The sequence below is a fragment of the Amblyomma maculatum genome, chromosome 9, assembly GCF_055883805.1.
Source record: "Amblyomma maculatum isolate TAMU_Amacu chromosome 9, ASM5588380v1, whole genome shotgun sequence".
In the NCBI taxonomy this organism is placed as follows: Eukaryota; Metazoa; Arthropoda; class Arachnida; order Ixodida; family Ixodidae; genus Amblyomma; species Amblyomma maculatum.
In genome coordinates this window covers 36258084-36402262 of record NC_139352.1, presented here as the reverse complement: position 1 = coordinate 36402262, position 144179 = coordinate 36258084, and the positions used below count along the sequence as shown (strand labels likewise).

At 45.2% G+C, this 144179-nt stretch overlaps 1 protein-coding gene, 1 long non-coding RNA gene and 1 pseudogene across 2 annotated transcripts; 2 read left to right on the top strand and 1 right to left on the bottom strand.

Annotated features, from left to right (window-relative positions):
• The first annotated feature begins 81789 nt into the window (after positions 1-81789).
• On the top strand, positions 81790-141976 carry LOC146178847 (uncharacterized). Its single transcript, XR_014700886.1, has 3 exons — positions 81790-81957; positions 94113-94226; positions 137992-141976. It is a non-coding gene; the product is annotated as an uncharacterized LOC146178847 (long non-coding RNA).
• LOC146178849 (uncharacterized) lies at positions 103498-104915 on the bottom strand (annotated as a pseudogene).
• LOC146178848 (uncharacterized) lies at positions 105426-118726 on the top strand. Its single transcript, XM_084579586.1, has 7 exons — positions 105426-106862; positions 109002-109344; positions 109513-110222; positions 112110-114365; positions 117155-117376; positions 118217-118397; positions 118444-118726. Exons 1-7 carry the CDS (start codon positions 105644-105646, stop codon positions 118724-118726), a joined length of 5214 nt encoding a protein of 1737 aa, XP_084435712.1. The 5' UTR covers positions 105426-105643.
• Positions 141977-144179: the final 2203 nt, after the last annotated feature.

The following is a 144179-nucleotide window of genomic DNA, read 5'->3' as shown; positions in this document are numbered from 1 at the left end:
AAATAATGATATTGTGGTGACAGAGAGATTGAGAGACAGAAAGAGAAGTTTGCCAGCCCACTCCCTCCTTGCGCGCTCTTTCAGTCAGGTGATATCTCTCATACGTTTAGACAATGATCAGTGTGATGGGGAAGCTCCCTCTGGCGCTGGAGCGCGGCTCAAGAATTGTTTTTGCGTTTAGGCTTCAGACTACCAATCGATGTTGAGGGGTTCACGTGCTCTTGTCTATGCGTTTCAAAAAAGAAACTGGGAAAGAGGCTTACTTAAGCGCGAAGGCTTGTTTTCTACAACCTTTGTAATATCGGACCGAAATCTACAGTTGGCAACGTGGTTGTTTTGAAGCTGACCGGGCTGAATAGGGTGATAGAGTTAGCTTTCATTCAAATTTGTTATACTTAAACAGGAATGACACACATCCCACTTAACCGCAAGTGCATCCATTTAAAGCTGTGAACGTTTCACCCATTCAAGAAATTAATTGAAACATTTTCATTTCAAAAGGAAACAAGTCAACTTTCGTGACATGTTTTTCAGTATTTTCTGCATTTATTAAACGCCTTCCGTCAAAGGGGTTAAACACGTACAATTTTCTCCATCTGTTTCTGTGTGCTTACGGTTTCAGCCAACTCAACAATGATAACTTTGACATAGAGTTGATGAATTCTTCATTGCTGTCTTTATGTTGCTACCCTACTGCCTTGAATATGTGCTGAGAGCATAGTTAAATCATTAGTGCATATTGTGGTCAATGGTTATATTATTTATATTTGCGTGACAAGTCGAAACTTTTCAGGTGTGTGACGCCTAACTATGACAAGCAGTGTGCCTTTTGCTAGGTATTGTTATATTTGGTATTTGTTAGACTCGTGAAAGTTTCAGTGCTGGAACGAAGATGGCTGATGAAAATCACCAATTTTCTATTAGAACCTTATGTAATAGAAAAGATTTCAACGTGCTTACAAACAGTATACCATTCAATGTAGATTCAATATATTTTTTATAATAAACGATATTCCAAAACGTGACATTTTAATATTTTATGTGGTGGTAGCCTATTGCTGGACGATAGAATTTTCACACAATATGCATATAAAAGCTGCTTGTAGCCTGAAACAAAACATAATGTGAGAGCTTACATAAAGACATCAATAGAAAGTAGCATGAAGGACTGTTCTTACAGGGTGCGCCACTCGATTGCATTTGCTTCATCTCTGTATGTATTGCACAATAAAATAATAATTTATATGCAGCAATATGCTTGCTTTTTTGGCAGCAGGTTCGACTTGCATAATACACGGCACGCGAATTGTACCAAACAACTGATGCAAAAGGCAAGCGAACGTATATTTGCTAACATCCGTATTTCGCGCACTTTATTTTCAGAAGAGGTCAGCGTTCCCGCCTGTGGTCAGGAAATTTCCTCAGGACTAATCTCCGCACAAGCTGCTGAGACGTGGCATAGCCGTCACTGCCAGTATAGCCTCTAGCCCTACTAATGTTTAATGGCGAACAGTTCCTGCTCCGACAACAGACCTCCATGGGAAGGCGACCTGTTCAAGTGCCGATTATGCGCGTATACTTCACCGAACTTCGCCGGTATTGACTTACATATGGTGCTGGAACACTCGAACAAAGACCCAGCCTTAGATTCACAGGTTCCCATGGTGTTTACAAGGACCTCCAACTGGGAGAATCGTATGGTACATCACACAGTAGGACAAACATATGAAGCTGAGGCGTGCCTGTTTCCCGCTCCTGAGCCTAACATTCCAAATCTGGAAACGAGGACAGGTTATAGCTATATTCCTCAAACATGTGACACGTACCCTTGTTCATCTGATCAGTCGTCGCATTTAATCGACCACAAGCGCACGCAGACCAGCGTTCTCCCTAACGAATGTGTCCCGCGCTCTCATAAAGCTCCTTGTCCAAGCGAAATAAATCGACATGAGCGCACGTTCACCCGCGAACGACCATACAAATGTGACACTTGCCCTTATACAGCTGCTACCTCTGGGCAAATAACTGTGCACAAGTGCCGCAAACAAACTGGTGATAAACCTTTCAAATGCGACGCCTGCCCTTATGCAGGAGCTACTAGTGCAGTGTTAGCTCAGCACAAGCGCACTCATACTGGCGAGAAACCTTACAAATGCGACACCTGTCCTTATGCAGCTGCTAGCTCTTCTGACTTAACTGTACACAAGCGCATTCATACTGGCGAGAAACCTTACAAATGCGACACCTGTCCTTATGCAGCTGCTAGGTCTTCTCATTTAACTGTACACAAGCGCACTCATACTGGCGATAACCCTTACACATGCGACATGTGTCTTTATGCATGTGCTGCTTTGGGAAATTTAACTAGGCACAAGCGCATTCACACTGGGGAGAAACCTTACAAATGTGACATGTGTCATTTTGCAGCTGCTAGCTCTTCACATTTATCGCGGCATAAGCAGAAGCACACTGGCTAAAAACCATACAAATTCAACATATGTGCTTTTGCAGCTGTTCTCTCCTCACATTTCACTCTTGACAAGAGCATGCACACTGGCTAAAAACCATACATTGTACATGTATGCTTGACCAGCTGTTCGCTCTTCACGTTTAGCTTTGCATAAGCGCCCGAACACTGGCTGTAAACATTGCAAAGACGACATGTACCCTTGCGAAGTTCACCGCTCTTCAGATTTAGCTCTGCACAAACACGCGTGCACTGGCTAAGAACCTTATAAATGCGACATGTCGTTTTGCTCCTGCTGAGGCTTTGAAATCACCTGAATACAAGCGCACGCACACTCGTGCTGAACCTTAAAAATATGGCATACACTCTTACGTAGCTGCTCAGTCTTTACATTTAGCTCTGCATAAGTGCATCGCACTAGCCAGAAACCTTATAAAATGCGCCTTGCGTCCAATTGATTTAGCTAGGCTTCGTGTTGAGCTGTACTTAGGCGCAATCACACTAGAGAGCGATCTAAAATGTGTCCTGTTGCCTTTTGCAGCACCTCATTACTCATGTTTTACCCAATACCAGCGCACGGACACATGCCATGCGACTTTATAAATGTGATTTTAATCCTTTTTCATAACTCGGTCTTTGCATTTAGTTCGGCTCAAGGACAAGTATGAGAAAGAGAGATTTTACAAATCGGACAATGTCCACTTTACTGCTTCTCGGCCTCCGCAATAACTTAAAGCATGCACCCGAAAACTAGAGATTCACTTTAAAACTACGACGTACCGTTTTGTAGCTTAGCGATTTAGCAGTTCTGCTTAGTACAAACGCGCGCATGGCTTCCCAGGCTGCACATCACTCAGAACATGGGACACACACTGACAAGCAATGCTACCAATGGAGCAGTCTCCTTTTGGAGTTATTCAGTCCGCAAATGTATCTGCTAAAAGGGAAGCACTCTGCGACGCGACTTTTGACGGGCGACTTATGATCTCATGCGTTGTAATTGAGTACAGTTTAACGTGTCTTATGTGTATACCTGCACCAAAAGCTATCGCTGTAACATTAGCTCTTTCATGTGTTTTTAAACCATAGCCCAAAGTTGGCAATCATGTTTTTGTCACACGCACTGTGTTCTAAGGATAGGTTACCGCGCGTGATGAATGTAATGGTGTACAGAACGTCTTATCACATATGGATGATGTCTGTTTCCTCCGTTTTTACAGACATCGGCTGTCGTTCTCCTAGCTTCGCAAAAAAGTTTGATACAGCGCTAGTGCTTGCGTTGTTGTCTGAAAAACCTGTTGTATATGTACATGACAGTATGTCTTTAAGAATAAAGGCACGACTGACTTGACCGCTCAGCGCTGTCACATTCTCTTCGAGCTCATGTCATTCTGCATATGTGGTGACGATTTCCACTTCCGGATGCTGCAACGCCTGTGCGTTGCCTTAGGCCTATTATGTCTCGTTTTGTAATGTGACTGCGTGTCATTGGTTAGACATTGTAACCATTTTAAACACGAAAAGCCACATTATAGTAAAACAATGTCTTCAAAGCTCCGAAACGTAGCCTTTGATATTGTTACGTGCGCAATATATGATGCATGAAATCAGATACTTGCATAGCGCTAACACACGGATCCATAAGGCGGGATCCATTTTATCTTCATTTCACAGGATTGCTTACTGCACGAATATCTCAACGGTCAAAAGCTGCTCACCTTCAGTACTGTCAAATATCTCGTTTTACACGGTGTGTCTCCCTAGATTCATTCCACTCTTCGCAATAGAGAGATAATGTAGTGCAATGCAAGAGCAGAGTCGCAGCGGAGCGGATGTGTTTTTAAATAATATCAAGGCATATAACTCAGCACCAATGTTTTCCCTAATTCTCATCGCTTTTGAACTCTATACTCTTGGCGCATCCGTGCCGCCCACTAAAAAAGGTGAAGTTAGCCGTTTAATTTACAGAAAGTCTACTGCCAGAAGGTCAAACGCCTTCTATTATGCTCTCTTTACACACTTGACTTGCAGTGATATCTATATACACCAAGTTAGTCATGATGTAAGTTCAGCAGCAGATATTCAGCAGAGTTCAGCAGATTATTTCAGTAGAGAGAGCAGAGTTCAGCAGATATTCAGCAGCACATATTAGCTGTACAACATCAAGACGATTACTCCAGGGGCGCACAGGAGCACTGCAAATCAGTTTCTCTATAGAGAATTCAGCATCACAAATAAGAGTTGCGCATAAGCGACACAGAAGACCAACGTCCCGCTGCCCACGCTGAGTCAACACCTTCAGTTAGGCAAGCCTCCCGTTATACTAACATTGGTGAACGCCACCATGGTGGTGAAGTGGTAAGGACATACAACTGCCCAATGATGCGGGTTCGAATCCCTGCCACAGGGACCGCTTTCGATGGGGGCGATAAACAAGGCGCCCATGTACTGTGCGATATCAGTGAAAGGGTGGTCGAAATTCTCGGTTGTCTATATTCCGGAGCCTTCTATTACGGCGTCTTTCATGGCCTGAGTCGCTTTGAAACATGAATCCGTAGAACCGAAACTAAAATTAATGGTTTTCGTAGAAGGGCACAGAGACGAGGATCACCTCCACCTGCATGGAATTAGGTTTAGGAAGTGAGCTTGTTCGCACTCAGGCAAGCAGACATGTGCTTGCGTCCAGAAGGAGGTTGCGGGACACCAGGGTCTGCAGAAACGGGGTAATTTAGAGCGATGAGGGACTTGTAGCCACGCCAATTTGAGAAAGACGGAATTGATGTCAGCTAATTAGGGTTGTAGGTTCAGATAAGAGAGCTAAGCGCCACTGCTGCCCCATCGGTTTCATCTCTGGAATGATTTATGAATGCGCTAGAAGGTTTGGTTTATTTCAAGCCAACGCCAAGGCAATAAGGTAACGAGACAGTATCACACTTCGTCCACCTAGGCCAATTCAATATCCCCGCTATGCCTGTAGTTCAAAACCTTATCGGCTGAAATGGAGACGCACCGACGTGGAGATATTCATCCCGCAAAAACCAGTAGCAACCCCCAAATTTCGATTTACTCGAATAAACACGAACTAGTAAGCACCTTTTCCAATTTTGTCGTTGCCAAAACATTGAAGAACAGTGTAGACAAAACTACAAAGCTAAAAAGTAGTACAGAAGATCTCGTAGAAATGCATCAGAGAAAAAGTAACAAACTGCGTTCTTTGCAAAATATCGGTGATATGGGTTTGCAAGTAATGCTACATGCTGAAACAAGGGCGTCATTTCTTAATTGGAAGTACAAATTAACTATAAGAAAATATAAAATCTAGCCAAGCAGGGAATAATAGCAGCCCATCGAATAAACATTCGCAGAAAAAATGTAGAAATCAGTGCCAAACACCTAGTATTAACTTCATTAGCACAAATCTATTTGAATTCATTCACCCCGCATGCCTTAACTGCAAAGTCCGCCCATACATTCTTAATCCGAGACGGTGGGATCAAACGACAGTGTTTTGCCGGGGTAAACTCACTAGTGTCACATGCGGAGAAGAGAAACGCACCGAAATCTGTGATTGAACACCGAAGTCCATTAACTCCGTCTTTGAGGCAAACATTATTTCACAATGACACTGGTGAATGGATGTGCCGTCACTGCTGAAGTCCAGCGACTGCTGCTCATATAATATGGGACTATCAGGAGTATTCTGACATTCACGTCAGGGCTCTCGCTGAAATTCCAATTGCAACCCGCCCAGCCAGCTAACATAACATTGTTGTCAATAAACACATTTGAATCAATTAACTGCAACGTAGTCCCTGTCGTGTCCGATTTGAAAAACTTCGGTAGCACAAGACAGTGATCTATTATTGGCAATGCTCTCGCAAACGGTGGTCCTACAGAGGCCTATTTTGCCTTTACGCGCCCAACATCGGTTAAGCCAATTCACAACGCATCCGATGATGGACCAAGGTTGACTCGCTCCACCAATGTTGTTGATACCGTTCTAAAATGTTGGCGATATTGGATCTGTTTATCCCATGCTTCCCCGATATTGGTACAGCCGCAATGACTTGAACGAGAACATCTTCTTCGGAACTCCGCCTGGTTGGGTACTTGAAACAAAAGTTTGAGAAATACTTATCACCAACCAATTTATTCATTAGAACCCGACGTTTCGGGACCAACTCGGTCCCTTCCTCAGGGGCGACTAAAGTTCGAGGCCCGCAATAGCAGGCAGTTGCCTACGCTTCCCCTTTCTCAACACGTGGCGAAGTCCAAATGCGTACGCGGAGAGTAGTGTCTCCGGATTCCTGTTAACCGCTGCACTTGTCAGCCGGATGAACCACTACTCGGCGTGACGTCTTTTGAAAGGGTTGGTCTCCACATCAAGTACGCTCACCTCCTCAAAGGCGATTTTGTGGTCGGCGCGTTCGCAGTGCTCGGCGAGGGGGTTTCTTTCCGAGTTCAATTGCCGGACGTCATTTCTGTGCTGTAAAATCCGCCGACGGATATTTTTTGTTTCGTCGATATACGAGGCCGGGCACTCGGAGCACGGAATTTTATAAATGACGCCTGGTTATTTTTCTCTGGGGATACACTCATTTGGTAGCGGTAGAAAACAGCCGACCGTTGAGGCAGGTTTGTGCGACACACAGACGGGTTTGCGCAGAATGCGTGCAAGCGCCTCACTGGTGCCCGCCACGTATAGGAGCACAATGCGAGGGCGCTTCGTCGTTTCCATGCTAACCGACCCTCTTGTCCTGCTAGCTCGACAGCGGGAAGCACGTTGAATAAAGACGCGTGTGTAGCCATTCTTCTTTAGATCGGCGAAAACGGTGACCTCTTCCGCTTTTCTCTCCACCTCGGAGGAGCAAATGTACTCAGCTCTCCTCAGAAGAGAGGAAACGACGGAAGCCTTGTGCGTAGCGGGGTGGTTTGAATTGAAATTTAAGTAGCGGCCGGAATGAGTGGGCTTCCTGTACACACTGAAGTTTAGGTCTCCCCCTTGACTTGAAATTAGGACTTAAAGGAATGGTAACTGATTGACATTTTGCCGTTCCAAAGCGAACTGGATAAAGGGTTCAACCACGTTCAGGTGCTCAAGTAAGTTTTCAACTTCTGATTTTTTTATGATGCAAAAGCAGTCGTCGACATACCGAATGAAAACTTTTGGCGTTTCTTAGAAAGATTGGAGAGCTTTCTCTTCAATGGCCTCCGTTGTTAAGTTGGAAGCAGTGAAGGAGATCGCGGCACCCATTGCCGTTCCGCTTGTTTGTTTGTAAAATTCCCCTTTGCAGGAAAAGGCCGTGAAGTTCAAGCAAAATTCCAAGAGCCGGCAAAGTTATTCCGAGTTCAAGCTTGTCCTGGCACCGAGGTCAGTGTCCGCTTTGAGGGCTTGTGTTGCTGCGGAGACTGCACAGGGCACAGGAACGCTGGTAAAGAGCGAGACCACGTCGAAAGAAACCATGCACTCATCTTCTTCCAGTTGTACGTGGGAGAGAAGCTCGACGAGGTGGCGGGAGTTGAGTACGAGCGTCGACGTTTTGCCTGTCAGGTGGGATAGGACTCGATGGAGATAGTTCGAGAGGGCTCGGAGCGGAGAAGAGCTGAAGTCAACGATGGGGCGAAGCGGAATTCCAGGTTTAAGAATTTTGGGGAGTCCTTAGAATATGGGTGCCGAGCCGTTCCAGCATATCAGGCATGAGTACACGTGTTTAGATTGAGGGCAGCGTTTGAAAATGGAAGCCAGAAGCTTGTTCATTCTGGTCTGAAGTTGAGCAGGAGGATCCTTACTTAATTGTTTGTAAGGTTCGCTGTTGAGGAGTAACCTGACGGTTTGCTTGTAATCCTGTCGGTCGAGGAGTACCGTTGGATTTCCTATGTCTGCCGGCAGAATGACAATGTTCTTGTCTCCGCGGAGTCCTTTTAAAGCTGATATTTCCCCTTGGGAGACGTTCGCCGGTTGGCGGCCGGGTAGCTTGGATTGGACCCCGATCAACCTTTTGCCGGACTTCTTCACGGGTGGCAGGATCAACGTGCCTCATACCATCCTCCCCGGTAGCAACTAGTTTTGGGAGTGGCGGCGCCATTGACGTGGTGTGGAAACTGGCGGCCTTTCGTCAAAGCAGAAGTTTCGATAGGATAGTGGTCTCGAAGAAAGATTTGTGACAAAGTTCGAAACGTCACCAGGTAGCCTACTTGCCTTGTCTTTTTCCTGTAGCAACCTCTGATTCTTATAATTTCATCTTCAGATGATCGTCGGATTTGCAGGCACCCTCTCAAAATGGGCACTGTTCCCCGGCGTCTCATTACACAGAGTAGCCTCACGTCCATGGATGACCCGCACCACTTCCGAAGAGATCTTCCTCCATGCATTTTATGAATATCAAATGGTCTCTTATAAGTATTGGGTTACATTGAATCGCCAGCAGCTCAATAATGATACGAGATAGCTATATACTATTGAATAAATATACACTGAATATTGAAAGGCTGTTCACACACTAATCAAATAGCCACTAGGTAAACCTTCCTTTCCCGTGCTTCTTGTGCCAGAAGGCACTGAATTCATGTATCGAAGAGTCAAATAAAGAAATTTTTCTGAATCATTTTGTTCCTTTTTTGATTGCGTTGTTGCGTGCGAGAAAAAGGTTCATTGCACTGTTTGCGACATAAACATAGAAATGATAGGTTTGTTATTATGTTGATTTAACTGTATGCCCTCCTTGCGCTGGAAAATAGAAACGTTTAGTCTCGGAATCCTGTAGGGGAAACTACTGCAAGGCCTGTCAACGCCTACGAAATGCGCAGGTTTATAATTGGACAAGAATGGGAAAGCGGTTGATATAACAATATAAGGAAACCATTTTTTCCCACCCTTGGGAATGCCAATAGATTAGGAAGGCTACCATCATTGGGCTATGAATGGACACGCTAATAGAGAACGCCTATTGGTAGTGCCATAGTGGATCAACGCTGGACCTGTGATTGCATGAACGATGGTCGAATGTAAGAAAAAGTAATTTTTCCTAGAGCCAATGTAAGTCTGATAATGAAACAGTAGTTTTCCAACACTGGACCACCGGTGTCCAATAGTGGTGTGCTACTTGGGATCTGAATACCAGAGAAATCCAGTCCTACCTTACGGCAATACAATAAACGTCTTTTTCTAAAACAAAGGAAGATATTCTGAAGTGGTGACGCGCAGACCGCCACCGCCTTCAGTTTAATTCCGCACACGTGTTGATTCAGTGAACCTAGTGGCTAAATCCAAGTCCTCGCAACAGAAGCAGGTGGCACAGTTTAGAGGGCTTAAAATATTGCGCGAAGACCACGCGATCCTCGCCGGAGGCTCTCAGAGACCGCCTTCACCACCAGCTTCCCTGGAGACAGACACCCGAACAGCTCTGCTGAAATAGACCTGTCGCCCCCACACCAATAAGAAGGCAACTCTTGTTCCAAGAGACTGCCGCTGGAGCAGGGCCTGGTTCAGCGGCGCCAAAAAATGATGCACGTAAAAGCTACGACCCATCGCGACCGAGAAGCTTGCTCAATATTCACCATAGAGGATATGGCCCCTCCGGTGTGGTGTAGTGGTTGGGGCGCTCTACAACTGTGCCCAAGAATACAAGGATGATTCCTGGCCCCCTCGTCCGTTTTAGAATGGAGGCAAAAGAATGGCAAAAAGAAGAAGAGTGCAGCGGTGGCGTAGCGGTAAAACATCCGCCTCGCATGCAAGAGGACCGGGGTTTTCAAGAGGACCATCGTCCAAGAGGACCACCGGATAAAAAAAAATCCGCGTGTCGATGGAATTGCATAAACAGGTTTGGGGTGCGACCTGATGCCGGTGAACACCTCCGGCAACGCACTGCCTCACCAGAACAGGAGTTGGTCACCCTGGTGCAGTAATTGGCCGCAACCTCTCATGATAAGCTACTTAGGTTGAGGACAACCCAAAGGGCTATGGAACGAAAAATGGTAGGGGTAACATTAAGAGATAGGAAGCGTGCAGAGTGCGTCAGAGAAATAACTCAAGTTACCGACATTCTAGTGAAAATTAAGAAGAAATGGACATGGGCAGGACATGTAGTGTGAAGAAAGGATAACCGATGGTTGCTTAGGGCAACAAACTGGATTCCAAGGGAAGGAAAGCGTAGCAGGGGGCGGCAGAAAGTTAGGTGGGCGGATGAGATTAAGAAGTTCGCAGGGGTCAAGTGGATGCAGCTAGCACAGAATCGGGTTAAGTGGAGAAATATGGGAGAAGCGTTCGCCCTGCAGTGGGTATAGTCAGGCTGCTGCTGATGATGATGATGAAAAAGAATGGAGTCTGTGAGCTGTGCGGTGACAGTGAACGTTATAGAACCCCAGGTGCTCAAAATTCTGGACCCTTCCACTACGGCGTCTCATAGCCTTAGTCCCTTTGGGACGATAAGCCACATTAACCCAACCAACGACCATAGACGATAAGGATCTCGTCGAGAGCATGCCGATCTCGACGTTTTACACATTCGCACCGTCTCCGCGGAAATCCGGCTCCACAGGAGTGGCGATGGATTCATGTCCTGGTTCGCCACCGCTGCAGTGGCGGCGACATTCCCTAGAGAGAAAAGAACGATCACGAGTCTCTTCTCCTGAAAATAAATTTCCCCAATCTCCAGCTTTACACATAGGTGCATGTGGTGCAGTGCAACAGCAGAGGTTTACATCGAAACTAAAGAGATATAACTGACATTCAAAACTGTGGCACCTACAGCTGCGTGCCGACAGGAAACGAAAATTGGGCCACAGCGCACAAACATGTTGGAAAGTATATTATCTGGAAAGAGCACATGCAGGCTTGCCGCCTTCAGGAAGGCGTCGCTATAAACGCAAAACGACGACCCTGCTAGAGAGGCACCATCAAAAACAAACTTAGAAGCTGTTTCAGTAAACATCATCCCCAAAAGAACAATAACATTATGCTCTTTGTATATAACACCAGTCTACATAATTACCATGCTTGACTGCGCACGTCTTGACCAATTGCCTGAGCCATACTTGATAACTGGGGTTTTTGACTTAAATTCCTTATTCTGTGGAAGCAAACTCACTGATTTCAGGAGACAGCTCAGAGGATTTTATTCTTTCAAATAACATAGTTTTAATGAACACGGTAAAAGCCACATGTTGGCGCCGCAGCGCCGGAAAAATGGGCTACATAAATTTAGCTTTTGGGTTGCTACAGATTTTAATGATTTTATTTGGATGTTTCAGACGAACCTTAAAGAAGTGACCCATTATTCCAAAAAGAGAGTAAGTCTGGACTAGCGAAAGGCTCGCTCGTCGCCGTTGTTATGATGTCGTGGGGTAAGGAATTACTTCACATTCCAGTTGTCCGATGCGACGAATTATTTCTAAGGCCCAAAGTATCGACGTAAGAACGTTTCACGTAGTCTGCGATGGCGAATCGGCGTCATTACCCACAGTTGGACTCCTGGGTTGTACTCTGCGTCACGTCGTTGCAAATTGAACGTTGTTTGTTTTCATTTCATTGCCCAGTCGTGCGATTCGTCGAGCCTCCTCTGCGTGCTGAAGGTAGGCGACGACGCCCAGGTTCATCTCGTCTGTTACGTGCAGCATAATTGCATCGAGCGTGGTTGTGGAATCCCGGCCATACACAATTAAGCTGGAACGGGGTCGCCCTGTTCATCTCCTGGATGGTGGTGTTATACTGGAAATCATGTAAGGCTGACTGAAGTCCCATATGTAGTGTTCGGCATCGAAGTACATGACAATCATGTCGCAGTCGTTTTGTATAGACACTCTGTCCATTGGTCTGGCGATGGTACACTGTTGTACTTCGGTGGCTTGTTCGATTGTAGGTGAAGATGGCTTGCGTCAACTCCGCCGTAAATGCTGCTCTCCTTTTGGTGATCGGTACTCCTGGGACGCTGTGTCGCAAGAAAATTAGTTCAACAAAAACCTAAACGCTTGGCGAATTCTGCCGCGTTACCATTGGGCAGGGCTTTTGCTTCGACGTAAAGGGCGAGATAGTCAGTGGCAACGATGAAGTACTTGATACCCATAAATGAAATTCGATAGGGACATTGCAGATTCATCCCAATTTATTGGGACGGGTTTGTCGGGGGTGGTATGAGATTCAGTAGCCGAGGTTGTCTGATCGGGTGCGTCATGTGTCGCTGGCACTCACGGCATGATTTCACGTAATGGGTAACGTCGGCAGGTAACCTCTCTTGGATCCACTGCAGCGTGCAAGCCATGCGGAGGTGCTCTGGTCTCGGCTCATTGTCGAGCGCCTGTAAAATGTTTTTTTTTTTGCACTTTCTTAGGCACGGCAAGAAGTTGTGGTCATGCTGGGCGGGAAGGTCTGCGCTATGGCATCGCTGTGCAGCGCGAAGGACAACTGACGCTGAACACCGCAGGACGGGAAGCGATATTTCTTTCTGAATAGTTCGCCAGGGCGTTCAAGTTAGGGACAGCGCGGCCTGATGTGCGAAACTGCTGGTGCTTACATGTCCCAAGAAGCAGGCGTTGTTGCCTTGGGGGGGGGGGGGGCGTGTCCAGGCCCGGGAAAAGCAGTCTGTGTGAGAATTCTTGTGACCAGGCTTGCAGAATACTATGATGTGGAATTCTTGGAAACGTAAGCTCCATCAAGCAAAGCAGCCGGAGGGGTCCTTCAACTGGCGAGCGAGGAGAGTGCATGATGAACGCTTACTGCCTTGAATGATCGACTGCATAGGTACGGACAGAACTTTGAACTGGCCCACATGATGGCGCGGCCCTCTTTCTCAGTGGTCGAGTAATTGGCTTCAGCTTCCGAGAGACACCTGCTAGAATAGGTGATTACGTTCTCCTGTCCAGCACTCTTCTGAACCAGAATAGTGCTATGCCCACACCTATGGCGCCGGCGTGCTATCGCGTCAGTGTGTATGTCGGTCTCGGAGTTTTCATCAAGTGGTCTAGCACAGAAGGTTACTTTAGGTGGCGCCTAATTTTCTCCAAAGCTTCCGTTTGCGTTGCTTCCCTCTGAAAGGGTACGTATGCTATTGTAAGTTGTATTAAATGTTAAACGAGGCGCGAAAAGACCTTGAAAAATTGTCGGTAACGGGCGCACAGTCGAATAATTGGTGTACAATATTGTCGTTAGCGGGCTGTGGAAACTTTGTGATCGCAGGTGTTTTCTGTTGGTTAGAGCGAACGCCGTTCTTGCTGAGGATATGACCCAGAATCATCTATTTTTAGGCGAAGTGACAGTTCTCTGCATTCAACGTTAAACCTCCAAACTTGATCGAAGCCTTCTGTTCTGTTGTTCGAAGCCTTCTGAGATTGTCTTCAAAGTTCGAGTAAAGAAAACAACGTCGTCTATGTATACCAGACAAATATGCCGTTTCAAGTCTGCCAGTACTGTATCTATGAAGTGTTGGCACGTCGCCGGTGCAAAGCAGATACCGAACGACATTACCTTGAACTCGAAGAGGTCGTCTGGCGTGATCAGGGCAATTTTCTCGCGGTCTCTTTCATCTACCTCAATTTGTCAGTACGCGCTGTTTAGGTCCATAGACGCGAACTATTTAGCTTTACAGGGCCGCTCCAGCGTGTCGTTAATGCGGGGAAGTGGATATACATCCTTATTTATTGTGATATTAAAACGGCGGTAATCAACGCAGAAACTTAGTGTTTCGTCTTTCTTCACCAAGATGACGGGTGCGATGACGACGAAGTATGTCATCGACTTACTCTGGGGTGGCTTGGCGTTACCGGCGTGACACTCGACAAGGGGTTTGACGAGCTGGTAAGGTGTGTTCGTCAGTGATAATGCAATGCTCCGCCTAGATGAGTTTGCCACACCTTCGAAACTGATGAAAAGCACTCATTGTATCTTTCAAGAAAACTGCGAAGCCGGTCTTGCTTGTCTAGGGGTAGTGCTGTGTTGATGTTGTATGTGGGCGGCTTTCGTTAGTTGGGTTCATCGTGTCGTGTTGGCCGGGGAGGGCGAAGACATCTCTGCTGTTGGCTAGCTGGTCGAGAAAAGCGATCGTCGTGCCCTTGTTAAGATGCCGGTATTCTCCTGTGAAGTTCGTCACTAGCACCTGACCCTGCCCTCCTTGGATGCGGGCGAAACCTTTTGCGACGCGAGCCCTCTTCTAAAAAGCAGTTGGATACTCACTGCATCACGTCTTCGGCGGCTTTGATGTCTGTGTTGCCCACGCAGTCGACGACGCTTGATCGGGGCAGCATGGTAAAGTCTGTGGAGGATGTGTAGAGCGATGTGACTCCGTCGATGTCGGCGTGGAAGGTATGGCGTGGTCCGTTGAGAGCTTGATGAGATTTGAGCTAAGGTCGATTATCGCCATATGCTCACTGAGAAAATTCATGCCTAGAATAACGTCTCGGGAGCAGTTCTGTAGGACGGCGATCGTTAGGATCAGTACGCCCATTTGCTGTCACTGTTGCGGTGCATCGCTCTGAGGGCGTAATAAGGTTACCACCAGCGGTGCCAATTAGCGGACAATCCAAAGTGGTCATCACTCTCTTGTTCTGGGCAGCAAATTCTCCACTGATCACAGAATAGTCAGCTCCGGGTCCACTAAAGCGCTAACGGTGCGATCGTCGACAGTAACTTGGAGGACACTTTTTCGCGTCCTTGTATAGCATGTTGGCTTCGGTGTTTGATCTCCACTTCGTCTTGTGTTGAGGTCTCTGTCGTGGTACACCGTCGTCACTTCGCTGGGCGGCGATGTCAGCTTAGAGTCCGGTCGCTTCGTCGTTGATGTTGACGCCGTATGTAGCGGCGGTTTCACTTTGAAGTCTGGGCGCGTTGAAGGCGTCTTGATGATGAGCGTAGATGTAATAGCGGCATTGTCGTTACTCGTTGCGGGAAGCGGAGGATCTTCGTTAATTTGCTGTCAAGCACCCCACCTCCAAAGGTTGCTGTCTTTAGTTTCCCCTACGGGGACGTAGGGACCTTCTTTGCACACTGTCATTGTAGTTGCGGCCTGGCTACGCAAAGTGGGCCTTGTACGGCGATGGGGACCTGAGCCAATAGCTTGGTGGCGCACGCTGACTGCAACGCAGATAGCTCTCGATTTCTTGCGGTCGTTCACCCGGACGGGGTTGTCGCGCGTCGACTGCTAATCCGCGCAGACCGATTAGTAGGTGTGGACAGTGGCGTAGAATGTTCCCGGCCTCACTGCAGTAGAAGTATTATGGCTAGTTGTGTCCATTCCTCCAGGCGCCGTACTTCCTGTGACTTAGAGGTCGTTGGTAGCCTTGGTAGGCAGAGGCCAAGGGGGGGGGGGGGGCTTTTAAGAACACAACAGTAGCGGCGAGGGCTTGGAATGTCACATCGGGGCGCAGGACGTCGTAATGCAGCCGCGTAGCTTATCTCCGTTGCTTCTTTTGCTGGAGCCACCGGAGCCGTCGCTCCAAGAACACTGAGCATTTCTGGACTTCACGGACGACGTCCGCGAGCGTCGCCTCCTGGGGTTGCTGGAACAATGGCAGCAACGGCGAAGTTCCTCTAGGGTGATCTCTCGGATGATGTCCCCAAGGCTCTTTCTGTTCGTAGATGCGATGTTGCAGGGGCTAGCTTATACCGGAGGGATTGGTCGATCATAGTCGTGTATCTAGGCGTACATCGTTTTCTCGATTGGGGACGCTTCACTATCAAATCTGTCCACAGTTCCTGTCAGATTTCTGATGATTCCTGCAAAAAGCGACTCTTTAACCACTCGCATTAGTAGTTAAACTTTCTCCTCCATTGTCATGTTTGGGTTTGCTCGGCGGAACAGGCGCTTCACTTTCTCGTTGTAAGTGGTAAGAGATATATCGAATATTTAGGGGAATCCCCCGAGGTGAAGAATATTTGTAATAAGGGAGTAATGACTCATTGTGATCCACCGTAGCGCAGCCATATGGTTATAAATGAAAGCTCACGGGTTCAATCCGTGGATCAGGATGAATTTTTCTTTAACTATGATGTTTCTAAGAAAGCTTTATAGCTTTCCTTCGTAGCCTTATCGCTACGCTTTGGTGGATGACAATGCGTAATTATTACTTCATAACAAATCTTCTTCACCTTGGGGGATTCCCCTAAGTATTCGATCAACACCATTCCCACTTTTCTTTTTGAAATTATTAAACAATCCGCTCTCGCACTACCGTCTGCTTTGCTGTCTGTCCTTGTTAGCTCAATTGGAAGAGTGACTGCCCCGGAAACGCGGTTATCCCGGGTGCGCTCGGATCAGGGCAAATTTTTCTTTAACTACGAAGTTTCTTAAAAAGCTTTATAGCTTTCCTTTGTGGCCGTATGTCTACGCTTGGGTGGATGACAATGAGTAACCAATACATTAATACAAATTTTCTCCATCTTGGGGGATTCCCTTAAGTATTTGGTCAATACCATTCCCACTTCGAGTTATTAAGCAATTCGACCTCGACTACTATTGGCTCTGCTTACCGTCCTGGTTAGTACAGTTGGTAGAGCGACTAATCCGTAAACGCAGTGATCCCGAATTAGATCCGCGGATCGAGACGAATTTCTCTTTGACTACAAATTTCTCAGAAAGCTGTATAGCTTTGCTTTGTAGCCTTATGGCTGCGCTTGGGTGGGTGACACTGGTATTTTCTCCCTTATTACAAGTAAGGGCAGACTGCTTAGGGAGCTGGGCTTTGGACTGAAGAAACAGTTCTGCTCTTTTGTTCCTTATCACGCTCGTGAAATGTTTCAATAGTGCCTTCGTAAAGCTCTCTCACGTCGTTTGCGAGAACTCGTGGTTTTCATACCACATCCGCGCTGATCCATTCATTGCAAAAATACGTTCCGAAGCTTTAAGAGGTGCTCCTAGTGGTTAAATGCTGCAACTTGTGCGTACTGGCTCAGCCAATCCTCAGGATCTAGATCCGCGCTGCTGCTGAAAATGAGAGGCTGTGGGGGCTGCTGGATCATGACAGGTACCATAGACGGGGTCATTGGGGACGTCAGGGCCTTCCAAAGTCAGGTAGCAGACTGAATTTGTGTTGGAGCTGTATAAATCAACGGCTGGCACGGTGAACTGCACTCTGGTCCCTAAGGCGGCAAAACAGGACTGCAGTCACTTGAACGGGTAGACCGAAACACAAATTGCAGCACCCCCAGCAGGTGTCACCTGATGGTGATAAAACCGTAGGCGTCAAAGATGAAGACAGGTGTAATCGCACCGAAACGAACTCTTTACTCGGCTGATTTGCGCCCGAAAAAGAAGTAAAGAACTCGGTGGAGGCGACAGCAGCAAACGTGCTCTCTGGTCGTAGGGCTAAGAATGCCCGTTACACGTGCCAGCACTCAATTTAAAGGCGGCGAAGAAACATGTAGGTAAAGCCATCGACCGTGACTGCATAATCTAGAACATTGTAGAAACACAAGCTTGTGGCTAGAATCCTCACAGATACATGTAGAATCATCTGCCACTACAGAGGAAATGATAAAGCCGCGCCTTGCCACAACATGCATACACAAACAAAGAATACGCAGCCGATCCGTGTGCTAGAAACAGAGTGTTAAGGCCTCATGCCGGTGGCAGCCAAAAAAGAACAAATAAATATATGAATCATTCAGGGCAATGTCATAGAAGAGTCAAAAACAAAAGAAAAAAAGCTAGGCACATTTCATAGAATTATGCATGGTGCCCATGCGGACCTGCCTCAGTTTTCAGGAGTCAATTCAGTTACGGGCGCCTCCTCAGCTCAAAGGGAATGTCTAAAACACTCTGTTCAGCACAGGTGCGCGGCGTCCTCCTCCATGCAGATCGTTTTAGGAGGTCTGAGGGACCCAAAGATTAGACCCTCGCCCCCACCACCGTCAGGCTTAAGCACAGGAGCAGCCGATCATCCGCTGGTACTTGTAAAAGCAAAAATGAGTTAGCCGCATTGATTAACCAGCCACGACAAAATAGAATTTTACACGTAGAAGCGAGATCCGGTAGTCATGAGTGACCTCTGCACTGCAGTCATAGACGCCTCCATGCAAAAGGGGCTTCACAAAGCAGCCAAGCTCAGCTAATGAGCATGGTCCCTACTCTGTTCAGAGCGTTCTATAGGGTCTACAGGACACTTTGAGGAGTCCTCCACCACAGTCAGGCTCAAGTACAGGGTCAAAAGGACATCCGCTGGCGCTTGTAAAGCCAATGGGGGGGGGGGGGGGGGGGAGGGGGTGTTGGTAGCAAGCGCATGCCCACCATGAACGCCACGACAGGCAACAGGTTGGAAATGCATTCAGCTAATAAGGTAAAAAAATGGTACCTCGAAATATAATCACGGGCAAAATAGAGTAAAGGAAAAAGAAGTCACCCTAAATGTTTACGTACATAATCGCAGCGCATATTCAAAAAAAAAGTACAAGGTCGAATAAGAGAAAAAAAACAAAACATGAGTAGCATTTCAGACGAGATATGTAGAGAAATAAAACTGGATGAATGTAGTTTAAATGCATGCGAAAAAATTAAGAGCTCGTTCAAATCATAGAAGAAAGTCAGCGACAAAGTAAGGTATAGTGCATCTATGTGCATCATCATGCAATTTTACCAGCAGAATTTCTAAGAGGAGTCGGGAAAAGAGACGTTTTAATATCTGGCGAGGAAATGTTTTTAGACGAGAAACAAAATGAGCAATTAGGAAACTGTCACGGTAGTAGTGATGAACGTCTTCACACATCTTTCCAAGGGAAAAAAAGTAAAAAGAATGATAGATGTACTTTTTTTAAAATTAAAAGGGAACCAGCCCTGCCCCGTGTTTCAAGCTGTAAGCAGATTACGAGGTGGACACATTTTTAGTATATTGAGAGTATAAACTATCCAATTTATATTTATGCGCCGTCATTATTTTCGGGTCAAAATTTGCTCCATAATACAAGGGTAGAACGATGCAGGCGTGAAAGGACACAACGTCATGGAAGGGTAGAAGCGGGTAAGCGGCCGCACTGGCCGGCGCTACCTGCAGCTTGGTCGGCTAGCTCGTTACCATTAGTTACGCTGTGGCCCCGGATATGGAACAACTTAAACGGAGCAAGAGACGATAAGCTCGACAAGTTTTTTTAATGGCAACAGTGCTGGGGTTAAATGTACCAAATAAATGACAGATCGGAGAGACATATTCTGTACAGAAATCAATAGGCGTAGTGAGATGGTTATTAAGGGCCTACAGGCTACAAGTTCCGCTTTATACGCACTGGAAGACGGCTCCGAAGAAACTCGATATACTAATAATATATTTTGGGTTGAGCATTTCGGGCACAACAAAAACGGCGCATGTGGATGGATGTGTGAACGGCCCATCAGTATAGATAATCAGTGCGCGTCGACAGTAGCAGAACATGGCTTCCTAATAGGCGAGTTTAATAAAATGAAGCTTAAACTTCAGTGAGAGATGCCGAGTCCAAAGATTGAACAAAGACTGCCTTTCACAAAGGTCGTATTTATTGTTACCTTTTATTACGGGTTGCCGGAGTGTTAAAAGCTTGAACTAATCACGTTACTGGTCTAGATGAATAGGCAATGAAAAAACATTTGCAAGAACATGAAGAGCAGCTGCACTCGTGGCTGGGAAGGCGCTAGTAAGAACTAGGAGTGGTATTTCGCACAGGTTGCTGGAAGGATTCATCTTACGGATACCTGAGGAGCCTTCTCAGTGCTCAGATGCAGTTGAAGGCAGGTGGCATGCTTGAAAACGACATAAAGAGTCAAGTTATTGTTGGCTTCAGATATTTCATACTGTGCTGTTCATTAATTAGCCCATAACAATACATTTCTTGTCAACAGCCAGGAAAGTAACGAGCATTTGCAGTAAAACGCCATGCTGCAGGTTAGACCAGACACACCAGAGGGGTCCTCTCAATACGCCAGCCACAAACTGCAGAGCGGTAACATCAGCAAAAAACACACCAGAATAAACACACAAGGCTCGGCACACCAGAACCGTGTCTGACACATCGCCAGAGTAAACACACTAGGCCCGGGACACCAGAACTATGTCTGAAACATACCAGAATGACCACACCAGACACCGTGTCTGAATTTCGGTTCTGGTGGAAACGCTAGACACGGGCTGGTGACGTTTTCGATAGGGTAGGTAGTTACTTTTTTTGTCCCAAGTTATTGAAGACATCCTGCGTTCATGTTCTATGTAAAGTAAGCTAGCGACTGCGTAGCATGCCCTTACCGAGCGCTTCAAACGGACACTAACGAATGTGTTATGCATGTATTCATCACGTGAACACCACGACATGGACCTGCCGTTGTATTTGCCACCTTTTTAGAATTCTTCAAAGAACAATACGACGGGTTTTTCACCCTTTTTCCAGATTGGTAACACCTGCACAGACGGAACAAAATAAACACACAATACCCGGCGCACCAGAACCGTGTCTGAAACATCACCAGAATAAACACACTACGCCTGGCACACCAGAACTGCGTCTTAAACATACCAGAATAAATACACCAGAAACCGTGCCTGAATTTCCGTTGTGGTAGAAACACTGAACCCGGGTTGGTGGATTTTTCGATAGGGCGTGGTAGGTATTTTTTTGTCCCGATTTATTGAAGACATCCTGCGTTCATGTTCTACGTAGCGTAAGCTGACGACCGCGTTGCATTTCCTCACCGAGTGCCTCAACCGGACACTAATGGACATGTTTATCTATGGATGCATCATGTGAACACCACGACATGGTCCTCTCGTTGCATTCGTGACCTTCACCTAGAATTTTTCAAAGGACGCCAAGCCGGGTTACTCAACCTTTTTCCTGCTCTTTGGCAGAATCTCTGCCTTACATTTGGACATGCTGGTCCCGCCTGCTGGCAGCCCCATAACCACTTAAACATGTGACAGTATTGCTCAAGCCAATGATATGCGCCTAGTAGCCCTTATTTAGCTCCTCACCTCTCGGACTTCTGAGAAGTCTGCCTACGATATGCGCCATCGCCATGTATCCTGTGGTCCCTCTCGCTGTTACTTCTATGGTCTCCAGTACGCTGCGTTGGCCTCTCGGAGGAACTTCTGTCCCCCTAAAGGGGCTCCTACCATGCGGTGCTCTAATTCATCGATGTGACGTGTGAACTTGTCCCTCGTCTGCCCGCGGCCTCCTTCTTTCTTAACACTGCTGACATTCTACAGATTTCCAAAATGAAGCCATACCAACTCATTCGTTCTGTGCCAGTTTACTGCCGGAACAACGTTTACAACAGGGGGGGGGGGGGGGGGTCAAGTTACGAAAGGATGGAGCTGAAGTATTTTCCTTCTTTGCCTGTCAGAAGGAAAAAAGCAGATAGATGACACTGAGGTTGGAATATTTCTGCGGTTCTGCTCGCGGCTATGTCAGTTGCGGGTGTTTTCTAAATATGCTGTAAATACCAAGTCTCCAAGTAATAATATCATGTCTGACCAACGTGTCCATCAGTTCTTGTTGTACCGCTGAAAGGAGCGGACCAGCAATGAGAATTTCGCTTCGGCCCATAGCAACATCAACATATCTAAAAACATCGCCTTTTACGCCAGAAACCTGTGCAATAAAGTCACAAAAAGCTGATTACGTTTCTGTAGGTTAATCTAAATCGCTGTCAATGCTCTTGGGATGGGTCCATAATTCAAGAACGAGCATTCCCACAAACAATAAAAAAGGGATAAAATATTTTCTATACCTTCCTTAGGTCTGATACAAGGCTGGGATTGCCTGCATAATGAAACGAAGCTAACAGAAGGCTTTGCAGAATCTTTTAATTTGGTGTCTATCGCTGTAATGAACCCCTTCCTTATGGGATTTCGGAATATGCCAAACTCCACTCGACTACTTCGAAAAAAAAAAAAAAACCTCTTCATGGCTATGTTTATAATTCATGACCATCGCCTAAGGGCACATCTATCAAGTAGAAAAAAATGAATTGAAATACTTCTGGACGCCTTTGTTAACTTCTGGCATCGTTATTAAGAGGAATAATTTGCATGCTTCGTTATTGAATGATACTGTAGCGTATTGCTTCTGCTCTAGGGACAGAAAAAATCATGCGTATGCAATATTTTAATTTGCGATGTCGAGCAGTTACGCCAACACCTGCCGTCTCGTTTTTTCATCACGATATCATCAAAAACAGCATTTTCGAATAGATTTTACCAAGATACTTTGTGTGGCTTCCTTTAATCTTGTCACGTGTCTTCCTGTTCACGCTGTTTAAATGAACAAAGTTTGCTAATAGATGCTTTGTGACAGGTCACTTCGAACAATGCGCCCATGACTTATCCAAATGACGGCCCAAAATGCGCATAGGTGGCTTATCGCATCTTTCGTGGCTTCCTTAATATTTCAGTCCATATTGCCTTAGTGTTGACGTCTGCGTGTTCATGAAAAAATTTGAACCGTGCAATGTTAGAGTGTGCGCAACTAACCCCATATTCAACCCGCAGCTAGTGATGTGTTAAAAATGGAGAACGAATAGATTATTTAGCGGAATAACGTATTTTCCTTTGTCATCCCAGATAATCTTACCGCCTCTGTGCCATCGCTTTTTTTTATGCAGATGGCTTTTAGCTACAGACCGATATGAAGCCCTTCTTTACAGCACATGTCAGCTGGGGTATATACCTAGAAGAATAGTCAGTCAATATTTTTCCTGCTTGTGACGGAGTCGAGCCACGGCAGCGGAATCGCACTCGTGCAGTTCAAGCACGCTGTGTAGTCGACGCAATGCATTGAACGAGCTAGCAAGACTGGCACGCCAGCGACTGATTTCGGGTGCACACTACGTGAGTATATAGGTTTTTAAGCACATCACTTGCATTGTGCGTGCACTTATACGGACCAGCCCCATGCTCCTATTTGTACCGCATGGTGTGCTTAATTATTTTGGCATACGAGCCTTGGCTTGCAATTAAAATACTCTAAACCAGCGCTCTCAAGCATGCAGCTATAGATAGAGAAAAATGGTAACTGAAGATGTGGAGTGCTTCGTTCGGCCATTCTGCGTCTGCGTTTGCCAAGGCAACTTTGTGAGGGCACTGAATGTAGAATTTTTATCTACGGGTGTTTGAATCCTAGACCACGGGTATAGAGGCACAGAACTGATACCATTAAGACGCAGTCGACATGCGTTTTTACCACTTTCCGAGGCGGTATTCGAGACTATTCAGCTGGAAAATCACAGCCTCTTTGCAAGTGCTTCTGCGAGTAAAATGAGCCTATTCGTTTTATGTTCCGTATCTCAGAACTGTTCGAATTGAATTGCATTGGCGAAAACAACTGTCTGGTCTTTACTTTGATATATGCGAGCTTGTACCGAAATTTCACTAGATGCGGTTACTTCTAAATTGTGATACCGTAGGGCCTTATCTGCGACGTTGGGTTCCCAGGAAAAAGGCTTGCCATTCAGATATACGCACTGAATGTCGTCTTTCTTATGTACACTTTTGATGCAAATTAGAACGTGCTTTATTCTTCCTTTTCATTGCCATATTTATGACCCCATATTCTTAAGGGGCGTTACCTGTCAGCATGCTCAACCTTCGCCATTCGATGTGAATCACTTGCCATCCAAGTGAAAGTGGCTGGCAAAGAAGGCTGCATAAAAAGACAGCCAGTCATCCTGATACAGATAGGTGTAGCGAAATTCTTAGTGAAAATGCTTTTCCGATAACCTCGTTCAGCAGGGTATGTTGAGGCAAAGCTGTAGCCATGCAATTCAAAATAATGTTAAACAATAAATTAGTGATTTCTTCAACGACCATCTACAGCGATGAGGCATACGTAACATTTAAGAGAAAGCTTAAGCTTAGGCTGTATGATTAGACATGATGCTCTGCGCAAGCATTGCTGCCTTGTGGTTATCGGTTTATAATTTGATTATACGTGATTCTTTGCGTACTTATAGATGACGTTTATGCCTAAGCTGGGCATCTATGCATTTACCCGCAGACTTAGCTAGACGTCATTCACTATTCTCGACTATTTCGTGGCGACGCAGACATTTAGGGACGGGATCTTTCGCTTAGCGGACCACATTTGTCCTGCGTTGGCGATCTTTAAAAGCTATCTGACGTTAGAACTCGGCCTCGTACGCACGCTTATGGCACTCTGCGTCCGTTTGTAATACTCGTCCCTCGCCCTTCTGGAATTTCAACTGTTCAGGTGCCTCCTATTGAGCTTTCCCTACAGTTTCACAATCCGCCTTGTGAAACCTTTCTTGTCAGCAAGCTTGACCACCACAAAAAGACTACAACGAATGTGCATCACGATAATACAGATCCTAAAAGCTACCGCCCTAATAATCCTATATGCTACAATGCCAGATGGCGTCGCCGCACTCGAATCTGCCACAGGGTTTAGGTGGCCCAAAAGTAATACGGAGCACGCGAGTGGTGGCCGAAATGAAAAAAATCTGTGTCAGCGGCCTCTATGAGAAGATGCGCGGCAAACACACATATATTCAGGAATATGTTGAAAATATAATAAATATAGGTTTGACAACTTCTAGTGACTTTTAGAAATATAGTTTCAAATGTGTCAAAAAATATTTTATATAAAATTATACTTCGAGCATAGTTCGAATATTTGAAAAGTACATATGCATATTAAGCATGCAGAGAATGTATATAAATGTACTTTTGCAGATGTTTGTTAATATGTATCAGGTATATTGCAAGTCTGGCTTGATATTCAAAATGTATTGTTAAAACCTGTACAAAAAGCAGTACCTGAATGTATGCTTTGAGCATATTTAAATGTGTAAAAAATGTATATTTAGATTTGCATGGTTGGATTACATACCAAATACTTTTGTGTATATAAAATAATTCATTTCGAGAACATTTCAACTCTTGCTCGAAAATCCAAACGCATAATAAAATCTATCGAAAATGCAGGACCTGAAAATGCGCTTCGAGCCTTCTTCGAATACGGGAAAAATACATGTATATTTAGCTGAATAGAATGCATTCAAAATGTACAGCCTGTCAAGTCTTTAACAGTATCGCGCGAGCGTCGACCAAACTGCTTACCAGCGCCTTATCGCGGCATGTAACTGCAATGGCAGCGAGGATAACCGCTTGCGCCCATGGCTTTGTCCGTCGCGATTATCGTCGGCTGGGCTCTTCCCGCTAATGCGCCACAACCATTTACTGTACGCCTAGTGCGCAAATTCTTGGTCGGACCGAAATATCAGAAACACGTATAACTGGACTGAATTTTTTTTCCAGCATTTATCACACGATTGCGCATACTCAGTATAACTAGGAAGTAAATGATCAAAACCAAGCATGTGTTGATTTGATCATCAAATACACGGGCGGCTTGTTTTGTGCAACCTTTGTAATATCGGGCCGAACTATAAATGGCAGCGTCATTATTTTGAAGCTGACCGGGCTGAATAGGGTTACAGAATTGGCTTTCACCTCAATTTGTTTCAATTAAACAGGAATGACAAAACCATCTCGCGTAACCGCAAGTGCTTCAAGTAAAGTCGGGAACGTTTCACCCTTTCAAAAAATTAGTTGAAACATTTTCAATTCAATGGGACACAAGTAAACTTTCGTAATTTGTTTTTAGTATGTGTAGCATTTATTAAACGCCTTCCGTCAAATGAGTTAACAAGTACGATTTTCTCCATCTGTCTCTGTGTGCTTACACTTTCAGCCAACTCAACAATGATAACTTTGACATAGAGTTGATGAATTCTTCATTGCTATCCTATGTTGCTACCCTACTGCTTCGCATATGTGCTGAGAGCATAGTTAAATCATTAGTGCATATTTTGGTCAATGGTTACATTTTTTATATGTTGGTGACGATTCGAAACTTTTCAGGTGTGTGACGCCTAAATATGAAAAGCAGTGTACCTTTTGCTAGATATTGTTATATTTGGTATTGGTTAGAATCGTGAAAGTTTCAGTGCTGGAACGAAGATGGCTAATGAAAATCACCACTTTTCACTTTGAACCATATGTAATAGAAAAGATTTCAACATACTTCCAAACAGTATGCCATGCAATATTTGTTATGATAATATATATGTTATAATAAACTTTTTGCCAAAACTTGGCTTCTTAATATTTTATCTGGTGGTAGCCTGTTGCTGGACGATAACACTTTCACTCGATATGTATATGAAAGGTGCTTGTAGCCTGAAACAAAACATAATGTGAGTGCTAAAATAAAGACATCAATAGAAACTTGCATGAAGCGCTGTTCTTACAGGGCGCCATTCGACGTCATTTGCTCCATCACTGTATGTGTTACATGGTCATTAGATTAGTAATTTTTATATAGCGATATTCTTGCTTTTTGGCAGCAGGCCCGGCTTTCATAATACACTGCACGCAAATTGTACCAAACACCTGATTGCAAGAAGCAAGCGAACGTATATTTGCTAACATCCGTATTTCATGGACATTTTTTCAGAAGAGGCCAGCATTCCTGCCTGTGCTCATAGGACATTTCTTCAGGGCTAATCTCCGCAGAAGATCCCGAGTCGAGGCATAGCCGACACTGCCAGCACAACCCTTAGTCCTACTAATTTTTCATGGAAAAGAGTTCCTGCTCCGACAACACACCTCCATGGGAAGGCGACCTGTTCAAGTGCCGATTATGCGCGTACACTTCACCGAACTTCGCAGGTATTGACTTACATATGGTGCTGGAACACTCGAACGAAAACCCAGTCTTAGATTCACAGGTTCCCATGGTGTATACAAGGAACTTCAACTGGGAGAATAATATGGTACATCACACAGTAGGACAAACATATAAAGCTGAGGTGTGCCCGTTTCCTGCTCCTGAGTCTAACTTTCCAACTCAGGAAACGAGGACGGGTTGTGGCTATATTCCTCAAACATGTGACACGTACCCTTGTTCATCTGGTCAGTCGTCGCATTTAACCGACCACAAGCTCACGCAGACCAGCGTTCTACCTTTCGAATGTGTCCCGCGCTCTCATAAAGCTCCTTGTTCAAGCGAAATAAATCGACATGAGCGCACGTTCACCCGCGAACAACCGTACAAATGTGACACTTGTCCTTATGCAGCTGCTACCACTTCGGAAATAACTATACACAAGCGCCGCGCTCACACTGGCGAGAAACCTTACAAATGCGACCTGTGTCCTTATGCAGCTGCTTGTTCGAAAACATTAACTGTGCACAAGCGCATGCATACTGGAGAGAAACCTTACAGATGCAACACCTGTCCTTATGCAGCTGCTAGTTCGAAAACATTAACTGTGCACAAGCGAAGGCATACTGGCGAGAAACCTTAGATATGCGACATGTGTCCTTATGGAGCTGTTCAGGCTTCCCAATTAGCTGTACAAAAGCGTACTCACAGTGGCGAGAAGCCTTAGAAATGCGATATGTGTCCTTTTGCAGCTGCTAGTTATTCATGTTAGAGTTGGCATAAGCGCAAGAACTTTGGCTAAAAAACCTTACAAATTCAACGCGTCTCTTTTTGCAGCTGTTTTGGCTGCCCATTTCCCCCTGAAATAGCGCTTGCACATTGGCTAGAAACCCTAAATTCTACACGTGTTCTTAAGCAGCTGTTCTATCTTTACGTTTTTTTTTTTTTGCACAAGCCCCAGCACACTGGTTATAAGCAGTGAAAACTAGATATGTATCCTTATGCAGAGGTCTGCTCTTCACATTTAGCTCTCCATAAGCGCGCGTACATTGGCTGAGGACCTTATAAATGCGACGTGTTTTGCTCCTGCTTAGGTATCGCAACCACCCACACACAATTGCACGCACACAGGTGCGTGCGCTTGTGTAAAAATACATGTACTCATATGTAGCTGCTCGGACTTCAAATTTACCTATGCGTAAGCGCATCACACCAGCTAGAATCCTTACAAATGCGACATATGTCCTTTTACTTTAGCTAGGCGTCGCTTCGAGATGCACACAAGTGCACTCACACCACCGAGCGATGGAAAAATGCATTCTGTTGGTTTTTGCAGCTCCTCAGTATAAATGTGATGTTATCCCTTTTACCCAGCTCAGTCTCTGCATATAACTCCGCACAGGGACACGCATGAGAAAGAGTGACTTTACAAATCTGACATGATCCATTTTACAGCTTTACGATCTCCACATTAACTCTACCGCGCACCCAAACTCCAGAAATTTACCTTAAAACTAAGATGCACCGTTTGCAGCTGAGCGGTTTACACCTTCTGCTGAGCTCAAACGCGCGCAAAGCTTCCCCGGCTGCAGATCAGACTCAGCACAAGGGGCGCACACTGACAAGAAATCTTACCAATGTGAGCAGTCTTGTTTTTCCAGCTATTCAGTCCGCAACTGCGTATTTGTAGAAAGGAAAGCAGACTGCGTCGTGACTTTTGACGGGCGACTTATGATCTCATGCATTGTAATTGAGCAGAGTGTAACGCTTCGTATGTGTATACCTGCACCGAAAGCTATCACTGCAAAGTTTGCTCTTTCGAGTGTTTATAAACCATAGCCTAAAGCTAGCATTTGTTTTGCCAGAGGCACTGTGTTCTAAGGGTAGACACCCATGCGTGATGAATATTGGTCTAGAGAATGTGTCTCACACATGGAGGATGTTGTTTTTCTGCCTTTTTACCGATATCGACTGTCGTTCTCTTTGCTTTGTAAAAACGAAATCTTGAAAAGCACTTTGTTTTAACCGTTTCACTTTTCACTGATTATTTAGAATTGCTTTGTGCTCCATTTTATTAGTAATGAATGCGATTTTAGAGTTTGACACAGCACTAGTGCTTTCGTTGTTGTTTTAATATTATGTTGTATGTGTACTTGAGAGTATGTCTTTAGGAATAAAAGCACGGCCGACTTGACAGCTCAGCGCTGTCACTATCTCTTCGAGTTCATGTCATTATGCATTTCAGGTGACAATTTCCTCATCTGGATGCTACAACGCGTTTACGTTACCTTACGCCTACTATGTTTGATGCTTTAACGGGGCTGCGTATCCTCACTAGGACATTGAAGCCATTTTAAACACAAATAACCACATTACAGTATCACAGAGACTTCAAAGCTCAGAAATGATGATTTTGATGTCATTGTTATATGCGCAATATGATGCATGGAAGGAAAGAGTTGTATAGCATTACGACGGAAGTGCACTTTGCGCCTTCAGCCTAAGGCGGGGCCAACTTTCCCTTCATTTTACATGATTGCTTACTGCCCGAATATTAAAGCGGTCAAACGCTGCTCGCCTTCCAGCACTGTCAACTATCTCGTTTCACACCGCGAATCTCCCTACTTCATAGCTCTCTTCGCAATGGAGAGATAATCTAAGACAATGCAAGAGCACAGGAGAAGCACAGCGGATGTAGTTCTAAATGATATCAAGCCTTTATTTTATTTCATTTCATTTTTATTTCCTTAAACACCGCCTTATAACTGACAACTAATTTGTAATTTGTAAAGATAGTGGAGAATCATTTACACGCAAATTCATGAATTTTCATCCGAACAGTTTCCTTGTCCGTATACATTGATAACTTGCAAATTGTACTAATCCCTTATTGCTTTGTTATTCCCATTCTGTGTCCATTCATATACATTTTTTTTTACATGTATCAACAGTTCACTGTAGTTGTTATTGTACACTGAACATTGTCTTGCTTCGTTTATTTCTGACTACAATCTTCCTTTCATTTTAAATTATTGTCCCTGTCGTTGAACATGTTCCAAATATTGTCTGCCTTTATGTATGCGTTTTGTGCCCTGCCTGTAACGATCCCGTCCGGGACCGACAGTATTCCTAAATAAATAAAAATAAATAATATCCCCTATCACGTCTGCTGGGCGTTGAACACTTGACTCGTGGCGGATTCGGGGTGCCCACGAAAGACACGAAGTTAATCATTTTATTCACAGAAGGCAACAGCTCGGCCGTTGCTATTCTCTGGGAAAAGCTCGGAGAGTTTGTTACTGACGCCCCAAAGCCAAGCTTTGTGGGAGATGTCAAACACAATAAAAGCAGCACCCACCTCGGCCACCGTGACTGTGGTGGGGGAACATACTCGCACAGATGCGAGAAGCAAAAGCGGATGACAAGGCTGGCAATCATTAAATTAACTGCAACGGCGCGCATGGCGCGTACTCTTTGTCGTTGCTGGCCTGGTAGAAAAAGGAATAACTTTAAACACCAAAAAATCCTGTCCTACCTTGGTGAAAAAAGTCTCTTTCAACAGAAGGGAATATATTCTAAAGTGGTGACGCAGAGACACCCGCCGTCTTCAGTTTCATTCTGCACACAGGTTGATCCATTAAATCTAGTGTAGACATTCAAGTCCCCTCAAAAGAAGCAAGTGGAACAGTCCACAAAGCTGAAAATATTGCAAAACGATCAAGCGATCGACGCAACCACCTTTAGCAACGGCTCCCTTGGCGACAGACAGCCAAAACCGCTTTGCTTAATTAGATCTGCCGCCCCGAGCCCAATAAGAAGACAAAGCCTGTTCCAAGAGGCTGCCACTTGTGCAGGGCCTGGTTCAGCAATGCAAATAAAAAAAAGAATCACGCGGAGTCATCGCGACCAAAAATCATCCTCTACGTCCACCGCGGAGTATATGGCCCCTCCGGGGTGTTGTAATGGTTAGGGCGCTCTGCCACTGTCCCCGAGAATCCTGGGTTGATTATGGCCCCGGCGGCCGTTTTTGAATGGAGGCAAAAAGTAAGGAGTCCGTGTGCTGTGCGGTTCCAGTGCAAGTTAAGGAATCCCAGTTGGTCGAAATTCTGGAGCCCTTCACTACGGCGTCTCATAGCCGTAGTAGCTAAGCTGGCCAGTCGTTGTTTGTTTTTTAGAGACACGACTGATCCTTTCTCATGCACTGTATGTCAAGTCAGACTGAGGCGGTTTCTGACAAAGTACATTGTTTCGAAACGAATATTAACCCAGCCAACGACCATAGACAATACGAATATCGACGAGGGCACGTCGACATCCAAATCTCACACATCCGCTACATCTCCGCGGAAATCCGGCGCCACGGCAGTGCCGATGGATTCATGTCCTGATTCGCCACAACTGCAGCGTCGGCGAGATTCACTAAGGAGAAAAGGGAGACCACGAGTCGCTGCTCCAGAAAATAAAATTCCCCACTCTCCAGCTATATACACAGTGGTGAATATAAAGCAGTGCAACTGCAGTGGCTTACACAGAAACTAGAGACATAACTCATATACTCAAAAGTGTGAAACTTACAGCATCGTGCCTACAGGAAACTAACATTAAGCTACAGCACAGAAACATAATGGAAAATGTTTTATCTGGCTAGCCGACTTTAGGAAGGCGTCGCTATCATAACGCAAAATGACGTCTTCTTCAAAAGAGCTACCATCAAAAACAAACTTAGAAGCTGTCTCAGTAAACATCATCAGCCATAAAATAATAACAATATGCTCTTTGTACATAACACTACACTGCACAATTGCAACGCATGACTTAGCACTTCTTAACCAATTGCCTTAGCCATATATAACTGGGATACTTGTACTCCTTTATCTGGGGAAGCGAACTTACTGATTCCAGGGGACAGCGCAGACGATTTTATTCTTTTAAATAACATAGTTTTAATGAACACGGGAAAAGCCACTTGTTGGTGCCGGAGGCACGGAAAAATTAGCTACCTAAATTTAGTTTTTGAATTGCTACTGTTAATGATTATTTGGGATGTTTTAGACGTCCCTTAGGGAAGTGGCTGGAGAAAGATTTGATGTTGGGAAAGGTTGAGGGTCGCCGGAGAAGGGGTAAGCAGCGAACGCGATGGTTAGATGGCATCCTCGAGGCACTGCAGATGAAGTTATGTGATGTTAGGAAGATAGTGAGAGACCGGAAAGCGTGGCGTGACATGGTCCATAGGGTCACGAAGAGTCGGACACGACTGAACGACTGAACTGAACTGAACTGAACTAGGGAAGTGAGCCATTTTACACATTTTGTTTGTCTTCTCGAACGACTAATAATAAAAAAGGGGAGAAATTGAGGACCACCAAAATGTTTGCGGGCTTCAACAATTTAAAAATAACTAGAAGGGAGCAAAAGCTTAATAAGAAAAATATTTTTTATGACAGTGCAATAAAAATATCCAGAATAAATACGAAGTCTGTGTTGCAAGGTGATGCATGCTGGTCTAAATAAGAAAAAACACGGAAGGTTGCATCTAGGCCTCCAAACCAAAGAGAAAACAGAAGCGGAAAAGCAGAAAACAGCAGCAAAATAACGCATAAAAAAATGGCAAAGAACGTGCACGAAAGAGATGGACTTACAGAACACGCACAAAAAATGTTAGGGAGAATGTGAGACTGGAGTAAAAAAAGTGAGCAGGACAGTCCACAAAAATAGAAATAGAATGCTAGGTCCAAATCCCCAAAAAGCAAAAAAAAAAGACTATCATGAGGAGCAGAAGAATGAAATAAAAAACAAATTACAGAAACTGCTGGCAGAAACTGTCCGGCACTCTTCTGAACGAGAACGGCACTAGGCCCGCACTGCTGCGTTAGTGTGTATCGCAGTTTCGGCGGTTTCATCAAAGTGGCCTAGGAGAGAAGGGGACTTTTGCGCGGCGCCTAATTTTCTCGAAGGCTTGCGCTTGCGATGTCTCCCGTTGAGAGGGTACGTCTGCCTTTATAAGCTGCCTTAAAGTTTCGTCGAAGTGCGAAAAGACCTGACAGGTGCAAAGTCCAAAGAATGGGCGTACAACTTCCTTGTTACCGGGCTCTGGAAACTGTTCGATCGCAGCTGTTTTCTACTGGTTGGAGCGATCTCCCTCCTTGCTTATTATATGATCAAGAAACAAGGTCTCTTCGTAGGTGAAGTGACAGTTGTCTGCGTTCAGCGTTAAACCTCAAAATTTGATTGCGTCAATCAGTTGTTCGAAGTCCTCTCTGATGGTCTTTAAAGTTCGAAGAGAAGACAACAACGTCGTCTAATTATATCAGATAAACTTGCCGTTTCAAGCCAGCAGGTGCGGTATCAATGAGACGTTGGAACGTCGCTGGTGCAGTGCAGAGGCCGAATGGCATTACCTTGAACTTGAAGAGGTCTGACGTGATCAGCGCGGTTTTCTCGAAGTCTCTTTAATCGACCTCAATTTATCACAACTCACTCTTCAGGTCTACCAACGCGAACTACTTAGCATGAAATAGCCGCTCCAGTGTGTCATCGATGCGAAGAAAAGGGTAGACATCCTTCTTTGTTGCGATGCTCAAGCGGCTGTAATCAACGCAGAAACATATTGTTCCGTCTTCACCAATGTGACGGGTGCTGCGCAGGGACTCTGAGACGGCTGGATGACGTAGTAACGAAGCATGTCATCGAAGTGCTCACGGATGGCTTGGCGTTATCGCAGCGATACTTGATAGGTTTTGCGGAGAGGACTCCACTGCTAAGGAAGGAAACATCTCGGCTGCGGCGACAGCAACAAACCTGCTCTCTGGTCGTAGAACTGAGAATGCCCGTAACACGCGCCAACGCGCAATTTGAAGGCGGCGAAAAAGCATCTAGGTAAAGCCATTGCCCATGACTAGCATAATTTTGAATATTGTAGAAATACGCGCTCGTGGCTGTAATCCTTATAGATACATCTAGAATAATCTGCAACAACAGAGGAAATGATAAAGCCGCGTCCTGCCACAACATGCGTACACAAGCAAACAATACACAACTGATCCATGGGTTAGAATCAGGGTGATAGGGCCGCGTGTCGGCGGCTGCAAAAAAAAAAGAACAAAAATATACGAATCATTCAAGGCAATATCATAGAGGAGTCAGAATCAAAAGAAAAAAAAAACGACTGAATTCATGGAATTATGTATGCTAAACTTGCGGACCTGCCTTAGATTTCTAGAGCCACTTCAGTCACGGGCGCCTCTAGACCAGCTCAACGAGCATGCCTAAAGCACTCTGCTCATCACAGGGGCGCGGAGCCCTCCTCAGTCCAGATCGTTTTAGGGGGTCTGCAGGACCCTCAGACGAGACGCTCGCTCGCACTACCATCAGACTCAAACACAGGATCAGCCGATAACTGCCGGTACTCGTAAAATAAAAAATGAAGAATTATCTGCATCGATGAACCCACCACGACCAAATAGAAATTTTCACGTAGAAGCGGGATCAGGTAGCCATGAGTGACCTCTGCACTGCAGTCAAGGGCGCCTCCATGCAAAAGGGAGTGCCTAAAGCAGCCAAGCTCAGCTAAAGAGCATGGTCCCTCATCTCTTCATAGCGTTCTAGGGCGTCCACAGGGCACTTTGAGGAGGCTCCCACCACAGTCCGGCTCAAGCAAAGGATCAAAAGTACATACGCTCGCACTTTTAAAGCCAAAGATGGAGTGTTTGAAGAAACAGCGTGCATGCCACGGCGGGAAACGGGTCAGAAATGCGCCCAGCTAATAAGGGAGGAAGAAAATAAGGATACCTAGAAAGAAACGCAAAGTTAATTACGGGAAAAGAATAAAAGAAAGAAAAATGACTGTGTATTATTACGTACGTTATTTCGAAAACAAATTACGATATCGATTACAACATAAATACAGAAACAAAAAAAAAAAACAACACTTCAAAGAAGATAAGTACAAAAGAAACTGGATATATGTAATTTGAATGAACGCGAAAAAAAGTACCAGACAAAGTTCAAATCAGAGAGGAAAGTCAGTGACAATAGTCCGGTAGAAGGCTGTATATGTGTCTGAACAATTGAAAATTGCACAAGCGGCTGTATTTCTAAGAGGAGTCGGGTAATGAGACATTATATTATTTGATGAGAAAAAATTCTTTAGGCCAAAAACAAAAGGAGCAATAAGGTAACAGACTAGGAAGTAGTGACGAACGTCAAACTAAACAGCAACAAACTAAAGAGCAGGATAGAGATACTTTATTTAAAATAAAAAGGAAACAAGCCATGCTCCTTAATAAAGTTGTAAGCTGATTACGGAGTGGACATATTTGTGGCGTACTGAAAGTATAATGTATCCAATTTATAATTATGTGCCGTCATTAATTTCGCGCTAAAATGTGCATCATAAAACAAGAGAAAAACGATGTAGGCGTGAAAGGACACAACGTCGTGAAAGGGTAGAAGCGGGTAAGCGGCCTCACTGGCCTGTGCTACCAGCAGCTTGGTCGTCTATTACCATAAATTCCAGAGCGACCCGGATATAGAATAACATGAACGGAGCAAGAGATGATAAGCCCGACAGGTGTTTTTTTTTTTAATTGCAATAATCGTAGGGTTAAATGAATTTGCCGAATAAATGGCAGATCGGAGAGAACAAGAATCTGTACAGAAATGAATAGGCGTAGTGGGATGGTTATTAAGGACCTACAGGCTGCAAGTTCCGGTTCATACACACGAGAAGACGGCTGCTCGATATACTAATAATTTGTTGAGTAAAGCACAACAAAAACGCGCCTGTGGAGCGATGTATGAAAGACTCATCAGTATAGATATTTAGTGCGTGTCCACAAGAACAGAACATGGATTCATAATGGGCGAATTTTATACTTTGGTTGCGGATGTCGAGTCTAGAGATTGAACAAAGGCTGCATTTCAGAAAGGCTGTATTTAATGTTACCGCCTACTATAGGTTGCCGGAGTGTAAAAAGCTTGCACAAAGCATATAACTGGTCTAGAACAATTGACAATGAAAGAACATTTGCAAGAACATGAGCAGCAGCTCCACTCCTGGTTGTGTAGGCGCCAGTGAGAACTATGAGTGGTATTTGACACAGGTTGCAGGAGGGATTCAGCTTACGGACGTTTGAGGAACCTGCTTGGTTCTGGGAAGCAGTCGAAGGTAGCTGGCATGGTTGAAAACCACATAAAGAGCTATGTTTTTGTTTCCTCCTGATATTTCATACTGTGCCATTCATTATGTAGCCGGTAACCACACATTTCTTGTCATCAACGAGGAAAGTAAGGAGCATTTGCAGGAAAATGACATGCTAATTATTCCAGACACCAGGTTGGTCCTGCCATTAAAACCAGTCACAAAGACCAGAGCGGTAACACCAGCACTGATGCATCATAATGACACACAAGGCCCGGCACACCAGAACCGTGTCTGAAACATCACCAGAATAAACACACTAGGCTCGGCACACCGGAACTGCGTCTTAAACATACCAGAATAAATAAATCAGAAACCGTGTCTGAATTTCCGCTCCGGTAGAAACACTTGAGCCGTTTTGGTAGATTTTTCGATAGGGCGTGGTAGCTACTTTCTTGTCCCGAGTTATTGAAGACATCCTGCGTTCATGTTCTATGTAGCGTAAGCTAGCGACCGCATAGCATGCCCTTACCGAGTGCTTCAAGCGGACACTAACGGACATGTTATGCATGTATTCATCACGTGAACCCCACGACATGGACCTTCCGTTGAATTTGTGACCTTCCCCTCAAATTCTTCAAATGATGACACGACGGGTTATTCACTCCTTTTTCTGCTGTTTAGCAGAAACTCCACCTTACATTTGGACATGCTGGTCCCGCCTGCTGGCAGCCCCACAACCACCTAAGCATGCGACGATATTGCTCAAGCCAATGATATGCGCCTAGTAGTCCTTATTTAGCTTCTCGCCTCTCGGACTTCCCAGAAGTCTGCCTATGATATGCGCCATCGCCATGTATCCTATGATCCTTCTCCGGTACGCTTCTATGGTCTCCGGTACGCTGCGTTGGCCTCTAGGAGGAACTTCGGTCCCCCTACAGGGGCTCCTACCGTGCGGTGCTCTGAGTCATCGATGTGACGTGTGAACATGTCCCTCGTCTGCCCGCGGCTTCCTCCTTTCTTAACACTGCTGACATTCTACAGGTTTCCCAACTGAAGTCATACCAACTCATTCCTCAGCCAGTTTACCGCCGGGACGGCGCTTACACCAGGGAATCATGTTACGAAAGAATGGAGATGATGTTCTTTCCTGCTTTGCTTCGCAGAAAGGAAAAAGCAGATGAATGACAATGAAGTGGCAATATTTCAGTGGTGCTGCTCGCTGCTATGCCAGTTGCGGCGGTGTTCTAAATATGCTGTAGATACCATCTCTCCATGTAACAATATCATGTCTCACCAACGTGTCCATGAGGAGCGGACCAGCAAAGGTATGTTTGCTTCAGCTCATCGCAACATATCCAGAAACATCGTCTTTTACGTCAGAAACTTGTGCAATAAAGTCACAAAAAACTCATTACGTGTTTGTCGGTGATATTAATTCACGGTCAGTGCTCTTGGGATGGGTCTAGAATTCAAGAACGAGCAGTTCCACAAACATTAAAAAAGGAATAAAATATAGTCTATACTTTCCTTGAGTCTAATACTAGGATATGAATAGCTGCACAATAAAAGAAAGCGAACGAAAGGGTTTGAAGAATCTTGTAATTGGTGTCGATACCGTGTTACTCAACCCTTTCCTTGTATGATTTCGGAATATGCCCAACTCCACTCGATTAATTCCAAAACAAAACTTTATGGCTATGTTGATCATTCATGAGCAGCGCCTAAGGGCACATCCATCAAGCAGAAAAAAATGAATTCAAATACTTCCGGGTGTCTTCGTAAACTTCAGGCATTCTTATTAAGAAGACTCATTTGAAGAATGATTTTTCTTTAAGAAGAATGATTTGCATATTTTTGTATTGAATGACACAGCGGCGTATACCTTCCGCTCTCGGGGTTGAAAAACAGTCGCTTACAAAAGAATTTAATTCGCGATATAAGCCAGTTACGCCAACACCCGCGGTCCGGTTTTTCATCACAATACCATCAAAAATAGCATTGAATAAATGATGCTTTTCGACACAGGTCGCTTCGAAAAATGCGCACATGACACTTCCAAACGACGGCCCTTATTGCGCATAGGTGTCTTATCGCATCTTCTGTGGCTTCCATGATAATTCAATGCATATTGCCTCAGTGTTGACGCCCGCGGGTTCATGAAAAGATCTGAACAGTGCAATCGTAAGGTGTGCGCAACTAACACCGTATTAAACCCGCAGCTAGCGATGTGTTTCAAAAATGCTGAACGAACAGATTACTTAGCGGAACAACTTATGTTCCTTTGTCATCCTCGATAATCTTGCTGCCTCAGTGCCGGCGCTAATTTTGATGCAGATGGCTTTTAGTTACCGACCGATATGAAGCACTTCTTCCCAGCACATGTCAGCTGGGGTATATACCTAGCAGAATAGTCAGTCAGTATTTTTCCTGCTTGTGACGGAGTCGAGCTACGACAGCGGCTTCACACTCCTACTGTTCAAGCTCGCTGAGTAGTCGACACGGTGCACTCAACGACCAAGCAAGAGTGCGACGCCCGTGTCTGATTTCGGGGGACACTGCGTGAGTACAGTTTTGTTAAGCGCATCGCTTGCGTTGTGCGTACACCTATATGGATTGGCCACATGCTCCTATTTGGGCCGCAGGGCGCGCTTGATGACTTTGGCAAGAGCCCTGGTTAACATTTAAAATATTCTAAACAAGCTCCCTTAAGCACACAACTATAGATAGAGAACTATGGTTATTGAAGATTGTGAGGGTTTCGTTCGGCCATGCTGCGTCTGCGTTTGCCAATTCAACTTTGTCAGGGTACTGAATGTAGAATCTTTATTGGTAGGTGATTGAATCCTAGGCGAAAGTTTTGGACGCACAGAATTTATATCATTAAGACGCAGCCAGCACCGGCTTTAACGATTTCCGAAGTTGTATTCGAGATTTTTCATCTCGAAATACTCAACTTTTCGCAAGTACTTCGGCGTTAACGATGAGCCTCTTCGCGTTTTTGTTCCGTATCTCAGAATTGCTCGGGTTGAATTTAGTTGGTGAAAACATCGGCAGGTCTTTACTTTGATATGTGCGAACGTGTACCGAAATTTCACTAGATGCGGTTACTTCTAAGTTGCGATACTTCAGGGCCTTATCTGCGGCGCTGGGTTCCAAGGAAAAAGGCGTGGCATTCAAATATACGCATTGAATGTCGTCTCTCTTATGTACGCTTTTCACGAAAATTAGAACGTGCTTTATTCTTCATTTTCATTGCCGTATTTATGACCCACTATTGCCGCGAAACCTTCAAAACTGCATTTGTTTTTTTTTTATTAACCGCCGGCATGTGGCCTTATCACTGTGATTCTGGCACGCGTATCAATTCTGTATCCCGTGTTTGTTCATGCTCGTTGTCGCGATACGACGCGTTATCATTTTCTTTGTCGCGAACGATGCGCCGAAAACTGCCTCGAAGATTCCGATCACTTGGCTATGTTTCTACAATGTTCCAGGTTGTGCTAGCAGCAGTTTGCGACGTTGTCTAGATTGTTCTGAGCAGCCTTTGAATTGAGTGTTGACGAGTGTGAGGGGCTATCTTTGTTCGACGACCGACGAGCACGTTTGTTGCTATCGCCGCCGCCGAGTTGCTTAGTTCTTTTGCGGTCGCAAGTCAGCCCAGTAAAGAGTTAATTTCAGTACCATCAAGCCTGTGTCTTCTTAATGTGTCTACGGTCTTGTCACCACTACGTGAGAATATTCTTTTGGGGCGTTACCTGTCAGCATGCTCAACCACTGCCTTTCCATGTTATGCACTTGCCACCCAAGTGATAATGACTGGCAAAAAGGTTGCATAAAAAGGCTACCAGGAATCCTGATAGACAGACGGATAGGTGTAGCGAAATTCTTAGTGAAAATGCTTGTCCGATGACCTCCAATTGCTCTGCAGGGCATAATTTATGAGGCAATGCTGCAGCCACGCAATTCAAAACAATGTTCAATAATAAATTAGTGACCACTTCAGAAGCCACCCACAGCAATAAGACATACGCAATAATTATGAGAAAACTTACGCTTAGTCTTTAACATCAGACATGACACTCTGCGCACACATTGCCGCCTTGTGTGCCTCGGATTATTTGATCATACCTGATTCTTTGCGTACTTAGACGACGTTCACGTTTCAGCTGGATAGCGGTGCATTTACCCGTAGACTTAGCTAGACATCATTTACTATTGTCGACAGCTTGCTCTGCCGGCTGCAGATAGGAAGCGATGTCGAGGTTACCTTCTGGTACGCGCAGCAGCATCACGTCAAGCGTCGTCATAGACTCCCTGTCTTTCACTGGCATGAATAGGGTCATTCTGGTGGCCTCCTGAACGGAGGTGTTATACGCGGTTGACGAAGTACAGCAGGATCGCGTCCCAGGTCTTGTGTTCGGCGTCGACGTATATAGCGCTCATGTCCGCAATCGTCTTGTTCAGATGCTCCGTAAGATCATTTTTATGGAGATGGTACGCCATTGCACGTGCGTGGTTTGTATGATTACAGGTCAAGATTGATTACGTCAGCTATGCCGTAAAGGCTGTTCTCCTGTCCGTTGTAAGCAGTTTGGCTACCATGTCGGAGGAAAATTTCTTCGACAAAAAATTGGCGTCTTCCGCGGCGGAATAGTTAGGTAGGGTATTTGTTTCGGCGTAGCGGGTCATGTAGTAAGTAGCCACAATGATCCACTTGTTTCTCTTCGAAGTTGGGAACTTTATGAGGTGGCACACTTCTATTTGTGGAAGAGAGCTTAGCTGGGGGCGGTATCGGGTTCAGCCACTCAGCAGGTCCCTTCGGGGGTGTCTTGGGTAGCTGGCACTCACGGCGCGTCTTCGTGTAATGGGTGACATGGATAGCTAACCGTGGCTAACGACGGCAGGTAAGAACTTCTTCACAATAGCGCATTTTGCAACGTCAAGGCCGACAGCTGACACCTGAACCCAGCGGGAGCGAAAGCGGGCTTTCCTTATAGGTAATCGGCTAGATCTTTCAGCTTGGGTTCTGATCGCTGCTGTTCTGCCAAACAGCTGGCTCTTAGTGGTCCCAAACAGGCAGCATCGTTTTAATCTTTCGGGGCAGCATTGACGGAAGTTCTTGATAAGCAGTCTGCGTCAGAATGCTTGTGGCCAGATTTGTACACTTCAGTCATATCAAATTCTTGAAGACGTATGTTCCATCGGATAAGGCGGCCGGAGGGTGCTTTCAAATTTGCCAGCAAGCAGAGCGCGTGGTATTCGCTTACCACTTTGAATAGTTGGCCGCGTAAGTACGGAGGGAAATTTTTAGTCGCCCAGATTAGCGTGAAGGACTCTTTCTGGGTCATTGAATAATTTGCTTCGGCTTTTGACACCGATCGGCTGACATACACTCTTCCTAGTCTTACAGGTCTGGGAACGAGAACTGCGCTAGGCCGACGCTGCTTACGTCCGCGTGTTATTTTTGGGCCGGCGTTTTCGTTGAAGTGCCCGAGGACAAGAGGGGTGTGTAAGCAGCGTTTAGGCTTATTGATGGTTTCCGCTTGCGGCGCTTCCCATCAGCATTTGTGGTTGCGTTAACGGTGGGGCGATGCACGGAATGTTCGTGAAAAATCGACAGTCGCAAGAGCACAGCCCAAGCAATCTGCGCACAGCTTTCTTGTCCGAAGGCTGCAGAAACTGGGCGACCGCTGCAGAGTTCTGTGGCTGTGGGCGAACGCCATCTTTGTTCACAATAGAACCTGCGAATAACAGCTCCCCGTAGGCGGAGTGACGTTTCTGATTCTAACGTTCGCCCCGATGACTTGATAGCATCCAGCACTGTTGGCATCTTTTTCAGGTGGTCTTCAAAAGAGAAGAAAATGATGCCGTGCAAGTATACCAAGCAAATCTGGCCCTTCAAGCCAGCAAGGAGAGTGTCCGTTACTCGTTGGAGCGTGGCTGGCGCGGAGCAGAGGCCAAATGACATTACGATGAGCTCGAAGAAGTCGTCTAGTGTTATGAACGCCGTCTTATTGCTGTCGTTTTGTTCCGCCGCAGTTTTCCACTACCCATTCATGTCCATGGACAACGCTAAGAGCTGAAGCCTGCTCCGGTTCCTCACGGAGAACCATTTACATGAGTTTCTATAATATGCCTTATGGCGAAATTGCGTACAAAAAATACCTTGCGTTGCAGAGACGGGCTAGAGTATCGGCGATGCGCGACAGCGGGCAGACATCCTTCTTCGTGACGTTGTTCAAGGGTTGGTAATCAAAGCAGGAGCGAAGTGTGCCGTTTTGCTTCTTCACCAATACGACTGGTGCAGTCCAGGGGCTCCTCGGTAGCTGATTCGCTTCCCCTTGAAGCCTTTCATGAAATTGATTGCGGATGGCCTGGTATTCGCTTGGCGATATACGGTAGGGGTTTTGACGAAGAAATTGGGCATGTTCGCTTACGACAATGCGGTGCTTTATTAGCGGAGTTAGTCGCACCTTTGACGCTGAAGAAAAGCTTTTGCTGCACCTATCAAGAGGAGTACACATACGGTCTTGCCTGTTTCAGGGTATTGCTGCACTGATGTCGAACGTGGGTGGCTTAAATTGGTTAGGTACATTGCCTTCGGGTTGGCCGGGGAGAGAGAAGGTATCTAGGCTATCAGCTAGCTCGTCAAGAAAAGCGGTCGTTGTGTCCTTGTTAAGATGCAGGTAGTCTTCTGTGAAGTTCGTTACCAGCACCTGAGCCTGTCCTCCTCGGATATGTGCGACACCTCTTTCCATGCCGAGCCCTCTTTCAAAAAGCAGCTGGGTGCTTCCCTCGGCAACGCCTTCGGTGGTTTCGCTGTCTGTGCCCCCCACGCAGACAACGACGCTTGATTGTGGCGGCACGGTCAATTTGTGTACAGAACGTTTAGGGCGCGAGACTGCGTTGCAGTCGTCATAATAGGTATGAAGTTGTCCATCGAAAGCTTGATGAGATTTGGACGAAGGCCGATGATCGCTCGATGTTCACTGAGAACATCCATGCCCAGTGTAATGTCTCACGAGTCGTTTTGTATAGAAAGGAAGCTTGTAGGATAGCTACGGCTATTCTCTGTCGCTCTTGCAATGAATCTCACGGACAACCTAATAAGCGTGCCGCCAGCGGTGCCAGTTAGGGGGCCATCCCAAGTGGTCATCACTTTCTTCAGCTTAGAGACGAGCTCTCCACTCAAGACAGAATAATCGCCTCCAGTGTTCACTTAGGCGCTAACCATACGACCATCGACAGCAGCTTCAAGGTCACTGTGTTCATATGCTTGCACTTAATGTTAGCTTCGGTATTCAATCTCTGTTTCGATGTGTGTTCAGGTCACGGCCATGGCACGCAGTAGTCATTTCGCTGTACGGCGGGGTCATCTTGGACCCTGGTCGTTTTCTCGTTGATGTAGCCGTGCATAGTGGCGGTGTCACTTTGAAGTCTGGCCCCGCGGTCGTCGAGTGCGTCTTCATTAGGAGCGTCGGCGTAACAGCGGTATCCTGATCTTCCATCGTCGGTGGCTGAGGATATTCGTTAACTCACTATATAGCAATATTGCCTTCAAAGGTTGCTCTCTTTATTTTCCCCTGCGGGGACCAGGTACCTTCCTCGTACGCAACTCTAGCCCGTTGACTCAAAGCGGGACCTGACACCGATGGGAAGCATGACAGACTACTTGGTGACGCGCGCTCTTTCTCAGTAAGTTGTAGATTTCCTGTGGTCTCTCACCAAGGAGGGGGGGGGGGGGGGGCATGGGGTGTCAGTGGCGATACCGCGCAGACCGATACGGCTGTACGCACAGTGATCGAGTATGTGTCGAGCCTCATCACAATGGAAACAATGTGGCCATCAGTCTGAAGTTCTCCAGGCATCGCATTTCCTGGGGCTTGGGTGTCATTCTGGGCTTGGTGTGCGGGGGTCAAGGGGCGGCCTCGGAAACAAGATTAGCGTCGCACGTCGTAGAAGCAAACTACGTAGCGCGTCGGTGTAGTTGACGGCTAGTCAAGACTCAGAAGCACACGTCTGGGTTGGCGTTGTACCAAGGGCCTGCCGTACCTTTTCGCGGACGATGTCCGCAAGATTCCCTACTTGGAGCTTGTGAGCTGACGGTAGAACCGGCGATGTTCTTCAGAGACGTCTTCGCGTATATGGTCCCGAAGGCTGTCTTCGCTCGCAGATGTGCTGCTGTATTGGCTTGCGCAGGCCGGTTGTAGTGGTCGATCATATTGGCGCATCCGGGTATCCAGTGTCTTTTCCATAGTGGACTCTTCGCGTTCAGATCCGGGCACGGTGTTTGGCGGAGTTTTGACGAGTCCTGCAAATAGGGACTATTTATCGCCTCTCATAAAAACCTTACCCTCTCCCCTTCGGTCATGTTAGGGTCGGCACGGTGAAAGAGGCGCTTCATTTCAATGTAAGCCAGGGCAGGCTCATATGACAGTTGAAGTCTTGAGTTTAGTAGGATCTGGGCTCTTTCATTTATAAACTCAGTTTTAAATGGCTACCAATCTTTAAAAACTCCTCATTATTTTCGAATTGTATTCTGGCAGATCCTTCAAGAGCAAAGCTGACTTACCATAGTTTCGCAGCGTCGTTCGACATTGAACCCTGCCACGCTATCCAAAAGATCCATCCAGCCTTGCGCATCTCCAGTTGGCAGTCTTTAGAAGATGCGGGCTTTCAGGGCTGCACGAAGACAACCGATACTCTAGACTGGGTCATTCTCGACGTTGGGACCTTGTTCCGTGGTCGAACGGTGCCTGGCAATAGACCGTCCTTGGTTTGGAGCTTTTGAAGTCGGCGACTGGCTCGGTGATCTGTAGGTTATACCCCAAGGGCGACAGAAAAGATTTTGGGGTCTTCACATGAAGGGGTAGGATGGATCGCTAGGGGCAGCACCTCCACCAGATATCACTTAAATGTAACAAGCTCAATAGCACAAATGAAGACATTGGCGTTTGACTTGAGTGAATTTCTTCTGACATGCGCACGCAAAATAACTATTGCTAATCGGCAGCGGTGGTAACAGCAAACGTGGTCGTCGAACTAAAAATATCTGTCGCGTATGCTTACGCCCACTTTAAAGGCGATTAAGAAACAACTTAGGCGGCTAAGAAAAGTCTAGATAAAGCCCTAAAAGGTGAGTATCATAATCTGGAACATTGTAGAAACACACGCGAGTGGCTTGAATATTCCAGATACATCTCGACGCGGATTGTGAACAAAGAAAATAATAAAGCATCATGCCGGGACAACGAACGTGAACTAATGAGAAATCAAGAAACGAAAATCAAGATTTGAATAGTTCGCGGCAATGTGTCTCCCAATCAACCTTAAGAGAAGCGTTACCATGTAATACGTTTGGGCCAATTAGTGTTTTGAAAGAAAAGTTTTGCGATGAACCATTTAGGAAATATTAAAAAAAATTATTTGGCTTTTATTGTAAGATGCGTTTTCGACAAGTTTCTCGCGAGCGCCCAATGTGTCACTTGATCTCCATATATTTTCGTTAATATTTCATTGTTCGCTATTTTCTAATGACTTATAATTCCCTTCTAACGGATTACGCTTAAAGAAAATCAAGACGCTCAGAATGCAGCCAGTCTGCGGCAAAATAACTTTTTCTCAGTAATCATTCTCAAAGACGGACTCTCCGTAGAGGATATCCAGTCATAAGGTTCTTGCGCAAAGAAAGATTTATCGACGTAGTAGAACCTGTTGATGTTAGTCTTCGAAGCTGAAAATTACTTAAACATTTTCGCCGCTTCTAAATCTATCACCGTCCAAGCTGTCGATTGATGCGACATGCAAGCACATTAACAGTGCACTCCACCAAACCGTTTGTCTCAGAATGGTAGGCCGTTCTATGTCTATGGCTGGTGGGCGTATGCGACTCAGCATAGCTTGAGTGAAGCGGTCCATGAGCACAGCTCAACGGCAGGAAATAATACTTAGGGAAACGTTGTGTAAATTTTGGAGGGCCGCGTACTTTGTGCAATGATATAGAAGTGCTTTTTATATAGGTAATTATCTAGAGATGGTTCGTGATTGTAAGTATGAGATCGAACGAAATGAAGAAACAGCGCTAACACACAGTACGAGTGGAAAGGCGAGACTGTCCCATGCGATGACTAACAACCAAATGATTTATTGTGGCACACGGAGCTATATAAAACAGATAGCCGGAACTCAGAAGGAAAAATCAAGTGAGGCATAATCATGGTCCCGAGATACACACGGGAGCTATCAAAACCATCCGGGATTGAGATAGGAAAGCTCGTATGGGAGTAGAGCCACCGACGGTTACCTATTACATATCTATCGTTCGCTCGTTTGCTCTAAGCTAGAGCATGGGGGCATAGTATACGTCAAAGCAAAGCCGTCCTATCTGACACGACTAGACCCTGATCCTAATCTTGGTCTACGGTGGTCGTGCGGTGCCTACTGGACATCCCCTATAGTCAGTCGTCAATTAGAAACGAATGAGCCAGCCTTGAAAAATTGAAGAAAAGCAGCACTAACATGCATATTCGTCCTTAAAGTTCTTTCACAGCCAAAACACCTTTGTTATTCCATACTCATAAAGTCTACATTAAGGAAAATCTTCAATATATCTTCAATAACAATCCTCGGACAGTAAAACCACTACTCTTGCATTTTGGGGAAATATGCCAGGACTTATATGTGACAAATGAAATGCACCGTATTGACACAAAGCACGAACCACTCCCTCCATGATACACTCTCCCCAAAGTTTTTGACCTGACGCTAACAAATTAAAAAAAAAATTCTCACTCCAGATGAACGCATACTGCAAGAATGCCTGAAACTAAAAGAAATATATAAGAATTACACTGCATTTTACACAGACGGTTCAAAAGTCGATGAATACGATGGACGCGATATATTCTGAGATAAAACTTAAGAACTAACAAGACTACCTCATTATGAATCAGTTTTCACTGTCGACTGTTAGGATGTTTTTGCTGTTGTGGAAAAAGTAAGGAATGAAATCATTACAAATAGCGCCATCGACACAGCGTTTTGAATGCATCAAACTATTAAAAAGCCGTCGAATCACTGCTTGGAAACATAAAGCACAACATAGTACAGGTATCGTTCTGAAAACCTAATATAAAATTAAGGGTAATGAAATGAAATTAGGGGTCCCTTCCCAGTTGTAGACCCTTACCGAGTAGCACGCCGTCAATGGGCTGCCACCAGCCTAATATTGGGAGATCCGGCAACATTATTGGGGCCAATAATGGCATTCCATTGGAGCGCTACCTGTGCCAACATTTAATCCCATCAAGCTGGCTTTCTACAATGACCACCAATGGCAGACTAGCCTATTTATTGGCATAGAGCCTCACTCAACGGCTATTCAATACTTCAAGCAAGCTTATTCACGGGCGTTTAGGAACTACTATCTACCTTGGATCGTCGGCTGCCCAACATAACCTACCCAAGCTTGTCCACTGGCTTTTCATCATTGGTGTGCAGATAATCCCATTAATGTTGAATGTTTGTTTTTGGGGTGGCTGTGTTTTATTTGATGGGTGTTACGGCGGTGAGGCAGCTAAGGTCATCATGCCCCCAACAAAGGGTTGAATTTGTTTTTGTGCAGGCATTTTACATGCAGCTAATAATATATATACAGCATCCTGAAAGTATACATGCACACAAAAAGCCAGAATGGTTCGTTTCATGAATATTTATTAGGCGCGCATGTGGTACATAGTGAAGAAAAAAACTCCAGACGGAATTCTTTCAGACTTCCAGGACTTCACCTGCGGTCGGGTCCATTAACAAGGTGTCAGCTGATCCCAGGTTGTAGGAAGACGCCGCATTAATGGAAGCTTCAGGTGTCTGCCAAGGCAGCATCTCTAGCATGCGCCTTTTTCTATCGGTTATAAGGACAGCAACTTTCAGCATCACTTGCCGATGTCTGCATGAGCAGCTTACATATCACCTTCTTCGGTTTCGCACAAAATAACTGCAATCAAAAACAAATATAAGAGATTGTCTCATGCAGAATTATGATTTTTTTCAGTACACCTTAGGCAAACTGTTTACAAGCCGTAACGTTTGCCGCTGCTACAAAAGTTTGTGTGTCCAAGTTAGTGTGCTGAAATTAGAATATATATTCTGTTGTAGGTTTGGTGCAATATGGTTGAAGAAAAAAACGTACCTGACTCCGGGCGTGCATAAACAGCAGATAAGCACTCTCTATTACTCATATCAGGTGTCTACGACTGACAAGATGATTAATTTCCAGAGAATACGCTGCACTTAAAAAAAATATATATCTTGGCGGCCCTCCAGCGCAGCCTTGCAAGCAGCGTCAACCTAAGCAGCCCAAGAAGAAATTGGCATTCAAAGGTCCGTCCAAGTGATCCTGAGTCTACTCCTGCAGGGAAGCGCAGCAACATGGCAGGCAAATGACGCCCCAAATTTTCTCCCAGAACCTACTCCCTTATGAACATATATCTTAAAATAAAGGGCCAGTGGTACTCACACTGCGTTGCAGACTGTTCTAATATCAGTGAGACAGGACGAGGCATGTCGCGGTTCTACTATTTATTCTCCGAGTTCGAGCGGAGCTGCGGCAAAACAATCGCGAGGCGCTCACCTGCGGTGCTAGAAAAAAAGAGGGCAGAGGGATGAGCGAGAGCGGGCCAGTGATGCGAGTGCGGCAGCGCTCTCAGCATGGTTTCATATGGTACCATAATTTCGAATTCCACCAACGTTCACTGCGTGCTGCTGAGACGAGGGAATGAAGAACGCGTACGCTGCCACGGCGAAAGCTGGCGCCGCTGAGTCGCGGATAGCCGCCTGTCTAGCACTGCTAGAGAGGACACATGTTTTTTTCTAAATAGTTAGGACGAACGTATTTTCTAGGTTCTGAATACCTTCGATCTTGTCGCAATATGTTTTGATAATAATCCCATAAAAGCATGGATTATCTTCCCAGAATACTGCATAGAAACAAGCCGTAAAAACGTGATGTTAGGCCGACTTAGAAAATATATGGAAAGGCAGCTCATGACAGTTTTACACTCGCTTATATAGCTTTTGAACAAAGAATACGTACAAAAATAATTTTGTTGAGCAGCATGACCGTGAACAATAATTTTATGACAAAATTTCGGTGGTGAACACTCATTCATTCCACCATGTTTTTGGTTTCTGTAACACAAAATTTTGTTGCAAAGTATTTCCAGTCCCCAATTGCGGGGTTGCTATGCTTCAAGCTTCAATATTTTTCCTTTGAAATCTTTACCTGCAAAAGTTAAGGCCGAACTAGTTAAATAGCTGCCACAAGTACACAATTTATAGTAAAACGTTAGCAGCGTTCAATGCAATTGAATTCATTTCAGAACCACTGAGAAATAAAACTAGATATTTTTCTCTGCCAGGTGAAGGTAGAGAACGTATAGAAAATTGTTTTTATGCGGGCGGATATACCTTTTGACTATGAGCTATGCTGCGTCAACCGCCTAACGGGTTTGTTCATTATTCGTCCCTTGTTGAAGCACTCCAAGCAGAGCACGCCGCCATATAGGAAGAAAGTGCAAGTTTATAATTGGTGGAAATCACAATACAAATTTTGCTGCAGCTAGCCCGTATTCTGTTCTTACAAGACCACTTACAGCGCAATACAGCCGGTGCTGTTGCTGAGTTGCGGAGTCAGCTAGAGTACATGGCGAAACGGTGCAGCATTTGCCTTCGCTAGCACAATCTTTTCGAGCTCTGTTTGCCAGCATTTGATCATTCCGTTTCCTCGAACCGCACAAATGAAATAGTGCATAAAGTATTTATGTGCCTATTTCCCGTAATAGACAAAAATTTACAGGATGCGGATTAAAACCTTATCGCTACAAATTAAGCCGCGCTGACAGCCTATAGTATATATGGTTTTTGGGTGCTACTTCTTTAGTGCCCTATTCCATATTTCAGAAGTGTATATGCATGCATGTAAGCAGCGAGAATTCTCAACTTGAAAAAAAATTATGCGTCTGTTTGAGTGCAATTTTATCGAGGAGGGCGACAAAGCATGCTTAAAATTTTGATGTATGAGTGGCCTCACGCGTCATGCTGAAGGTGTATAGAAAGAATGGTAGGGTCTGTGACTGCTGCGCGTTCTATCTCAGTGCTAAAATTACTCACAGATTAGAACAGCACATCAGTCGGCATTTATAAGCTATTCATAGGAAACATAAGCCACGCGTCCTACTCGATGACAGTGACGTGCACATTGCATGAGGCATGCCCTGCGTGCATTCGTAGTGCCACCAAATCATGCATTTCGGGCCCTTCTAAATGTTTGGCTCAAGAATGTCTGCGTCTATTTCATGGCATGGGTTCGACAAGAAAGTGAAGCCTTACCCCGGCTGGGTTTCAGCCACCGGATCAATGGGGGAGGACCCATACCAACCCCCGCCCTTACCGCCTAAGTCATTTTTCTTGAATAAGGTTTCTCACTACTGTTACTATATCGTTGACGACGTAGAAAATATGCTTGTAAGCCTTCGCGAAGGACACCACAGTATTTTTCGGGAACGTTAAAAATATATCAGTATACAGGTTGAGAATTGATTACCAATATCTGCAAGCTAGTAGCGGCCAACATATGTCATGATATATGCAATGCTTTTCCAGCTGTCAAAACTCCGTGGAAAATATCGACCACTATAACCCAAAGTCATATACATTGTTAGAAAGCCCCCAAACTGGCGGGACCACATCGATCATTGTATGCCAAAATGTATTCAATGTAGATAAGCCATCTATGCTATCAGGATCATCGATCCATGCATACAATGATGAGTGTAATGTTGGAAAGCCATCGCAGCTGCCCTAAACATATCAACATACCACCTGAACTAGTAATAAAATATTCATCATCGTACGGAAGTAAATATTCTGATTGAACAGGCCATCAATGATGGCAGGCGAATATTGACTAACCTATGTAAAGATGTATGGTACTTTGGTAAGCCATTACAGTTCGGGAGGCAAGATCGACCTCTGTAATTGCAGACATAAACAATGTTGGGAAGTCACGAGGACTGGCGGGAGGATATTGAGCAATTTCTGCCAAGACAAATACGATGTTGACAAGAAATAAATACTGGCATTGCAATAATGACTAATGTATGCCATGATAGGTGCAATGCTGCCAGTTGTCACAGCTCATTGGCAAATATTGCCCACTGAACAAAAAAGGATACTTTGTTGGGAATCCACAAAGGAAGGTTGGAGATGTTTAACCAATATATGCCAATATATATTCAATGTCGACAAGCCATCAATACTGGTAGGACAATATTGGCCAGTGACCACCGCTTGTTGCGCAATATCGGCCATGAAACGAATGATATATGCATTGATGGGAAGCCACTAAGACTGGCGGAATGATATTGACGAATGAATGCAAATATATATTCAATGTCGGCTAAATATTTACCAATGTAGGCTATGATTCGCGCATATATGGGCAAGGAATTTTCTATGGCTGGGTAATATTGGCCATCATATATCATTGTGTATGCAATGCTGGCAAGCAATTCTATACTCAGGGTCATTATTGCCCGTTGATAGCCCATGAATGCCAATCATGGAGGAACATGTAAATCACTGGCCCAAGAGTGGTCAATGTTATTGTATGGCTGTGCCATTATTGGCAGCACACTGGCAACGCCGGGCCACTGTCACACCAGTCGTTTCCAATTAATGCCCAATATCGGGCCGATTGCATGTGCTACCGGGGTCAGTGGCTTCCATTCATTGTGTTCTCCCCGACACTGTAGGTTAGATGGCTGAGATAATTGGCCCCATCCGGATTCCACCGGTCTGCACTATGATTGCACGCGCACCTACAAAGGTACGGTACTAAGGGGTCATCGCTCCCATTTTAGCATTGAGTCAGCGAACCGCGGTTTCTTTCGTACTACACTAGATGGGCCACCAGGCCCTTGGTAGTGGGCTGGGCTTTCCCTCGGCCAGCACTACCACCTAGGACCAAGGTGTCTGAACCCCTTGCCTGAAGCCTTAGTCAGCAAGCCGCGGTTCCTTGCGTACTACGCGGGCAGAGCCACCTTTTGGCGGCCGTGTGGGCGTTCCCTTGTGCAGCAGTACCAACGTCGGTTTTGCAAGAGGTTGCCCTCTGGAGGAGGTTCAAGTCAGCGAAACGCGGTTCTTCTCGTACTACGTGTGTAGCGTCGTCGTTCCTGGGACAGCGAGCTAAGATTTCCCTCGGACAACCGTACTGACTCGATTCCTCGTAAGGGGTCTCCCTTTTCCCTTGCGTGCGAGCACATGGACCAGCATGCCGCGGTTCCTCGCGTACTACGCGTGATAAGCCGCCGTTCCTTTGACAGCTGGCTCGGATTTCTCGCGGCCAGCCACATGACTTATATCATTGCGGGGTCCAGCTCTCCTGAGCAGTTGTGCGTATTCGTTGTAGATACTGACTGTGAAGGGTGCAAGTTCTACAAGTTCTGCCACTCTTTTTTTCCCAAGCTTTGTCCTTACTAAAGATCACGAAGGCTGCTATTGCACCTTCTATTTCGTCATTTTGAGCCTAATGTAGAGTTCTCTAAAACCTGAGCTTGGATCGCCCCAGCCGTAGCACCGCAAGGGCCTGTACTCTTCGACAACTGAAACAAACGCGTCTGCGGCTGGGACATGCGCTCTTCGCACCGAGGGTCTGTTTAATTTGTGCTGCTTTCAACCCGATTTCACGGTTACGGGGAATACAAGAGCAATACGATTACTTTCACTGTCAGAATAAGAATAGGGTGTAAATTCAAATAATAATGGCAGCTCCATTTCAGTGTTTCTATTCGACAGAAATCAAGCAATAAAACATGTCTTCAAGCCGGACTCTGGTATTGCTTATTGCAATGGAAGTTGGCACACGCTCTCCAGACAGCCGTTAAGGGCACAATGTTTACACCCCCCTTGTCTCTCCTCCGAAACAGAAATTTCAACTAGGGGATGAAGCACTGTCGCAAACTGCTCTGGCCAACGGCTGTCAGGCGTAAACCGTGCAGGCACAGGGACAGCATCACGCTTGCATCTGACATTAGAGCCAGAGTTGTACAACATAATTTGTTAGGCTGCTGTTGTGTGCATTTCTTATGTGCGATCCGTTAATGAATCCGAAGAAACTTTAGGCCACGGAGAACATACAGACCATGTAATTATTAGCAGGAAGAACACAGGAAAGAACTACAAGAGCAAGATACAAGCATATCACAACACAAACTGCGACAAGGCGCGCAATTTTAAAAGCAATCTTACCAATTGGAAAAATAAACAAAGCGTACGATTAATGAATGCTAGCAAGGTAGCACAACGAAAGTAAGTCATATGGACATTCAAGCAGTGTGAAAGATTGTCGTCGATGTGGCGCTGGCTCAAAGGCATCCGACTAATTGCGATGAGGGCCATGCACGCGGCGCCTGAGCTTCGACCATAAGCTCCAGTAAAGAGCCACGCGCAGCGTCTTCCACTGAGTGGTTTCGAAATGACTTTCTAGTGCGGTCATTTTACTCACGGGCACGATGCTCTTGGTCGGGTGGCGTGCGAACTTCGCCCGCACACAGGGCGGTGGTGAACGGCTGGAAGCAGACGGGAATCTGATCCCTACAAGCTTCAATCAGGCTTCATGGTATATCAAGCGTCTGTGCCTCGCGCTGCACCAATACAAAGCGCCAAAATAATGTGGTTGAGGGTGTTGTGGTCACAGAGAGATAGAGAAAGTGAGAGAGACAGAGAAGTTTGCCCGGCGCTTCCCTCCTTGCGCGGTAATATAGGCAGGTGATACTGTCATACATTTAGGCAACAACCAGGGTGATAGGGAAGCTCCCTCTTTACGTTGGAGCGAGGTTCAGGAAATATTTTTGCATTTACGTTTTATATTACCAATCGGTTGCGGAAGGGTTCACTTCCTCTTGTCTATGGTTTCAAAAAAGAAACCGGCAAAGCTGCTCCTTAAGCGCCGAAAAGCTTGTTTTGTACAGCCTGGGTGGAAATCTACAGTTGGCAATGGGATTATTTTGAAGCTGACGGGGCTGAATAGGGTAATAGAATTAGCTTTTATTCAAATTTGTTACAAGCAGAAATAACGAAACCATCCCACTTAACCGCAAGTGATTCCACATAAGATTGTGAATGTTTCACCCTTTCAAAAAATTATTTAAAACATTTTTGATTCAAAGGGAAACAAGTCAACTTTCGTGACATGTTTTCAGTTTGTATAGCATTTATTAAACGGATTCCGTCCAAGGGGTAAAACACGCGTGATTTTCTGTGTGTTTCTGTGTGCTTATGCTTTCAGTCTTTATGTTGCTATCCTACGGCCTTGCATATGTGCTGAGAATATAGTCAAATCATTGTCGCATATTTTAATTAACGTTTATATTATCTAATGTACGTGACAAGTCCAAAATTTTCAAGCGTGTGACGCCTAAAATGACGACCAGTGTACCATTTGCTAGGTATTGTTATATTTGGTTGTGGTTAGACTCGTAAAAGTTTCGGTGCTGGAACGGAGATGACCGATGAAAATTACCACTTTTCACTTAGAACCATATGTAATAGAAAAGATTTCAAAGTGCTGCCAAACAGTATACTATGCAACGCAGATCCAATATATTTGTTATAATAAACGATTTGCCAAAACATTACATATTTTATGTGGTGGTAGCCTGTTGCTGGACGATATCATTTTCACACGATATATATATGAAAGTTGCATCAAGTCTGAAACAAAACATATAATTTGAGTGCTTACATAAAGGCATCAATAAAAAGTTGCATAAAGCAATGTTCTAACAGGGCGCTTTTCTATGTCATTTGCTCTTTGTGCATGTCTTTACACGGTCATTAGATGAGTACTTTCTATCTAGAAATATTCTGGCTCTTTTCGCAGCAGGGCCGGCATGCATAATACACGGCATGCGATATGTACCAAGCGACTGATTTCAAAAAGCAAGCGAACGTATATTTCTAACAAACGGATTTCATGGACTTTATTTTCAGAAGAGGTCAGTGTTCCAACCTGTGACCAGGAAATTTCTTCAGGGCTAATCTCCGCTCAAGCTCCTGAGACGAGGCATTGTCGACACTGCCAGTAGAGCCCCAAGCCCTACTATTCTTTCATGGCAAGGATGTCCTGCTCAGACAACAGACCTCCATGGGAAGGCGACCTGTACAAGTGCCGATTATGCGGTTATACTTCACCGAACTTCGCCGGCATTGACTTACATATGGTGCTGGAACACTCGAACGAAAACCCAGTCTTAGATTCACAGGTTCCCATGGTGTTTACAAGGAACTTCAACTGGGAGAATCGTATGGTACATCACACAGTAGGACAAACATATCGGGCTGAGGTGTGCCCGTTTCCGGCTCCTGAGTCTAACTTTCCAACTCAGGAAACGAGGACGGGTTGTGGCTATATTCCTCAAACATGTGACACGTACCCTTGTTCATCTGATCAGTTGCCGCATTTAACCGACCACAAGCGCACGCAGATCAGCGTTCTACCTTACGAATGTGTCCCGCGCTCTCATAAAGCTCCTTGTCCAAGCAAAATAAATCGACACGAGCGAACGCTTACCGGCGAACGACCTTACAAATGTGACACTTGCCCTTATGCAGCTGCCACCTCTCCGCAATTAACTTTACACAAGCGCACTCACACGGGCGAGAAACCTTACAGATGTGACATCTGTCCTTATGCAGCGGCTAGCTCTCAACGGTTAACTGTACACAAGCGCACTCACACTGGCGAGAAACCTTATAACTGCGACATCTGCCCTTTTGCATCTGCAGGTTTGGCAAATTTTACTGCGCACAAGCGCACACATACTGGCGAGAAACCTTACAGATGCGACACCTGTCCTTATGCGGCTGCTCAGTCTTCGCATTTAACTGTACACAAACGCACGCATACTGGCGAGAAACCTTACACATGCGACATGTGTCCTTATGCAGCTGCTACTTCTTCATGTTTAGCTCAGCATAAGCGCACGCACTTTCGCTAAATAACCTTACAAATTCCACAATAATCCTTTTGCAACTGTCTTGTCTTGACATTTCGGCCTGGAATAGCGCATGCACATTGAGTAGAAACCCTAAATTCTACATGTATCATTGAACAGCTGTTCGCTATTCACGTTTAGCTTTGCATAAGCGCCATATCACTTGTTATAAACACTGCAAACTCTTCATTTATCCTTATACAGTGGTCAGCTCTTTACATTTAACTCTCCATAAGCGCGCGTACACTGGCTGAGGGCCTTATAGATGCGGCGTGCTTTGCTCCTGCTCAGGCATTGCAATCACCCGCACACAATTGCGCGCAGACTGGGGCTTGCGCTTGTGTGCAAATATGATATGTACTATTATTTAGCTGCTCGGTCTTCACATTTAACTCTGGGTAACCGCACCACACCAGCTGGAATCCTTACAAATGCTAGATATGTCCTTTCAGTTTAGCTACGCTTCGCTTCGAGCTCGACACAAGCGCACTCACACTAGCGAGCGATGAAAAAATGCGTCCTGTCGCTTTTTGCAGCTCATTATTCATATTTCACTCAGCACCAGAGCCTGGACACAGGCAAGTGAAAGTATAAATGTGATGTTATCCCTTTTACCGAGCTCAGTCTCTCCATGTAACTCCGCACAGGGACACACATGATAAAGAGTGACCTTACAAATCTGACATGATGCATTTTACAGCTTCTCGGTCTCCTCATTAACTCGACGCACACAACCAAACGCCAGAGTTTCCCCTTACAACAAAGATGTACCGTTTTGCAGCTTAGCGGCTTACACCTTGTGCAGAGCACAAACGCGCACACATCTTTTCAGGCTGGAGGTCGGACTCAAAACAAGGGACCCACACTGACAAGAAATCTTACAAATGTGAGCAGTCTCCTCTTGCAGCTATTCAGTCCGCAACAGAGTATCTGCAGGAAGGGGAGAGACTTCAACGTGACCTTTGACGGGCGACATGTGATCTCATGCATTGTAATTTAGCACGTTGAACTCGTCATGTGGTGTGTACCTGCGCCGAAGGCTATCACAGCAACATTTGCTCATTGGCGTTTCTATAAACTATAGCCTAAAGCTTGCAATTATTTTCTCACAAGCACTGTGTTCTAAGTGTAGACACCCACTCGTGATGAATACAATGGTCTAGAAAATGTGTCTGACCACACATGGAGGATGTCATTTTCCTCCCTTTTTAGTCATCGACTGTCGTTCTAATTGCTTCCCAAAAATAATTGTAAAAAAAAAAGTTTTAACCGTTTCATTTTTTACTCATTGTTCAGAATTGTTTAGTGCTCCATTTTTTTAGCAATGAATGCGATTTTAGAGTTTGACACAGCACTAGTGCTTTCGTTGTTATTTTAAAATATTGTTGTATTTGTACATGGTGGGGGGGGGGGGACTATATGTCTCTAGGAATAAAGGCACAGCTGACTAGACGGCTCAGCGCAGTCACTATCTCTTCGAGCTCATGTCATTATGCATTTCAGGTCACAATTTCCTCATCGGGATGCTACAACGCCTGTATGTTCCCTCAGGTCTATTATGTCCAGGGTTGTAATGGGGCTGCGTCTCTTTATTTACTTAGCGTAACCATTTTAAACACTAAAACCACGTTACAGTATAACAATGTCTTCAAATCTCCCAAATGACGCCTTTGATATTGTTACATGCGCAATAGGATGCATGGAATGAAATACTTCTATAGCGCTACGACGCAGATGTACATTGCGCCTTCAATCTACGGCGAGGCCATTTTCCCCTTCATTTAGGAGGATTGCTTACTGCACGAATATTGCACGAATTCACTGCGTTCTGTCCGCACTGTACTTCTAGGCGCAGCTTAAGAGGTACGGTACTAAGCGGACACCACTCTCCTTTTGGCACTGAGTCAGCAAGCCGCGGTTCCTTTTGTACCACGTGAACTGCGCCACCGGGCCCTTGGGAGTGGGCTGGGCTTTCCCTCGGCCAGCACATCCACCCAGGGCTAAGGGGTCTTGAACCCCTTGCCGGTTCCTTGCGTAGACTGAGCTACCTTGAAGCGGCCGTCTGGGTGTTGTATTGGTCAGCACTACTAACCTCGGTTCTGCAAGGGGTTGCCCTCTCGAGGAGGTCTAAGTCAGCGAGCCGCGGTTCCTCTCTTACGAAGCGGGCTGCACCGTCCTTCCCTGGACAGCCGGGTGAGGTTTCCCTCGATGAACTGTACCGACTAGGTTCCTCGCAAGGGGTCTCCCTTCCCCTTGCGTGTGGGCACATGAGCCAGCAAGCCGCGGTTCCTCGCGTACTACGCGAGGTAAGCAGTCGTTCCCTTCACAGCCGGCTCGGCTTGCCCTCGGCCAGCCAACTGACTCATATCAACGCGGGATCCAGCTCTCCTCATTGACTGTGAAGGGCGCAAGTTCTACGAGTTCTACCACTGTACTTTTCCCAAGCTTTGACCTTACCAGAGATCACAAAGGCTTTCCGAGCCCGAAGGGTATTTTACCAGTCGTGGCACCGCGAGGACTCGTTCTCTTCGACAACGGAAGCCAACACTTCTGCGGCTGGGAGATGCGCACTTCGCGCCGAGGGGCTTTTGAATTTGGTCTGATTTTAAGCCGATTCCGTGGCTACAGGGTATACGAGAGCTAAACAATAACCTTCAACATCAGATATGAACAGGGTGTAAATTCGAAAAAAAATAATAATAATTCAATTAATAATAATTCGAATATTGCTAAAAATTATGGCAGCTGTTTTTTTGCAGTGCTTCTATTCTAAATAAATAAATAAATAAATAAATAAATAAATAAATAAATAAATAAATAAATAAATAAATAAAATGCGTCCTCGGCCGAGACTGCTATTGCTTATTAAAAGCGCAATCGGCACATGCTCTCCAGATAGTCTTTAAAGGCAGAATAACACCCCCACGCCTCCCCTCCAAAACACAGATTTCAGCTGAGGGATGAAAGTGTCCCAAACTGCTCTGGCCAACGGCTGTGAGGTGTAAACCATGTAGGCACAGGGTGGTGGTGGTGGAAAGCATTTATTACAAAAGCAAAAGTTGCTTCGAGAGCCACCCTTACCGGGCCACTCCCCTTACAATACTAGGTGGAGTCCCTTATTCCGGGACTCCATTGGTCTGGGCCGCCACACGAGCTCGCTGGACCAGCGCTTGTTATGCCGCTAGATCCAGGCAGCCGATCAGGGCCGCCTCCCAGTCCTCTCGGGTAGGGGAAGGGGTTATGGGTAAAAGAGAAGGATTTAGCTGGCATGCCCAGACCATGTGAAAGGTGTCAGCCACATCTTCACTGAAAGGTCAGAGGCCAGGAAAGGAAGGGTCGAAATGTTTGATTACTGCCGTGCACGGTGGAGTGTTAGTAAAAAGTCTAAGAAGTATTCTTTCGCCCGCTTTCCCTAGCCCCTTGAGAGGAGCCGGGTACTGACGGTGAGAGTCCCGGTGATAGGCACAGATTTCTTGAAAAGTTAAGAGAGGATAAGTGTTCTGGTCCAGATCGGTAGGGTCTACGCCGGGGGCCTGGTTAGTGAGTGCGCGGGCGGCCGAATTGGCGGCCTCATTCCCTGGTAGGCCCTGGCGGCCTGGAGTCCAAATGAGAAATCGGGTCTGGGGATCCTGATCCCAAGCTGCTAGTATTCTTTGTACTGGAGGCGTTATCCAGCCCAGTTCATAATTCCGACAGGCCCCTCGGAAGTCGGATAGGATGAATTTAGATTGAGGGTGGGGGGCAGCCAGGGCGACTGCTACCTCCTCCGCGTGGGTTGCGCCGGGTCTTAAAAGTGAGGCCACCCACCTGTCTTTCCTCGTGAGCGACTGCAGCCTTGTACCATCCTCCCCTGGAATGGTGCGGGCCCGAAACATCCACATAGAAAACATTGCGTTTAGAGCAATAATGGCTGTTCAGGGCATTTGCCGGCTTCTCTGTCCATTTTGGTAGGAAGGAGTCGAACACGGAGGGCACCTCTCCATAGCTCTTGCACTCGTACCCTTTCCTCAATGTGATGGTTGTGTTGTATATGTAGCCGGTCCCAAAGGCGACGACCGGACACGGTCTGGGCAAGACGCATGCATTGGGCCGCATCTCCCTAGAACCTGCCATTAGAGCCAGAGTTAGACAACAGAATTTGTTAGGTTGCTGCCGTGTACATTTCCTATATCTCGATGCGTTACAGAATCAGAATAAATTTGAGGAGCGCGGAGAACATGCATAACATGTAATTATTAGCAGGAAGAACACAGGAAAGAATTAAAAGACGAGTAAGATACAAGCATATGGAAACGCAAACCGCGACAAGGCGCGCAAATATAAAAGCAATCTTAAACAATTGGATGATAGCCGCGCCGGGGTGGTGCAGTGGTAAGACGCCCGACCACTGTGTCCGAGTACCCAGGTTCGAACCCGACCTCGGCGGCTGCGTTGCGATGGAGGCGAAACGAAGAGGTGTCCGTGTGCTGTGCGATGTCAGCGCACGCTAAATATCCCCAGGTTGTCGAAGTTACTTCAGTCCTCCGCTGCGGCTCCTCTTTCTCTCTTTCCACTTTCACTCTCACCTCCCTCCCTTCCCTTACGGCGCGGTTGAAGTGTCCACAGAAAACAAGTGAGACCGTTACCGAGCCTTTCCTTTAAGAGTTAAACAATTGGATGAACAAATGGAACGTATTATTAATGATTGGCAGCAAGATAGCGCAACAAAAGTAAGTCATACGGACATTCAAACAGTGTGAAAGATGGTTGTGGACGTGGTGCTGGCTCGAAGGCATTCGACTCATTGCGATGAGGACCATGCACCCGGTGCTTGAGCCTCGGCCATAATCACCACTCACCAGAGCCACACACAGCCTCTTCCACTGCGCGGTTCTAAATGATTTCTTAGCGTGAGAACGTCGCCCACGCACAGAGCGGCTGTGAACGGCCGGAAGGAGACGGAACTCTGATCCCTGCAAGCTTCCCTAAGGCTTCATGTTATATCAAGCGTAAGTGCCTCGCGCTGCACTAGTATCCAATGACAAAATAAGGTTGCTGACGCTGTTGTGGTGAGAGAGAGAGAGATAGAGAAGTTTGCCCGGTGGTTCCCTCCTTGCGCGCTATTGTAGGCAGGTGATATCTGTCACACGTTTATACAATGACAGTGCCCCTTTTAGATTATCAAGAACAGCGAATATTCTAGATGAAACATTTTAGCTGATGATACTCCAACGCTGAGTGTGATGTGGAAGCTCTCTCTGCACGCTGGAATGCGGCTTAGGAAACATGGCATTAAAGCTTCATTTTACCAATTGGTTGAATAGGGGTTCACGTTCTCTTGTCTATGGGTTTCATAAGAGAAAATGGGAAAGCGGCTTCTTAACCGGAATCTCTTGTTCCAAATCATAAACGACACGAGAGGCTTGTACAACCTTGGTAGCATAGGGTCGAAATCTACAGGTATTTTGCAATGTGTTTATTTTGAAGCTGACCAAGCTAAATGGGGTTCTAGAACTGGCTTTCGCTGAAATTTGTTATAATAAGGAGGAATGAGAAAAACATCCCACGTAACCGCAAGTGCCTCCATTTACAACCGTGAACGTTTCACTTTCATAACAATTAGTTCATATATATTCAATTCAAAGGCAAGCAAGTCAACATTGATTTCATGTTTTCGGTATGTGTAACATTTATTAAACGCCTTGCGTTAAAAGAATTAAAACACGTGCGATTTTGTCCATCTGTTTCTGTGTGCCTACGCTTTCAGCCTACGTAACAAGGATAACTGTGACATAGAGTTTATTTTTTCATTGCTGTCTTTATGTTGCTACCCTACTGGCTTGCATATGTGCTGAGAGCCTATTAAAATCATTAGGGGATAAATTTGGTCAATGTTTACATTATTTATAATATACGTGACATGTCGATACTTTACAGGCGTGTCACGCCTAAATATAATAAGCATATGTAAGAGAAAAGATTTCAACGTGCTTCCAAACAGTATACCGTACGATGTAGATTCAATTTATTTGCTATATCAAGCGATTGGCCAAAACCTAACATTTTAATTTTATGCAGTGGTAGCCTGTTGACGGGCGATATAATTCTCACACAATATATATATGAACACTGCTTGTAGTCTGAAACAAATCATGACGTGAATGCTTAAATAAAGGCTTCAATAGAGAGTTGCACGAAGAACTGTTCTTACAGGGCGCGCTACTCGATTTTATTTTCTTTATCTGTGTATGGTGTTACACGGTTATTAGATCAGTAATTTTTACCTAGCAATATTGGAGCTCTTTTGGCAGCAGGTGCGGCATGCATAATACACTGCACGCAAAATGTTCCAAACAACTGATTGCAATAAGCAAGCGAACATATATTTACTAACATCCTTATTTCATGGACTTTCTTTTCAGAAGACATCAGCGTTCCTGCCTGCTGTCACAGGAGTTTCTTCTGCGCACAATCGCCTGAGTCGAGGTGTAGCCGACATTGCCAGTACATCCCCTAATGTTCATGGCAAAGAGTTCCGGCTCCGACAACAGACCTCCATGGGATTGCAGCCTCTGCAAGTGCCGCTTATGCCCGTATGCTACACCGAACTTTGCAGAATTTGAAAGACACATGCTGGTACACAGGGAAGAAAACCCAACTCAGCAAACGAGCACGGCCGCTAGCTATACTCTTCGACCACAACCACAAATGCTCACCCAGGACCACAAGCGCAAGCAGACTAGCGTTCAACCTTACAAACGTGTACTGCGCTCTCATAAAGCTCTATGTTACAAATGTGACACTTGCCCTTATGCAGCTGCTACCTCTTGGCAAATAACTGTGCACAAACGCCGCACTCACACTGGCGAGAAACCTTACCAATGTGACACCTGTCCTTATGCAGCCGCTAGTTCGGGAGAGTTAACTCTACACAAGCGCCGCACTCACAATGGCGAGAAACCTTACCAATGTGACGTCTGTCCTTATGCAGCTGCTAGGTCGGGAGACGTAACTATTCATAAGCGCACGCATACAGGGGAGAAACCTTACAAATGCGACATGTGTCCTTATGCATCTGCTACTTCGGGGCATTTAACTCGGCACAAGCGCACTCATGCTGCCAAGAAACCTTAATCATGCGACATGCTTCCTTTTGCAGCTGCTAGCTCTTTGTATTTATCGCGGTATAAGCGGAAGCGCACTGGCTAATGGCTGAAAACCTTATAAATACAACAAGTATCCGTTTGCAGCTGTTTTGTCTTCACACTTCGCTCTTCATAAGCACGTGCATACTGAATAGAAACCATAAATTCTGCATGTATCCTTGAGCAGGTCTTCGCTCTTTACGTTAAGCTTTGCATAGGCGCCCGAACACTGTAAACATTGCAAAGGCGACATGTATCCTTGCGCAGTTTCCGCTCTTTACATTTAGCTCTCCATAAGCGCGTGCACATGCTACATGTTTTATTGCTGCTCAGGCATCGCAATCACCCGCTCACAATCGCACGCACACTGGTGCGTGCGCTTGTGTGCAAATCCATCTACTTTTATGTTGTTGCCCGGTCTTCGCACTTGTGTGCACCTAGGCTTCGCTTCGAGGTGCACACAAGTGCACTGACACCAGCGAGCGAAGGTAAAATGCGTCGTGTTGCTTTTTGCAGCTCCTCATTACTCATTGTTCACTCAGCTCCAGCGCAGGGACACATGCAAGCGACAGTATATATGTGATATCTCTTTTTCACAGCTCAGTCTCTGCACTTAACTCTGCAATTAACGCACGAGAAAGAGCGACCTTACAAATCTGACATGATCCATTTTATAGCTTCTCGGTCTCCATATTTGCTGGACGCACGCACCCAAACATCAGAGATTCACCTTACAACTAAGATGTGCCGTTGTGCAGCTCAGCGGATTACACCTTTTGCTGAGCACAACCGCGTGCACAGCTTCTCAGGTTGCACATAAGACTCAGCACAAGGGACGCACACTGAGAAGAAATCTTGCCAATATGAAGTCTTCTCTTGAAACTATTCAGTACGCAACAGAGTATCTGTAGAAACGAAACCAGACTTCAACGTGATCTTTGACGGGAGATATATCATCTCATGCATTGTAATTTAGTACAGTTTAACGCGTCATCTGGTGTATACCTGCACCGAAAGCTATCACTGCAACATTTGCTCTTCTGTGTGTTTATAAACCATAGCCTAAAGGTAGCGTGTATTTTGTAACAGGCAATGTGTTCTAAGGATAGACACCCGCGCGTGGTGAGTATAATGGTCTAGAGAATCTGTCTGACCACATCTGAAGAATATCTCTTTCCTCCTTCTTTATGGACATCGACTGTCATTCCCGTTGCTTCGCGAAAATGAAATGATGAAAAACACTTTTTTAAACTGATTAATTTTTCTCTCAGTATGCAGAATTGCTTAGTGCTCCATTTTGTTACTAATGAATTCGATTTCAGAATTTGACACAGCACTAGTGCTTTCGTTGTTGTTGTTTTAAAATCATGTTGTATGTGTAAATGACGATATGTCTTTCGGAATAAAGCCACGGCTGCCATGGTGGCTCAGCGCTGTCACATCCTCTTCGTGCTGATGGCATTCCGTATTTCGGGTTACAATTTCCACACCTGGATGTTACAACACCTGGGCGTGCCTTAGGCCTATTATGTATCGTGTTGTAATGGGGCTGCGTGGTTATTCAAACACAAATAACCACATTATAGTATAGCAATGTGTTCAGAGCTCCGAAGCGACGCCTTTGATGTCATTGCTACATGCGCAATAGGATGCATGGAATGAAATTCTTCTATAGCGCTACGACGCAGATGCACATTTCGCCTTCAGCCTACTGCGAGGCCAATTTTCCCCTCATTTAACAGGATTGCTTACTGAACGAATATCTAAATGGTCAAACTGTGCTCACCTTCCGGTACCCTCAAATATTTCGCTTCGCAACGCGAATCACCCTAGATTCATTCCGTTCTTCGTAATGGAGATGTAATGTAGGACAATGCAATAGAACAGGAGGAGCAGGGCGGATGTGGTTCTAAATAATATCAAGCCTTATAACTGAGCACTAATTTCCTTCCTCGTTCTCTTCAGCATAGAACTCCTGGCTCTTGCCGCATCCGGGGCGTCCACGAAAAACACGACGTTATTCATTTTATTCACAGAAGGTCAAAGCCCTTTCTATGCTCTCTTTACAGGCTTGACTTCCATCATGACTAATTTGGGATATTGAGATACCACAGTAATATCAGTAGCATAAATCAGCAGCCCGAGATCAAGGCAATTACCTCGGTGGCGCACAGGAACAGAGGAAACCAACTTCTCAAAAAAGGCTTCAGCATCATGAATACGAGATGCCTATACGCAACGCAAAATGCCAACTTCATGCTGCCCACGCTGAGTCAACATCTTATCTTTAACTAGCGAAGCCTCCCGTTATACTGATTTTGATGGAAATTCACCGCGGTGGTGCAGTAGTTAGTGCTCTCGACTACTTTGTCCAAGGAGGCGGTTTCGAATTCCTACCGCAGCGACCGCTTTTTGATGAAGGAGATACGCAGAGCGCCTACCTGCTAAGCAATAATAGTGAAAGTGGTGATCAAAATTCCGGGTTGTCTAAATTCCGGAGCCCTCTTCTACGGCGTCTCTCATGGCCTTAGCCGCTTTTGGACGTTAAACCTCCCAATAAAAACTAAAATTGATTGCTTTTGTAAAAGAGCACAAAGACGAGGTCCAACTCCATCTGCATGAAATTCTAGAACTGGGTTTAGGAAGTGAGATTGTTCGCACCCAAGCAAGCAGACATGTGCTTACATCCAGACAGAAGTTGCGGGGCTCCAGGGTCGTCAAAAGCGTGGTAGGTTAAAGCTATTTAGAATTGCGTCGAATGCTGTCTTGGGATTCCGGACATACACAAGCTTGAAAAGGGTCCCCTAGTCCTCTCCTGGATGGCTGTGTTATATGCGAAAATCTCGTAAGGCAGGCTGGTCTGCACATGGTCTGTAAGACAGTTGGTCTGGCGATGCTACACTGTTGTACATCGGTGGCTTGTATGACTGTAGGTTATGATGGCTTGCATCAGCTCCGCGGTACAATCTGTCCCCTTGTTCGTGATCAGTACTTCTGGGACGCCGTGTCGCAAGAGAATTCTTTAGACAAACACTTGGCGATCTCTGCCGCGGTACCATTGGACAGTGCTTTGGCGTCGGTGTAACGGGCGGGGTAGTCAATGGCAACGATGATGTACTTGCTACCCACAGATGAAGTCGGAAAGGGGCAGAGCAGATTCATCCCAATTCATTGGAACGGTTTAGTCGGGGGCGGTATGGGATTTAGTAGCCGAGGTTGTCTGATCGGGTGCGTCTTGTGTCCCTGGCACTCACGGCATGTTTACACATAATGGGAAACGTCGGCAGGTAACCGCGGACAGTAATACTTCTCTTGGATCCGCTGCAGCGTGCGAGCCATGCCGAGGTGCCCTGCTCTCGGCTCATTGTGGAACGCCTGTAAAAATTCCTTTTGCACTTCCTTAGGCATGGCAAGAAGTTATGTGGTCATGCCGGACAATTAGTTCTTCACGAGGACGTCCTTGTGCAGCACGAAGGACGACAAATGACGCTTGAACACAGCAAGAGGGAAAGGAATATTTCTTTCTAAGTAGTCCGCCAGGTCACTAAACTCAGGAACCGAGCGCGGTTTATAAGCGAAACTGCTGGAGCTTACAAGTCCCAAGAAGGCGTCGTCATTGTCTTGTGGGGGCGCATCCACAGGGGCCCGGGAAAAGCAGTCTGTGTGGAAATGCTTGCAGCCAGACTTGTAGACTATGATGCGGAATGTTTGGAAACGTAAGCTCCACCACGCAAGGCGTTGGAGGGGTCTTTCAAATTGGCGAGCCAAGAGAGCGCATGATGATCACTTACTGCCTGAATGATCGACCGTATAGCTACGGATGGAACTTTGACCTGGCCCAGATGATCGCGCGGCAGTCCTCAGTGGTCCAGTAATTGGCTTCGGCTTTTGAGAGACACCTGCTAGCATATGCGATTACATTCTCCTGTCCGGCACACTTCTGAACGAGAAGTGTGCCGGACACTGCTCACACTGCTCCTGTTGCTGTGCATCTCAGTATCGGCCTAAGGCAGGAGGGGTCTTCAGGCGCCGTCTAATTTTCTTGAAGGCTTGCACTTGCGGGGCTTCCCATTGAGAGGGTGCGTCTACCTTTGTAAGCTGTATTAAAGGTTCGGCGAGGCACGAAAAGACCTTGACAGATCGTCGGTAACAGGCGCACAGCCCGAATAATAGGTGTAAAGCTTTCTTGATACCGGGCTGCGAAAATGTGTTTACGTTTTGCTGGGGCGAACTCCCTTCTTGCTGATGATATGACACTGAAAGAACATCTCTTCGTAGGCGAAGTGACACTCCTCTGCATTCCGTGTTAAACCTCAAAACTTGATTGCGCGAAGCAGTTGTTTGAAGTCGTCTCTGATGGTCTTCAAAGTTTGAAGAGAAGACAACAACGCCGTCTATGCATACCAGACAAATATGCCGTTTCATGCCCGCCAGTAGTGTAGTCATTAAATGTTGGAACTTTGCTGGTGGAGAGCAGAGGCCAAATGGCATTACCTTGAACACGAAGAGGTTGTCTGGCGTGATCAGCGCGGTTTTCTCGCGGTCTCTTTCATCGACATCAATTTGTCTGTGCTCTCTCTTAGGGTCCGTCGGCGCGAGCTACTTAGCTTTACAGGGCTGCTGCAGTGTGTCGTCAATGCGGTGAAGCGAGTAGACATCCTTTTTTCGTGATGTTGAGGCGGCGGTAATCAACGCAGAAAGTTAGTGTTCTGGGTTTATTCACCGAAGGGCTCTTAGAGTGCTGGATGACGTCGTCACGAATGATGTCATCGAATCTCTGGAATGGATTGGCGTTATCGAGGCGAGACTCGACACAGGGTTTGATGAAGAGATCGGGCATGTTCGTCAGTGATAATGCAGTGCTTTGCAAAATGAGTTTGTCGCACCTTCGAAGCTGATGACAAGTACTCGCTGTACATTTCAAGAAGGCTGCGAAGCTGGTCGTGCTTGTTCAGGGGTAGTGCTGTGTCGATATCGAACGTCGGCGGCTTTCATAGGTTTTGGGTGCATCGTCTTCGTGTTGGCAGAGGGTGCGAAGACATCTGTGCTGTTGGCTAGCTGGTAGAGAAAACCGATCGTCGTGCCCTTAGGATGCCGGTATTGTCCTGTGAAGTTCGTTACCAACACCTGACCTTGTCCTTCCTTCGATATGAGCGACACTTGTTGCGATGTGAGCCCTCTTCCCAAAAGCAGTTAGATGCGGCATTTCATAACGTATTCGGCGGCTTTGATGTCTGCGTTGCCCACACAACCGATGACGCTTGATCGGAGCGGCACGACAACGCCTGTGGGGGATGTTTAGAACGATGTGATGCATCGATATTGTTGTGGAAGGCTTGACATTGTTTGTTGAGAGCTTGATCAGTTTTGGGCGAAGGTCGATGATGCTCACAGAAAGTTCATACCTAGCATAAGGTCTCGCATGCAGTTCTGTAGGACATCGATGTTTGTAGGATAAGGACGTTCATTTGCAGTGACTCTTGCGGTGCATCACTCGGACGGCGGAATAAGGTTACCACCAGCGGTGCGGATTAGTGGGCAATCCCAAGTGATCGTCACATAATTGTCATGGGTGGCGGACGTTCCACTTATCAAAGAATAGTCACCTCCGGATCCACTAAAGCGCTAAACGTGCGACCGTCGACAACAAGTCTGAGGTCACTTTTTGGCGTCTTCGTATTGCATATTGGCTTCTGTGTTTGATCGCCGCTTCGTCTTCTGTAGAGGTCGCTGCCGCGGTACACCGTCGTCTCCTCGCTGGGCGGCAGTGCCAGCTTAGAGTCCGGTCGATTCGTCGTGGAAGTTGATGATGTGCGTAGCGGCGGTTTCACTTTGAAGTGTTGATGGCGTCTTCATAAGGAGCGTCGGTGTAATACCAGCGCTGTCTTTACTCGTTGAGGGAAGCGGAGGACCTTCGTTAGTTTGCGTCAGGAAACCCCACCTCCAAAGGTTGCTATCTTTAGTGTCCCCCACGTGGCTTGGGGATCTTCGTCGCACACTCATTGTAGTTGCGGCCTGGCTACGCAAAGTGGACCCTGTAAGGTGATGGGAACCTGAACGGACGGCTTGGATGGGCAATCTCACTTCGACGCAGATAGTTATCGATATCTTGCTGTCGTTCACCTGGGCGGGGTCATGGCGCGTCGACTGCAAATTCGTGCAGACCGATTCGTAGAGGGGGACAGTGGCGTAGAATGTTGCCGGCATCACCCCAGTGGAAGTATATGGCAAGTTGTGTACATTTCTCCACGCACCGTACTTCGTGCGAATTGGAGGTCGTTGGTAGCCTTGGAGAGCGGAGGCCAGGAGGTGGCTTTTAAGAACTCGGCGTTAGCGGCGGGGGCTTGGAAATGTCATCGGGGCGCAGGACGACGTAATGCAGCAGCGTAGTTCACCTCTGTTGCTTCTTATGCTAGAGTCGCTGGAGCCGTCGCTTCTGGAGCAACCAGAACTTCTGCACTTCTTCACGGACGACGTGTGCGAGCGTCGCCACCTGGGGTTGTTGGAATAATGGCAGAAACTGGCAAAGTTCTTGTAGGACAACCTCTCGGACGAGGTACCGAAGGCTGTCAGCTTACAGGTGTGCTGCTGTAGGGGCTTGCGCAGACCGAAGGGAGTGGTGCATCATAGTCACGCATCCAGGTGTTCATCGTTTTCTCGATTGTAGAAGCTTCACTTTCGAATTCGTCCACTGTTTTCGGCGGATTTCTTACAAGGCCTGCAAAAAGACTCTTTTACCCCTCGCATTAGTAGTTTAACTTTCTCCTCCACTGTCATGTTTGGGTTAGCTTGGTGGAAGAGGCGCTTCATTTCCTCGACGTAAGTCATGACAGATCGATCGAATATTTAGGGGAATTCCCCAAGCTGAAGATTTGTAATTTGATTGATGAAATTGATTTGTAATAAGGGAGTAATTAGTCATTGCGATCTATCCAAACGCAGCCATATGGCTTCAAAGGAAAGGTTCCGGGTTCGATCCGTGGATCAGGACGAATTTTTCTGTGAAAGCTCTATATCTTTACTTCGTAGCCCTGTGGCTACGATTTGGTGGATGACAGTGAGAAAGTACTATTTTATTTCAAATCTTCTACAACTTGGGGGATTCCCCTAAGTATTTGTTCAACACCATTCCCAATTCGAGTTATATAACAATTCGCTCTCGCATAACCATCTGCTTTGCTGAACGTCCTGGTTAGCTCAGTTGGTAGATCAACTGCCCCGGAAACACGGTGATCTCGGGATCCATCCGCGGATCAGGACAAATATTTCTTTAACTACGAAATCTCCGAGAAAGCTGTACAGCTTTCATTTCTGGCCTTATGGCGGCGCGTGGATGAGAATGAGTAATTACTTCCTTACTCCAAATCTTCTGCACCTTTGGTGATTCCCCTAAATAATCGATCACCATTCCCACTTCGAGTTACTGATCAATTCGCTCTCGCCCTACGATCTGCTCTGCTGACCGTCCTGGTTAGCTCAGTTCGTAGAGTGACTGCCCCCCCTCCCCTATTGCAAAAACCAGTGCCACTGAGTGCCAGCGCTCCAGCGCCATACCTGATTATGGTCCCAGTATGACGCTGGAAACTGGGCGCACTGGGACGCGGCATGCTGAGACGCTCCGCACTGGCGGCACTGTTCGCCCGAAGAAAAAAAGGCGTGGGATGAAAATTAAAAAGTAAAAAGTAACGAAACAAGTTAGGTACATCAAGAAAACCTAAAGAAGTAAAAAAAAAATAAAAAAATAGTGCACCAAGCGCGCGTCGAACTACGTCCCTAGCTCAGCACGCTAACCACTCGGCCAGCGGCATTTTATGTCATGACCCGCATTTATAAGGTTTGGACTTATGTTTCGCAGTATACAGGCTATTGCTACCGCTCTAACAATTGCAACTTCTTGATCATTTTAGCTTGCTGTCTGCTCTCACGACTTGCAACTAATGTTCTGGGTGCCTATGCGCGCTATGTTGTGCACTGGAATCATTTTAACATGTGCAGTTTAACATCGCTGGCAAATTTACCAACGCCGGCTCTTGGGTGGTGCTCTGCTACCGTGGGCGTAATTTTCGCTGAACACGGAGCTTTAGTAGAAGCCTTCAAGGAAAAAAAGTGCGACCGAGCTTCAATACTGGCAAGCGCCGCAGCGATGACCCTAATTGCGTGTAACTAAACCTTATTTTTATGTAAACATTGCGGGAAGCGTTGCGATGACCGAGGACTCGGCTGCTTGATACGCAAAGTAAGAAGGAGCACAAAAGCTTGAGAAACACGCCAAATATTATGTATTACAAGCGCTGTATGTTGTTGCTTTTTCTCGCATGGGCCCATCGCTCGGTGAACTACTATCTTCCTGGTTTTAGTTTTTCTTTCTGCTGTTTATATTGGGCCGTGGTGCAGGCTACGCTCGCCTGCGATTGAGCCCGCATTGAACATTTTGGCAGCAATCATTGTGTTAGAGTGCCCTTAAGATCAGCTGTGAAGTTGGTTATGCATGGTAGCCAACATTATTTAATTCCAGCTTTAGTTGTGCGTTAATCGCCATTGTGTCATGAGATCGAGGTGCGGCGGTCGTTGTCTCTCTCGAAACGCTCGAAACGACCTATGGAAACATGGAAACTCTAGAAAAAAGATACTGTCTTTGTTTTCTTACAAATGCGCAACGACTTCGCAGCAAAAAGCGCTTGCTTGAACAATAGTTTTCATATGCCCCCCGATGGTCGATTGAAGGTACGCTGTTGCCCTGTTGGCCCCTGAGGGGTGCTACTCCGGCTGACGCCGCAGGCCGCACCGGCTATACTGGAGCACTGGGACCAGTGCGGCCCCAGCGCACATACAGCGCCTCTCCCAGTGCATCGCGGATGCCAGCAACACACCCAGCGTCAAAAGGCTGATCCCAGCGTTTTTCTTCCATCGCACCAGTGCAACCAGTGTCATCCCGTTACTGCTCCAGTGAATATCGCAGACCTCCAGCGTGCCCAGCAGATCCAGTGCAAACCCAGCGCGAAAATCTTACTGGTTTCGCACTGGAGACGCTGGTTTTTGTAACAAGGCCGGAAAGGCACTGATCCTGGTTTGATCCCCGGATGAGGACGAAGTTTTCTTTAACTACGAATTTATGAGAAAGCTGTATAGCTTTCGGTTGTAGTCCTATGGCTGCGCTTGGGTGGATGACAATGAGTAATTACTCCCTTATTACAAATAAAAACAGACTGCTTAGCGAGCTGAGCTTTGACTGAAAAAGCAGTTCTGCTCTTTTTTTCCTTACCCCGCTCGTCAACTGTTTCAATGGTTCCTTTGTAAAGCTCTGTCACGTCGTTAGCGAGGATTCGTGGTTTTCATACCACGTCCGCACTGATCCATCCAGAGCAAAGAATACGGTATGAAGCCTGATGAGGTTTTCCCAACGATTAAATGCGGCAACTCGCGTGTACTGGTGTAGCCAATTCTTAGGATCTTGATGCGCGGTGGTGCTCAAATGATCGGCTGTGGAGGCTGCTGGATCGCAACAGGCCCCATAGACTGGGCCACTGCCGACAATCTGTGCCTTCCAGATTCGACTTGGGTGCGGTAGTAGACTGTATTTGTGTAGGAGCTATATAAAATGGACGGCTCCCTTACGGAAATGCCATATCTGGACTTATAAAAAAAATCCAGATCAGGTATATCAGGAATTGGGCAGATATGGTATATTAGAACTGATCTGGGCCAGATAAGGCATATCTGCCCAATTCCTGATTTCGAGTACCAGATAAGGCATATCTGGTTGTATATGCCTGATCTGCCCAATTCCTAATTTCGAGTACCAGATAAGGCATATCTGGTCAGATATGCCTTATCTACCCAATTCCTGATTTAAAGATCTAGCCCGCATGGCAGTTAGGTTTTGAACTATAGGTCTATATATCTGCATATCAACATAACACTTTATTACAACACACACAAAACAATTTCAGTATTCCAGCTAAACGCACGCTCAATCAAGTTTGCCAAGGGAAACCTGAATTTCCCCTTTTATTTCAAACCTTACAGGAAAATAGCTTTGAAACCACAGGTTTTCTTTTTTCCCTGCCTATATGGAATTGCTCAAAGACGGTCCTGAATTACGTGTGTATACCGAGGGTCAAAGACATGCTCATCCGTTAGTAAATATTGAGATTCTACTCATTTACGCGCGATACTATAACAAACTAATGAGATATCTGAACAGAATAATGTCTACACGAGAAGCTAAAGTGAAATACATTGACCTATTAAAATAGATATTACATTTTTATTCTGCTCTTTTACACACAGAGCTTTAACCAGTAAATGCTTTTAGTTTGAGCTGGTTTACTTGCGAAGCTAAATAAAATAAACGGCTATAAATCGAACTAAACTATTAAAATGAAATTGAAAGGTTTGTCGAGACCCGGAAAAGGTAGCGCTAAACCGTAGGGCGATAAAACACACACTGCTGGGACTGCTGATAATACCTATACCTTAGCAAAGTACATATAGGCTGTCAGGAAGTACTGGTGTTACCTTAAGCAGAGACCGCAGTGCAAAATGAGCGAACGCGCCTAACTCGTGGTTGCTTTTCAAATTAGGATAGAAAACAAAAAAAAGCATGTCCGATGGCATTTATCATGACAGCGACAACTCTGCCCCTAAACCAAATCAAGCATGAAGCTACTTAGGTAGTGAAAATAATAATAATAATAAACAACGAAGGACCCTATCCACTCACTGAAATTTGTCAAAATTGCTAGAGCGAAAGACAAATTAGCAACAAAATGTACGAAAAAATATCACATACTGTCAATTACCACCCATTTTACTGATTGGAAAATTAATTTTCCATCAAAACAATAAAGTGAACAATATCCTGAGGCTGGCAAGTGCTAGTTCCCGACAAGAAGTCTCACGCTCACAGTTTTGGTGATCGGGCGTGAAGATGCGGCGGCACGATGAGGGTGCGATCCGACACAATGGTGGAGATTTGGACGGGCCACCCAGCGCAGTATCCCCGAAAAGCTCAATCGACCATCAGGTTCGCTGCCAAGGCTGGGGAGGCAGCTTCCACCCGCAGTGGGACACAAATTTCCTCTGTGCGGGTCAGACTGAAGCTCTTGTAGGTTTGCTGTCGCATTTTTGTTACATGCACACAGCTAATAGCGAACAGGCGCTGGCACACGCACACACATCAGCATACACAACATGCAGCACGCCCGCCAGCCGCACCGAACTCCGATGTCTGCCACCGAAAAGGAACGAGATACCAAGTGCTTAGGCGCACGGAGTTGAAAGGGGGAGGGGAAAGAAGCAAGCACACACAAAACGAAGAGCGCGAGGCCTACGCGGTATAGAGCGTGGCAGCGAGGAGGAGAGATGAAATGCGAGCCAGCGACGCAGGGGCCGCCGCTGTCTGAGAGGGAAGAGGGGAACGCGGGAGAGGAAGAGTCACTGTCTAGCCACTGCGGCCCTCGACGAAGCAACCGCCAGCTGTCGCTGAGGGTGAGTCACCGTCTGGCAGCGCGGAGGGGGCCGTATACTGAACTGCCATCATTTTCTTGATATTTTGAATCGCTCAACTTAACCGACCATGCTTTTGTGCACTGGACTGCGGCCGCATTTTAAATGAAAATGCGAGTTAGTAGGCGGAAAGAAGAGCATGTAGCTATAACCCAGCGCCCTCCTGGATTAAGGTACACATGGTGTAATAATTATAGTGCAGCGAAATCTGCAGAATGTTTGAAATATGAGTCGTAGCTATTTTCTAAATTGGATACGATTAACACGCAGGCCATGCTGAGTGTAGAAAAATTGAAGCTCGACCACATGATGCCAATATTGGATATTTGCAGAAGGTAGACGAAGGCCATATATTGCTAATATACAATAACTATGGCAACTACATAATTAAGGCCCCGATGAGGTTATATAAAGTCCTGTTGATGCCAGGCATATTGGTCTGTCTTTATAAGGTCATGACTATGCCATATATGCCCTTTATCAGGCCACATAAGGTCGCGAGGATACCATATATGCCCCTGATCAAGCCATATAAGGTCCCGTTAGCCGTTTAGATATGGATTATATGTTGCATGATATGGCCAAATCTGAGCCATATAAGGGCAACATTTTGCACATATATGACCTTATCTGGCCCAGATAAGGACTTATTTGCTGCCTTATATATTTGTATCTGGCAGCATATGTCCCATATCTGAAGCAGATATGGGATTTCCGTAAGGGCTGGCTCGGTGTCCTGTACTCTGGTCCCTATGGCGGCGAAACAGGGCTGCGGTCTTTTGAAGGTGTAGACCGGAACACAAATTACAGCACCTACGGCAGATGTCACCTGGCTGTGATAAGACCGTGGGGAGCAAAAAAGAATAAGGGGTAATCGCCCCAAAACGAATTTTGTATTGGGCTGATTTCCGCCCGCAAAAGAAGTAAAGAACTCGCTGGAGGCGACAGCAGCAAATGTGCTCTCGTGTCGTCGAACTGAGAATGTCCGTCATACGTGTCAACACTCATTTTAAAGACGGTGAAGAAACATGTAGGAAAACCCATCAATCGTGACTTACCTAATCTGGAACATTGTAGGAATACAAGCTTGTGGCAGTAATTGTTACGGACACATCTGGACTCATCTGCCGCAACAGGAGAAGGATATAGCCGCCTCTTGCAACAACATGCATACACAACCAAAAGAATACACAACAGATCCGTGTTCTAGAATCAAAGTGATAAGGCCGCATGCCGGTGGCTGTCAAAAAAGAATACATATATGAGCCATTCAGGGCAATATTATAGAGGAGTCAAAAACAAAAGGAAAAATTATACTCATGTTATATAAATATGCATGGTGCCATAGGGACCTGCCACAGTTTTCAAGAGTCACTTTAGTCACGGGCACCTCCAGATCAGCTCAAGGGCATGCCTAAAGTTAGAACACATGAGCGCCGAGTCCTCCTCCGTGCAGATCGTTTCAGGAGGTCTGAGGGACCCTCAAATGAGACCCTCGGCCCACACCACTGTCAGGCTCAAGCATAGGATCAGCCAGGTATCCGCTGGTACCTATAAAAGCAAAAATAAAAATGGAGAGTTAGCCGCATCGATGGACCCACTACGACAAAATAGAAATTTACACGTAGAAGCGGGATCCGGCAGTAATGAGTGACCTCTGCAATGCAGTCATGGGCGCCTCCATGCAAAAGGGAGTGTCTGAAGCAGCCAACTCCAGCTAAGGAGCATGGTCCTTTTTGGGACCATGCTTGTAGGGACGACCGTTAGAGAGGGTCTACATGACACTTCGAAGAGGCCCCCGTCACCGTCAGGCTCAAGCACAGGGTAAAAAAGACATCCGATGGCATTTGCAAAGCCAAGGATGGAGTGTTTGAAGCAACAGCGTGCATGTCGCGATAGGAAACGGGTCAGATATTCAGAAATGCGCTCAGATAATAACGACGCTAGGAAAAAAAAAAGCACATTTAGAAATAAAAGCAGGTTAATCAGGGGAGAAGATCAAAGGGAAAGGAAATCAACGGAAAATATTATGTACGTTATTTCGAAAAAAAAATTACAACATAGATTACAACAGAAATAGAAAAAATACCACGTTTTAAAAAAGATAAGTAGAAAAATCTGGATGGATACAATTTAAATGAATGTGAAAAAAGTAAGAGAAAAAGTTCAAATCAGAGAAGAAAGCCAGTGACAGTAGTCAGGTAGAAGGCTGCATATGTGTCGGAACAGTTGAAAATTGCACAAGCAGCAGGATTTCTAAGAAGAGTGGGGTAATGAGACGTTCCAATATCTGATGAGCAAAAAAGGCCGAAAACAAAACCAGCAATAAGAAAACAGTCTAGGAAGTAGTGACGAACCTCATCACAGATTTTTCCACAGCAACAAACTAAAGAGCAGGACAGACATACTTTATTTAAAATAAAATGGAAATCAGCCATGCCTCTTAATAAAGTTGTAAGCTGATAACGGGGCGGATAGACTTTCGTGAAAGGGTAGAAGCCGGTAAGCGGGCGAACTGGCCTGTGCTACCTGCAGCTTGGTCGGCTAACTCATTACCATAAATTCCAGAGTAGCCCCAGATATGGAATAAAATGAGTGGAGCAAGATACGATAAGCTCGACAAGTACTTTTTAATTGCAGTAATTGTAGGTTTAAATTTATTTACCGAATAAATGGCAGATTGGAGAAAAGGAATCTGTACAGAAATAAATATGCGTAATGAGATGGTTATTAAGGACTTACAGGCTTCAAGGTCCCCATCATACACACTGGAAGACGGCTGCAACGAAACTCGATATACAAATATATATATATATATATATATATATATATATATATATATATATATATATATATATATATATATATATATATATATATATATATATATATATTCTATTGAGTTAAGCACAATATAAACGGCGCCTGTGGAGTGATATGTGAACGACCCATCAGTTGTTGAGATATTCTGTGCGCGACAAGAACAGAACATGGGTTCCTAATAGACGAGCTTAATAAAATGAAATAAAAACTTTACTGAGGGATGACGAGTCCAGGGATTGAACAAAGCCTGCATTTCAGAAAGGTTGTATTTAATGTTACCGTCTACTATAGGTTGCCGGAGTGTAAAATGCTTGAGCTAAGTACATTGCTTGTCTAGATGAATAGACAACGAAAGAACATTTGCAAGAACATTTGCACTTAGTTGTTGTGTATGCACTAATAAGAACTGCAAGTTGTATTCATTGTAGTGAGAGGACGCGATCACTTAATCGAGAAGAGGATCAACATGCTGGGGCAGCCTATGTACTCAAGGGAAGAACGGCCTGATAAACCGGGCGCAAATGAGAAGTTGAAATGCGAAAGTGTATATGAAACCAATTCAAGAGCTTAGTGGTAGAGCTCAGAGTTTGTTTGCAAGCGTGCGTTTACGTGAACACGATTTGCAGTGCATCAATGATGAATTAAAGTTAGCACGCTGGATGCCGATGTAGATAATTGGCCACTTGGCTTACCAGGTACAAGAATAACTTTGTCGTCGGCGTAAGCCTGAATGTGAATTGTGAAGGGACGGAGATATTGCATGTTCTGTGCATCCAAATGTACTGGGCTTAAAGTGATCTCATTCATGACTTGGTGAAGACCTACCCTTTGGATGCCTTCTGTACCACCCATGAAAGCGCTTCACATTGTAGCTGGTTCTGAGAATACCGTCAGTGGCAGCCGAACAGGTGAATTTCCTGAGCCCAGTTGTAGACAAAAGGAGCGTTGTTATAGCTTTAATGCACTAAGGGGAATGCTTTTGATTTGAGTTTTGACATGTGCAGTACATATTTACTTATCTGCTTTTTTATGCACTTTATGCACACGATTTTACTCAGGAACAAGAAGAAGAGACAGCCACAACATGCGTTGTGAACTCTATGATGGGCACTGAAGAAGCTGAGGAGCTGTTTCTCTTCATGAAGCTGCAGCAGCTCCTTCGAGGGATCAATACAACAGAGGTTATTGTTTCTATGTTAGGATGTTACTGGCTATCCAACCTGCAAATGCCAACGGACTGGATATTTAGTGTTGACTATTAGAGCAGCAAGTATTGGGTGTTCCTGTGTCCAAGCCAAGGTGCACTGACGTCGGTTTATTTCAAGTCTGAACTTTCTGCAAGTACTCAATAAAAGACTCAGCTTCATTCTGTGTGAAGCTGCAAGTACTCAATAAAAGACTCAGCTTCATTCTGTGTGAAGCTGTGACATAGTTTTCTTGACATGCTCATTTGAATTACAGAAAATATTTCAAACTGGTACAGAACATTGGAAATACCATAGTAATTGCATGTAGCTTCAGCCCGGTTGCTTCGTGTGCTGGTTTGGCATGACAGATGGTTGCCAGGTATACAATTGTGCTTAATTGCAAATGTGCACACAGGAAAAGCATTAAGGAATGAACAGTGGCGAATCTAATACCTAATAAAGGAATGTAATATATTGCCGCAAGCTATAGGGAGTGTAACCTGCATATTGTGACAATATACAGGGTATACAGGCAGTGTTTTTCAAAGGGTGTTAGAGTGCAAGGGTGTTGCTTACAACCTACAATATCTTGAAATGCTAATGAAAACACCTCGGTTCATTTGCCCTATAGAAGGGTGTTATGACAACCGAAGCAATATCTTTGATGGTGTACTGGCACTGGGAAGCAACTTTTTTAGGGTGTACGGGTGTTAGTTGATTGGTTTGGCGTTGGGTTTAACGTCCAAAGCAACTCAGGCTATGAGAGACGCCACGTGGAGAACCCCGGAAATTTCGACCACCTAGGGTTCTTTAACGTGCTCTGACATCGCACAGCCCACGGGCGTCTTTTTGCTATTCGCATCCATCGAAAAGCGGCCGCCTAGGCCGGGATTCGATCTCGCACCCTTGGGAGCAGTAGTTGAGCGCCCTAACTACTGCGCCACCCCGACGGGGGGGGGGGGGGGAGGGGGGGGTGGCGCACGACATACGAAAACACCTATTAAGGTGTTATTTGTTTTTAGTTCAAACCCACGGCCTTATCAAGCTCTTCAAACAGCAACTAGCGGGCATGTTATCTGTAAGTGTATCACCTGGTCACCACGACTGAGACCTCGCGTTTCCACATTTGAACCTTCGCCTACAATTCTTTCAAGCAGGACACATTGGTTTATTCACCCTTCTTCGTGCTCTTTGGTAACGCTGGCCCCACCTGCTCGCCGCCCTAAACTAACTACGCACGTGACGCCATTGCTCAAGCCACTGAAGCGCGCCAAGTAGCGCGTAGTCGGCTACTCGCCTCAGACTTCCCAGAAGTCTACCTACGATAAGGGCCGTAGCCATGTATCGTAGGTTCCTGGCTTCCTTGTACTTCTATGCTCTCCGGCATGCCGCTTTGGCCTCTCGGAGAAATGTTTGTCCGCCGACAGTCGCCCTTACCGTCTGGCGCGACAAGTCACCGATGTGGCGTATGGATTTGCCCCTCTTGTGCCCGCGTCCCTATCCCCTCGTCCGATTTCTGACATTGTGCATGTTTGCCACTTGTAGCGATACGAACTCATGCTGTGTTTGCCAGTTTAAAGCCGGGGCAGGAGGTCATATTACGAAAAGATGAAGTGTTTTCCTCCCTTGCCTCGCGGAAGGGGAAATCCAGATATATATGACGACGATGTAGGACTGTTGCCGCGGTGGTTCTCGCTGCTGTTAATCGCGGCTGTGTTGTAAATATACTGCAAATAGATTGAGTCTTCACGTAACAATATCATGTCTGAACAACGTGCACATCAGTTATTGATAGCCGAAGTGAGCGGACCAGCAACAGCACGTTTGCTTCGGCTCATCGCAACACATTTAAACCATTGTTGTACGTCGAAAACGTGTGCAAAGACGTCACAAATACCTGATTGTGTTATTACGTTTTTTTTATTATAAATCGCAGCCGATGCACAATAGGGATGGACCAAGAATGTGACAGCGAGTATTGGCACGAACTTTAAAATACGAATAAAATATATCCTACACTTTGTTTGCCACTTGGCGGCGATCTGATGCACAAACAAAGGAAGCGAACGAAAAGCTTTATAGAACCTTGCGATTTGGTGTCGCTACCCCTTTAGTGAACACCTTGTGTAATTTCGGAATTGACCAACTCTACTCGATTGCTCCCCAAACAGAATTCTTTATGGCCATTTTGATGATTCATGACCAGCGCCTAAGGGCGCATCTATAAATAAAAAAAATGAAATAAATACACGTCCTGGAGTCTCTTTAAACTTCAGAGATCTTAATTAAAATAATCGTTTGCAAATTTTTATTTCATGACATTGTAGCGTATAGCTTCTGCTCTCGGGGCTGAAAAATTGGGCTGTACGCAAGATTATTATTTGTTTTACCGGCCAGTTATAACACCTGCCTTTCCGTTTTTTTTTTCTGTCACTATACCATCAAAAACAGCATTTCATAAAACGCTTCGTCACAAGTCGGCTCGAAAGATGCGCACGTGACACTTCCAAAGGACGGTCCATAATGCACATGGATGTGTTATCAAATATTTTGTGGCTTCTTTCATATTTCAGTGCGTATTGAGTTGGCGTTGATGCCTGCGTGTTCATGAAATAACCTTAAACCATGCAACGTTAAAATGTGCGCAACTAAAACTATATCCAACCCTCAAACACGGATGTGTCAAAAATGGTGGAACAACCAGATTACTTACCTAAATAATTTATTTTTCTTTGTCATCTCCGATAATCTAGCCGCTACTGTTCCATTCCTTTTGTTGATGCCGATGGCTTTCAGTTAAAGACACTGATATGACGCCCTTCTTCACATCACACGTCAGTTCACCTTGCAGGCTGCGTAGGGTATATACCTGGTAGGGTAGTGAGTCACTATTTGTCTTGCTTGTGACGAAGTTCAGCCACGACAGCGGCTGCGCGCTCGCTCGGTTGAAGCCCGCTGTGTAGTCAACACAGTGCACTGAGCTACCAAGCAAGAGTGGAGCGCCGGCGACATATTTGGAGGCTACACTACGTGAGTACATTTGTTTTTCATATCACTCGCGTTTTGCGTGAACACACGCGGAACGGCCCCATGCTTCTATTTGTACCGCACTTCTTTCTCAAGTACCGAACTTTAGATAGAAAAAATAGTTACTGAAGATGTGCAGTTCTTACTTAGGCCTGCTGTGCGTGCATTCGTAAGTATAATTTTTATGGATGGGTAGTTGAATCATAAACCACAGTTATGGCGCATTCGATTGGGGGACGATAGCAGAGACGCCGAGCATTGCAGAGCAGTACAGGAGCACGTCGAGCGAGGGTGTAACTGTCCTCCCACAGGAATCCTCTCCGCGTCTCCAGAGCAGCGCGCCATGAACACGTGACCAACCTTCTCTGTCAGAATTCTCCGCCTGCCCGCAGTGGCGGCAGTTGCAACCCGAGGAGAGGACAACGCTCCATGATGAAGCGCTGGTTTTGTAGGCCTTTGTTCTCACAGCGTGGCGATCTGCCTAATTTGGCCCTTTCGACGCCAGCAGCGGCTCTCAAACATGCAAACAGCACCTGAGCAATGCCTTCCGCTCCTGACACAAATTCGCTTGATTGCGAAGAGCTCGCCGAGTGCGGTCGCTTTGCAGTCGCCATTGTGAGCGCCACCGACTCAAGAGAAAGAAAACAAGATGGCGTGGATATGACGCTTTATGCCATGTGACTTCCTCTACACTCGCTTTCGACGAGACACCATTGGAAACCAGTAATCCTATTCCTGCTCTCCCACTGGAGGGCGTCCGCTTGTCTAAGATCACTTTTGTAGTGCTCTCGAGTGCACCTGCTCTCAAACTCGAATTCGCCATTAGAGAGGCACAGAGTTGTTACCATTAGACAACAGTTAGAATGTGGCTTTAACACTTTTCTAAGCGATATTCCAGAGCAGTATTCTCTAACTACTGCAGCCACTTACAAGTGCTTCTGAGTTTAAAATGAGCGTTTTTGCTTTCCATGTGCGGTATCTCTGGAGGCGGGTTTGAACTGAGCTAGCGAAAATAGTGGCAGGTCTGTTTTTTGATAGTAGATGCGAACTGGTGCCGAAATTTCACTAGGTGTGGTTACGTCTAAACAATGATACATCAGGGTCTTATCTGCGACCCTGGGTTCTGAGGAGGGAGGGATGGCATTCAGATATACGTATTGAATGCCGTCTCTCCTATGCACGCTTTTGAAACAAATTAGAACGTGCTCTATTTGCCAATCAGTGTGATGCAATTGCCGCACAAGTGAAATTTGCTGCTAAGACGGTAGCATAAAAAAAGCTGCAACTAATCCTGATACAGACAGATCGATGTAGCGAAATTCTTAGTGGAAGTGCTTGTCCAATGCCCTCGTATAACTGTTTAGCAGGTTATGATATAAGACAATGACGTAACGACGCCATTCAAAGCAATGTTCAGATATAAATTATTGATCTCTTGAGCAACCATCCACAGCGATAAGGCATACGCAATAATTAGGAGCAAGCTTAAGCTTAGGCACTAAGAGTAGACGTGGTACTGTGCGCACGCATTGTTCCACTTTTTGCTTCTCGGATGATACTTTGATCATATCTGATTCTTTGCGTATTTATAAACGACATTGATGCTTAGCTCGATATCTGCATTTACCGACAGACCTATAGCTTCTGACAGCATTTACTATTGTCCGCAGCTTCCAGGTGACGCAGACGTTTGGGTTAAACGCCTTTCGCTTTCCGAACCACATTTGTCCTGAGTTGGCGATCTTCAAAAGCTTGCTGACATAAGGCGCTCCACTTCAGCTTCTAACACTCTTTAGTACCTCGGCCTCCTGCTTCGTTCTAACTGTCCACGTTCCTCATATCGAGCTTTTTCTACAGTCTGTGAATCCGGCTTATGAAATATTTCTGCTCTGCAAGCACGACCATCACAAGAAGACTATCGCGAAGGTGCATTACGAGAACACACGTCCTCGAAGCCACCACACTATTAATCCTATTTGCTACAATGCCAGACGACGTCTCCGGCCAGGAATCATCGAGAATGCACATTAGGTCTTCAAACTCACCGATACAAAAGGTTATGCTTCCAAACCGCACTCGCTTCATTCAGCAATCGCTGTTTGTTAATCAACTTTTTTTTATGTAAATATTTATTCTGGAATACGTTGAAAATATATTTTGTTATGCTGTGCTAAATTTCTTAGTCAATATTCGAAAGATATTTATAAAATATGTAAAATATGTGAAAAAACTTTAGAGCAAATGAGTTAGCCCGAAGGCGAAAAGAGTGACTGGAAAGATCGCTGACAACTAATCTTTATTGAGCAACAAAGTGCGCAATAGATGCGAGAGCGGTGGCAGAACAGTCAGATGCAGTCAAACATGACATGATTTAAATGGCCTTAAAAGCGATAAAACACAAAACAGATAATGGAACTTATATATGACGTTAAGATATTTATATGATCTAGACGAAGCATTTAACAACAAACATGGACAAAACATGAATCAGGCATGCGCAGAATCATCGTCAGGCAAATGAGATGAGTGAACGCGACATAGTATCAAGGTCACAAGAGCGATAAAATGAAAACAGGGTGAAAAGCTAAAAGAAGATGGCAACTAAATATACTCCGTTCAAGAGAACGTATACAACTGAGTACATGAGCGATGAAAGAGTCAGGCATGCGCGGTCAGTAACTAAAAGTTAACAAAGGGCTCCTATTGACCGCGTAGGTGTGGTGATGCATTTTTTTAATCGCCAATAGTGCAGGTGGATGTCGGTAAATGGCGGAGAACGTAGTGTTCCCTGATTTTCCAGCATCCCTCAATATTGTAATCGCAACAGCACAATACCAGCCGCGGCGGAAGCGTGTCGATTGAGAAAAAAACCAAGGTTCTAGTGCAGTGTATGATTTAAGGGCATGCTAAAAATGCCTAGGTGCCTGAAATTACAGCACGCCTCCACAGCGCGCATTCATAATACGCGAAGTTGGTGTGGAAAACTAAACCACACATATTGCTTTGTATAATCGCATAAAAATACGAGGTTTGTTCACGAGTAGAAGTTATACCCGAGCGTTTTTCATTGCCTCAGTTTCTTTTTCAAATTAAATCTGAAAACCCAAACCAAACTAGAGCTCTGCCTGAATGATATCTAGTTTAACAACTATGTAGCAGTTGCCGTTATTCGTAGCTGATTCGCAAGCGGCTCCAGTTTCTTTAATCTAAACGAGAAGTTTACTTCTGTGGAGGAGGAATAGTTCCCACTGGCTGCATGCGGATGAAGACTATGGCGCGCCAGCAACCTTGGAGGCGCATGGTTTTCATGCTGTCCATTGCCAATAATATAAGAGCTCTGCGCGGAGGACAAAAATTTTACTAATGGCAACCGTTTGAGGCAATACTAAACTCCCCCATCGCAGCGGTGCATATAGCTAGAGGGCAGCGAACAATCTGCTTCCTAATAAGCTTCGTCTGTATTAATGGAAACCGCAAACACGATTACCGAGCAGCATTGACCGTGCTAACCGAGTCCGTAAGATTGCAAAGACTAGGCATGAGTGCCCAAAACATACACAATAAAGGAATATATAGCTTGAACGCAAGGGTCATTAGCATCACTAAAACATCGCAGGAGTTGCAGAATGCAACGTGTAGCATTTTGCTTCAAAAATACGCCCTTAACAAAACCACCGTGCCTTCGCTCTATTCGCACCGAGAGTTCTGCAGGCAGTCTTCATCTCGGATAAGGTGTTTGTTGTCAACGATTTTATAAATGTTTGGTCACTATGCGACTGCAACAATAAAGTGAATAAAACACAATATAAGGCTCCATAAAGCAGCCATACAAACTGTGCGGCGCCAGATACCGCTTGACAACCCCTGATATATAGCACGTTGCACATTCAGTATGCATTGCGGCACGTTTGATCAGTTAAGGATTGCTTCACACTATCATTTTGGAGTACTGTGCAATGACATTCCGTTGCCCTGTGAAGGTGTTTTTAAGATGATGGGATGAAGCATGCAGCCTGTTAAAACATATTTTAGTCCTCGGTCTTTAGTGGAGGCTGCGACCGATGCAAGAAAGGCGGAGGAAGGCTCTAATTGCCTAACTAAGTAAGAATTAAGGTCAACTGTTATTTTACAATTTCTAGGAGGATGCCGTTTTGGGTGAATTGGTGCTCATCCTCGAAATTTGCATAGACACGAAAAAATAATGTTTCTTAAATAATTTGTATGCGCACCAAAGCGCTCAGAAATGTAATTACGATAGGCGACTAATTCCGTAACAGCGCCAACGAGTGCTCTTTACTCAATAGCTGCTTGTGCACTTTTCGCTGCCCTGCCGACATTAGCTGGGGCTGAGAGGGTGGACCGTGACACTGTTGCCAGTTTCGATTCTGTGCGCTTCGCGAATCCAACGCGCTCTGTTAATGTGTCTATGATGGAGCTCAAAAAACGATTGCATGCCTGTTGCGTTTTGTAGAAAAAGGAAAAGAAAAGGCAAATGCTATTCGCACTTGTGGCGTCTGAACCATGCATTGGGCATGGAATGGTGCACCGGATTTAATTAATGTTATCCAGTGAAGGAAAAGGGGGCCAACGTTTCTAGGGAATGTAAGCGAGAAGTGGTGGCTACTTTGGCCAGCGAACGGGACATAGGCTTCCAGAGAAGGCCATGCGCGAGTTCAGCATACACGCTTCTTTGGACTCTGCGCCCCGTCTAAAATAAGGTTTAATGAACATGTACATGACAAATAATTCCGAATCGGAGTGTTTGCATTAGCAAAAGCGAGGCCACAAGGTAGTATGTGACAAATCGCGTAATGAGCTGTTGAATGTGCCTCTTGCCAAACACTTCGTGCATACTCTTTATGCGCAACAGCACCAGCAGCTACGGGGCGTCATCTTTGATTAGGTAGCGGAGTATTTTACAGGGTTGGCCTAAATATGTGCGAACACCGTGAAGCGTGGCCGCGCTCCGCCGAGAGTCAACGCATCCTGCGCGGCCGCGCATCAAAACAAAGTGGCGCAGGCGCACAGGGGCCTCGAGGCGGTGTTTCGTGTCTGCTGCAGCCCGAAAGTGCAATATCCTTGTACTGCTAGCGATTTTAGCAACATTATTAGCAACATTATTATGCAACAAATGAAAATGTGAAAATGTGGCTGCCGTGGTTTGACAGCGTGTCGATTGTAAGACGACAAACATAAAAAAATGTCATAAAATAAGATTTGTCAAAACATCCGAGAACTACTCACTAAGGAACACCAGCAGCTTAAGTTGGCACTCATTTGCAGGAACTTATAATCTATTTCCATGTTCAAACTAGTGTGATAGCCTTCTTGATGGTCTTTCATAGGCATGAGCGAACGCTGCAGTGAGTGAACCGCGACAACGCTATCTCGGCGTTTGGCCGCTCCCACTACAGATAGGTGCGCTTCTCAGTATAAGAAGACGGTGAGGTTCCGCGCTATAGCAGACGACACAAAGCACCGCCTCCAGGCCCCTGTCTGCTTGCGCCACTTTGCGAAAGCGCGCCGGATGCGCTGACGCTCCGCGGAGCACGGACCACCTTGTACCTGGCCCCGATTACAGCTGTTGACACTTAATTGGAGGCGACATTGCTCTAACAAGCGCAGTTGTGCCGCATCTCTTTTGTGAGTATGCGCATTACGCAGTAGTGACAAGATGTGAATTTTCACTGAACTCGAGCTCTCGACTGCAGCAAAGATGGGAAGATAACGTTTTGATGAAGATTTTGAAATAATTATCTGCATGTAACACTTTTTACTAATTGCAAAATATTATGCGCACAAATTCTAGAATGGGGCATAGAAAACAAATTAATAGAGCATTAGCAAAGGTAAACAAGTTGTTCAGCGGAAGGTGGGTAGAAATGCAAACTGGGTAGAAATCTTTCGTGACACGATTTAACTGCCATCTGTATGATTGCCACATGATGCCGCATGATTGCCACTGGCTTTCAGTGGCTAAATCTGACTGAAATTGCGGTTGCTCCTTGTTCTTATATCCACAGATGGTCGTCATGGCTGTTTCCATCGCGCATTGGTTGCGATGGCACACTTCCCTGTGGTTAATCGCATGATACACCTTCTGTCACGTCTCCTGAGCTCCTAGTTTGAAAGATGAAAAATCCCACGAAGGTGAAAGGTTGCCGCTTCTTTAATGGGTAAAGGCCATGAACTTCTCGTGGGAAAAGGAAGGAACAACATATTTATATTCACATTTCCTCCTATGGATCCTTGAATGTCAATGTGTTGCCTACGCTGATATTTTGTGTGGGTTTATAGGCGAGAAAGACACAAAGGCGCTCAGATGTTTCTGTGAACACTTCGACCGCATAGAAACAGTTTGTCACCAATCTCCTTGAAGGTCAATTGGAGGTAAAATTGAAGCCTAAGCGAATGGTAGCAATACCTGAGCCACTAAGGTTTTCGCTTCAAACTATATTAAGGAAAGAAACCTAAATTTAAAAGCGTTAATTGTTGGGCTAGTTGGTTATCAGTCTTAAAATTGATCTTGTTTAGCGCAAACAGACAGGACACACAGTAAGAAGACATGTACATCACAGCGCCTGTGGTGTACGTGTCTTTGTACTGTGTGTCCTGTCCTTTTGCGCTAAACAAGATGAATTTTAAGAATTATAAATTTGCTCATTTAAGCGGAGTACCAAAACGATGGTTTCGGCAACCCATTTTTCCACATGTGATAAGCAGCAGCTTGATGCGAATTTTTCCATGTAGTGTGTTATGAGGTAGCGGATCGCTTGCATGGCCGTCAAGTACCCCAGACCAGACGCTCACTCTTCCCGCTGAAGTACGCAAAAAGAATTCATTGATGAGCCCAAGGACCACAAGAGCATGTGCAAAAGGTGGTTACTTCCTTGCGTGCGCGACAATAATGTGTGTTGAGACAAATCAGCGTCTCAGACAAATCAGTGTTTCAAAAACTGTTGTTTTAGCGTTGCCGGATTTGCGCATTCTTCCAATAACTGTGATTGTGCCGCATAAGTAAGGCTCCATTAATGTTTCTCAACGTATTAACACCAGAATATTATTGCTAGTGAACCAGATGTGTTTTGATGTAATATGTTTGGTCCAAATAGTGATTTTGTGGAATATTTGGAGAAAGCAAATCAGAAATATTGTAAGAGAAATTTTTTGGCTTTGAATGTACGATTTTCCTTTGTGCGATTGCATCTTTGCCCGAAACTTGTATGTTGGGTATACCTCACCAGGGCCAAAAAACATTACTTGATTTTTATCTGGCCATTCCGAAATTTTAAAGGCGGGATAGCCGTTTCCAGCCTTAAAGCCGCCATCTACGAATCCTGCCACATGCAATTTGTGATAGTGTGGCGTACCAGCTGAAAAGGTTGAAAGGAAGTGGGTACCCTCAGCCTTAAATCGTGGAATCGTGTGGGCGCTTGGTGAGACAAAGTAAGGCAGGGCCATGGCCTAAGCCCCGGTGTTGCCGTTATACCGTCTGTCCACCGGGTTTCACATGGACTAAAGAATGTAGCGCCCCGCCGGGGTGGCGCAGTGGCAGCGCTCGACTACTGTTCGCAAGGACGCTGAATCGAATTCCGGCCTCGGCGGCCGCTTTTCGGTGGAGGCGAAAAGCAAGGCACCCGTGTGCTGTGCGATGTCAGTGCACGTTAAAGAACCCCAGGTGGTCGAAATTTCAGGAGTCCTCCACTATGGCGTCTCTTATAGCCTGAGTCGCTTTGGAACGTTAAACACAGCAAATCAACCAACGAAATAATATAGCGGGGCGCTACCACGCTCCCATGGTGCTAATTCTGCCCCCCCCCCCCCCCCCGAAAGTTATCAGCAATCTGTTCGTAGGTGCAGAACCGGAAGAATGGTGGCAGAAAACTAAGAAAACGAAATAATCAGTGTGGCATCAAGCACACAGCCCCGCTTGTTCCTTGTGCCAGGGGAGGGGTTTACAAGGTGCCGTTTTCATATGGTGCATTGTACATTGATCAAACCGGAAGATGCGCCAGCGGAAGATTGGTCGAACATCGGAGATTACTCGGTGGAGACACTCTTCACAACCTCCCCAAGCATTGCTGCACGGGCGCCACGAATTATAAGAAAAAGAAGCTCAAATGTAAACCACTCTTCGATAAAACAACAATCATATTTGGGCACAAGGATCAACTTGTGCGCGAAATTTTGGAAGCCTTCCGCATGTGCATCAATGGGGATAAGTGCGTCAGTCAGACTTCCGTCTGCTTTTCTGATAGCGAATTTCAATCCATGGCCAAATCACTAAGATATCGTGTGTAACATGCATTTTTTTTGGTCAGAATTGTTTGGCTTTTGTTGTTCATTCCTATTTATTTGGGCTTTCATCTTGAATAAACTTCAGTTGTTAGTTAGGACTCATCTTTGTTTTTCCTCTCTTGTCTTTGTGTCCACGCGCAAACTTTTTAGTATGACGTGAAGGAGTCGCCTCTCTGATCTCGTTGTACACATGTCAACGGCCGAGAATTTACGACGGCTTCGACTTTGCAAAAAACGGTGGCCAGTTCGCTTGAATGCACATGTAGACAATACTATGTAGGCTTTGCGTATGCCCTTATTGCTCTTTGCATAGAATGCTCCGCAAAGACAATTCCAACCACCTCCTGCACTCGTCCTGTCTGGTCGACTGGCAGCGGTCCCGTAGGAGCACTTAACGGCGAAGCACTGCCCTGCTGACACGTCACACATGCACGCACCACCTTTCCAACCCCTCCGTTATTGTACCGAAGGTTATCTAACTTTGGCACGTGAAATTTTCGTTGGTTGCTTGTTGCGCTCTTGACTTTCGTGGGAGGCCGAGTTTACACCTCGAATTGCATGTTTTGATTCTTCTCTCAGACCTTCGTTCCACTTCGTTCTCGCAGGGGTTTACTGTCGGTGTACCTGGAACTCCCCAGCTCTCAAGTTCTCTGAACTACTTCAGAATGACCGTAGGGGCTTTTTTTTTTCCACTGTCGCTCTCGTAACGATCACCTTGGTGCAACACACGTCCGGAAAACGTGAACTCTTTCTGCCCTGAACCACCCATTTAAATAGGCTTCTACAGCAGTCAGGCTGCCGTTAAGCTGATGAATTCGTCCTTTCACCATTTCCAAGTGATGGTCCGATCCGACCAGAATATGGATTTCGCTGTTTTTCAGTTCGTTTAGGTCGTCGCCCAGACGACAGCCCAGTTCGTCTAAGTTTTTCAATATATTTTTTTGGCTAAGGTAGTTCCTTCTCACAGATGGCAGGTGTTTCGACAGCGTCAATTTCGTATGCTCTGTTATTTTGTCAGCTTCGCATAGTTAGCTGCGCTCATCGAAAGCGGCGTTCTTCCTGGCCGCCTCCAAACATGAGGATCTCAGTACAGAGCAGCCTCCAGATGAGCGCCCTCGATAACTGCTCAGTAATAAAAGAACGCTGGCCGCCAGCGTCAAACATGATGCCCGACAGTTTTCGTTTCTTTCGATGCTCGGCCCATGCAGTTACCGTTTGAAGCAGAGCTGTCGGTGTCGAACCACCCTGCTTTGCTTGTAATTTCACTGAAGCAGCGCTCTCTGTATCACGTGATGGTCCATGCGATCGAGGGTCTCGTCGGTCAGTAATGAAGCTCGGGGCCCAAACTGTGGTAAAATGCCTGCCGCGACGCCTTCTGCACGTTACCTTACTTTTGTACATTCTCGAAGTGTGTCTCGGCCTCGTACATCGGAAACATTGGCCGTCTTCCCGCAATAACCGTTTCTTTTCTGCTAGGCCTGTTTCCGCCGTGAAGGTTCCAGTTACATGCTGTTTTTTCTTGTATAGGAAACATTCCGAATTTACTGCGCAATGCAGGGCTTGCGCTGACGGCAGTCGATGCTTGACCGATTCTGGCGTGCTCTTCATTCTCTCATGCGTTAGGTAGCGAGATATGGGCTTAACAAGTGCGTCGTCAGGCTGATCCCCGCTAGCCCTTTCATGACTCTCGACTTATATGAGCAGGAACTGAAGAAGTGGGCGCAGCTTATCCTTATCCACTGACGCTGTTGACGTCTCGGATCCCGTGTCGATGGTAGAAATGTCGCCTCTGCCGGCGTCCACGGTGCTGTGCTAAGCCGGTTCTACACCAGGCTCAGTTGTTCTGAAGTGCCCGGAGCACGAGAGGGTACTACGTTGCGCAGTATGAGCCTTCGCGCGCACCCAATGCCTTAAGACCTCGGATGTTAGCCTGCAAAATTGTCATACCAGCACCGCAGAGTTTGGGTGTCACCTGCCGATGACATAAGAGCGGCAGCCATGAGACCGTGCATGTGGTCCTAGATGAGGATGGCTTGGTTTCCATATTGTTGGTTCAGGATGTCCACAGCGTGGCTGTAGCACTCCGATGTCGGTTGTAGCCGCTCAATGACATATACTCTGTCTCCTGTCAGTGTGGACCTTAAATATTGAAATTTGTCTGTGGGTAATAAATACGAAGTATTATGCATTGCTGTTTCGAAAAGCACCCAAAATTGCGGCCAATTTCTCCTTTCGCCGATAAACTTGAGCAGTTCCAACTTTGGGAGTTTTATCTTGGCCATCGTTTCAGTCGTTCTGCTCAAGTTTGTCACTGGAATGCCTGCTGCCCACGTTCGTTCCTTCGGAGTTCCGCTTGGCTGCCGACCTCAGCCTGGCTAGCAATATGGCGATCTTTTCGCCGTATTCTATGACTGTGGCGAACTCGGCTTCGGCTTCCTGCTCGGGGATCAGGGGTCCGATTTACGGCGTCACATCGTTCAGTTGACGTTGAGTCAGCTGTAGACGCTCAATAATTACCTCTAGCTGCTTCCAGCTAGCGTGGCAGACCTTACAAGGCTTCCGCCTCACCAACCAGGTGCGTTGCTTGCACTCGCAGAGCTTTGCCTTTCCTCTTCAAAACCTCCATGTCGCTCGAGTCAATCTTGATGGTCCGTTGATGTTGAAGAGCACCCGTTCCCGAGTTCTGGCACTAAAAATTGTGTAGGGACGATCAGTGACGTCGTGGTTGGATCTTACTGCTACTGCTTCACCACTCGCACCACGCACGTTAATTTGCTAAAACACAACGTTTATTTTCACGGAGAACTCGAAAAAGCGATAAACAGCGATACATGGGCAAACGATACACTTTCCCACTCACCGACACATCACCTCGTTTTGCCGCCTCAGAGGGCCTTTCCTTTTCCCTTCACTGGAGAGGGAAGCGGGTACTCCCCTGGCCGCGCGGTCCTCAAATCGACCCTCCGCGACTCTTATACAAAGGGCGGATATTTACGACAGTTCCGTTTTGCAGTTTGACCATTGTTCCGCAAATTTGTTGTTTGCTTGGAGCCGGGCACTTTAGATTATTTTTACTCGTTATTCACTCGCCATCGCGTCCGCATCTACGGAATTCCGGTCTCAAGTTACAACAGTCCTCGCTAGTCTGCATTATTTAGTACTGAATCACGTCTCCTTCGGGAAATAAACTGGACAGTGATGTTGCTTCCTTAGTTTTCCTTATAGTTACGCGATGACAAATTTTATTGTCAGACGCTTATGTGTCAAAATACAGCGCTACAACGAGACAAATCAGAGAGAGGGGACACGAGAATCTTCTCTTCTTCGTCTCGTATTAGCGCTGTTTTTAGCCAGAGATCGTGCACCAACCAGCGCTGATTTCTACCCTGTTAACGTGTCAGACGCTTTAATGGGCTACTTATGGCAGCGCCAATCCGAGAAACAATGCTAGGAGTGCTCTCCTTTTCTTTACATGTGACACCTTGAATCTCAATAGTGCGTTTCTTAGAGCATTGCTTCAAATACTACAGGCTGCTGTCAAGATCTTGTAACTTATTTTTTATGCAGGGACGCTTCTCATCTAGCACATTGTTTTCTGATTCGAGCTCTTTCTTCTTATCACCCTCAGTGTCCCGGGTTTCTTTTATTTGATCAACATTATTGTGGGTGTAGCGCAGGCTTGCTGTAAGTGCCATCTGTTCTCTCCGAATTAGTCTTTGAAAGCATATAGTTTCGAAACCATAATTGCAAGTCCTTAAGCAATTTCTCTACCAGACTAGCATTTATGCCCCCAAAAATTTATTTCCTAGCTTTTGCTGTGTAATTTACAGGGACTGATTATATTAAATCACATTTTGCAGGGGCGATTCGCATCGTTTGTGATCTTCACGTTGATGTAAACAGTGGGATTCTGCACGCATTTCTTCGCTCGGTGCAACCTGTTGCTTCTGCCTTGTCGGCTATCCGATCCTCAGGTGAGTCTCACCAAGGAAACCTCCTGAGGACTCTACGCCAAACGCTGTAGCTTTGGTTGTGGTGAGAATGTGCCTGTCTAGCAGCTTCTCTCAATAATGCGGTATTATACATCGCATAGATGCGCACATGTATTTACAAAATTCGTTTACTCTTAGTTACTACTTTGAGGGTGAGCTACCAACCTGGAAATAAAGCTGACAAAAAAAATAAAACTTTTGACTAATTAACAAAATTTTAAAATCCTGCCCTATGCATGTTGGTTGCCGCAGACCAGACTTTTACCACAGATATTACATTTGTCTACACCAACCCACAGATCCAATAATGTTCGACGGACGTCTGGTTAAAATCAGTACGTCCGAAACCGGATTTGGATAACTGCCGGAAGAACGAAACACGCCCGAAAACGATCATCAGAACTAGGGCATGAATCGGTTGCACGAACATAGCCGAAAGCTGACATCCGACTTAGGATGTCCGGCAGGCTTCTCTCTCTCTCTCTGCCGACCGCAAATATTCTCTCTGCCGACCGCAACAAGGAGTTGCAATTCGGGTGTAGGCACTTATAAGTGGGACGGATTAATAAGGTCTACCAAGGGAATTTCCGATTCCAGCGCTCTCATAACATCCAGGTACCAGTAAAAAATCTGCCAATCATTCCGATTTATATCAATTCTTATGTGCTGAAGCGCATTCAAGAATATTTTCGCTGTATGTTTGCGATAGGTGCATCTCAGCCTATCGCATGTGACCAAGCCCCTTATAGTCGTTCCTCCCCAGGTAGCACAGAATGTGGGGCCCCAGTAGGTCCGATATAGGCAAGTGGGGCTGGGGCAACCTTCATAAAACCTGCATCGGTCCCCGATGGGGCAAACGTGGGCAAGCCCCATTTGGGCTCGCCCACGTTTGCCCCATCGGGGAAGGGGCAAGCCCATTTGGGCTTGCCCCTGCTCCTCCTGCATGGGTCCCATAGCGGCGTTTCTTGGGCTAATGCAGAGCACATTCCTGCATCCAGACCACAAGGGTCCCTTGCCGGATATTTGAGGGCAATCCAACCTAAATGTGGGCTTTTTATGGCAAAGCCCTCATAGATCCGAAATGAGGCCGCCCGCATTAAATCTTTGTGGGACCAACATCGGCTGTAGTGGGGCAAGAAAACGGACATACCCACATGCTGCCCCAATCGGCCCCTTGTAGGTTACTTGAGGGCAGGTGAAATATGAATAAGGGCTCAATTTGGGCAAGCCCTCGTGAAGCCCAAATGAGGCAGCCTTAGCTAAACCGCTTTAAGTCCCACATAGGCTGTAATGGGGTTGGAAGGCGGGCGTGCCCGCATGGTACCAAAATCGGTCCCTTGTGGGGACTTTGAAGGCCCGTGCAACAGCAGGTGGGCTCTAGGTTCAAAAACAACGTCCAGCCCAATTGGGGCTGCCCACATAAAACTGCTTTATATCCCACATGGACCGTAATAGGGCTGGAAGGCGGGAGGGCCCGCATGATAACAAAATTGGTCCCTTGTGGGGAATGTGAAGGAACGTGCAACAGCAAGTAGGCTTCAGGTTCAAAACCAACATCCAGCCCAATTGGGGCTGCCCACACAAAACCGCTGTAGGTCCCACATCGGCCGTAATGGGGCTAGAAGGTGTGCGTGCAATTGCGTAATCATTGTTTCCAACCTTTATTTGCATTAGATGTTGCTCTAGATTACTATTACAGATGATTTGTATAACAGTTGCTGCCATGTTTAGTCGATTAGAAATTTAGATGGCTTTAGTTCTCGCGCTCATGCAAATTGCGCGACAAATACTAAAACAAACTGATTGCTAACTGTTGCCTCTCATGTGGTTGCTTTGGACAGCCTGCAACTCCCAGCAGAATATTGCTGTTCAGAACACACATCTCCATAGCCTGAACAAGATGTACATGAAGTCATTTCGGCTAGATGAATGTTATGAATTATTGTAAAATTTAATATTGTGGCTGTTTAGAAAGTGCAGACATGCATAAAATAATTACTTAATTATGTGCATAAATATTGATTGGGAAAACTTTGACTAGGGCTTTCCACCAATTTTCTGCGTCGGACCCCTATGAGAATAATGTGGGCAAGCCCAAGTGCGGCTAGCGCTATAGAACCCGCATTGGTCCTATGTCATTATCTGAGGGGCTAAGTGAAAAAAAAAATGTTCCTCCAAAGCGGCTGCCCAAATTGCTCCAAAGTAGGACTATTGGGGGGAGTTGGCGGGATGTACTCTTTTAACAATGCCGGAAAAATGTGGGCAGCCTCCCAAGGGCTGCCTGCATCGGCCCCTAGTGGGGCCCATCGGGGCTTTGTCGACAGCCAGCTTCGGGCCTACGTCGGCCCCTCTTGCAGCGCCCACAATGAGCCCACCGGGGCTGTCCTGCATTGCCTGCATCGGGCCCACCGGGGCCCACCCTTCATAGCCCACTTTGTGCTACCTGGGTCATAAGAACATTGCAGATGACCATTTTCCACCGAGCAAGCATGACCACGCAGCGCCGGATACGGTTTGTAGCCTACACGAGGAATGTGCGCACGTGCACTATTGTGAGCTCTATTTAGCAGAAACCATTCTATTCGTGACGCATTTCAGTGCTAGCACAGGGGTTAGGGTGCTCGATATCTGTACACAAGGATATGCGATCGCATATCGGCCGTGGCTGCCGCTTTTCGACGTAGGCAAAAAGCGAGGCGCCCGTATGCTGTTTGTTAAAGAACCCCAGGTGGTCGAAATTTCAGGAGTACTCGACCAGGGCGTCTCTCGCAGCCTGATTTGCTTTGATACTGTAAACCCCCTGAGCCAAACCACCTCATTCGCGAGAAGTTTCTCTTATAGCTAATATCCGGAAATCTCAATTCTTGAGGTTATCATTCGTGAAGGGTTTCGGCAGCACTTCACAGTTCAACTGGTCTGCAAGAGTTCATACGCAGTTATGCACAGGCCAGCAGTAATTGTTACGCTTTTTGGTGCAGCATGTGTCCAACGGTAAAAGAACCAGCGCCGCAAATCATCGCATTCTTAGTGTCTGCCGTTACAACATTGAGCATGCTGTATGATTTGCAACGCCTCGGAGAGCACCTCAGTCGGCTTACCGCAGACCATACGATAAAACGACGCGGGCACCTCATAGTCGCGCGACAGTCTAAAAGGCATTATAGATTAGTGAAGTGAAATACCTTAGGCCCAGCCTGCTTTTTATTCTTTTTTATCTCCTCGGACAATCATGGTGCTCTTCCCTAAAATTGTTAAATTATGCTCATGGGGTCTGTCTCTATAGATAGAATGTTTTTTGCTTTAACGTCTCAAAGCCGGGTGTCTTATCTTAGGTGGTACTTCAGAATAATGGATAAGTATAAACCAACGTACTGCTACTGCACCCTTCGTAATTATAGCATCGTAACTATCACTCATTGTTCGCCGGCTGAGGGCATGTCTACTAGGTTGCGGCGAACATATTGTTCTGTTTGCTGACCTTCAAAGCTACCTCTGTTCCATTTTTAAATCCAGACTAATTTGAAACCTTACCTTACGGAGAAACTGTACATAATTCAGTGCGAGTGAGAGCGAGAAAAATGAAACCTATTTTTTTCTCTAGCAAGCTAGATTCTTGCTTGTACATTTTCCATTATTTCATATATTGAAGAAACTATTCACATCTTATTTTAAAGTGTGAAGTACAGGAGGTACTGTTTGTGCAGGTGCATCGTATGTGCGCTATATGTGAAGCAATTATACCTTAAAGTATAGATTTTAGTTATTTTTCTTGTAAAATCTTTCCTTGCAAATTATGCTGCACACTTAAAAGCCACAAGATCAATGGTGTGAGCAATCTTTAAATTTGCTTATTCCTTATTGCGGTTTGAAATATCAAAAATCAGAATAAGCTTTTCGAGCTCGCTTGCCCACATTCCCTTTTCATGCAATGGTCCGAATCGAATTTTAATACCAGAAAACAGACCCAACTTCTCTAATTTATGACCTATAAGGAGTTATTCCAACTTGTGCAGTAAGACCCAATGAAAACTCGCCATATTACACGTTAGAAATGCGGCAAACCTTGTACATAAAGGGTACCTTCAACCTTTTCAAATCTTGCACCAGTAACCGAATCCAGTTCTGAATGACGATGGAGTGAATAATATAAAACAACATTCTTGGAGAGTGGCACCTGCAAATTGTTGATTCGGAAATTTAGATTCCCTTCTACTACATCTACAGGAAACTGCAGTATCTCTTCCTTTATTCCCATCCCAACCCCCAACTCTATAAGGCGTCGTCGGAATAAAAACAGGGTATAAAGTGAAAAAAAAAATGGTGGCAGTTCTTTTTTGCAATGCTTGCACTCGGCATAAATAAAGCAATAAAACACGTCCTCAGGAAATACTCTGGTATTAGTTATTAAAAGCAAAAGCGGCACACACTCTTAGACAGCCTTTAAGGACACAATGTTTAACATCACCATTCCCGCACCTCCAAAACACAAATGTCAACTGGGGGATGAAATATTGCCACAAACAGCTCTGGCCAGCGGTTGTCGGGTGCAAACCGTGGAGGCACTGCACCGCTTTCTGATAGCACCTGACCTCAGAGCCGGAGTTAAACAACAGAATTTGTTAGTCCGGGATGCCCTGTACATTTCCCATGTGTCGGTGCTTAAATGGATCAGAAAAAACTTTGAGGAGTATGGAGACCATACAAAGCATACTCATTAGCATGAAGAGGACAAAGTAATATGTAATGGGAACAAGAGTAAGGTACAATGCATATGCAAATACAAACTGTGGGAAGGCTCGTAATGAAATAAATCTTAGCCCATTAGGCAAATAAGCGAAACTTATAATGAACAATAGACAGCAAGACAAGGAAAGGAAAAGTCATACGGAGATTCAAACAGATAAAGATGGTTGTCGACGCAGCTCTGGGTCGAAGGCGTCTGACTCGATGCTCTGAGGGTCATGAAGCCGGCGCCTGAACTTCGGCCATAAGCCTGCCGCAGATGAACCACGCAAAGCCTCTACCCCTGCGAGTTTCGAAACGATTGTGTCTAGAGTGTTCCAGCTATTGAAGGGCACAGCGCTCATGGTTGGCCCGCCTGTGGACTTCGCCCACGCCGAGAGCGGTGGTGAACTGTGTGAAGCATTGGACTCTGATCCCTGGAAGCTTCCTTCAGGTTTCATGCTAAATCAAGCGTGAGTGTCTCGCTCTGCACCAGTAAACGGGGCCTGAAGAAGGTTGTTGGTGTTTTGTGATAGAGCGAGAGAGAGAGGGAGAGTCCGGCCGGCGCTTGGGTCCATGCGCGCACTTGTAGGCCGACGATGTCTGTTATAAGTTCAGACAATGGCCATGGTCGTGCCCCTTTTATATTCTCAAGAAGAGTGAATATTCATTAAGATTTTTAACTTACCCTACTTAGAGAGCGAGGTTGGTGGAAAACCTGTTTTGAGAAGGGTAGATACTTGGGCTTGTTGGTACGTGATCGAGGGGAAAAATGTAGCGCGCCAAGACAAGGACAGAGAAAGAAGACGCACACAGTGCTGGAGCACGGTTTAGGAAAAATTATAACATTTAAGCCTCAAGTTACCAATTGTTTGCAGAGAGACTCAGGTTTCCTTGTCTATTGGTTTCAAAAAGAAATTGGGAAGGCGGCCCCTTAAGCGCGTTTTCTGCTTCTAGATCATCAGACACGAGAGGCTTGTTTCGTACAACCTTTGTAATTGCGGGCACATATCTACAGGTATTTGGCAACTTGTTTATTTCGAATCTTAATGAGCTGAACATGGGTCTAGAATTGGCTTTCAGCTAAATTTGTTTTATATACTAAAAATGACAAAAACATCCAGCACATCCGCAAGCTTCTCCATTTAAAGCCGTGAACGTTCACCCTTAGAAAACAATCAGGAGTTCATACATTTTAAATTCAAGGGCAGACAAGTCAACATCCTTGAGAACTTCTCAGGATGTGAAACATTTACTAAACGGGTTCAGTCAAAGGAATAAATCATGCGCCATCTTCTCTGTGCTTTAGTGTACTTACGCTTTCAGCCAACTGAGCAATAATAACTGAGACAGTTTATTTATTTTATTTATTTATTTATTTATTTCAATACCCTCAAGGCCCGAGGGCATTACAGAGGGGAGTGGGTTATATTACAAAAGTATAACGTAAAAAACAGCAACGAAATACATGTCAACATATAAATGACGCTCCCGAGAAAAAGAAACAGAGAGAGGTTCCATAAAAGGAATAAGCAATTAAACATTCTGAGTACACACCCACACATGAGAAGGAACAGCACATAAGTATACAGGGCATAAAGGCAACTTTGCAAAGGACGAAATGACGCTCAAAAAGCAATAACGCAACAAAGAATATAAGTTTTTTTAAAAAAGATTGGCTGATCTCAAAATAGCTGAAAGAAAATAAAAAATGGCGTTGTAACAAATCCATGTGTTTATGATACTGATAGGTTGAGTAAGGCAGATTTGAACACAGAATTATCAGAGATTTCGACCACATTTCGGGGAGGTGATTCCAGCTTGCCGACGTGCTGGGGATGAATGAATTGTAAAATGGATTAGTTTGACATGCAGGAATACCAACCTTATAACAATGATCGATGCGAGCTGAAACGTAACAAGGTGCTGTTAATAATTTATTTTTAAGAACGGGGTTGTCATGATAGATTTTATGGAACAAGCTAAGACGGTAAATTTTCTTACTTTGTGATAGCAGAGGTAGCGATAAATTAGCTTTCATATTGGTGACGCCGGAGTTACGATGATAATTGGAAAGAATGAAACGTGCCCCCCGGTTCTGAACAGATTCAAGCTGATGGATGTGTGTTTCTTGACTGGGGTCGCAGATATATGCAGCATATTCTAGTTTAGTACGAACTAATGATTTGTAAAGAAGTAATTTTACAGGACTAGTAGAAAGATAAAAATTGCGACGTGTGTAGCCCAGCATACGATTAGTATTTTTGGTTATATGGTCTACATGCGTCTTCCAAGAAAGATTAGAAGAAATGTACACGCCAAGATATTTGTAAGGGGACAAAGATTCCAGAATAATGTTATTAAGATGAAATGAGGGCAATGTTGTAATATGACGAGAAACACGCATGTACTTGCATTTTTGAGTGTTTAGTTGCATGTTCCACGTGTTAGACCAGCCAAGAGCACGGTTAATATCGGACTGAAGAAGCGCTACATCAGAATAACTGTTAATTTCGCGGTATATGACGCAGTCATCTGCAATAAGTTTAATCGATGAGCATATGGTATCAGGTAAATCGTTGGTGTAGATGAGAAAAAGCAAAGGTCCCAGCACAGAGCCTTACGGAACGCCCGATTGAACTGGGGAAGAGAAGGAGCAAGTGTTATAAGCAGTGACAAATTGTGAACGATCAGTAAGAAAAGAATGAAGCCACGCAAGAACGTTAGTGTCAAGGTTAAGTTTACTTAATTTTAAAAACAGCAGTTGATGCGAAACCTTGTCAAACGCTTTAGAGAAATCTAGGAATATACAATCGACAATAGAACCCCTGTCAAGGATGGAATTTAGATCATGTGTAAAGGATAATAGTTGAGTTTCGCATGAAAATGACTTTAGAAATTCATGTTGATAATCTGTAAAAAAGCCATTTGACCGAAGGAATGATACAAGGTGAGTGTAAATTACATGCTCCATGATTTTACATGGAATGCTCGTAAGTGAAATGGGTCGATAATTAAGTGCCGAATGTTTGTCCCCAGACTTGGGCAAGGAAATCACCTTCCCAACCTTCCAGTCCTCTGGAATACAGGCTGTCTGAAGAGATTGCTGGAATAGAGTAGAAAGTATTATAGCGCTGTACACTTTAGTCCTGATCAGAAACTTGGAATCGATGTTGTCAGCACCACACGATGAAGAAATGTTTTGTTTTCCAATTAATTTTTCCACGCCAGCAATGTCAAAAGATAATAAGGTCCACTGGTGGAAAACCAGCACCAGGGTAAGCGGGGGCTACAGAATACAGATTTTTGGAAAAAGCGGTAACAAAAGCACAGTTAAAAGCGGAAACAAAAGCACAGTTAAAAGCGGAAACAAAAGCACAGTTAAGGAAATTTGCGCACTCATCAAGTGGGATTAGTTGGTTGTTTGAATCTTTGAGCGTAATGCCTGAATAATTTCTTTTATTGACTAAGTTCCAAAATTGCCTAGGGTTACTAACTAAAAGGGATGGTAATGTGGTATTGAAAAATGTCTCCTTAGCGTGTTTGAGGGCTTTTTTGTATTCAGCAGCCACCGTATGAAACGCAGCCCAACGTTCTTGAGAGCCAGTTAGTTTTGTAGAGCGGAAAATGCGTTTTTTCTTGTTACTAAGCCTTTTTAACGATTGATTGAACAATGGTGACTGCCGGTTAGAAGTAATTACTGTGCGCGGAACGTATTTCTCGGTGAGTGATGAAACTTTTTCTTGAATTAAATTCCAGTTAGCGTTTACGGAGCGATCATAAAAACCGTAAAAGCGTAATCATTTAAAAAAGCAGACAGCTCATGCTTAATAGCATCAAAATTAGCATTTTTATAGTCACGGATATATTTTTTGTGGTTACTCTGATGAGGTACGGTGCAAGAAAAAGAAAAATGAAGCAGTAAGGGATCACTTAGTCCTGGTAGGAACGATAAAGGCTGAAAAAGATCAGGCGAAGTAGTAAGAATTAAATCAAGGGTGTTAGAAGTAGTCGACATGATCAGAGTTGGCTGCATCACAAGCTGGGACAAGTTGAAATCACTGCACAAACTCAAAAATCTATCGCCTTCACGGGAAAAAGGATTACAATAAGAATTTACATCACACCACACAATGTTAGGTAAATTAAAGTCGCCTAGTAAGATGAAGGGACTGTTTGGATGCCGCACAGTAATCATATGGACGACATCATGAAGGTCGTCGGCAAAGGTTGGTGAACTGGAAGGCGGACGATAGCAAGTACCCAATATCAATTTCTTGGAGCACGTGCGAATTTCAACCAAGACTAGTTCTAAATCGGTTGTACAATGGATAGGAAAAGACAAAATAGCATCACAGACGACGATAAGCACGCCTCCACCACACCGAGCACCGCTGTCACACCGATAAATGTTGTACCGCTTTTGACAGTCAAAGAGTTCACTGCTATTAACCTTCGCAGACAGCCAGGTTTCAGTAAGGCATACTATGTCGGCATCACAAGCATTGATAACAGAGCAAAGATCGTCGCGTTTTGGGAGTATGCTCCGTATATTTGTGAATAAAAATGAAAGTTGGTTACTGACGGGTAACTTTATTCCACTGCCCCTCGCGTAGTGCTAATCAGTGATGGGCTGAGCGGATGAGGTGGAAGGAATAGATAGTGCATGCATGTCATCAGAAGATTCGACCAGTGGCGTAGAGATACTGGAAAGTTCATGCACGCAATGATCAAAGGGATTGTAGGTGTAACACGTTTTGTTTATGTACAATTTATTGAAGCGAAGCTTGAAGGTTAATGATTGGGTTTTGCCAAATTCAACCAGTTTCTTCCTAGCAAGACGAGTAGCAACGGAATAGTCTTCACTAACTCCAATTGTTTCTTCCTTCAGCTTAGAACTAGCGACGAGTATTTTCTGCTTAAGCTTGCAAGACGAAAATTTAGCAATAAATGGCCTGCATTTATTCGGAGTATGCATGCCGAGCCTGTGTGCTGTTTCGACCAGAATTTCGGTGGGTGGAATTTTCAAACAGGACGAAAGCATGCTAACCAGTTTTTCCTCTGACTGAGCCCAGGATTCGGATTGTGTGTCTGATAGGCCGTAGAAAAGAAGGTTGTCTCGCCGCTGCCTGTCTTCAAACTCAGCCTGCCTAGAGTGCAGTTGCTAGTATTCAGTTGAAAGACGATCAATCGACTGGCGAAGACGCTGTAGCTCCTCCTCAACTGCCTCAAGGGTGACGGTTTTGCGTTCAACCCCTGTTAGCCTTCTTTCTATATCTGCCAGATTTTCTTGAAATTTAGCCTGTGTTTTTTTAAGATCGTCAACAGACTTGAATAAATAATTCTGATCCCTTTCCATTTTTTCAGTCCGCGTGTTCACAGTTAGCAATATTGCAAGCATATCGTCCATTTGCGTAGAACCAGAATCTGACGGAGAGTCCTGCGCCCTCGATCTCGTGTTCGGCGGAGGCCCAGGGTTGAGCTCAACATTACCGGACAACATAATCAGATGGGTTGTAACATCAAAACATTCACTGAACACGGAAAGCAAAACTCTCGGGCGTGGGAACAGCAGCAGACAAACGTTATTCGATTTCTTAGCGTATAGAGGTGTAACAGGACTAACCTGGACGAGGAAGCAGAGCGGGTTAGAAAACCGCATCGTCGTACTGTTCACACGCCCACTAAAGGCGCCGTGATCCCGCCAGCTCTTCATATAGGCAGCAGAGGGTGATGTTGCTGTTGATCCGGATCTTTGAAATGATGGAGGGATGACCGTGAAAATCCGGGTGTCGCGAGGCCAGGCGGATCCAATTCCGTTGTTGAAATGACAGGGCTTGCTGGCGTCAGTGGTGGGTGAAGATAGCGGTACGGCGCTGAAGTGAGCCCATGCGGTAACCTGGACGAGGAAGCAGAGCGGGTTAGAAAACCGCATCGTCGTGCTGTTCACACGCCCACTTAGTGATTGTTTCAATGCCATCTTTATGTTTCTCCTCTTCTGGCTTGCATATGTGCTCTGAGCACAGTCAAATCACAAGTATGGCTTATAAAAAACAATACTTTTCACTTGGAAGCATATGTAAGAGCCAACATTTGAATGTACTTCAAATGGCATACTGTTCAATATAGTTTCAATATATTTGTTGTACTAAACAATTTGATAAAACCTAAAAAAATTGCCTTTTTATTCGGAGTCTAACTTAAATAATTAAACTTAGGTGGCGATGGCTTGTTGCGGCATGATACGAATTTTCACGCGAAATGTATATGAAAACTGCTTGTAATTGAAAAAAAAAAAAAACTTAACGTGACTGCTTATATATAATGGCATCAGTGGGAAGTTGCATGAAGCACTGTTCTTACACAGCGCGCTACTCGACATCATTTGATTCATCGATTCATGTGTTGCAGGTTCACTAGATTAGTAATGCACCTGCTCTTTTGCCAGCTGGTCCAGCATGCATAGTACGCTTCATCCCAGTTGTACCAAGCAACTGAGTGTTAAAAGCATGCGAACGCATATTTTCTAACATTCAGATTTCCTGAACTTTACTTTGCAGAAGAAATCAGCGTTCCTGCCTGTCGTCACAGTTTCCTTCAGGACTATTCTGCGCACATTCTCCGGAGCCGAGGCGTACGAGACACTGCCAGTACAGCTCCTAACCGTAGTGAACTTCATGGCAAAGAGGTCCCGCTCCGACAACAGACCTCCGTGGAAAGGCAACCTGTTCAAATGCCGCTTATGCGCGTACAATTCCCCGAACGCCGGAGATGTCAACAAACACATGCTACAAGATCACATAAAACAACACCCAGTTACAGGCTCCGAAAGTGTAATGGTGTTTAAGAATAAGGCCAACTGTAAGAGTCGTACAACACGTCACAAAGCCGGACAAACAGATAATGTTGAGGTGTGCACATCTCGCGCTCCTGAGTCCAGCACTCCTACTCAGCAGACGGGCACGGGGACTATAGACAGTCTTAACAAATGTGACATGTTACCTCTTGCATCTGCGCAGAATTCACATTTAACTGACCACGAGCGCACACAGACCAGCCTTCTACCTTACAAATGTAACCTGTGCCCTTATGCAGCTCTTTGGAAAAGCAATTTAAATCGACACAAGCGCACACACACTGACGAACGACCTTTCAAATGTGACCGTTGCCATTATGCAGCTAGGACGTCGACACGCTTAACCGACCACAAGCGCAGCCATATAGGCGAGAAACCTCACAAATGCGACATGTGTCCTTATTCAACCACTCGCGCATCGCATTTAACTAGACACAAGCGCACTCACACAGGCGAGAAACCTCACAAATGCGACATGTGTCCTTATGCAGCTGCTAATTGGGGAGATTTAACTCATCACAAGCGCACGCATACCGGCGACAAACCTTACAAATGCGACATGTGTCCTTATGCAGCTGCTACGTCTTCGCAATTAACTGCACACAAGCGCACTCATACTGGCGAGAAACCTCACAAATGCGACCTGTGTCCTTATGCAGCTGCTAGGTGGTCGCAATTAACTGTACACAAACGCGCTCACACTGGCGAGAAACCTTATAAGTGCGACATGTGCCCTTATGAAGCTGCTAATTCGGAATATATAACTAATCACAAGCGCACGCATACTGGCGAGAAACCTTATAAATGCGACTTGTGTCCTTATGCAGCTGCTAGTTCTTCACAATTAACTGTACACAAGCGCACTCACACTGGCGAGAAACCTTATAAATGCGACATGTGCCCTTATGAAGCTGCTAATTCGGAATATATAACTAATCACAAGCGCACGCATACTGGCGAGAAACCTTACAAATGCGACATGTGTCCTTATGCAGCTGCTACGTCTTCGCAATTAACTGCACACAAGCGCACTCATACTGGCGAGAAACCTCACAAATGCGACCTGTGTCCTTATGCAGCTGCTAGGTGGTCGCAATTAACTGTACACAAACGCGCTCACACTGGCGAGAAACCTTATAAGTGCGACATGTGCCCTTATGAAGCTGCTAATTCGGAATATATAACTAATCACAAGCGCACGCATACTGGCGAGAAACCTTATAAATGCGACTTGTGTCCTTATGCAGCTGCTAGTTCTTCACAATTAACTGTACACAAGCGCACTCACACTGGCGAGAAACCTTATAAATGCGACATGTGCCCTTATGAAGCTGCTAATTCGGAATATATAACTAATCACAAGCGCACGCATACTGGCGAGAAACCTTATAAATGCGACTTGTGTCCTTATGCAGCTGCTAGTTCTTCACAATTAACTGTACACAAGCGCACTCACACTGTCGAGAAACCTTACAAATGCGACTTGTGTCCTTATGCAGCGGCTAGGTCTTTGCAATTAACTGTACACAAACGCGCTCACACTGGCGAGAAACCTTATAAATGTGACATGTGCCTTTATGAAGCTGCTAATTCGGAATATTTAACTCGGCACAAGCGCACGCATACTGGCGAGAAACCTTATAAATGCGACTTGTGTCCTTATGCAGCTGCTAGTTCTTCACAATTAACTGTACACAAGCGCACTCACACTGGCGAGAAACCTTACAAATGCGACTTGTGTCCTTATGCAGCGGCTAGGTCTTTGCAATTAACTGTACACAAGCGCACTCACACTGGCGAGAAACCTTATAAATGTGACATGTGCCTTTATGAAGCTGCTAATTCGGAATATTTAACTCGGCACAAGCGCACGCATACTGGCGAGAAACCTTATAAATGCGACTTGTGTCCTTATGCAGCTGCTAGTTCTTCACAATTAACTGTACACAAGCGCACTCACACTGGCGAGAAACCTTACAAATGCGACTTGTGTCCTTATGCAGCGGCTAGGTCTTTGCAATTAACTGTACACAAGCGCACTCACACTGGCGAGAAACCTTATAAATGTGACATGTGCCTTTATGAAGCTGCTAATTCGGAATATTTAACTCGGCACAAGCGCACGCATACTGGCGAGAAACCTTATAAATGCGACTTGTGTCCTTATGCAGCTGCTAGTTCTTCACAATTAACTGTACACAAGCGCACTCACACTGGCGAGAAACCTTACAAATGCGACTTGTGTCCTTATGCAGCGGCTAGGTCTTTGCAATTAACTGTACACAAGCGCACTCACACTGGCGAGAAACCTTATAAATGTGACATGTGCCTTTATGAAGCTGCTAATTCGGAATATTTAACTCGGCACAAGCGCACGCATACTGGCGAGAAACCTTATAAATGAGACTTGTGTCCTTATGCAGCTGCTAGTTCTTCACAATTAACTGTACACAAGCGCACTCACACTGTCGAGAAACCTTACAAATGCGACTTGTGTCCTTATGCAGCGGCTAGGTCTTTGCAATTAACTGTACACAAGCGCACTCACACTGGCGAGAAACCTTATAAATGTGACATGTGCCTTTATGAAGCTGCTAATTCGGAATATTTAACTCGGCACAAGCGCACGCATACTGGCGAGAAACCTTATAAATGCGACTTGTGTCCTTATGCAGCTGCTAGTTCTTCACAATTAACTGTACACAAGCGCACTCACACTGGCGAGAAACCTTACAAATGCGACTTGTGTCCTTATGCAGCGGCTAGGTCTTTGCAATTAACTGTACACAAGCGCACTCACACTGGCGAGAAACCTTATAAATGTGACATGTGCCTTTATGAAGCTGCTAATTCGGAATATTTAACTCGGCACAAGCGCACGCATACTGGCGAGAAACCTTATAAATGCGACTTGTGTCCTTATGCAGCTGCTAGTTCTTCACAATTAACTGTACACAAGCGCACTCACACTGTCGAGAAACCTTACAAATGCGACTTGTGTCCTTATGCAGCGGCTAGGTCTTTGCAATTAACTGTACACAAGCGCACTCACACTGGCGAGAAACCTTATAAATGTGACATGTGCCTTTATGAAGCTGCTAATTCGGAATATTTAACTCGGCACAAGCGCACGCATACTGGCGAGAAACCTTATAAATGCGACTTGTGTCCTTATGCAGCTGCTAGTTCTTCACAATTAACTGTACACAAGCGCACTCACACTGGCGAGAAACCTTACAAATGCGACTTGTGTCCTTATGCAGCGGCTAGGTCTTTGCAATTAACTGTACACAAGCGCACTCACACTGGCGAGAAACCTTACAAATGCGACTTGTGTCCTTATGCAGCGGCTAGGTCTTTGCAATTAACTGTACACAAGCGCACTCACACTGGCGAGAAACCTTACAAATGCGACTTGTGTCCTTATGCAGCGGCTAGGTCTTTGCAATTAACTGTACACAAGCGCACTCACACTGGCGAGAAACCTTACAAATGCGACTTGTGTCCTTATGCAGCGGCTAGGTCTTTGCAATTAACTGTACACAAACGCGCTCACACTGGCGAGAAACCTTATAAATGTGACATGTGCCTTTATGAAGCTGCTAATTCGGAATATTTAACTCGGCACAAGCGCACGCATACTGGCGAGAAACCTTATAAATGCGACTTGTGTCCTTATGCAGCTGCTAGTTCTTCACAATTAACTGTACACAAGCGCACTCACACTGGCGAGAAACCTTACAAATGCGACTTGTGTCCTTATGCAGCGGCTAGGTCTTTGCAATTAACTGTACACAAGCGCACTCACACTGGCGAGAAACCTTATAAATGTGACATGTGCCTTTATGAAGCTGCTAATTCGGAATATTTAACTCGGCACAAGCGCACGCATACTGGCGAGAAACCTTATAAATGCGACTTGTGTCCTTATGCAGCTGCTAGTTCTTCACAATTAACTGTACACAAGCGCACTCACACTGGCGAGAAACCTTACAAATGCGACTTGTGTCCTTATGCAGCGGCTAGGTCTTTGCAATTAACTGTACACAAGCGCACTCACACTGGCGAGAAACCTTACAAATGCGACTTGTGTCCTTATGCAGCGGCTAGGTCTTTGCAATTAACTGTACACAAGCGCACTCACACTGGCGAGAAACCTTACAAATGCGACTTGTGTCCTTATGCAGCGCCTAGGTCTTTGCAATTAACTGTACACAAGCGCACTCACACTGGCGAGAAACCTTACAAATGCGACTTGTGTCCTTATGCAGCGGCTAGGTCTTTGCAATTAACTGTACACAAACGCGCTCACACTGGCGAGAAACCTTATAAATGTGACATGTGCCTTTATGAAGCTGCTAATTCGGAATATTTAACTCGGCACAAGCGCACGCATACTGGCGAGAAACCTTATAAATGCGACTTGTGTCCTTATGCAGCTGCTAGTTCTTCACAATTAACTGTACACAAGCGCACTCACACTGGCGAGAAACCTTACAAATGCGACTTGTGTCCTTATGCAGCGGCTAGGTCTTTGCAATTAACTGTACACAAACGCGCTCACACTGGCGAGAAACCTTATAAATGTGACATGTGCCTTTATGAAGCTGCTAATTCGGAATATTTAACTCGGCACAAGCGCACGCATACTGGCGAGAAACCTTATAAATGCGACTTGTGTCCTTATGCAGCTGCTAGTTCTTCACAATTAACTGTACACAAGCGCACTCACACTGGCGAGAAACCTTACAAATGCGACTTGTGTCCTTATGCAGCGGCTAGGTCTTTGCAATTAACTGTACACAAACGCGCTCACACTGGCGAGAAACCTTATAAATGTGACATGTGCCTTTATGAAGCTGCTAATTCGGAATATTTAACTCGGCACAAGCGCACGCATACTGGCGAGAAACCTTATAAATGCGACTTGTGTCCTTATGCAGCTGCTAGTTCTTCACAATTAACTGTACACAAGCGCACTCACACTGGCGAGAAACCTTACAAATGCGACTTGTGTCCTTATGCAGCGGCTAGGTCTTTGCAATTAACTGTACACAAACGCGCTCACACTGGCGAGAAACCTTATAAATGTGACATGTGCCTTTATGAAGCTGCTAATTCGGAATATTTAACTCGGCACAAGCGCACGCATACTGGCGAGAAACCTTATAAATGCGACTTGTGTCCTTATGCAGCTGCTAGTTCTTCACAATTAACTGTACACAAGCGCACTCACACTGGCGAGAAACCTTACAAATGCGACTTGTGTCCTTATGCAGCGGCTAGGTCTTTGCAATTAACTGTACACAAACGCGCTCACACTGGCGAGAAACCTTATAAATGTGACATGTGCCTTTATGAAGCTGCTAATTCGGAATATTTAACTCGGCACAAGCGCACGCATACTGGCGAGAAACCTTATAAATGCGACTTGTGTCCTTATGCAGCTGCTAGTTCTTCACAATTAACTGTACACAAGCGCACTCACACTGTCGAGAAACCTTACAAATGCGACTTGTGTCCTTATGCAGCGGCTAGGTCTTTGCAATTAACTGTACACAAGCGCACTCACACTGGCGAGAAACCTTATAAATGTGACATGTGCCTTTATGAAGCTGCTAATTCGGAATATTTAACTCGGCACAAGCGCACGCATACTGGCGAGAAACCTTATAAATGCGACTTGTGTCCTTATGCAGCTGCTAGTTCTTCACAATTAACTGTACACAAGCGCACTCACACTGTCGAGAAACCTTACAAATGCGACTTGTGTCCTTATGCAGCGGCTAGGTCTTTGCAATTAACTGTACACAAGCGCACTCACACTGGCGAGAAACCTTATAAATGTGACATGTGCCTTTATGAAGCTGCTAATTCGGAATATTTAACTCGGCACAAGCGCACGCATACTGGCGAGAAACCTTATAAATGCGACTTGTGTCCTTATGCAGCTGCTAGTTCTTCACAATTAACTGTACACAAGCGCACTCACACTGTCGAGAAACCTTACAAATGCGACTTGTGTCCTTATGCAGCGGCTAGGTCTTTGCAATTAACTGTACACAAGCGCACTCACACTGGCGAGAAACCTTATAAATGTGACATGTGCCTTTATGAAGCTGCTAATTCGGAATATTTAACTCGGCACAAGCGCACGCATACTGGCGAGAAACCTTATAAATGCGACTTGTGTCCTTATGCAGCTGCTAGTTCTTCACAATTAACTGTACACAAGCGCACTCACACTGTCGAGAAACCTTACAAATGCGACTTGTGTCCTTATGCAGCGGCTAGGTCTTTGCAATTAACTGTACACAAGCGCACTCACACTGGCGAGAAACCTTATAAATGTGACATGTGCCTTTATGAAGCTGCTAATTCGGAATATTTAACTCGGCACAAGCGCACGCATACTGGCGAGAAACCTTATAAATGCGACTTGTGTCCTTATGCAGCTGCTAGTTCTTCACAATTAACTGTACACAAGCGCACTCACACTGGCGAGAAACCTTACAAATGCGACTTGTGTCCTTATGCAGCGGCTAGGTCTTTGCAATTAACTGTACACAAGCGCACTCACACTGGCGAGAAACCTTACAAATGCGACTTGTGTCCTTATGCAGCGGCTAGGTCTTTGCAATTAACTGTACACAAGCGCACTCACACTGGCGAGAAACCTTACAAATGCGACTTGTGTCCTTATGCAGCGGCTAGGTCTTTGCAATTAACTGTACACAAGCGCACTCACACTGGCGAGAAACCTTATAAATGCGACTTGTGTCCTTATGCAGCTGCTAGTTCTTCACAATTAACTGTACACAAGCGCACTCACACTGGCGAGAAACCTTACAAATGCGACTTGTGTCCTTATGCAGCGGCTAGGTCTTTGCAATTAACTGTACACAAGCGCACTCACACTGGCGAGAAACCTTATAAATGCGACTTGTGTCCTTATGCAGCTGCTAGTTCTTCACAATTAACTGTACACAAGCGCACTCACACTGGCGAGAAACCTTACAAATGCGACTTGTGTCCTTATGCAGCGGCTAGGTCTTTGCAATTAACTGTACACAAGCGCACTCACACTGGCGAGAAACCTTATAAATGCGACTTGTGTCCTTATGCAGCTGCTAGTTCTTCACAATTAACTGTACACAAGCGCACTCACACTGGCGAGAAACCTTACAAATGCGACTTGTGTCCTTATGCAGCGGCTAGGTCTTTGCAATTAACTGTACACAAGCGCACTCACACTGGCGAGAAACCTTATAAATGCGACTTGTGTCCTTATGCAGCTGCTAGTTCTTCACAATTAACTGTACACAAGCGCACTCACACTGGCGAGAAACCTTACAAATGCGACTTGTGTCCTTATGCAGCGGCTAGGTCTTTGCAATTAACTGTACACAAGCGCACTCACACTGGCGAGAAACCTTATAAATGCGACTTGTGTCCTTATGCAGCTGCTAGTTCTTCACAATTAACTGTACACAAGCGCACTCACACTGGCGAGAAACCTTACAAATGCGACTTGTGTCCTTATGCAGCGGCTAGGTCTTTGCAATTAACTGTACACAAGCGCACTCACACTGGCGAGAAACCTTACAAATGCGACTTGTGTCCTTATGCAGCTGCTAGTTCTTCACAATTAACTGTACACAAGCGCACTCACACTGGCGAGAAACCTTACAAATGCGACTTGTGTCCTTATGCAGCGGCTAGGTCTTTGCAATTAACTGTACACAAACGCGCTCACACTGGCGAGAAACCTTATAAATGTGACATGTGCCTTTATGAAGCTGCTAATTCGGAATATTTAACTCGGCACAAGCGCACGCATACTGGCGAGAAACCTTATAAATGCGACTTGTGTCCTTATGCAGCTGCTAGTTCTTCACAATTAACTGTACACAAGCGCACTCACACTGGCGAGAAACCTTACAAATGCGACTTGTGTCCTTATGCAGCGGCTAGGTCTTTGCAATTAACTGTACACAAGCGCACTCACACTGGCGAGAAACCTTACAAATGCGACTTGTGTCCTTATGCAGCGGCTAGGTCTTTGCAATTAACTGTACACAAACGCGCTCACACTGGCGAGAAACCTTATAAATGTGACATGTGCCTTTATGAAGCTGCTAATTCGGAATATTTAACTCGGCACAAGCGCACGCATACTGGCGAGAAACCTTATAAATGCGACTTGTGTCCTTATGCAGCTGCTAGTTCTTCACAATTAACTGTACACAAGCGCACTCACACTGGCGAGAAACCTTACAAATGCGACTTGTGTCCTTATGCAGCGGCTAGGTCTTTGCAATTAACTGTACACAAACGCGCTCACACTGGCGAGAAACCTTATAAATGTGACATGTGCCTTTATGAAGCTGCTAATTCGGAATATTTAACTCGGCACAAGCGCACGCATACTGGCGAGAAACCTTATAAATGCGACTTGTGTCCTTATGCAGCTGCTAGTTCTTCACAATTAACTGTACACAAGCGCACTCACACTGGCGAGAAACCTCACAAATGCGACTTGTGTTCTTATGCAGCGGCTGGGTCTTCGCAATTAACTGTACACAAACGCGCTCACACTGGCGAGAAACATTAAAGATGTGACATGTGTCCTAATGCAGTTGCTAAGACTTCGCAATTAAGTGCACACTAGTGTACCCACACTCGCGAGAAACCTTACAAATGAGACATGTGTGCTTATGCAGCTGCTTGTTATTCACATTGAGTTGGGAATGATCGCAGGCACACTGGCTACAAACCTTAAATTCCACATACGTCGTTATGTAGCTGTTTGCTCTTTATATTGTCACCTAACCTTGCCAGGTGGCGCATGACTGAGAAGCAAAGGACGACGAAGTCGGAAGGACGACGAAGTGTCGCTTGCGCCTGTGCGTCTCTGCTGTTTGCTGCCGCTGTGTCTGGGCTAACCCGCTGTCATAAAATATATCATTGGTATCTCGTGTCACCGTGTTCCTGACATTCTGGTGAAGGTCCTGGGTGAAACGATCACCGAGACGTCTCCATCTGGAAGACGTCTCGCCAGCCCTGTGTGATTTGGCACCCTAGTGCACCGCTTCAGTCGACGGCTCCGCGGACTGTCCGGGGACTGACTCTGGAGCTTCTGCCATTAACCTCCACCATGAAATCCCGTGCTTCTACCCAGCAACTAGCCATCGTCGCACCAGCCTGTACCTACACCTTGCAGACCCCTCGGGTACCAAAGTCTTTCCATGAAGAGCTCGTTGAGAATGTGCAGGACTGGTTCCTTCAGTTTGAACGTGCCGTTGCTTTTAACCAATAGGACGACGCTGCAACACTAAAGAACATCTACTTCATCCTCTAGAATCGCGCCCAGACCTAGTTCGTGAACCGAGAGCAAGGTTTAGCATCGTGGCCGGAATTCCATGGGCAACTGCTCGGGGCTTACACCAGCGTGGATCGTCGCGAACATGCAGACCGTGCCCTCCATTCTCGCTTGCAGATGCCGACTGAGAGTGTCTTAGGATACGTGGAAGACATGACGTGCCTCTTAACGCAAACCGATCCCACCATGCCTGAAAATAAAAAAAGGCAAGACACTTAATGCGGGGAATGAAAGAGCAGCTGTACGCAGGCCTTGTGCGTAACCAACTGTTGACGTTTACGGTTTTCTTCCGGAGGCTATCTCAATGGAAATGTCCTCTCACAACGTGTCATGACCTTTCAATACTACCACAATCGCAGAGTCATTTGTATATTCCGATCGGCATTCTGACTCCGCGCGAACAGATTCGTAGCGCCGAGCGCGAAGATCTGATAAAGTTCTGCGACGCTTCACAGCCATCGCCAGCTTCATTTTCTGCTATTACGCGTAAGGAGGTGCGTTCAAGAGCCCTCTTTCGCCTGTCGATACGAACCTAAAATCGCTGCCGGGGACCGACACACATGCGGAAGCTCTGAAACGTAAGGCTCCCCCACCACCGCCGCTTATTATGGCGCCGCCAACAGTTCCGTTGCCCTCGGTGAAACCTGTGTAGTATTTCGATGTACGTCCTATGCCCCGATGCAAAGTCGATATTTGGCGCATGCCTGACCGCCGTCCGCTCTGATTCCACTACGTAGATCCACACTATCTCTACCATGATTGTCCGTATCGAGTCCTCGGTCTTTGCGGCTTCCGTATCGATTTGCCTTCTCCCCAGTTTGGCCAACGACGCAGAGTTGTTGAAGAGTACCTGGCAGAGCAGCGTACTTCATGCCGTTTGTAGCATCAATACCTCTTCCCGTCATTAAGGCGCTCTTTGCTGCCCACTCACGGTTCCTCGCGAGAGGAGCAAGGCCGCTCGTTTAGCCCTCGTCAGGAAAACAAAGCGGCGATCTTCGGGGGCGAGGGCGCTGGTAGTCACTGTGTTGAATACCTCCCGTCATCGCCGCTTCGATTCAAGCGAGGGCTGCGGAGGCCGAAAGCCTTTCTCTACACATTTCTGTTATCTAAGATGGTCGTAATACCGTTTATGCATTAGTGGGCACCGGTGCCAATTATTCGATATTGAGTGGCCGCACGGCGACGGGTGTGCACCATCGAACCGCCGGCGGTAATATAGTCGCTCCAGAGGGGATGACACGGCTAGCATTCAGATTAATGGATGCATTTTCGTCGTTAGTTGCGTCGTTGTGAGTGACTGCTCTCTGAACCTTATCGTCGGCATTGACTTTCTGCGTGAGTACGGAGAAGTTATCGATCTGCAAAATAGACACGTCACGTTTTTTATGGGGCAATCTGCCGAACATAATAGCAGCAGTCCTCGATATGCCGCACTTCGCGTTTCCGCCCAGAGCGTCTAGCTGACGCCACGAAGCAGTACTTTGTTGGAATTTACCTGCGACGACTTCCGTGCCGGCAATGCTATAGCGGAGGCGAACCATTCCTTTCTGCGTGCTGTAGGCATTAGGTGCTCACTCCTGCTTCTCATCGCTGCTCGGAATTTATTGCCGTTTCATGACCGCGATGCACTCCTTGTCACTATTATTTCTAACGAGCACCGGCACTTGTTTCCGAGAACTGACATCGCTTTCGCCGACACTGTAGCGCATGATCCCGGCTATTTTGCATAAACGGCAGTCACAACTGAAGAACCACCTCTTGACACCATCGGCATTAACTGCCTATTGTCCAAGAACAAACAGAGGGCCTCAGAACAATAATTGCTGGACTTCAAGCACTGCTTGCTTTCTTCCTCTAACGTTCGTGAAACGCCCACCAGACAACATCGCATCATTACTTAAGACGACGATCGCCCAATACGACAAAAGCATTATCGTATCTCTGCCAAAGTGATCCACAAGCAAGTTCAGGAGATGCTTGATGATGGTGTTTTGAAGCGCTTTAAAAGTCCATGGTCGTCGCCAGCCATCCTTGTCAAGAAAGACGGCATCCTCAGATTTTGCTTCCAATATCGGATATTGAACAATGTGACAAAAAAATGTATACCGCCGCCCAGTTGCGTCGTTGTGAGTGACTGCTCTCTGAACCTTATCGTCGGCATTGACTTTCCGCGTGAGTACGGAGAAGTTATCGATCTGCAAAATAGACACGTCACGTTTTGATGACTCACTGGGCAGATTGAGACTTGCTAAGTATTTTTATCTATTGATTTGAAAAGCAGCTATTCGAAAATCAAAGTGGATGAAGAAGACCAAGGAAAAAACATGCATTTGTCACTCCAGGTGGCCTAAATGAATTCAAAGGACTCCCATTCGGATTGCGCTTTGCCCCAGCTGCATTCCAAAGAATGGACACTGTCCTCACTGGCCTCAAGGGGCAGATCTGTCTAGTGCATTTCGACGACATCGTTTTTTTTTTTCAGAAACATTTGAACAACACCTTCAACGTCTTCGAGCTGTACTGGAAGCCCTCTGTCTGCTGATCTCGCACTGATGCCCTAGAAATGCCACTTTGGGAATACAGAACTCCCAAAGTGTTTCTTCCTGTGTCCTGTCTAAGTTATTGCGCAAGAAACAGGAATGTGTTTCTTCCTGTGTCCTGTTTAAGTTATTGCGCATTTCTCTTATATACTATGCAGAACCAACTAGCCCGACAACACGCTCTTCTGAATTGTATCACTAGGGTGCACAACATGTATTACTGGCCAGGACTCTCTGCCGTTGTGAAGCGCTATGTATGAAGGTGTCGTGAATGCCAGCACTGTTAGACACCACCCCTTAAGCCTGCCGAATTTCTCAAGCTCACTAGAGCTCCGTGTATGCCGTTCAACCAAATTCGAATGGATCTCTTCAGCCTTTTCCCTTTGCCGCAGGAGGGAAACAAATGGATAGTAATCGCTACTATTTGACTCGATTCAGTACGCTGAGACAAAGGCAATCTCTTGTGCCACAGCTTTAGAAGTGGTCTTGTTTTTTATGCACAACGTCTTGGGACATGGCGCCCCTTCGTATGTGATTACCGACAGAGAGAAACCTTTCACTTCGCAACTCATCTACCACATGTTTGAGCTGAGCTACACGACCAACCGTAAGACCACAGAGTACCATCCACAAAGTAATGGCCTTACCAAAAGGTTGAATAAGACTATGGCGTACATGACAATTTACGCTGATGTGCAGCACGACATGGGATGAGGTGCTGCCGTACGTCACCTTTGTGTACAACGCGGCCTTACAGGAAACAACGCGCTGCCCCCCACTTCAACTTGTGTACGGACGCGAAGTTCAGAGCATGCTTGTTTCAATGCTCGCGTTCCCGGAAGACACCAAGCTTGCGCCAGATGTCCAGCAATATACCCTCCGCGTTGAGGAAGCCCGCCAGTTTACCGGCGGGCACAACGGGATGCAGCACACCTTTGACACGCGGCGCTGCAACCTCCGCCACCGCCAGGTTGACAACTAACCTAGTGACCAAGTCTAGGTCTGATCATTCGTTCGCCACCCATGTTTGTCAAACTCCTTTCCCGTTACTTCGGGCCGTACAAAGTGTTGTTTCGTGTGAGTGACCTCAGTTATGAAGTTATTCCAGACGGTGCCGCACAACCAAAATGCCGAAATCCCAGCTCAGACATTGTGCAAATTGTGCGGCTGAAACCGTACTACCCACGTTAACATTCGGACGCCATTGTGACCACTCTCTGGTTTTTCACACAGTTCTTTCCAGCTGTCTTCATTTTTCCCATTTTTAGAAAAGGGGAGGGGGTGAAGACAGCTAGCATTTCCAGGTGGCGCATGACTGAGGTGCGAAAGACGACGAAGTTGAAAAGACGACGAAGTGTCGCTTGCGCTTGTGTATATCTGCTGCTTGCTTCCGTTGTGTCTGGGCTAGCCCCTGTCATAACAGCGATTCTTAGTATCACGAGTCACCGAGTAGGTGACAATATTTAGCTTTGAATAAGTGCACGCACACTGGCTAGTAACCATACAAATTCAACATGTATGGTTAGTACGGTTTCAGCCGTACAATGTGCACAATGTCTGAGCTGGGATTTCGGCGTTTTGGTTGTGCGACATCTTTAAGCAGCTTTTCCCCCTTCAGGTTTAGCTTTGTATAAGCGCACGCAAAATTGCTAGAAACCTTACTAATTCGATGTCTGTCCTTATGAAGCTTTTTGCTCTTCACATGTAGCTCTGCATAAGCTTACGCACACTGAATAGAAACATTACAGATTCTACTTGTACCCTTATGCAGCTGATCGCTGTAACATTTAGCTCTGCATAAGCGCGCGTACACTGGCTAAGGACCTTACGAATGAGACAGTTCATTTTGCTGTTGCTCAGGCTTCGCAAATAATTGCACACAAGCGTAGGCACACTGATGCTTAACCTCACAAATGCGATACGTACTGTGATGTAGCTGCTCGATCATCACATTTAGCTCTCCGTAAGCGGACCACACCAGCGAGAAGCCTTGCATGTGTGACATATGTCCTTTTGCTTTAGCAAGGCTCCGCTTCGGGCTGCACACAAGCGCACCTACACTATCGAGCGATCTATACTGCGTCCTGCTCTTTTTTGCAGCTCCTTATTCTTCACATTTCGCTCAGCATCAGCGCATGGACATAGGCAAGCGACAGTATAAATGTGATGTTAGCTGCTTTTCACAGCTCCTTCTCTGCATTTACCTCGGTACAAGGACACGCACTAGAAAGAGACCTTAAAAATTTCATCTATTTTACAGTTTCTCAGGCTCCACATTAACTCCACTCACGCACCGAAAGACCAGGGATGGAAATCACTTTATAACTGAGATGTCCCGTTAACCAGCTCAGCTGTTTACACATTCAGCTGAGCACAAGCGCACAAAGCTTCCCAGGCTGCACATCAAACGCAGCACAAGGGACGCACGCTTACAAGCAATCTTACCAATGTGAGCAGTCTCCTTTTGCAGCTACTCAGTCTGCAACAGCGTATCTGTACATGGGGAAGCACACTTCTACGCAACCCTGAAGCCCGACGTATAATTACATGCATAGTATTTGAACAGAGTTTAACGCGTCATATTGCATACACAAGCATTCTTCTGTTCGTAGCCTAGTTAGCGTTTCTTTTGTCACAGGCAATGTATTCTAAGGGTAGCCACTCGCGCGTGATGAATAGGATGGTATTGTGAATGTGTCTTACCACATACGTCGCTTGTTCATTCTTCCCTGTTTACAAGACATCGACTGTCGTTCTCCTTGCTCCGCAAAAAATAAAAATAACTTGCTCCATTTTATTGCGGCTTTAGAGTTTGACACAGCCCTTGCGCTTTCGTTGTCTAAAAAACAAGTTGTGTGTTCATGAGGATATGTCTTTAGGAATACAGGCACGGCTTACTTGACGGTTCTGCGCTATCATATTCTCTTCGAGGTGATCTCATTCTGCATTTCGGGTGACAATTTCCTCGCCTGGATAGCGCCTGTACGTTGCCTCAGGCCTATTATGTCTGGCATTGTAACGACGCTACCTGTCTTTATTTAAATATATTAAGAAATTTAAACACTGTACTGTGATTAATATTATCACATAGCATAACAATGTTTTCAACACTCCCAAGTGATACCTTGTTACATGCGCATTGTGATGCATCGGATAAAAACTGATGATGATGATGCATATCGCGGCGTCAGCCTAAAGCGGGGACAATTTTTCTAAATTTCCCAGGGTTGCATATTTCACAAATATCCAAAGCGTCACGGGCTGCTTGCCTTCCGCTACTGTCAAATATCTCTTTTCACACGGTGAATCTCCTCAGATTCATTCCCATCTGCGCCACAGTGACACAATTTGGGACAAGGCAAGAGCTTCGACGCAGCGGAGCTTAGGTAGTTCTATGTAATATCAAACCCTACAACTGAGCACTAATTTATTTCCCATTTCTCACCGCCCTTGAACTCCTGATTGTAAGCGCAACAAGGGTGTCCACGAAAAACATGAAGTTAGTCGTCTTATTTACAGAAGGTCAAACTTCTTTTATTATGCTCTTTTTACACGCTTGACTGACATCAAAGACTAACTTGGAGTACTTAGACATCAGTGTAATATCAGCAGCACGACGTCAAGACGAATACCCCAGTTCTGCACAGGAACAAAGCAATTCAAATTTTCAAGATAGATTTCAGCATCTCAAATAACAGCTGCGCATAGTCAACACAAAAGGCCAACTTTCTGCTGCCGACGCTGAGTAAATATCCTATCTTCAGCCAGCGAAGACTATCGTTATACTAATTTTGAGGGACATCATTGCCGTGCTGCAGTGGCTAGGGGTCTGTACTACTGGGCCCAAAGACACGGGTTTCAATTCCTGCCGCAGCAAACGCTTTTCGATGGAAGCGATAAGCAATGTGTCTCTGTGCTGCGGGATTCAATGCAAATGGTGATCGAAATTCCGGGTGGTCTGATTTCCGGAGCCCTCTACTACGGCGTAGTAATAGCCTGAGTAGCATTATGCCGTTATTCGCGCTAACGCAAGCAGACATGTACTGGCGTGAAGACGGAGGTTCCGGGGCTCCAGGGCGCCACAAGCGTAGTAGGTTAGCAGCTAACCCAGTAGGTTAGCAGCTATAACCCATAATGGATACAATATTGGGAAACCATCTCAACTAGTAGTAAAATATTGAGCAATGTATGGCACTAAATATTTTGAGTTCACAGGCTATCAATGATGGCAAGAAAATATTTATTACCTATGTAAAGATGTATGATATTTCTGCAAGCCATTACACTTCGTCAGGCAACATCGACCACAGTAATTTCAGATATACAAAGCTGGGACGCCAAGACGACTGTCGGGAGGATATTGACCAATGTATACCAATATATATTCGATGCTCAAGTAATCAATAATGGCATTGCAATATTCACCAATGTATGCCATGATAGGTGCAATGCTGGCCAGTCGCCACAGCTCATTGGGCAATATTGCCCACTAGAACCAACACGTATACATTGTTAGGAAGCCACTAAGCCGGAGGGATACTATTGAAAAATGTATGCCAAGATATAATAAATGTCGAGAAGCCAGCTATACTGGCAGGACAATATTTACCATTGTATGCCATCATCGACCATTATATCTGGAGATATACACAATGTTGGGAAGCCGTCACGAATGCCAGGGGGATATTGTTTAATGTATGCCAAGATATATTCGATGGTAACAAGCCGCCAATACTGGCTACTGGCTACTGGCCACTGGTCTACATTGAACATGAATTTTGCCTTGGTGAGTTCAGTGTAAATCAGATTTCAATCTCATACACAAAACACGAAGACCCAAAGAAACATATTTTATTTTATTTTAGAATAAACTCATCCCATTTCATCCAGCACTACGCACAGGAGGAGAACATGCACTTGTTAATATTTCACAAGTTTTAGCGTTTCTCAAGAGATCAAATTTTTAAGCCATCTATAGTGATTTAGAGATCTAACCATTATTTTAGAGCACAATAGAACCATATCACTAAGTAGCGAGCTGTGCGGCCAATCAGCCAGTAGATAGATTGAGCATCAGTTTCAAGAGTACAATGTCTCCGTGCCTTCGGTGGGAGTAGAAAATCAGCGCGCGAATATTACATACTAGGAAGTCTGGCTGAATAGTGTTTTTTGCCATAGAGGAAGACTTTTCAACTTGAGAAAGTGCAGGTCAAGCCCAGATACAATACTTTTGTATTGATGGCTCCTAGTGGAAATTGAAGGACTCCTATTTCAGGCGTCACTGCAGCATTTTCCTGTACATTGATGTCGCCTACAAAGCGAAGGGTATCACAAGCTTGAGCTTTTTTTGGGAGTAGGTGAAGGGCTTTGTTAGATAAAATAATGCGAAAGATGGCTCCCTCGGGCAAAGCTTGTACTCCTACACTGATGCCTGGGAGGTAGGAGTCTCCGAAGGTAAGTGTGGCTGTGTGGTAACTTTTGAGCTATCGTTAGTGCCTGCACAATTTGGCTGTCTCCATATGTTGCATAGCTCTGTAAGACAGCAGAATTTGTAATGGCATCAAAGGCGTAAGTGATATCCTCATAGTGAATAGTTTCGATGCCTTAGGATTGGGTGTAATCATAGCACTGTTTTAGGTTCATTAAGAGGTCCTGTCAGGAAAGACCAAAACAAAATCACAGCCTTACCAATTACCATGAGCCCATTACCTTATAGCCACCGGCTGAGCTTCGCCTGCGTTACATGCTCCTTGAATTTGAAAGCTGCAGAGGTGAGGGAAAAAATCCATGATTATAGATGAGCAACGGTTCCTCGGTTTTTGGTTTGAAGTTGAATTTGGCATATTTTATACGCCGAGGAAGGGTACCTATTAGGTACTAGATGTGGATAAGTATTTGGCATGATAATAGCACACTTCTTGCGCAGCTGGGCTGAGCATAGATTTAATAAAAGCAAGACTAGAGCGAAAGCGACGGCGGCCTTTCCATGTAAACCCTCTCTAGTCTTTTGCTAATCGTGTTCGCAGTCATGATGGTATTTCTGGCATACTGCACATGCCTACAGCCAGCGCTTTATACTTTCGTTGGCTTCTGCTCTGCCCGCGTAACAAAATCTGGCCGTATTACTACCGCTTGTTCACAGTTCTACAGCATTGCCCTCTCGACGTCATCCTTGGGCTCGACTTTCTGACCATGCACTCATCATAGACTGTGCTAACTTTCCCTCTTCTGTTGTGCACCGGCATTGTAGTGTCAACTTTGTCCACCTGCCGCCTGAAACTGCAGCTTACATCAGGTCCTGCACTCTATCCTCTGTTCCTGATGGAAACTGTATCGTTAGTGAAGTGGTGCCCCGGTCACTATGTCCACATACCAAAGATGATCCCTGTTCTGAACATTGCGTAACAAGTACAGCCATTCGCTCAAGGCATCTCGTACGCCACTCTGTGTCATATAAATGAATGCGATATCTCAGTTGTGACCCCCTGTTTACCGTCTCCAGTCTTCAAGACTACGCCAAGATGATCACTACGGATCTTTCTCCTCCCGCAGCTCACGCAATTTGCAGTCTGCTGGCATCTTTAAGAAACATTTTTGATTAATATAAGCGCCCTTTGACGCTGACCGTTATTGTGTATGTAGCAGCCTGAACTTCAAATGAAACAAAAACGGCAACTAGAACAGAAAAAAGCCAAGAACAACAGCAAAATATCACACACACACAAAGCAAAGAACGAACGGAGAGACAGACGTACAAAACCCAAAGCATAAAAAAGAGAGACCGGGGAAAAATAGTAAACAGGACAATTTCCAACGCTATTACATAAGATTTACCCATGACCTGCGATACGGATATTGCTGACTTCCTTTTACACAGCCTTATTCTTCTTTACGGCACTCGTCGCCATATAATCACAGACCAGCCAAACCCATAAACACATGCTGCTGGCAACCCTATAAACACCTACGCACGTGATGCCATCGCTCAATTCACTGAACCACGCCAAGTAGCCCGTAGTCACCTTCTCGCCTCTCGGACTTCCCAGAAGTCTGCCTACGACAGGCGCCATCGTCATATATCCTATGATCCTGGCTCCCTGGTACTTCTGTAGTCTCCTATACGGCGAGTTGGCCTCTCGAAGAAACGTTGTTCCCCTAAAATGGACCTTAGCGTGTGCTATACCACCTAGCCCAGCAAGACCTCTTGTTGAACTATGCCCCAAAAAGATCTTTGCTTCGCTGCATCGCAACATATACAAAAAGATTGTCTCTTACTTCAGAAGCCTGTGCGGTGATGTCACATATACGTGTATAGTTTTTTTCGTTGGTTCTACATCACAGCCAATGCATTAGGGATGGGTCCAGAATGCGAGAGCGAGCATTTCCACAAAATTTAATATAGGAATAAAATATGTTACACCTCTCTTTTGTTTAATACTTGACTGTGATCACCTACCAAAACAAAGGAAGCGAACGAAAGCCTTTGCAGACTTTTGTAAATTGCTGTCACTACCGCTTTAATGAATCAATTGTGTAATTTTTGAATTTGGCCAACTCCACTCGATTACTACTCAAACAAAACGCTTAATGGCTACGTTGATATTCCATGAGCAGCGCTCATCTATAAAGCTAAAAAATAAATTCAACACACTCCCGGGCGTCTCAGTAAGCTTCAGACATCCTTATTAAAAATAATGATTTGCATGTGTTTTCAATAACAATGCAGCGTATCTGCATTGTTCTCTGCTCTCGCGGCTGAACAGTTGATGTGTACGCAAGAGTTTTATTTCTGATATCGGTAACACCTGCCCTTCCATTTTTTTTTTCATCACGTTATCATAAAAAAAGCATTTCATAAAAAAGGCTTCGTCACAGGTCGCTTAGAGAAATGCGCACAAGGTACTTTCACGAAACGGCCCATGTTGCGCATACACAGCTTATCGCATATTTTGCTGCCTCCTTGATATTTCAATGCGTATTGATTTCACGTTGACGCCTGCCCGTTCATAAAACAAACGTGACCCTGCAGTGTAAAATGTGCGAAACTAAATCTATATTCAACCGGCAACTTGTGATGTGTCATAAATGGCGGAACAACCAGATTATTTAGAAGAATACTTTATTATCCGTTGTCATCCCCGATAATCTTCCCTCCTCAGTTCCAGCACTTTTGTTGGTGCCGATTGCTTTTAGTTACAGACCGATATGAAGCCCTTCTTCCAAGCACATGTCAGTTGACCTTGCAGGCTGTTGGGGTGTATACCTGGTAGGCTAGCCAGCCAATTTTTTCCCTGCTTGTGACGAAGTCCAGCCACTAGAGCGAATTCGTATTCCTACAGTTGAAGCCCGCTGTGTAGACAACGCAATGCGCTGAACGACCAAGCAAGACTGGGGCGGCGGCGACTGATTTTGGGGGCACACTACGTGAGTACATCTGTTTTTTCTGCACATTACTCACCTTTTGCGTGCCTATTTGGACAATACTGCGTGTTTGATGATTGGGGCATGATAGCCTTGGCTTACAATTAGAAATTTTCTAAGCACGCTTTCTGAAGCACGCAATTATAGACAGTGAAAATAGTTCCTGAAAATGTGCAGCATTTCGTAAGGCTCTCTGCGTTTGCGTTTGTCCGTCCAGCTAACGTTGTCAGGGAACTGAAAGAAAAATATTTAGAGAACGGCTGTTTGAATCCTATAGGCTACAGTTAAAGAGGCACATAACTGCTACTTTTAGATCAAAGTGAGCATGCGGCTGTAATACTCTCCGAAGATATACTCGAGAATTTTTATCTCGATACACTGCAGACATTTGCAAGCGCTTCTGCATCAAAAATGAGCGTATTCGCTTGTTCATGCACCGTATCTAAGAAGTTGTTGGGTTTCAACTGCGCTGGCGGAAACTGGTATATTTTTTCTAAGACAGGAGATGCGACCTGCTAAAGAAACAATGTTCAATAATAAATTGGTGATTTCTTCAACCATACACAGCGATAAGGCATACGTAATAACAAGGAGCAAACTTAAGCTCAGGTATTGTCCCCGATTGTTTCTTTTTGGATGATACTTTGACCATACCTGACTCTTTCAGTATTTGGAAACCGACTTGACGTTTCAGCTGGATATCGATGCATTTACCGTCAGACTAAGCTTCAGACGTCATCTACTAGTGTACGCAGCTTCCTTGAGACGCAGACATTTAGTGGTGGCGTCTTTCGCTTAGAGGATCGCATTTGTCCTGCGTTGGCGATCTTCAAAACCTCCTGACGTTCCAGCTTGGCTTCATCCGCATACTTACGGCTCCCCGCTTTCGCTTCCAATAACGGCACCTCGGCCTACTGGCTCCATTTTAACTGTCCAGGTTCCTTATTGCGAACATTTTCACAGTATCCGTCTTATGAAATCTTTCTGGTCGGCAAGTGGGCCTACAAGAAGAAGACGTGAGATGTATAGCAGTAGCGCAGACAGACATGGACAGTGGAAGGAAGACGAATTTAGCGCTCACTTTCCAATTAAGGTGTATTAGAAAACAAAGAGTATTTATGCATATTTGCGTTTCATGTGACTCAACCGAACTCAAAATATCATATGCGCATGCACCGTTTTTATCTCCTAACAGAGCATTGACACAACTACAAGAACAAGTAGCCAGAAATAAGCAATAACAAAAACCCAACACACAGGTGAAGCAAGCACTGTGAGCACGCACATGCGTCGCGGCTAAATGAACGATGAAAATGACACACGAAAAAGTAGGGTTGAGCTGTATATGGGCTTCCGTGGTGAAAATGTAAAGGATGAATGAGCATGATTAGTCATGTGTCGTTAGCCTTAAAAACCCGCAGGATATAAAACCGAAAACTAGCGTACAGGAAAAGAAAGAACGTACTAAGTGGTTTGAGTAAACCTACGCTGAATACACGATCCCGTGTCCTTTTCCAGTGGGCATAATCGGAGGTGCGCTGACACAAACGCCCTTTTTCTGTTTCATGGCTCTTGCCTCCAGAATCTCTCTTGTAATCTGATTACTGCTTCTACCAATGTTCTCTTTTTTGATGCCAAGAATGCAACCTGCGCACCGGCTGCAGATGCTTCTTCTTCGAACGTTTTCAAGTTTCTTATGTACTTGCAGCCGTTGATCGAGGCATTTACCCGTTTCAACCTATGTAACGTTTCCCGCACCTTAACGGGATCTCATACACACCTGAGCTGCAGGGCCACAAATGAAGTCGGGACATTTATGCTACATACGGCCTCGCCACGGTGGTGAAGTGGTTATGATGCTCGACTGTTGATCCCGAGAACCATTTTACTGTCGCGCTTACAATATTGCGGGACTTCGGATAGCTTGGCAACAGTGCGTTCTGTACCACCTAGAGGTATCCGCTCGCTGCATTGAATATCGCTGGATCCTCTGTATCATCGCTCAATCTTTCAAGGCGTCGTACATAATCGGGCGAATGGTCGCCCGCGCTACGGCAGAGGAAAAGCTCTGAGACCGGACAGAACAAGCTGGCGGGAAAAGCCCCGCGAGGCTTTCGCCTCGCCAGCGACTGCGGAGTCGAGAAAGGATGCGTCCGCTCGCGCTGCGTTCCCCAGGCCGAAGACACCTGACCGCGTGCCGCTTGCGCAGTACAAGGCCAGGGGTGGCGCTTGTGCTGCCGCGACACTGGCGCTATATTCCGATAGTTAATGTTGACGTTATTATGCTCTCGCCATTTCGTGATAGCTAGAGTAACTATCGCAGGGGAAAGCCGACTTTAAAGGATAGGATGGGAGATCTTTCCTTACAGCTGGAGATGTCTCTCATACGTTTAACATTGGCCATGTCCGTGCAACCTATATATCATCAAGAACCTTGAATATTCATCTGGAGGATACAATTTAGGTGGTCATAATCAGGCAGCGAGTGTGATAGGGAAGCTATCTGTTGATGCTGGAGCTCGGATTAGTAAAAATATCGCATTTAAGTCTCAGGTTGCCAATAGGTTGCAGAGGGGTTCAGGTTCCCTTGTCTCTGGGTTTCAAACAAACTTGGAAAGCGGCTCCTTAACCGCGTTTTCTTCTTCTAAATGATCAACGACACGGGAGGCTTGTTTTGTAATCCTTTATAATAGCGGGCATAAATCTACAGGTATCTGGAAATGTGCTTATTCATAAGTATAAAATATTTTATTCTGCCAAATAACGTGTGTATATTTAACACAGGAAAGCCGACGTAATGCTGCCCCAGTTCGGGCAACATGAGCTATCTCGATCCAGCTTTATTATCACCATCCGCTTTAATGATTTTGATTAGGATGTTTTAGATTACCCCAGGGGGAGTGATCACTTACTCGCCATGTTAAAGTTATCACCCTCAAGACCCATCATTCTAACGAGGCCACGACACTGGAAACTTCTCCTCGCCGATTGGTCGGTTTTTAGAACAAACGCAGCATTAGAAAACTATACTCTTAAGATTTGACTCTAGAACAAATAAATGAATGGTTTTGTTACGTGCATAATATCAGCAGCTTTATTATATATTGAACAAACGTCACTGCACACAAGAAAAAAACTCAGGGTATGGTGAATGGAGGCATGTAAACTAGCAAAAAGGAGCAAAACAAAGTGTGGGGCATCCTTCATAGATATCCGACAGCAGAGAACCTAGTTAATTTAAGAAAACCTAGAGCAAGAGAGAGGTATATACTGAGACATTTGATGAAATCCTAATAAAAAAAAGATCTGTCTTCAATAAACAGCTCACTTCCTTTGAATGAAATATGGGAACAGGTACGCAGATTTCCCGGATATTTTATATCTTAAACATATCCTATTTTGATACCACCAGGAACACACATTCGAAGAACAAGCCAACATTTTAGGCGAACACTTTACCAATGTTTCAAGCTCGTCCCACACTCTCACATTTCAGATGCATGAAAAAATAGCAGAAAAAGAAAAGCTTTCTCTTTGGACATTTATAAATGACATTCAGAATGACCTTATAACAATACATCCACTACACATAGCCTTATTTTCCGGTACAAAAACAGCACCGGTACATGAAAGTGCACACTATACAATGGTCGCCCATTTCTCGCAAGCCGGCGTAGAAGCATTGCTGACTTTTTAAACAAAATATTGACAGCGGGAAAGATGCCAGAAACTTGGAAAAAAATCCACAATGGTATTTTTTCTGAAATAGGTAAACCACCCACATGTTCTAGCAGTTAAAGACCAATAGACCTATCCAACTGCATTGCAAAATACTTTGAAAGCATCGTAAACATCAGAAAATCCTTTTTTTTTTCTTGAATCGCGGCAACTTCTAGATATACATCAGGGCGGCTTTAAAAAGGCATCAACAACCGACCACTTTTTCTATCTCGAAAACACAATCCGGGAGATGTTCAGCAACAGGAAGCACAGCATTGAGCTCTTCTTCCTCCGCGACCTAGCACATCTAGGTGTCCGTAGCATAACGCTGAGTTGCCTGAACTACTTCCTGAATAACCGCGGTTTCCAAGTCCGTTTAGGCACAGTATTCCCTACGACGTTCGCACGAAGAAATATCGTGCCGCAAGGGTGCATTTTAACAGAACTCGTGTAATAGCGAAAATGAGTTTGTCAGTCCCAGTAGTCGCTAAGTCCACAACGTACTGCATCTAATTAGATGACCTGTACATAGCCTGCATCTACTCCAGCATATCCACCTATGAAAGACAATTACAAATGACACTAAATAAATTAGTTACCTGGGCAGACTTTTCTCCTGAAAAAACAGTCGCCATTGTGTTCTCATTGAGAGGAAGACGTAGAGACCGATTCCACATTTTACTTCAACCTGACCATACTACCAGTGAGACAACATAATTTTTTGGCTATCACACTTGACAAAAAACCTACATTTCTTTCCCACATAAACAACCTGAAAAAGAAAACTGCCAAAGCACTTAACGCCCTAAAGATACTGTCACGGAAACGTAGGGGGTCCGATCGAGCATGCCTTTTGCAGACCAACCACACCGTGGTGCGCTCCAAGTTAGAATACGGATGCATAGTATACGGTGCAGCAAGGACATTCCCTTGGCGTGATTCAAAGAAAGCTGGGGGGCACAAGAAGTAAGAACAGATGCCAGGTCAATCACGCCAAGAGTTTCATTAGGTGTAGGATGGGTGTCGTGTATCGAATACCATTGTCCCGTGGCAGTACGTATATTGGGCAGACAGGCCATTGCATCAACATTAGGCATATGGAACATGCAAAGTCTATAAAAAGAACGAAACGAACTTAGCAAAACATTGTAACGCGTGTTAGTGTGTACCTTTCTTTGTTGATACTAGTATACTATATCTTCATAAAGACCAGACTACTCGAGAAGTCGCCGAGGCTTTCCATATTAACCGGAAGAAAAACGTTTGTGTCAATAAAACGCCCGTTGCATTGACAGAATAAGAGATGACCATGCTGAACAATCGATAGTGCGTTGGCAGTTCTCGCCACGTGCGTGTGATGGGGGGGGGGGGGCCTTTAGATGTGCTGTTATATTTTTATCAATTTTTACTATGGGCATGAGGGTACACCAAGTGTGTGTATATATATGCCCTTCCGTTCTTCCATTAAATCAGTTGTCAGTTCTGCGTCGTCGTTGTCCACTTCTCTTTGTCTCGTCTTTGTTGCGCACTTATATTACTGTCCGTCATGGTTCACCAACTCGCCCAATCAGCCGTTCTTCTACAGTCCATCTAGAACACGCTTCAGCAGAAAGCCCCGGTTGATTAAGCAGCTTCTCATACGCTTTCAACAAACGTGGCAGGACTTCGACATTAGCGGAAATCCAAGCACTGCCCCAAAAAGCAAATCGCTCCCACGATAGTACACCCTCTGAGAAGTTTTCGACCTCACACTAACGTAATTAAAAAAAAAGCACGAATACCACATGAGGATATATTGCAAGAATACCTGCATGAAAATAAAAATATATTATTACATTTCTTTTTACACAGACGGCTGAAAAACTAAACACTACGTTGGTAGTGCAATTGTACAAGATAAAACAGAAAATCATACGAGTGCTTCGGCGAGCATCAGCTCATACAGCCGAATGGTACTGCTGTTTGTGTGATGTACAGAAAAAATTGGATGAGCAAATAAATCAGCATCATATACACATTCATTAAGCTACATTGCAGCAATAAACTCCAAAACTGCTGTTGAACCACTGATAGGAAACATTACACAAAACATATTAAAGGTTACAACACAAAAACGTACTATAAAATTCTGCTGGGTACCCAGTCATGTTGGAATCAGGGCTAGGGAACGAGCAGATATATGTGGTACGCGTGCGAAAAATGAGCAAATAAAAGATATAAACATACAACACAGATATTGCATGAAGTTAGTATGCGAAAAATTAAGAGCTAAATGGCAGGCTGCTTGGGAAAGTGAAGCAAAGCACGAGCTTCACTCTGTAAAGCCCGTTTTAAAAAAATGGCAATAATGTAAAATCAGAAACGATTTATCGAGGTAATTTTATATCGGCTGCACATAGGTAATACACACATCACCCATAACTTCCGGCGAACCTAAAAAGACAAACCTGTATGTGAAATGCGTGGATATGAGCTCACAGTTCATCACATTTCTGTTTCATGCTCAAAACTCGAGGAACGTGGAAAAAATAGTTTCCTCTATTTCACAATGAACACATTTCATTTCATCCTCGATTGCTTTTTCGTAAAAAGCACTCGTTGATTGTTTTCCTTGTTTATACATTTCTGAAGACAGCTAAAATTTTAAACGATTCATTTATTGATTTACAATAACCTCAGGCCCTTAGAAGCATTGAAGAAGGGAGTGGGCTAACAACTAAACAAAATATACGTAACCTAGGTATTTACAGGGGCATTAATTGAAATATTACCTAAAAGTCGCAATAAATACAAACAGGAAATACAATAGGAAGCCTCGCAAAAATCCTGCCAGTATTCAGCATATCTTAGCAATAAAATATGAGCCACATCTCCAGTCACCTGATAGGTCATCTAACTTTGTTTCTGGCGCATGATAGCCGCAGTTGCTTATGCGCCATAATACCTCATAACTAACTATTCCTTCAGATGATACATATTAGCTGATCAAACTCACACAGAGTGTGATGGGGAAGCTCACTCTTGACGCTGGAGCGCGGTTTAGGAAAACGCATGACATTTAAGCGTCAGGTTGCCAGTTGACTGCCGAGCGGTTCAGGTTCCCTGGTCTATGGATTCCAAAAAAAGAAATTGGGAAAGCGGCTCCTTAAGCGCGAGCTCTGCTTCCAAACCGTCAGACACGAGAGGCTTGTTTATACAGTCTTTATAATATCGAGCCGAAATTTACAAGTGTTTGGCAACGTGTCTATTTCGAGAGCTTAAATTGGTTCTAGGATTGCCTTTCAACTAAATATTTTATAATTAATAAGGAATAACGAAAACGTCCAACCTAACCGTAAGCACCTCCATTTAAAGACTTCAACCTTTCACCTTCACAAATCAATAAGGAGTTCATAAATGTTCAAATCAAAGGGAAACAAGTCAACTTTCATGAGATTATTTCAGGATGTGTAACATTGATAAAACGCTTTCGGTCCAGGGATGGAATGATGCAAAATGTTCTCCATCTCCTGTGTGCTTACGCTTTCAGACAAGTGAACAAAAATCTTTGAGACCATAGTGTTAGTGATTTTTTCATTGCTGTCTTCATGATGCTACCTACTGGCTTGTATATGTTCTCAGAGCATTGTCAAATCATTTGTGGAGATTTTGATCAATTTTTTCCCTCAGAAGCATATCTAATAAAAAAATATTTTAGTTTACTTCTAAACAGTATACCATACAACATAGTTTCATTATATTTGTTATCATTACAATTTTCCGGAGCTTAACGTTTTAATCATTGGTAGATCTGCTACTCCTTCTTTGTGGTGACATTGAAATGAACCCTGGTCCTGATGACAGTGCCCTCACATCTGTCCTTGATGCAATAAAAATGGTTGAGTTGGGGCAAGCGGAAATATTTGGTGAATTGAGAGGCCTCAAAGAAAAACAAAGAGCTACTGATAATCAAATTCAGCATCTAATGGAGAGGGTATCCGCCCTTGAAACCGCTATTGCTTCCCCCAGCGTTAGTTCAGCTGTTGCTTGTGGCAGTGATGCAACGTCCGATATTTCAAAACAACTGCTGTCTATTCATTCGAGATGCGGTGACGCTGAGAATAGATCTAGACAGTCAAATTTGCTTTTCTACGGCATTTCAGATGACGCCAAAGAGGACTGGCTATCCTCAGAGCGAAAGTTAATAGACTTTTGCACTGAGCTCCTCAATTTAACAATTACCGGATCTCAAATCGAACGCTCGCATCGTATAGGAAAGTTTTCTGCTGACAAGCATCGACCAATAATTGCTAAGATGGCTCATTTTAAGGATAAACAGACAATCTTATCTGCTGCTCACAAACTAAATGATTCAGGCTATTCTATCAGCGAGGACTTTTCGCCTGCCACACGACTCGCACGTAAAAGACTAATAGAATATGCTAAGGCTGAGGATAAGAAGTTCAGGTTATCTGTGGATAAAATACGCATGGGCGGCAAGACATACATTTACAACAAAGAAAAAGGCTCTGTCGTTCTTTACAGCTAGCTAGCAAGGAAATCTGGCCCCGCTACACGCGCGATTACTGCCTTGATCGTTTTCACACTACATTTATTAGTAACGTATGCCAATATTCGCAGCTTGCTTCCGAAACGTGACAAAGTATGCTCTTTCATTGATGACAATAATACTGATATTCTTCTATTAACTGAAACCTGGCTGCACCCTAATATAGTTAACAGTGAAGTACTGCCTGGTAGAAATACTTATTCTCTTTATCGACATGACCGTTCAGAAAGAAAGGGTGGAGGTGTTTTGATAGCCATCAAACACTCAAATCGTTTGCTACTGACACATCTTCACCACTTGAAATTGTCTGGACAGCCTGTACGTCGTTCCAAACAAAGATGCTGATAGGTGCCTGTTATCGACCACCCGACTATAATCACTGCTTTGTCGACAATCTCCGCAACAGCATCGAAGTTGCTGTTTTGCAATACCCTTGCGAGCACATCTACCTGTTCGGTGATTTCAATTTTCCAGATATCGATTGGTCTTCATTATCCGCCGCTAGCACTGCATCCCGTGACTTCCTAAACATGACTTTGGATTTCAATGTCTCAAAACGTAAACAGTCCCACACGTGGCTCCAATACATTGGATCTTATTTTCAGTAGCGCTCCCGACACTGTAGGCGACATTACGTATTTCGATGAATTCAGTGATCACAAACTAATGCAGTTGCCAATCCTATTCCCTCATAAGCACTCCGGTCGCGAAATCAAGATCATAAGAGACTACAATAAGGCAGACTATTCACAAATGAATGCAGATTTTGATGCATTTTATCACCACACATTCCAACCACCATTTAATTCCAGATCAGTAGATCAAAACTTGGTACTCTTTAGAGATAAGATCTGTCAGTTGGTCAACCTTTATGTCCCATCAGTTCGAGTAAGCAACGACAGGTCTAATCCTTGGTTTAATAAATCCCTCAGAAAATTAAGGAACAGAAAGAAATGTCTGTACAAGAAAGCCTTGTTTACTGGTGATCAGTCCGATTGGAACAAGTATAAAGAGTGTGTGAAAACATACTGTGCCGTCATAAGCGATTCTAAAAATAAGTACTTTTGCCACGACCTTCCCGCTTTACTAAAATCAACGCCCGAGAAGTTTTGGCAGGTGATTACACCGCAGAAAGATCACTATCACATTTAATTACAAGACGAAACACATTTACCTGTTCCCGATGAAGACTGCCCATCAAAATTCAACAAATTCTTTTCGTCTGTCTTCACAAAGGAAGACTATTCCAGTGTACCGTTTGTTCCCGAATATGACTGGACTTTCATGGAACCGATTACTATAACTACTGAGGCCATATCACTTTTCATAGATAGCCTAAACCCTTCTATCTCTTGTGGAGTTGATACCATCAACTCCAAAATACTGAAAAATACAAAGCCTATATCGAGTGAAATACTTTCACGTATCTTTCAACAATCGCTAGAGACTCAATTGCATGCAGATTGGAAAATGGCTAAAGTAATTCCTGTTTTTAAAAGCGGTGATAGAAGCTCTCCTGATAGCTACAGGTCAATCTTGCTCACATGCATATGTTGTAAATTACTCGAGCATGTTATCTCATCTAATGTCCGTCCTCATCTTAAATGTAACCGCTTTTTCCTTCCTAACCAGCATGGCTTCAGGAAAGGTTACTCCTGCGATACACAGCTACTCGAACTAACAACTGATCTGAATTACAATATGGATGATAACGAACAGACTGACTGCATCTTCCTTGACTTTTCAAAAGCCTTCGATCGTGTAGCTCATTGCCTCCTAATATCCAAACTCTCAGCCATTCGCCTTGATTCTCTAACCTTATCATGGATTCGAAATTTCCTTACCCTTCGCGAACAGTTTACGTTGGTTAATGATTACTCCTCACCAACAGCTTATGTCACCTCGGGTGTTCCACAGGGCAGTGTTCTCGAACCGTTGTTGTTTATTGTATATATAAGTGATCTACCAACTAATACTTCTTCCTGTGTGCGCTTGTTTGCTGATGACTGCATAATTTACCGTAAAATACAATCTACCGATGATCACCTCGCTCTTCAGCAGGACCTCAATTGTGTTCACAAGTGGTGTGAAAAGTGGCTAATTATGCTTAATCCCACCAAATGTAAAGTAATGACTCTCAGCCGTAAGCGAACTAACTCAAATTTCCCCTACCTCATAAATAAAGTACCCGTGACTAATATTTCGTCCTACAAGTACCTAGGTATTCATATAACATCAAACCTTTTCTGGTCCGAACACATTACTTCCGTCTGTGCTAAAGCATCCCGTTCACTTGGCTACCTCCGCCGAAACCTTAAGAAAGCACCTGCTCATGTCCGTAAACTTGCGTACATAACATATGTACGACCTCAACTGGAATTTGCATCTGCAATATGGTCACCATACCAGAATTACCTGAAGATTAAGCTGGAGTCAATACAAAACAGAGCTGCCAGGTTTATTTCCAACAACTACAGTCGCCAATCCAGGGTATCTGAAATGAAAAAAGAACATCTTCTTCCACCCTTAGTTAGCCGGCGCTCAGTTGCACTTCTGTGCCTAATGCACGGGTATGTTTACAGCGATAGGCCTTCGCCGCTTCCACTTAACACTCCACTGCGTACATCTAGGCGCTTGCACAATCATGTCAGTTTCTCGCGCATATTTGGACGCACAAAATCCTTCAATTCATCAGCATTACCTCGCACCATATCACTCTGGAATGATCTCCCCGAATCAGTTGTTTCATTAACTGATCTTGTTGCATTCCGTAAACACGTGCTCGACTTGTATTGTTAGATAACCCCCACGGAATATCTGTAGCTTTGTTGTTACATTTTGTATGCATTTCATGTATTTTGTTCTGTTTAACCATGCTTTTATACCGTAATTTCTTGGATGTGTGTTATGATTTTACGGCACCGGCTCGACTTGTATTGTTAGATAACACCCACGGAATATCTGTAGCTTTGTTGTTATATTCTGTATGCATTTCATGTATTTTGTTCTGTGTAACCATGCTTTTATACCGCGATTTCTTGGATGTGTATTATGATTTTCCATCATGTATTGCTTGTTGTTTCGTCCATAATTAGTTAGTTTTTCTTATTGTAACCCCCCTTATACAATGCCCATCAGGGCCTGTAAGGTGCAATAAATAAATAAATATTTTGCCTTTATATTCGGAGTCGAGGATAAATGATAAACATATGTGGTGGTAGTTTATTGCTACATGCTACGAATTTTCACACGATTTATGTATGAAAGACGTTTGCAGTCATTGAAAACACAACGTGACTCCATATATAAAGGAATCAATAAAAAAGTTCCATGAATCACGTTTCTTACAGGGCGTGCTATTCAACGTCGTTTGCTTCCTCTATAAGCGTGTTGCATGTTCATTAGATTGGCAATTTCTATATATCAATATTACTGCTCTGCTTTCAGTAGGTCCGGTATGCATATATAATGCATACGAATGATACCAAACGAATGAGTGCAAAAGGCAAGCGAATGTATATATGCCTAACATTCTGGTTCATGGACTTTATTTGCAGAAGACGTCAGCGCTGCTGCCTGCGATCACAGGAGTTTCCTTCAGGACTAATCTGCGGACAAACGGCTGAGTCGTAGCATAGCCGACACTGCCAGTAGAGCCCCTATCGCTTGCAAATGTCATGGCAAGGTGTGCCTTCTACGACAGAAGACCTCCATGGAAAGAAGATCGGTTAAAATGCCGCTTCTGTGCGCGCATTTCTTCGAACTACGCAGATCTCAACAGACACATGCTGAACCACACGGAAGAAAACACAGTTATAGGTTCAGAGTGCGCAATGGTCTTTACGAGTAAGTCCAATTGTGATAATGGCATGCTAAATAACACAGCAGGAAGAACAAATGAAGCTGAGGTGCACCCATTTCCCGCTTATGAGTCTAACACTCAAACGTGGCAAACAGGCAAGGGTGTCAGTGAGAGCAGTCGCAAATATGACATGTTACCTTGTGCATCTGCGCAGTCATCGCATTTAACCGACGGCAAGCTCACACACACCGGCGAAAGACCTTACAAATGTGATATTTGCCCTTATGCAGCTAGCAATTCGGCAGATTTAACCAAGCACAAGCGGAAGCATACAGGCGAGAAACCTTACAAATGTGACTTGTGCCCTTATACAGCTGCCTGGCCAGATTATTTAAATCAACCCAAGCGCATCCACGCTGACAAACGACCTTACAAATGTGACATGCGCCCTTATGCAGCTGCCAGTTCGGGAGATATAGCTCAACACAAGAGCATGCATACTGCTGAGAAACCTTATAAATGTGAAATGTTACCTTTTCCATCTGCAGAGTCACCACATTTAACCGGTCACAACCTCACGCACACTGGCGAACCACCTTACAAATGTGACATTTGCCCTTATGCAGCTGCAAGTTCGGGAGATCTAACTCAGCACATGCGCACGCATACTGGCGAGAAGGCCTACAAATGTGACATGCGCCCTTATGCAGCTGCTAGGTCAGGAGATATAGCTCAACACAAGCGCATGCATACAGCTGAGAAACCTTATAAATGTGAAATGTTACCTTTTCCATCTGCAGAGTCAGCACATTCAAATGGTCACAAGCTCACACACACTGGCGAACGACCTTACAAATGTGACATTTCCCCTTATGCAACAGCTTTTTCGGGACATTTAACTAAACACAAGCGCTACCATACAGACGAGAAGCCTTACAAATGTGACCTGTGTCCTTATGCCACCGCCTGGCTAGGAGATTTAAACAGACACAAGCGCATGCACACTGGCGAAAGACCTTTCACATGTGACCTTTGCCCTTATGCAGCTGCTAGGTCGAGAGATTTAACTGAACACAAGCGCACGCATACTGGTGAGAAACCTTACAAATGTGACGAGTGCAATTTTACAACTGCTGGTCGCCGAAATTTAATTAAACACAAGCGTACGCATACTGGCGAGAGGCCTTATAAATGTGACATGTGCTCTTATGCAGCTGCTAGGCCGGGAAATTTAACTCGGCACAAGTTCACTCACACTGGCCGCAAACCTTACATATGCGACATGTGTTCTTTTTCAACCTCTATTCTTTCACATTTAGGTCTGCATAAGCAAACGCACACTGGCTAAATACCTTATAAATACGACCTGTATCTTTATGCAGTTCGTACTTCGCCTTTACTTTGCATAATTCTCGCGCACTGAATAAAAACCTTAAAAATGAGTCGTGTATTCCAATGCAGCTCTTTGCTTTTCAGATATAGCTCTGCATATGCACAAGCATGCTGGCTAGAAACCTTAAAAACTTCCGCATTATCCTTATACAGCTGTTCGCGGGTCACAGTTTGCTCTGTGTAAGCGCACGCACGCTTGCTAGAAATCTACCGATTCTACATGTATCCTCATGGAGTTGTTCGCTCTTCATATTTAGTTCGGCATACTCACGGCACCCGCCGGGTTAGCGCAATGGTTACCGCGCTCGACTACTGCTCCCAAGGATGCCGGATTGAATCCCGGCCTAGGCGGCCGCTTTTCGATGGAGGCGAAAAGCAAAGCGCCCGTGTGCCGTGCGATGTCATCAAAGAACCTCAGGTGGTCGACATTTCCGGAGTCCTCCACTACGGCGTCTCTCATAGCCTCAGTCGCTTTGGGAGGTTAAACCCCACAAACCAATCCATCGGCATACTCATGCGCACACTTGCTCAGAACCTTAGACGTGCGACATGCCATTTTGCGGCTGCTCAGACGCTGCAATTAACTGCGCAAAAGCGCACGCGCACTTGTGCTCACCTCAGAAATACGACATGTACTCTTAAGTAGGTGCTTGTTCACATTCCAAATAACACAGTCCATACATTTGCTATGTTCAAAGTACTCATGTCCTATTCGCATTCACTGGATTCGCGGCCATGCTCGCTATCCACATAACATACAAGCAGATGCTATGACGCATATAAACACATCAGACGATCCACCACCTTCCCCTCTTCCCCCAGATCCGTTCCTGTCCCACGTTTCCGATTCGCAAGTTCTGCGCCACCGAACACGCGCTCTCATTCCTCCGTGTTCGCACCCTCTCCCCCGTAGTCTTACTCGGCAGGAGGAGGTGACAGTGTGCCGGATCCGGGCAGGGGCGGCTCTGACCCCATCTGTTCGACATCGATGGCGGGAAAAAGACCTACCAGTGACTGACAGGTGCCCTCACTGTGACACTCCACCTGACGTCTGCGATGTGCGCCACTTGTTGTGGACGTGTCCATCAACAACGCACATCAGGCAACAGATAAGCATGAAGGTGGGCCTGCGGTGGAATCGCGATAGTGATTATGAGAAATGGACAATGGACAATCGCTATACTGCCAACCTTCTCGAATTCATAAGCACAACTAGACTGCACTCCTTCTTTTAACTTTCTATCTCCTGCATCCCATTCCCCCTTTCTCAACTTATGCCTTGTGGCAAACTCTGCGAAAAAAAAAAAAAGTAGGTGCTTGTTCTTAACTTTGAGCTCTGCATTAGCGCACCACACCAGATAGCCAGCTAGCAGCATTACAAGTGCGTCATATGTCCTTTTGCTTTAGATTCACGCGAGCGCACTCACACTGGCGAAAAACCTAAAATGTTCCCAGTTGCGTTTTGCAGCTCCTCATTCTTCATATTGCACTTAGCGCCAGCGCAAAGACAGAGGTGAGCGGCCGTATAAATCTGATGTTAGCCCCTTTTTTACAACTCAGTTTGCATTTACCTCGGTACAAGGACAAGCATTTCAGTGAACTTACAAATCTGGCAATATCCATTTTACAGCTCCTCGGACTCCACATTAACCTAACGCACGCACGCGAATACCAGAGACTTATCCTAAAACTGAGATATGTCCCGTTTTACTGCTAAACGGTTTGCACATTCAGGTGAGCACAAATCCACGCAGTGTTCTTGGCTGCACATCCAACTTAGCCCAAGGGAGGCACACTGACAAGCAATCTTACTCATGTGAGCAGTCTCTTTTTGCAGATTCTCAGTCTACAAACACCTGGGCAAGGGGGAAGCACACTGTGAAGTGACCCTTGAAGTGCGACTTATGATGTGTTGTATTGTATTTGAGCACATTTTAACGCGTCTTATGGCGTATACAAGCAGCGAAGGCTATAACTGCAACATTTGCTCATTCGTCTGTCATAAACCATAGCCTAAAGTTGGCATTTATTTTTGCACAGGCCGTATATTTTATTGGAAGACACCAGCGCATGATAAATACGATGATATTGTGAAATTATCTAACGATATACGTAGGACGTATCAATCCTCCCTTCCGGACATCGAGTGTCGCTGTTCTTGCTTCGCAAAAACGTAATAAAAATAACCTTGTTTTAACCCTTAAAATTTTCAATCACTATTCAGTATTATTGCTCTATTTTATTCCTAATGAATGCGACTGAGTTTCACACATCACTATTGCTTTTGTTGTCTGAAATACCTGTTGTATGTGTATATGACGATATGTCTTTAGTAAAGGCGCGGCTGAATTGACGGCTCAGCGCTCTCACATTCTTTTCGAGCTGATGTCATCCTACAATTTGGGTGATATTTTTCATATCTGGATGCTACAAAGCCGATGCTTTGCCTTATGCCTATTATGTCTCGCCTTGTACCGGTCCTGCGTGTCCTTAGTTAGACACTGTAACTAATTTAAACACGAATTCCAGCATTATTGTAGAACACTGTCTTCAAATCATTATGAGAGGAAGCAAGGAATTATGAATACCTTTTTCAGCAAACCAAAGAATCGGAAGTGGACATGGTAGAGCCTTAATAGGGAGACTAAAAACGAAGTTGGCTTCATACCGTTTCTAACCTTGGAATTATACAAATGTGCAGATATTAGGGAAGTTGCCATGTAGTAACCACAGGATGGTAAAGTCTTAACTTAGTTTAGATTGAAGGAGGGAAGGAAACAGATTAGTAAGAAAAAAAGTTCATGAACAAATTTACCGTGAAGGGTAAGGCAGAAGAATTCATGAATTCGCAATGGAATAGCTATGAAGCTTTAACCGTGGCAGTTCAGTTCAGTCGTTCAGTCGTGTCCGACTCTTCGTGACCCTATGGACCATGTCACGCCACGCTTTTCGGTCTCTCACTATCTTCCTAACATCACATAACTTCATCTGCAGTGCCTCGAGGATGCCATCTAACCATCGCGTTCGCTGCCTACCCCTTCTCCGGCGACCCTCAACCTTTCCCAACATCAAATCTTTCTCCAGCGACTCCTCTTCTCATCGAAGACTCTTCTCAAGAGTCTTCGCCAGCACCACAATTCAAACGCGTCAATCCTTCTGCGGTCAGCCTTTTTCACAGTTAACCGTGGATGACGACCTTAATGTAGAAGCGATGAGCGATACCATCAGAGATATCAATACTGATTACGAGGTGGAAGTAGACCGTAGGATAATTAGAGATAATTACCGGCAAATGAACTAAGCAGGTGAAATATTTGATTGAGACAAGAGAAATTATAAAAGCTTCCAACCCTACAGACCAGATAGAACTGACAGAGATATCAAGGCTAATCAATAAGCGTAAAGTGGCCGATATGGGGAAGTATACCACGGTGACAATTGAGCATACTGTGAAGAACGGGGGAAGCCTTAAAACGGTTAAGAATGAATAGCGACAAGGCGAGCAATGTCATCCCGAATATGAAGAAGATAGTCAAAGTAGCAGAGGAGTTCTATACTGAAACCTACAGTAGCCAAAGTAGTCAGGGCAATGAGACTGGCAGAAGCAAAAAACAGTCAGACGTTCCTAGAGTGACGAAGGACGAGGCTAAGAAAGCTTTAGACGCTATGAAATGGGGGAAAACAGCTGTTGAGAGTCAGATAACTGCAGATTTGTTGACGGAGGTGGGAATATTGTGCTAGGAAAAGTGGCCAAACTATGTACGTAATGCCTGTTGTCTTCAGCGGTACCAGAACCATGGAAGAAAGCAAGCATTGTCTTAATCTTACTAAAAAAGGGGACGCTAAGCGCTCGAAAAATTACAGGCCATTTGGCAGCATGGTGGGCCGTTTTAAGGCGATAGCTGGGGTGCGTATAAGATTCAGCACAGCTCGAGTGAAGCGGTCCACGAACGCGGTTCCACGGTAGAGAATACCTTCGAAAATTCGAGAAAAATTTGCAAGGCTGCTCACTGTGTGCAATCATATTGAAGGGTTCTTATTTTGTTACTAATCGGGAGATAGTTTGTGAATATAAGTAAGCACGGTAACTCGAAGCGATTATTTTTTCCGCAATTTTAATGGAGTCACTTATAATAGAGCATGGGTGGCATTGTTTCCTTAGGACTACTCGCAAGCGGCATGTGCTTTCGTGAATATTCTGCAATTTTGAGCAAAGTAGTTTCAATCTGATGGCCTGTTATTGGGGATTGAAGTTTTTCAGCATTAAAAGTTGCAACTCAAAAAGGCCAATATTTCGCATGGGAGGTTGCTTTATAAACCTCAGTGGGTATTGTCCCTGCTGCAACTCGAATTCAGACGTCTAGGGGGTGGTGATGGGGAAACTTTATTGCCAGCAGATACAGACGAGTGATCCGAATGCCCCCCCCCCCTCCCTCCTTAAACGGCGGCCGCTATCCCTTCTCCTGCTCGAAAGGAGGCCTTGTTAACCGAGGGAATGTCCCGGATATAGTTGTAGGTGCGGGTTACCATCCCGAGTTCGTGGAGGTTTTT

Bases quoted from the DNA above. Each gene is read 5' to 3' on its own strand.
- LOC146178848 (XM_084579586.1), top strand. From the start codon at position 105,644: ATGGCAAAGAGGTCCCGCTCCGACAACAGACCTCCGTGGAAAGGCAAC. The intron at 114,366-117,154 runs GTTCTTATGCAG...TCTCTGCCAAAG, and splicing joins ACCTCACAAATGCGACTTGT to TGATCCACAAGCAAGTTCAG. The intron at 118,398-118,443 runs GTTGAATAAGAC...GCTGATGTGCAG, and splicing joins AGTAATGGCCTTACCAAAAG to CACGACATGGGATGAGGTGC.